Source organism: Aristolochia californica, unplaced genomic scaffold (assembly GCF_029961685.1).
Source record: "Aristolochia californica isolate CCGP_79_NKW_82.1479 unplaced genomic scaffold, dmAriCali1.0.hap1 SCAF_11, whole genome shotgun sequence".
NCBI classification, from domain to species: Eukaryota; Viridiplantae; Streptophyta; class Magnoliopsida; order Piperales; family Aristolochiaceae; genus Aristolochia; species Aristolochia californica.
Window position 1 is genome coordinate 31662218 of NW_027181782.1, and position 127712 is coordinate 31789929.

The following is a 127712-nucleotide window of genomic DNA, read 5'->3' on the forward strand; positions in this document are numbered from 1 at the left end:
TACAGAGGTAACAGTTTTAAAGAGCACTGAGGAAAACTGCACCACCGAAAAGAATAGCATCAGATTAATCATGAGGCAAACAGGCCACCAGATTTCAAACAAGTACAGCGGAATTGGCACCCTAAATTGAAGTAGAATGTCTCAAAACATTGAAGAATGTAAGTCCACATCAGTTTTTTTTCTGTCAGAAACCCTCTGTCCACTAAACAACATCAAAATAATTAAAATAATAAACAAGTTCTAATAACCAGCTGCCTACAAACATCTTCCTAAAGAAAAGAGCACTACTTCAACAAACACATAAAAAGCCCATGCAATAGCTCCCTGGCCCCAAAACAGTGGTGTGATTTTCAAAATTTGCAAAATGGCAACAGAAATCATAAAAACATTGCTGCTCAGTTCATGTTCAACTAAAGTAGCGATTAATTCTCAGGATGCTATCTAAGCAACTAAATTTGTTCATTCTCAAATCCCAAAAGCACCAAGAGACCTTCGAAATCACTTCTTCTATTAACAGAAATATCCACAGGTTTACGTCTTACGATTTTGTGCTCTTTAGAGATAAAGGCTGCTATTTAAGTGCATTAATGTTTCACAGTTCTACAACATTTACTTATTCAACTTCACTAACATGGATTAGCACATAAAGCTTACTTCAATTAATCAAACACTGTCTAGATTTATCTTTTCCAGTCGTACGATGGCATCACACATCTCAATGGGAACTATAGGATCAAGCACTTCCAGACTGTTTAGGAATGTAATATTAGAATGAAAAACACAGAATTAAGCACCCTGGTCAAATCATAAACTCAATGACTAGGTAACATATAATTACTTATAACCACGTAACCATCTCAAAGAGGGTGCAGAAGCCAGAATCTCAAATAGGAAATCCCGGACTGGTGTTCGAGTATAGGAATCTCAACTTAGGCAATGGTCATATATTGGGTTCAGAACTCTCAAACTAAAAGACTCCATTTACTGTATACACACTTCAAGCTCATAGCAAGGTCCATACTGATATAGAGATTTTTATCTCGGTCAACAAATACCTACAGATGATACGACTATATATTTGCACTAGGGGCGTGTCTAGTTCGAAGCAACAACGTTATTACATAAAATCCAACATTAACAAACCATATCCTAACTCCAACTTCTACCCACTAGCCAAATATCCGCTTCCGAGCAATCTACACAACCAGCCACGAGAAGAAACTCGGAGCAAAGAAAAGAAATCATGCCATACCGAAAATTATACGACTTGAATCGCTTGGCCAAAACCATAACCTTATGAAACCACTCTATGCTCAAATTTATAGCAAATACATCCTCAACAAACCCAGCAAGAAAAGAAAAATGAAAATTGTAACTGACCTATGGTTCAGATATCGCGTTTTGTAATCCACAGGAAGACTGGGACACATCCAGTGATACATGAAAACCAGAGCCAGCGGCTAGAATTGAGTTACATAACACCCCCGATTTTCATCGCTCCATCGACAACTAACCGACCAAAAGATCATATTAGGGTTCACACTTATTTTCAGAACTTTTTCTCTTGAAAAATTCAGAGTTTATCCTTACCGGATAGAATGTCAAATTCTGCAGAACAAACATAGCATCCCTCCCGCCCAGTGCTTGTGCTCTCCACGAGTAGAATGGACTCCCTCACCTGACCAGATTCAGGTATCAATATTTTTTCAATTTACTTTGAGAAGAAAGACATCCACATGCGCAAATGGCGAATCTTTCCCACGTTGCCTTTTCTTTCAAGTGCCAACACGCCATTAAACTGATTGATTGATTAATGCAAGAATCAATCTTGGAGTAAGGAGTGGAGAGCCATTTTGGGTTGGGCTGTGTGGAAGCTACATGGCCTTGTCCGTTTGATAACCGAAGGGACTCATTTGTGAAATACATGTTGAGATAATTAGAATAAAAAATATATATATATATATATGATAATGATATATAGAACAACTTACTTCTTTACGTTTATATATTGTTTAAAACCGTATTTCTCTACTAAGACTTAGAGTTGTTTGATATTTTTTTATATTGATTGCATTATGTAAAATAGGTGCAAATTCTACTCTTATAACCACTACTGCCTTCGGTAAACATTTGACATTGGTTAATAGGACACCTTGATGGCACTTAGTCGATTCCAGCCTTGATAACTAGACCAAGGACCTATTAGTGCACTTGTAAGTGAAAGTGAAAAAATGAGTAAAAGTGAAAAAATGAGTGAAACAATGAGTGAAAACGCTCAACGATGAGACTCTTCTTTCCTCTTTCTTCTTCCAAGCTCGTCTTGTTGTTCCTTATCCTTATTTCTACTCCAGTTCGACCTATCTATCGACAAGCTTTATCAATCTATCTTTGTTCCTCTCGTGGGCGCAAAGATTGTGAGTTTTCTATTGGTAATCCTTATCTCTCAATGCTCAACGATAGGGGTGGCATCGAGCCGAGCCGAGCCCGAACTTACCTATGTTCAAGCTGAGCTTGATTTAAATATTTCGAACTCGAGCCTAAAATTGTTATTGAGTTTGAGCCCAATAATTTTAACTAAGTTCGAGTTTCAACATACATTTAAAACTTTTTAAAAAATATATATATGTCTCGAGTTTGAGCTCCAACATGCATTTAAAACTTTTCAAAAAATACATGTCAAATAAATTGTATATAAAATTATGCATAAATTTTACATAATATTGGGCGTACATTTTACATAAAATTACCCAAGTAATCAAGCCCGCCTTTAAGTGAAGATCTGTGCACCGACTTTGAACTAGACTGGCTCCTTGAAGTCGACTTTCAGCCACTTCTCCAGGACTTCTAGGGTTATGCAGCCGAGAGCTCCGAGCATTGCCCACCTCCTGAATCCCACAGGCGATCATAAACATTTCACATTTCCATGAACTACGACGCGATGAATTAGAAACCCCATAAGCAAAAGTAAGCATGACCGTAGCTAGAATTTCATACAACAGAAACTGTTCAAAGTACCTCGAGAGCCTTGTTCCGGGCGAACGCTTCGGGGTCAGCTGAAAATCCAGTAGTGTCCCATCCATAGTCGTCAAGGAACTCTCCAGTGAGGTACGCAGGTATTTGAGCAGAGAAGGGACCCAATTACTTCACGCGGTCAGGCCCGCACCAGAGCTCGTTCCCCTAACATCATTAACCACTATTAGCAAAAATAAAAGTTTCATAATCTACAGACACCTCTTCTGTATCACGAGCCTGCAAGCAAAGGATTGGCATTTGATGTTTTACATTGAAACGTGGAGGGGTCTAAGAATAGTGTCGGAGGTGGCAGACGCAATTGTAATAGTCATAGTCGCCGCCATCTGAGAATCGATTACAGAGTGAGTGAGAGAGTGTCTGAAGTTAAGATGAGCTTGGTCTGCGAGGAAGCTTGATGATGTTGGTTTAGTGACACAAGGAAGAAGGGCCTAATGACTGTGCATGAAAGGAGGGAGAAAACTGGTGGTGAGAATTGACCATGATATCCCTGATTCCCGCCGAGAGAACGAGAGCGGAAGATCAATCGACCTCCGATCGGCGCTCCTGCTCATACAGAGCTCCTAAATCCCCAATTTCCCGAAGTCCTGCCCCCTGACTCCCTCCCCAAATCCCGGGCCACTCGTTAAGTTAACAAGTCGGCTCGCAAGCTTTCGAACCGAACCATGGTTCGATCAAGCTCGGTACATTAACTTAAATGAACCTTATTCGGATCTTGAACTCGGTTCGAAATCTAGATAAATCGAATCAAACTGAGCCGGAACCGAGACGACCTCGAGGCACTCGCGAACTGGTTCGGTTTGATGCTACCCCTACTCACCGACACCTAGTCCCAAATAGAATAACTCACAAAAAGTCTCATTCTCCACTTTCTACTAAATTTTTCATTGTGCACACTAATACAAAAAAGTACTTTATACCACACTTTTTATTGAGCACACTAATACAAAAAAGTAATTCACTTTCCACTACACTTTCAAAGTGCACTAACCCCCTGAAGTGCACTAAATGAAAAGGGTAATCTTATAGATGATCCATCGGTTCAATTTATTCACCTCGAACATATGAGAGTGAGAAATGGTGTCAAAAGATGTATTTCTAGATGTTGGGTAATGGATTGCATTGTTTAGGAACCAAGTGGAGATCCGATTTTTGGGCTACTGTTGTTCCAAAATCCTCAGCCATGTCAATATTTTCAGGCCCCATGCCATAAGGGAGTTCCCAGTTGAAGTAATAGAGGAGTAGAGCCAAGGGAAGCTCCACATTAGTTATTCCAAATGTCATGCCTGGGCAAATCCTTCTACCAGCTCCAAAAGAGAGGAATTCGAAGTTAGCTCCCTTGAAGTCCATCGGATAATCGACAAATCTTTCAGGCCTGAAGCTTTCAGCATCATCACCCCAGTACAGGGGATCCCTCCCAATTGCCCATACATTAACAATCGCTCTGGTGTGGATGGGTACCTCATATCCCATTACATGACACTTTTCTCTACTCTCTCTAGGAAGCAATAATGGGACTGGAGGGTGTAGTCTCAAAGTTTCCTTGACTATCAGTTTGAGATATTTGAGATGTTGAATATCTGCCTCAGTGACCCTTTCTTTGCCTCTGAGAGTATCTCTCACCTCCTTCTGAGCTTTGATCATCACCCTTGTGTTTCTCATCAGCTCAGACATTGTCCACCCTAGGACACTGGTTGTAGTTTCAGTCCCTGCAGTGAACATGTCCTGAAAGGAAACAAATGCCAAGATAATGTAAAAGCCTTGTGTTTTGATATCCAACTAAGGCGTGTTTTATATCAGTCTGACCTTTCAGCTTTTGTAAAATCATGTATATGTTGTTAAACATGACTGATCCAATACGAAAAGTCATTTAGTACGAAACTGAGATAGTCGTTGATCGGACGGTTGACATAGTCGTTAATCAGATTGCTGAGATAGTCGTTGATCATATGATCGGATGACTGAGATAGCATTTCGAATGTTTTACACTAAATGGTTTTTCGTATTGGATTAGCCCTCTGTTACTTAATGTGCAGTTTGTATATCAGCCATACTCAATTAGAGAGTAAAGAAAATATATATAATTTATAAGGAAATCAATCTTGTGCATATGTGTTGCCCAAACGAAGCATAGACTCACCAGAAGTACTGCTTTAATGTTGTTGTCTGTGATGGGCAATTCAAGATTCCCTTGTTGTTGAATCCGGAGAAGACTACCAACCAAATTCTCATCAAAATTGTCCCCATCTCTGTTCTTAACTTCGTCCCTAAGCCGGCATTCTTCAAGAATGTCACTCAAAATTTCATCAAGCTTCTTCTGATTCTTCTCCAATTTGGCTTTCATCCCAGTTATCCAAAGAAGCAATTTTGAAGAAGGGAAAAAATCAACTACACCAAAGCCACCTGCAGCCCTCAGTGAATCTTTAATTGTTGATAAGAACATGTCGAGGTACCGGTTCCGATCACCGAAAGTTGCCCTTGCCACTATATTGTTGGTTAGGAAATAGAACTTCCTAGTGAGGTTCACAGGTGAGTTACAAGAAACTGCAATGGAGCAAAGCATACCGAGCACCTCTTCTTCCCTGATGAACCTGAATGATTCCACCCTTTTGTTGGTCAGGAGTTCTAAAACACATATCTTCCTCATTTGTCTCCAGTATGCACCATATGGAGCAAAAGCTACATCAGTGCACCCATAAGAGTTATACTTAACGGTGGGCATCTCCGGCCTACTGGCAAAGCTCAGGTCATGGGTCTTCAAGATCTCTTTCGCAGCTTCGGCCGAGGAGGCGACTACCAGGGGGATTTCACCCATCTGCAAGTGCATGAAGGGTCCATACTTCTTGGCCAGGTTTCTGAGAGTGTGGTGTGGGAGGGACCCTCCTGCCAAATGGTGTATGCTACCTATCACTGGTAGCTTCCACGGTCCAGGAGGCAGCATTCGAGCCTCGGAACTTCTTCCCATCTTCTTCAAGACCATGAACAAGAAGGGAAGAAGCAGGACGAAGAAAAGAGATGAGGGAAGATGAAGATCCATGGAGGGAGAGGAGAAATTAAAGAAAATCTTTGGGTCTTTTAGCTAGGTGTGGAGAGAAATAATGCCGTTTTCTAAAGTACTATTTGGAAGAACATGATCTGGGATGATCACAAGCAGTATGAAAAAACAGCAACAGATCTAAATAGAGAACTTCTGGGACAACAACCATAAAATAGAAAATGGATAGAAGACATGAAATTGAGTCAGCGAGACAGTAAAGAAAACTTTAAGACGAATAGCTTTAGTTTAAAAAGCTTGATTAATAGGTTAACCTAATCTGGTTAATGGATACGTACAAGAAACTTCAAGATTGATTTGATTGAGTTACCACCCGAAAAGGAAAACTAAGTTAGATGTTAGTCAAGCTTGGAAAGCGAAACAAGTCTAGAAGTAGAAAGGATTCGTAACATGGTGAGCTCAAACGAAAAGTTTTCAATGAAAATTGTAGCCAAAACTGGTGTTTCGTGTGGATGGACCTTTCGTTTGGTTAGGCAATTAAGAAGAATTCAATTTAGAAAAGAAGTCTTCACGATGGCGACATGGAGCATTCGTCGAATTTTCAGTGGTGTTTTATTACGCTGTTGTTAGAGTCATCCTTAATACCCTTAAATTATTAAGAGTAGAACAATTCCTAATTCTCCACTCCCTCTTTCTCTCTCTTCCAACTTTGAGTGCCAACCTTGATGGCCAACCCCCATTCTCGACTTTGTCTTCCTTGCATCTCTTTTCTCATTTCGATGCATTAAATGAAGCCCAGCATTGAATTTTAGCCTTGTTTGCCTGAGCACTTCCACATCCCATTTGGGTTTGGCAACAACTCTGGTCCCTGCTGTGAAGACGTCCTGAGAGAGAGAGTTTAGATTCTGTAGAAGATGAGATTGAAGGGTGGTTGTCTTCTTCACCACATAATCGGCACTACAATCGCCATTATGAGAGCTTTAACGTGGTCAGAAGTGATCGAAACTTCCGGATCGCTAGCTTTTTTTAACATTGAGAATCTCAACCAAATTTGCATGAGAGTCATATCTATCAGTGTTGGTATTGGTACTTACCCCGTTTTCCTCATTTGTATCACTGAAAATCTGCTCATGCTGCCGTTGAGCCTTAATTGTATTGATTAGGAATGGTTTTTATTTACAGTTTACAATGATAAGTTTAACCGTGTTCAGTTGTGGAACCTAATTCACACCTTACACCTTGCGCGGATCAACCTTCATGGTAAGGTTGTTGTGGGGGTTGGAAGGGGGACAAGGAGGCCCCGAAAGGTCCACAATATATTGATTTTTGTTTCATCAAGGGTAGTTTAGGGATTTCACATTTGTAATTCGGTTGCCGTAATTTTTTTTATATATTTGGGGGCGCCATTATTAGGGTTTTTTTTATCACCCGGAGAAGGATCATCAGTTCTGGCTGAGAGAGGTTAGAGAAAATGTTATTTCTCTTGTAAACTATTTCGATCTTCATAGAGAATTACTCCAATGTAGAAAGACAAAATGTAGTGTCATCTTGAGAAGAACTTGTATAAATTTTGTATTCTTCGTGCTTGCGTTTTCTTCTTCTACGATTTTATTATTGCTCTCGCTAGTTTTGAATTAGGGCGTTTAATTCCTAACAGACAGAAACGATAATTAAAACAAGGTAATAAATACAATGGAGATCTTATTCGAGAATCGATGGGAAGATAAACAGGAGACTCTGTTAATCCTTATCATGCCCCCTCAAGATAGGTTACGGTTAGAGAGGCCAATCTTGTCTCTAAGCATCTGAAACTGTGATCGTGGCAATGGCTCTATAAGGATATCAGCAAGTTGGTCAGCATAAGAAATATGAGCAACACGAAGTAAACCAGATTAAACTTGATCATGGATGAAGTGATAATCAACTGCTACATGTTTCATTTTGGAATGAAACGTGGGATTGAAGCTTAACTGAGTGGCACCAATATTGTCACAACAGACTATAGAAGAAGACTGCAAAGTCACACCAAGTTCAGTAAGTAGAGGGCACACCCACCAAAGTTCAACAACAATAGTAGCAACCGATTGATACTCGACTTCAGTAGAAGAATGGGCAATAGTGTGTTGTTTCTTTGAACTCCAGGAAATGAGATTACACCCAGATAGATAAGGTAAGCACTAGTGGAAGAGTAATCACATTTATTGCCAGCCCAGTCGACAACCGAGAACCCATGTAGAGATATAGGAGATTTACGATGTAGAAGAAGTCCATTAACCAATGTGCCACATAAATACCTTAAAATTCGTTTGACAAATATCCAGTGTTCATCAGTCGGCTGATGCATACATTGAGACATCTTCTTAACAACAAAGGAAATACTAGGCCGAGAGAGAGAGAGAGAGAGAGAGAGAGATTGCAGGTTGCCAACTACTTCACAAAACTGAGATGGATCAAAAAGTGGAGAGGTTGAGGTCATGGTGAGTAACAAAGTGTTCGTCGGTAATGGGGTGATAATAAGTTTAGCATCTTCCATATGAGTCTTTTTTTTAATCAGGTCTTGGATAAATCAGTGTTGAGAGAGTAATATGCCATTGCAATGCAGAGTAACCTCAACTCCAAGGAAATAAGAATGAGAGCCAAGATCTTTAAGAGAGAAAAATTGAGCGATGTAATCAATAAATTAAGAAATATGGTCATCACTATTACCACTAATAATAATGTCATCGATATACAGTAGTAGAAATAGGACATGTTTGCCAGTATTGAAAGTAAATAAGGAAGTATCAAAGTGAGAATTCTTGAAACCTGAACCCACAAGAAATTGGCGCAGTTCATGATACCAAACTCGTGGAGCCTGTTTGAGACTATAGATAGTTTTATGAAGTTTGCAGACATAAGTTAGATGTTCTGAATTAACAAAGCTCGGTGGTTGTGTCATATAAACATTTTCTTGAGAGTCAGCCTTGAAGAAAAGCATTATTGATGTCGAGTTGACGAAGGGACCAACCATTGTTGACTCCAATACTATGTACAAGTCTCATGGTGGTGGGTTTAACAACCAAGCTAAAGGTCTCATGGTGGTGGGCTTAACAACCAAGCTAAAAGTGTCATGGTAATCCATACCATGTCATTGATGAAACCCTTTGGCCACAAGACGTACTTTGAATCTGTCAATTGAACCAACAAGAATAGTGATAATGTCAGGAGGAATTAGCTCTCATGTCCCATTTCGAGCAAGAGCATCATATTCTTCAAACATAGCTCAACGCCAGTTGTGATCTTTGAGGGGAAGTAAGTTCAAGGTTAATTTGGGATGGTAGGTGGGTGTGAAGGTTGAGTTTTTGAATTGGTTTGCGGATAATTTTTTGGCCTGAGTAGTCTTGTGATGTTGGGTGAGTTGTTAGGTGGTAGATTGTGTTTTGATGGATGGATGAGTAGCATTTGATGACTGCTGAATGGGTCGTGGTTGCTACTCAGTTTTTGTTTGATGTATTGGTACAATAGAGGTTTTTGGATTATCTTCAAAATGAGGTATGGCTTGAGGGAGCCCTTGAGGTGGAGTGTGAGGAGTCGGTTGTGGGGACTAAGTTGATGAGATAGCGAGTACATGCAGAATCCAAGTATCTGTATTGGGGGATGTGAGATGAGGAAGGTGATTATTAAGGGAGTTGTAAGGGAATATTGATTCTACAAATTGGACATGACGAGAAACAAACATTTTGTATGTAGATAGTTCAAAACATAAGTAAACACTTTGAGATAACGAGTATCCAAGAAATATGTAAGGCTTAAACCTTTGATCAAGTTTGTGAGATGTATATGGACGAAGTCATAGATAGTATAAACAACCAAAAATTGTAGTCTAGCATAATTGGCGTTTTGTGGAAAAGTAGTTTATAAGGAGATGATAGATTGAGTGTGGTGGTTGGCGTTCTGTTTATTAAATAGATAGCAATGGCAAAGGCATGGGACCAAAAGGTAATTGGAATGGAGGCATGAGAAAGTAGGGTAAGACCAATTTCAACAATGTGGTGGTGTCTTCTTTTTGGGTAACCATTGTGTTCAATGGTATAGGGTAGAGTGGTTAGGTGAGAGATGTCATTTAAAGATACATAATCTTGAAGGCCCATATATTCGCCCACTTTGTCTGAATAGAGTGTGATAATTTTTCTTTTGAAGTAATTTTATACAATGGTTTTGTAACGGTGAAAAACTTCATGAACTTCATATTTTCTTTTGAGTGGGTAAAACCATATGTATTTAGTAAAGTTATAAACGAAAATGACATAGTATTTGAAACCATCATGGGACAAAACAAGAAAAGTCCATACATCAGAAAAGATAATTCCAGTGGTTGTATAGTGATAAGAGATAAGCAGAGAAAGGCATTTTATGACCTTTATTGCTAAAATATGCATTACATTTAAATGATAACTAGAAAGAATGTATTTCAAAATAGGAAGAGCGGGATGACCTTATCAGTGATGCCAATTGGATGGTGTGGTTTTGACTTGAGAGAAGGCAAGGATTGCAAATGACCTGGATTTACTAGCTGATCACTCATACACTCCATCTCTAGTGTTTTTCATCAAACGGATTGCCCCTATGTGAAGATATTTCACATAAAAGGAAGATGGTAAAAATTTGACGAAAGCATTATTAATAGTGCAAAATTGAGATATAGAAATTAAGTTTTTTTGCATGGGTGGTATGTAAAGGACATCATTCAAAGTAAAGGTATTAGTGGGAGTTGGAAGAGATATAGAACCAGTGTGAGTGATGGAAAAACCAGTGTCATTGCCAATCATAACATCATCAGAGCCAGCATAGGGCTCTTGAAGAGATAAGTTGCTCAAGTCTGTGGTGACATAGTGAGATGTTCCACTATCAAATAACCAAGCGGGATTGGAGTTGAAGTTAACAGCATAATGAACTCGTGGTTGACATGGTGTTGTCGAAGTATGAGGATGTGGAAATTATGTGTTAGTTGTTTGGATTAGTATGAGTTGAAATGAGAGAAAACACTTAGTTGAGTGCCCCTGAATGCCACAAATCTAACAAAACCCCATATTGGAACGAATTTTAGGTCTATTGTTGTAAGTTGGATCACCTAAGTAGGTAGCCATGTGAGGTTGGCCAGTGTTGTTAGGCAACGAGCACCAACTTGCATGACCCGTAGGATATTGAGAAGGTGGGTGCCCATTGTTGTTGGACTTTGGAAGGCACCTACTGGTATATGCTCAATTCTTTGGATTTGCAATGCTTGAAAGATGTGCATCAGGTGTTGTGTTTGTATGAATAGTTGCTTCAAATGATAGATATTTCCAATAAGTTCATCAAAAGTGATAGATGTGTCTCGAGCTTGGATAGCACAAACAAGCTCTTTATAGTTATCTCCCAATCCATCCGAAACCTTTTTTTGTAAGATCTTCTTCATCCATTGGTGCTCCAAGTACGACAAACTCATTTGCACGGGATTTAATGTATTAAAGAAAATCAGTGATATTCATAATACCTTTGGTGGATTTTTTTAGAAGATTCTTGACTTGTTTGATGTGGCCACAAGATAGCTTGGTGTATGAATTTGCAATAATAGTTCATGCTTCTCTAGAGGTGGTGGCTCGAGCAATGAATAGCATAATTATAGGAGACAAAGAGCTGATGAGGGCATCAAGAATCGGTTGATCTTGGCGGATCCAGATATTGTAGGTTGGATTTGGAGAGAGTTTTATAGTAAGGGTCTCTGGTGGACAAGGTTTAGAGCCATCAATGTACCCAAGGAGATCATACTCGATGCAGAAAGATTCAAACTGAAACTTCCATGAGAGATAATTCGTAAAGGTAAGTTTGAGCAAAGCTTGTGCAAAAGAATTGATGGAAATGAGGTAAAACTTGTTGGTGTTAAACATTGTTGAGTGCACTAAGGCCTTTGGAGCTTCGTTTGTTTGTAGTAGACATTGTACTTGAGTTGGTTGAGTCGACATATGTAGTATAGGAAGTGAGCTGAAACTGAAAGATAGTGAGCAGGCAATCGTTGATTATGAGATTTTTTTCCACACGAACGGTATGCATGTCACCTTCTTCCTCCTTTGACAAAGTCGGGAGCGGAGGCACTCCTGGGCAATTATTGCAGGACATCGAAAGTCTGTTCTAGTGGTTCTGTTGGGGTCGTTAGAGATGCACGAAGGCTTTGTTGGAGCTTGGCTAGTACATTGAAGAACAGTGTGTTGCAAGGATTGTTGTTGCAAGACATCGAACCTCTACTCTGGTGACTCAACTAGGGTCATCAAAGGCACATAAAAGCTCAACCAAAGCTCAGGTGGTAGGCTGAGGAACAACATGTTGCAGAGAGAGCATTACAAGCAAAGAGGCAAAGGAAGCGGATTTTAAAAAATTCGGAAAAAAGAAAATACAAAAGATCAATCTGTTTTGATACCATATAAAATGTTAAACTAAACAAGGTATTTGCATTGATTCAGAGTGGTATTTATATACATTTTACAACAATAAACTTAACCAAAAAAATAATTACAACAAGGTGATTCTCAGAATTAGTTGCAAGTACACATAAAAGACCTCCTTTTGAAGCTCTCACATGGTGCATGCCCATTGGCACTATTTTTTTCTTTTTTTCTTCTTGGCTTTGTTCTTAGCAAATTTATAAAAAAAAAAGAGAGATTTCCCAGTTTGCTTTTATACGAATTGTTAGTTAATGTCAGGTCATAAGGTAAGGCTTCGGATGGCAACAAACGCTTAGTGTGAGAAAAGAGTCCCTAAGCATATATACGAGTAACAAATACATATTTGGGCATGACAAGAATGAAATTTAAATCAAGATCTCTCTATCAAGGGAGGAAAAAAAATTAGTCTATTAAGGTGCTTTGGCAAGCTTCACTGCTAGCTGCTATGTGAAGAGGATACTTCCGCACTGCAAACAGGGCAAACCTGCCAAACATTAAAAATACAAATATTAGAAAATCTATTAAAAGGGTAGCTTTATCTTTTCAAATCCGATTATTATATATTCGGAGATATAATGCTTTTTTTTAAATATAATACCTTATTTATTTGAAGCCAGTTGTTTATGCACTCAGGATGGTACAAATGCTTGCATGAAAGGACAACGAGGGATTCATCATCCTCATACTCTAATCGACAAATGACACACCTGCATTATGAACAGAAACTATGATATCAGCACTATTAACTAAATAAACACAACCACAATTGGAAGGGTGTGCATACTGATCGGCGTTCCCATCTTGGGTAGATTTATATGTAACTGCAGGTAAAGAAGCAATTGTCTCTGCAGACAGTCCTCTGCTCTCAGTCCCTACAACATCCCCCAATGCAAGTAACTCCTGAAATGCACAAGCATTTTCAAGAAAAATAATTTTCTTTGGAAGCTTATAATAGATCACACAAATAGTTATTCTTTACCTCATAAGACAGTTCATCTGGGTCAACTTCTTGCCATGCATCCTGAGCAGACAAATTGCAGAAATATGAGACATTGCAACAAAAGAACTTAAACAAAGAAATTTCTGCACAAATTTGGCTTTAGTACAGTCCAGTAGGACTCGAGATCTGATAGTAATCATCCATCCCAAAATGAACTTGGAAAATAATATATATACACTAGGAATTCCGTAGCACTAACTCCACTAACAACCATCTAAGGCACCTTCCATGTTACTAATCAGTCCTTCAAAATTATTGGAGATGAAGCCACTCCACAGTCCAAGGTCGCGGCCATCAGATGAATACCCCAGCCAATCACTAAAAGGACAACTCTTCCTACATATCCCAAAGCCCTACATGTTTCTATTGTCTCTTCTTTTTTAAGAGCCCAGTCTTCTACAAAAGCCTCAAAGAGTGCTAATAACAATAATAAAAAATTATATATTTTTTCAAATAAAAGAATATTATTGACAATTTGTTTAAATGTGGAAAATTGAGAAAAAAATAAAAAGGAGAAGATAGGAGAAAGAAGAATGCAAGAGAGAAAGAGAGGAAGAATGTGCAGCCTCACTCAAGTCATAACTCCCCAATTACAACTCAGAATTAACTATAAAACCAGAACCACGAGAACATGCACCAAGACAAACTTACTCCTAACATAGCGGAGCAAATCTGACAAATGCAAAATGACTAAACTACCCTTTTCATACAGTTCAACACGCCACTCAAGTTGGAGCTTATATATTGAGAAGCCCCAATTGTTACAAAAACTCTCCCATTCACTTTTTCTCAAGGCCTTAGTAAACACTTCAGCAAGTTGATCCACAAATGAACAACTACTGCACAACTCATTACAATATCACAAATGAAATGTCAGTCTACCTCAATATGTTTAGTTCATTCATAAAAAAACAGATTACTAGCAATACAAAAATGGCAGCATGAATGTCATTTTTTTTTAAAAAAGATGTGTATATATATTAACAGAGAAAAATACAAAAATTATAGGAGCAAATCCCTAACAACAAGAGATTGTAGATTTGCTCCAGTCCTGGCAAGCACATTTGCTGCCAAATTGGCAAATCTCGGAATGTGAGACCAAATACAAGAAAATTGAGATGCAATTTCGAAAATCACCCTAAAAGAGTTCCAATGGCGCCACAGGGGAGAGGAAGCATACTCGCACCAACCAATTACCACCTTTGAGTCTCCTTCAATATGCAGAGGGCCACTGCAATTGTCTCTGAAAACGCGAAGCCCATCAAGAAGACCTTGAAGCTCAACTGACATGGAATCAACAATGCCTAACAGGCCAGCATACGAGAAAAGCTGGTTGCCAGAGGGGTCTGAGATAATTCCTCCAAAACCTGTGATCCCGGGATTGCCCAGCGAAGAGCCATCAAAGTTCAACTTTAGGAAACCATGCTTTGGGGGGATCCATTCTTGCATATGACTGGGGCCTTGGAAGCAAACCTCATTCTTGCCATTGTGCTCCAGTTGTCACGGATAGAGGTGCCCATATAAGAGGAGAAAGGCCTCTTGGTAAGAAGCCATACTAAGATTTGACCCAAGACACGTTCAACTACTCTCTCCACAGAATCACATTTAGCCTCAAATCGCATGTGATTGCACTCATTCCAAATCCCTCAAATCGCCAGTGCAGGCAGAGACCATAAGTTTTCCAAGCCCAGGGAAGGAAGTACCAACAAGCGACTTACTAAAAGATAGCAAATCAGCCGGCAAACAGAATTGAAGCCCCGTCTTACTTAGGATTGAGGTCATGATTGTCAAAATACACCACCACCACCACAACCCTTTACCCGGTGCTTTTTTTAGATATTTCATACTCTATGTGTAGCCTCCAAATGAATCTTTCTTAGATGCTTCATGAACTGACTGATTACACCTATAGCACAAGAGACGTCAGGTAGTGTAATTGTGAGAAAAATTTGTTTCTCTCACTGGCTTGTGGGAATGATGATCGGCCGAGGGGGGTGTTCTCTCACTCTCGAGTTTTCACTTGCGCACACGGGCGCGTAGAGGCTCATTTCGAATTTTTTTTCTAACTAGATTGAGGGCTTGAGGGAGACTGTTGAGACACAAGTATGAGAGAGTCTCTTTTTTTAAACGGTGATAATTTTATTTCAAAGCAAAGCAAGAGAATACATCGAGGGAGACCTCCCCTAACAATGAGAGATTAAAGGGAGGGACCTATCATTTTTTTTTTAAAAGGAAGGGACCTAATTTAGCACACAAATCTACAGCCGAATTGGTTGATCTAAGTACATGAGACCAAGTACAAGAAATAGTGGAAACAATATCCATAATATCAAGGAAAATCTGCTAGTAACACCACGGGGGGAAGGAGACAGTAGAGCACCATCCGATGATGACTTTGGAGTCTCCTTCCACAATAAGCAAGCCTCTGAAGCAGTTCTGAAATATGTGAAGGTCGTGGAGGAGCCCAAAGAGCCCAGCAGTAGTCAAGTCCACAATGCCGAGAGGACAAGAGTAAGATATTCTGTATCTTCTTGTCAATGCAAATTCTCATCACTTTCAAAAAAAAAAAAAAAAGAGAAGGAGAAGAAATAGAAAATCAATAACAGAGACTTCTGATGTTGGTCAATGACTGACTAAACATAAAGAAAGACCAAAATACACAGACCAGACTGGTAAGAGAAGACTTTAAAGACAAGTTAAATATTAAGCGGCAAATCATAGTGCAAAATGCAGGAGAAGATTCGTGGATGGAACCCAATAATGGGAGTAAGTCTCCTCTGGTGAGTCATTACTAAAAAAAGGCCATAATGGTGATAACTCGAATGGTCCTCAAATACAACTTCCATTAAACAGAACAAAACACCGTAAATCAGATTCTGCAGCAGTTCTTTTGCTAATAGCTCCTAAAGAGTATGGAATTGTCCTAATGGAAGCTACCACATGATCTTAAAGTAAAGAATGGTTCAAAAAATTCTACCCCTCCAAACTCCATGAAGGCAGATGTTGGTAATAGGATAGCCTTCTTGTAAACATCATAAGAATTTGTTTCTTTTTTCAATGTTGATTGAACAAATAGACAGACAAAAACACACTCTACATCTCAAACCCTGGTGAGACTTGAACTCAATACCTCACACTCCTAACTTCGTAAATACAGATGGTTTTACAACAATCACCTCCCCCCGCCAAACACACACACACACACACCAACAAAAACAAAAAACTCAAATGTGACCTCTGAGCCAAAACCTCAATCAGAATTAAACAGCATAACTGAATGAACAAAAGATAAATATATTAAAAAGTAACTCAAAAGAGTCAATTTTGCAAGCAACAATTGCAGAGATTAACTGGTGATATCAAAATTCAATCAACAGTATTAATTAGATGCTGAGATAAAAAGGGAGTCCACAAATAAAGGTATTCCAAAAATACTCCACTCCCACCCACCATATCCCAAGGAAAAATCACACATGTTAGGGTATCCTCAAAATGACTAACAACCCAAGGATCCAAACCCCCACAATACTCACTGTATCCCATGTCAGACATCACAGTCCCTCGTACAAGATTCAATTCTCCCCTAACAGAAGCATCAAACATAAAATAAACCAGTTCTACACACCCAGATGTCCTTCTCATGATAAATTCAAAGAAGGTCAACAAATGGAATCATGCCAAAAGCATCTAGCTGAGGTTGTTCTGCAACTACTATTACACGAACTTTTCTGCTATAATGTAATTCATGGTTCCAATCCACAATCTAATCCATAATACGGCCATGAAATATCTCTGTGTTTTACAAGAAAATCTAGGAAACGGAGTTACATGGATGCCTCCAACCATTTTCCTCCATTACATTCTAAGCAGGAATATACGCTCTACCTGACAGAAGCAATATATGGACCAATTTAGTTACAAGAATAATACCGGTAAATTACTGTCATGCTCTGCATCTGGATCCTCTGCATGCCCTAAGAACATACACGACAAACACGTTCAAATTCTAATAAACAATTCCAAGTCCAAAAACTATAAATAAACAAACATTAGCAAAATAACTAGTCACTCACAATCATTTATTCCCGTGAAGGCCATCAAATGCACGGCCACTTCCCTCTCCTCGGCATCCTGAAGAGCTCTTGCATAAGCCTCATCACTATGAAACGCCGAGGGATCAATATGCAACCCCATCTCCTCCGATGCTGCACCCCTAGCATGAACATCAAAGACATCCTCGCCACCGTCACTCTCAGCTTCCCCGTCCTCATCTTGCTCACCATCCACCTCATCATCTTCAAAAACAAAGCTCCCAGAATCGGAACTCCCGTAGTCGCTCACCTCTCCGGCCATCCTCAGCATCATATAAGCCCTTTCCTACTCCACAATAAAACCCTAATTCAATCAGCTCCCGTAAAACGCTCAGGTAAAGAAAAAAACAAAAACAAATAAAATATAATAAACGAGACCGCAGACGAAGCTAAGTATAAACCAAAGCAGTTCTGACAGACCTGTTCTTGGAGCGTCCGCGCAAGGGCAAGATCAGCGTCAACCTGGCTGAGGCTGGTAAAGGGTGTTCTGGAAGGCGGCTGAGACGACCCATTAGATCCGATTTCAGGCTCGTTTTGTGAAACAAAGCGCTCATCGGTTGTTTTGTCGCCTCCGTCGCCACCCAATGGACGTTCTTTCGAGTTATCCATGGCGGATTAAACCCAAAATTCGAAAGTTCGAAGAGCCGTCGAGATCGAGAGAGAGAGAGAGAGAGAGAGATACAGAAGGCCCACAAAATTCGAACAAAAGAATGATCAGAGACTCCAAACGGGAAGCGATGGAACAAGGGGAGATGATGAAAATCAGAAGCTTGAGATCTGCGTATCACGAAAGAGAAGACAATAGACAATATATAGCTTATACGGTAAGAAGTATAGTATGAATATACCTATTGTGTATAGTGGGAGGCGGTTCTTTGCTTTGACGACGAACCAAAGGATTTTGTTTCAGATTCGAGGCGTGTGGCAACGTTCATATTTCCAAATTTCTAGATACGGAAGCGGGAAACGAAAAGAAAGACAGCGTCATAGCACCGTGTTACGCGACTGGCCACGTCATTTGGTCACCTCTTGACGATCAAGATCCGTGCACCTGTTTTCTGAATTATATATGAAATTCAAAAATAATTTAATAATTAAATAATAACAATAAAAAATCTGATCTGAATCTTTTTACAAAATCCAATCCTGACCCATTTATCAACTGGGTCAAGTGAATAACGTATTATGCAAGTGAACTTGTTCAGTGTTACATCCATGGATTGGTGACCTAAACTTAAAGGAATGGCATTGGTCTATCTAGTTCTTAAAATATATAAATAAAATTTAAAATTAAAAAATAGTTAATTTCACATAAGTACTTTATTAGTCAAGTTAGGCAAGGCGAGTTCGATGTAATCTCGATCAAATATTCTTTTGAGGCTATTAAACTAAAATTCGAGCGACAAAAGCCTTTTACTAGTCGATGGAATCGATCATGTATTCATTTGTGAACTCTTTAGATTATTTTCCAAGAGCATTTTGAGGCTAGTTTACAATTTATTAAATTTAACCAATCCCCTTAAAAACTTGGATTCTCTTTCACTATTTACACTATTTACCATGTGGTTGCTTAATGACCCATAAATGTTTGAAATATTGAACTTGCTCATTTTTTGTCACTATAGAAGACACTTGCAACCCTTTTTCTATTCCAAAATGAATTGATAATACTAATAAGGATAACTCTTATTGATTGTAATCTACACTCAAACAAGAGTTAACACATCAAGTAACAACAATTAGAGTGTACAAATGGTTCTTTTGAAATTGAAGAAAGCTTACCTCCACTATCAAACAATTAGGGAGTCAATTTCATTGATTGCATGATAATGGCAACCCAGTTTCCCACCCACCTTCCTACCTTCCTTCCTTCCCTTTCCTCCATGAAATGACATTGGTGATAGATTAAACCTCAAGGCGCATGATAGCACCAAGGGCAAATGGACATGGTCATCCAGAAGCTCATCAGGCTCCCCTACAAGGTCTCTCTCCTTGACAATAATAAAGGGGTCATCTGTTTTGTTGAATGAAGTGGGAGACCGGGTAAGGATCAGAGACCCCCCAAAAATATACCCTTCCTCCCTCCTCTGGTGGAATTTCACCCCAAAGTGCTGCAACGGAAATTAAATAAGAAACAAGAAAAAGAGATTGGGAGCCATAGGATCAGCTCGATACAGGGGAAGAAGTGGGGATGTCTTGTTCGTCGTCGTCGTCGGAGGGCGAAGATGAGGGAACCGACTCTTATAGGAAAGGAGGGTATCACGCGGTGAGGCCCGGGGATCAGTTTGGTGGAGGGAGATATATAGCACAGAGGAAGCTCGGTTGGGGGAATTTCTCTACTGTTTGGCTCGCCTTCGACAAGCAATCATCAGTGAGACTCTTTGTTCATTTTTTTTCTTCTGTTACTTTTCTTTGATCGTGCTGATGTCGTTTCCTTGTTGGGGTTCATTAATTGTATAACAGTTTCTTTCTACGTTTCTGTTGATCTGGGTTTGTCTAAAATTGTTTCGCTTCCTTAAAAAAATGTTTTCCTGTTTCGTGTTTGCATTTATTGGCTAAATTTGTTCCGTTTAGAGAGGATTTTCATTATGATCCATGCACTGTGGGTGATCTCTTAGTTTTATGAATCTGTCTTAGGTTGTTGTACGGGTAGTTTGATACGCGGAATTCCTATGTGCTGATGGTGAGCGATGGTGGAAACCTTTCCCTTTTTGCCTGGTTCTAGAATTTGAAATAGTGCATGAGTGTTGAAACTTTTGTTAATTGTTCTTAATTCATTCCACTCTTGGTGGGATTTATTTTTCTGACGCTGATCCGTTGAAATCTGCCACTTATCTAGACTCTTTCTGCCTTAATTGCCTCATGTTCCTTTTGGTGTCTTCATCTTCTCTTAAAGAAGCCTTACTCTAGAATAGTTTCAATTTTTATATGTAACACACCCTTATGGATTTCCTTCGCAGAGATTTGTTGCTCTAAAAATCCAAAAGAGTGCGCCGGAATTTGCCGGTGCTGCCGTGCACGAGATTGAAGTCTTGACTGCTATCGCCCAGGGTGATCCCTCTAATTCCAAATGCATAATTCAATTGCTGGACCATTTTAAGCATTCAGGTCCAAACGGGCAACACATTTGTCTAGTCTTTGAATTCCTCGGAGACAGCTTACTTCGCCTAACCAAGCATAATCATTACAAAGGCATCGAGTTAAATAAAGTTAAAGAAATTTGCAAGTGGGTATTATTGGGTCTTGATTACTTGCACCGTGAACTTGGCATAATCCACACTGATTTAAAGCCTGAAAATATTCTTCTTGTGTCCACCATTGATCCCTCGAAAGACCCAATAAAATCCAATACAACACCAATCCTTGAGAGACCTGAGGGTGGCCTTAATGGAGGTATTGTATCAAATACCATTGAGAGGAAGCTTAAAAGAAAGGCAAAAAGAGCAGTGGCTAAGATCTCCGGAAGGAGAGATTCGATGGAAGGAATTTCGGAGAGCAAGAAATCCTTAGAAGGAATTGATATGAGATGTAAAATTGTGGATTTTGGGAATGCTTGTTGGACCCATCAACAATTTACAGAAGCTGTTCAAACAAGGCAGTACAGAGCACCTGAAGTTATTTTGGGCTCAGGGTACTCATTTTCAGTGGATATGTGGTCTCTTGCTTGTATTGCTTTCGAGCTTGCTACTGGGGACATGCTATTTATTCCCAAGGGTGGCCATGGATATGATGAAGACGAGGTAAGGCTATTTTTTGTGTATTTCTCCATATGATTATGAACATTTCTTCAGACAGTAAAATCAGATAGAATTAGCCAGGTTTCTAATTATCGTTGAACCCTACTTCGATTTTCTTTCTACTAATGTTGAATAGCATGCCATATCACGTACTTTTACCTAACATAGCTTATTAACATGCCATCTATTTTGGTCGAATTTTTTACAATTTTTATTTCTTCCCTCTGTGCAAGTGCGTGACTAGCAAAATACTCCATTGCCACAATGATAGATCCAATGAGACATACTCCTGGCTCACTGGGGCCTTAATACAGAGATTTGATTTACATAAGTATATATGAACACAAACTAGTATCGGTGATCTGATTTACTTTTTTGCTTTGAATGTTAACTGAGTTAGTTCCTTGTTAGCATTCATATTGGCTATAGGCTTTTTTATTGCCTTTCAGTGGCAAAAAATCCGAAACACTTTTTGCATGGTTGGAAGAATTTTTACCGTAAACGATGAACGTTTGAACTTGTAGTTGTTAAGGAAGGTGAAGCTTATGTCATTTTCTAAACACAACTCAAGTATCCTTTGAAATGAAGTTCTCTGTTCTGCTTCCCTCTGACTGAAAGAGCTGTGGTTTCAGGACCACCTAGCGTTAATGATGGAACTCCTTGGAAAGATGCCTCGAAAGGTGAAAGGACTTCCTTTGCCCATCCGCTGTTTTTTCAATCTTGTTTACTTATCATCTGATTCCTGTTACTGCTAATGACAGGTTGCTATTAGTGGGACTCATTCCAAAGATTTGTTTGACCGACATGGTGATCTGAAGAGGATCAGGAGGCTGAAATTCTGGTCTATAGATAAACTTTTGATTGAAAAATACAAATTTTCAGATTCTGATGCTCGTGAATTTGCCGAGTTTTTGTGTCCGCTTCTCGATTTTGCACCAGAGAAGAGACCAACCGCAGCAGACTGCTTAAAACACCCATGGCTCAATATCCAAGATCCAAGCCCTGTTGATGGCAAGAAAGATATTTGTATCCAGAAAGTGGAGAGAGGGATGAGTAAGCTTCGTGTATAAGGGATGACTGAAGGATGGATTCAGGGGTTTAACTTTTGAAATCTCCTCTGTGATGTGGGTTTGAGTTTGTGATTTTTTTCAAGTCTGTATAGCTCCAAATAAAGATTCATTTGATTGATGAGAAGTCCTGAAATTGCAAATCTTGAGGGAGTTTTGGGAAAATTGGGATTTCAAAAATCTTTTCCAGTAAATTACATACTTAAATACATGGTTGAAGATTGATGGTGATGCAATTGTCAAGTTTGAGTAGGACGGGATGGAGAGAGGGAGATCCAACAACATAGTGGATTGACATTAGCATCTGTATGCGTCAATTCAATTCGGAGCTGTTGAAAAGGTACCTGCTACTCCTTTATCACTGACATTTTTTAAAAAATAAAGGAGAAGAACGAGTAAAGCACTCCTAGTGCTTGCACTTTTGGAGGATAATATCTAGTGGATTTTGAGTAGCTATTGCTTTTGGCCAAGAAGTGGAACATGGTGGGTCCATTGGTATGTAATGGTCTGAGCTGTGTTCATCATCATGAAGAGATGCTTTGCTTCATTCAGGTAGCCCTTTAACACTTGTGAGCTTTTTTTCTTTTTGTTTTCCTTTTTTTCTGATGGAGGAAGGTTGGAAAGGTTATTTTTGCAATATGAGCACCTGAAGATATTATTGTATTTGTAAAACTAACTTCAATGGCGTAAGGAATGATTTATTGAGCTATTTACATTCATATTTTTTTCCTTCTAGCTATTGACGTTCTCTGTATTTGTTTCTTCACTAGAAAGTTTCTGCTTGGTTGCAATCCCATCCCGCAATGCTCTTGAAAGCAGTTTTAACCTGTCAATCTACCTAACAATAGAGTTCTGAACAAAATTTTGGCACCTTTACAAGAAGAAGATTTATCATGTTGGCACCTTGTCTGAGGATTTTTACATTAAAATTGACCTTTTGAATAGAATTCTTATTTAGATTTCATGGCTGTCAATGGTTTTTTACTGGGGATGTACACAATTACAGCCTAGAAAGATCATGAGAAGAACTCCCCGGTACCTCATGGTTGAAGAATCATATACGGGTTTGTTTGGAATACCAGAGCCAATAAAAGAAAAGAAAACGAGAATTTGACCATTATTATTTCTAAAAATAGTTAGTAAAAAAAGAAAATTTGATCATTATTCCATTTTCACTAGCTATTATTGAGAATAATAATGGTTAAATTCTCATTTTCTTTTCTTTTCTTTTCTAAGGTTCCAGTAGGTACAGTTAGCCAAAATTGGATAGATTCAATCTATGGTCATTGAGGCCTCTTAAAAGGATCTACTAATTTCATCAGAGTTGTTCTAAAGGACCAAAAAGGCACACTCATCCCAACATAATTAAGTTTGCTTAAAAACCAGGAATGGAAGGCATGCACCCTACCAGGAATATTGTAAAATTTAAGTAACAAAATCTAGAGCTTTAGAAAGATGACAAAACCTTGTTGCAAGCCATGGTCAACCCTTGTTTTGGAAAGGTTGTTCTTCATCTCATAATAATGAGAAATACCTTTCTGAATGAGTAGTAGTTGCTGATAAACCCTTTGCAGGTCTATGTTGCCCTAATTGGTTGGCTTCTACAAATCCTTTTGTCAATCTAACCAATTGTCCCTAATAAATTGTTTAAAAATTGACTGTTGTGGTCAATTGAGTAGTTTTAACTCCATGTATGAGCATTATTATAATCGACCCTTGTGGTTATTTGTTATAAATGTTGTTTGAGACCTTGATTAGTAAATTAACTCTAAGGTGCAAATACTTTGGAAGTAGATTAACAATCGAAGATTGTAAACTACCCATATCGATGAGAGTATTGGATATTAGTTGATTCCTCTTATCTTTTAGGTTGAACATTACGGGTCTGTTTGGAACCCTATGGAAAATAAAAGAAAAGAAAAGAAATAAAAGAAAATGAGAATTTGACCATAATTATTCCCAAAAAATAGTCAATTAAAAAGAGAATCTGATCATTATTTTAAATACTAGGTTGAAAACTACAGTATACTCAATAATTGCTTCAATTTTTATTTTATTTCAAAAATTCAAGATATGGATGTCATATATTTTACCTGAAAACTCACAAATGAGTATAAATTCAAATCCTGGTGTGTTAAATGGGATCTACCGAAAAAAATGTTTTTCCTAGGATACATTTTTCCAAAAAAAAAAATAGATAAAATTCTACTAGTGCCAAATACATTGATAATTCTAAAAATTTCCAAGGAAAATAAATAAAAAATAATAATTAATCTAATACATTACCATGCTTATATGATAAATTATCAAATACAAAATTGCCATAAAAAATTGCATTGTGTTGAAAGTATTACAACATCAATTGTCAAACACTTGTTCAAAACTTTTTCATATTGTTTTCCGATCCATCTTGGTTGAAAAATCTTTACCTGATTTTTTTAGTAAAAATTTTTAACTAGAAAAGTGATTCTAAAAAACATGAGGCACTAATAGTCCCTGAAAACTTATTTTTACTATAAATATTTTTCCGCCCTTTTCTTTAAAAATACACTAACATAGCCTAAATGAATAAGTGGGTCGAATCCTTAAACTATTTTTTCTAATCCAAAATCTTACAAGTTGGTGGGCAGTTCTGGGAAAGGACTGATGCTTCCATAGCCCTTTCTGAGCAGCAAACCAAATCGATTATCGTCTGGGCTGAAAATTTTCATAATAGATATTCCCTTGTTTATGAGAATCATTTGTCCGACTGGACAATTGATTCAGAATTGTGACAACAACAGCAGTTCCCATCATCTTGTCCGACTGGAGAAGCAGAGTCATCTTCTTGACAGAAATTCGAAATCAAGCTGCCCATTTCCCGGACAGCTCTGTTCAACTACGTGCTTCATTATTGCTGGGGAGTGGTTTCCGTGAACCAGTAGGCGTAAACCCATGAACGGGGCATTCGTTAATGAGGGCTGTTTGCTTCATTTAGACGATTGCTCTTCCTTCCAATGAAGCTTTCCTGGGAGGGCCTTCATGGACGCTGCAGACAAAACTCCCATGGAATTCCCCAATTCAAATTCAATTAAAAAAACACAGACAAACGAGAAGACTTTTTGTTTCTTAACAGTTGAATCGGCGTTGGGTTTTTCGGAGCAGAATCAGTGACCCCAAAAGAGAAGAAAATGGCTCTCTCTCTGGTTAAAGTCAACTAAGAAAGCAATTACTGAGCATGTCGGTTGATTTTTTAACTGGTTGTATGACTCTGGAGGCAGGCTCTCAATCACAGACCCCTTTTTGTTGCATCCAACAGGAAACCAGGTCATGTGAACTCCCAAACACTTTCGACAAAGATAAATTGACCCTCGACGGGAATGAACGATAAACCTCCTGTGACATCTCACATCATCTGTAATTTCCAATCACACTCATATAAAGCTCAACTTTAAATGTCTTTCATGAGAGCTCTGTGAATTTTCTTCCCCATCATTTTCTTGGTCTACAACCCGCATTTTAAGGAATTATCCCTTAGTGAATACAAAAATCTTGAGTTTATTAGTTAAAAAAAAAACTTTCTAAGTTTGTTAGTCATTTTGGGATAAGTATTGGACCCAACTTCACATAATATATGAGCTCCACCCAAATTATCCACATGTAAAACCACAAAAAAGAGTATATATATGAGGAAGAGTATTAATGAATAATCACGTAGTGATCGCTTCTTCTTCCACCTCTTTTTAGTGACATGAATTAGCGAGTACAAAGATTTTTGAATTTATTAGTTAAATTTTTTTTTACTAATTTGACAGGTATATACGGGATTTCACCCAAATTATCCACATATAAGCTACGAAAAGAGCCTACATGTGAAGGAGGAGTGTTAAGGAATAGTCCCACATAGATTAGTGAATATAAAGATCTAAAACTTCTTTTAAGTTGGGTAGTCACCTCGTGTGTCTTTGTGAGAGGAAGATAATTATGGGATGAGATATTTTCCATGAGCATCTTTGACAAGCCATATGGAGGGTGGGCCATCAACATTGGTTGATGATCAGGTGGTGGTCCACTGCAAAGATAATCTTGTCCGTTGGATGCTCCCCACTGGTTGTGGAAATTGAAAGATCTCTTAAATTGGTCGGTTGATGATAGGAGACAGAATTAAGGGGAGAAACTGAAGAAAACTTGTCCTAACCAATTGTGACCCAATAATTAAGATAATTTACAGTTATTAAGTAAACCTAGGTTTAATTAGGGGGAAAAGGGCAGCTGAGTGCACGACCCGCGGGACATGTAGAGAACGCAATGATTAATGATTAAATCAGTGCGTGACTCGCGTTAATTGGGGAGAGTCTGCTCTGTAGCCGTGAAGTGCGGTCAATGGGATTCCGCGAGCTACGGTAACTTCAGGAAGTGAATTTCTCCCGCGACAGGTGTGCGCCACCTGTCAACAAAAACTACAAGAATCCAGCAATGGTACCAGGTGGCACGACTGAAAATGACCAAACACAAATTATATATATATCACGTATACTAAAAAGCAATTGCTTATTAATTGTTTCAATTTCAATTACAGGGTTATTCTAGTCTTTTCACATGAAAATATGCTTTTCTTATTCGGTAAGCCCGATGGAAGCCAAAATTCCGCGTTTGAAAAATTGAAAACCGCTGTCCGCAAAATTCAAAGAAGCGAATCTTCGGGTCAAACGAAAGGTTATTTTCGTCATTTCAACTTCTAGAGTGAACCGCTAAAAAGCTACTGAGAGAGAAGAATGGAGTAGAGAGAGAAAAGAAAGCGAAAGGGGGCCCACAAAGCAAGCTGTCACCAGCCTTCCCGCCCCGTTCCTCGTTTTCCCTTTATAAGCCCTCCGTCCCTCCTCCGTGTTACCGAGCATACGCCTTCCTCCTTATCCTACCACCTCCTTCGCGATGGGTTTCTTGGCTACTCTTCTCTGTCTCTTTCTCTCCTGCTTCTGCGCTACTGTTTTCGCAGCCTCCACTTATCCCTACAATGCCAGGCAGCAGAAGCAGACGCTTAATGTCGTCGCCAACGGCGGCGGTCGGGGAGGCGCCGCCGTGACCGAGTCTAAAAGGTTTGAGGGGTCGTCAGACCTGGTGAACCTCCGATACCACATGGGTCCGGTGCTCTCCTCTCCGATCAAAATCCACCTCATCTGGTACGGCCGGTGGGCAGTGGCGGAACAGCGGCTCATCCGCGACTTCCTCCTCTCCATCTCCGACGCCACCGTGCCGTCCCCCTCCGTTGCGCAGTGGTGGTCCACCGTCGCCCTTTACACAGACCAGACCGGAGCTAACATTACCCGCTCGATGGTCATCTCCCACGAGTACACCGACCGTGCCTACTCCAAGGGTACCCATCTCACCCGCCTCTCCATCCAGCAGATCATCCAGCATGCCGTGGCCGCCTCCGCCGACCGCGCCGTCGACCACAAGAACGGCATCTATCTCGTCCTGACCTCCCGCGACGTCACCGTGCAGGACTTCTGCCGCGCCGTCTGCGGCTTCCATTACTTCACCTTCCCTTCCATCGTTGGCTACACCCTCCCCTACGCCTGGGTGGGTAACTCCGGGAAGCAGTGCCCGGACGTCTGCGCGTACCCGTTCGCGGTGCCAGCCTACATGGCCGGCGGGGGCCCGAAGGCCCTGAAACCGCCAAACGGAGACGTGGGTCTGGAAGGGATGTTGAGTGTGATCGCCCACGAGCTGGCGGAGCTCTCGTCTAACCCCCTCGTAAACGCGTGGTACGCCGGCGAGGATCCTACGGCGCCGACGGAGATCGGAGATTTGTGTGAAGGGCTGTACGGTACGGGCGGCGGCGGAGGGTACATTGGGCAGGTGTTGAGCGACCGGAAAGGAAGGCAGTATAACATGAATGGGAGAGGAAGGCGGAGGTTCCTGGTTCAGTGGATTTGGAGCCCTGTGTTGAAGGCCTGTGCTGGGCCTAACGCACTTGATTAGCTTAATTTCTCATTTTGTCCATTATTATTTATTATTATTTTTTAATTTTGAATTACAGATAAATTAAAAAAGTATAGAATAGATTTTTTTTTTTTGTTCAAATTTCAAATTGTTATTAACCCTTGATGTGAATAGAAGAATCTGTTTAGTTTTATATCTCTCTGTAAATGGACGGCTATGATTTCGCTCTAAACACAAACAAATCTATCGGACCTATGATGGAAGTCAAGTGAGCTCTCGGTGGGTCACAGCTGTGGGGTGGGTTGTCCTAGCGGCCAAGGCATATAAAAAAACCGGAAAGGGCATCGGGATGGGAGAGTGACTTTCATTTAAGGGCATCCTGCCATCTGTAACAACGGATCGTGACAACGGCGAGTGGGTCGACTGTCCTTCCGAAAGTCATATTCATTTTTGGACGTTTGCGCTTATATAATAAGATCCTACTTATCTGCTTAGTTTTAAGTTTTTTAACCTTTAACTGCCCGTTATTACGATTATAATTTGATGAAAACAAGACCGACCCATACCCCCTTGTCCACGCGTCCGCGTTCTCCACGTGTGAGATATGTGACGTGGGTCCTACGCTTGGAGGAGACACATCGAATATCAGGCTCAACTAATTTCTGTCTTTAAAGATGGTCGCAAGTTGCAAAAAGGGTCGTCAACATTTATTGGGCCATGGGGGAACTCGAGGAGGCGACGCGGCGCTTTCAAAGATTGCACGTGTGAGAGGCTGAGGTCCGGACCTGGTTTGATCATGCTCCTGTTGCTATATCCGATGTAAAGGTCAAGCCCCTGGATATTGGGCTATGATCACCAGATTTTTCAAGCTAAGCTTGTGAACAGACTTATTAACATAATTTTTTAATGAAAATACCATTTACCCTAATTACTCTCATCAATTCTCTATTTACTTGGTTAATAATTACAGTCAATCATTTTAACGCTTTTGGGTCACTCAATATCTAATATTATTAATTATTAATGCAATAAATACTATTAATGAAGGTGTTTGCACTTTTTTTTAGGTCTATTAAGTTGGTTATTATACATTAATATACTTTATTGCAAAGTCTTGGACTCATTTGTGATACCTTACAATTAAATGGTACCAAGGTCATCACAATATTCTCTTTATTTATTTTTGAAGTTTTAAATGTAAGTTGGACCTCGAACCCGACTCATGTTCAGATTCAAACTCGTTCAAAATATTCAGATCAAGTGAAGCGCCAACATATGCAGGTTCTAGCTTAGCTCGACTCGATACCACCCCTAATGATGGCTAGTGAAAATGAAATAGCTAATGGGGAAACTCTTCTTAATGCAATCTAAGGGTAGGGTAAGACTAAGCATTCTGATTAAATCACTCCAAAAGATAAAATCTATGGTATTCTGATCACTTGTAAAGGCTGACTAGAAGTCTAGAACCCGTTTACAGAGGGAAATAAGTCCCATTCACTCCCCAATGTTTGGTAATGATGCAAATTACAGAGCAAAGTAGAGAGCAATAACCAGATGAGGTTGAAAGGAAGATTGAGAAGCAAAGGAGATTTCCAGACAACAAACCATGGGGAGCCGATTGCACTAGTCACTGTGGGAAAGCACTAGTCTCTGTAGGAAAGCATGTTAAGCACAAAGATATGTCCTGCTAAGTTCTTGAAAGAAAAATAATGTCCTGGGCTTCTAACCACAATCCCTAACTGTAAAACAAAACTGGCGAAGATGAAATGAGTCATCAGTATACGGATTAACTGGTGAAGATCACATGGAACCATGGAGGTAAATTGGTAAATGGGTTTCAGAACTGAGAGTACTTCCAACCCACAAGTAGTTTAGCCTCATAAATTTTTGGAGATCAAAGGGTGGAAATACCGATGCAGGTCAGACACAGAACGGGGAAACGATATCCGGATAAAATTGAAAGCCAATTTATCGGATTTCCTTACAGAATCCAAGAAAGAAGAGTAAATGCTTCACCTAATTTTCTGAAAGACCATGATCAGAACAAGAGGTAATTGATGAAGTTAAAGTATCTGTAACAAAGAAGAAAGGGCAGAGACATGGAGAAGGATTGTGACTGAAACGTACAACAAAGCAAGATATATTACATACATAGCATATTTCTCTCTCAAAATCTCTTTTGGTTGGTTAAATCCATACTACAACTAACTGCAGCAGCCATGCAGAGGTTCTGTAAATCAAAACATACTGGCCATGGAGTGATGAGAAATCAATTGCAAGAACGATTACCTCATTGAAGATACTGCACAGCTGTAGTCTTCGAGGCAAGAGGGTCCAACATTTTACTCTCAACAAAGCATTGGGGTGCCCTGAAATCCTTGCAGCTCCATGATGGAGTTGCCTCCACTCCCTCATCAGCCTCATTGGAATGTTTTGCAGCAAATGAAGGGATATCTCTTGGTGGAAGATTCGATGGTGGCTCTGAAGGACCACTGCAATCTGGTTTCGCTTTAGGCTTCTCAAGATCTCTAATACTGCACAAGCTCAACGACAGTTTTTTCTGCTTAATTCTAGCTTTCTTTCCACTGGTGAGGGTTCCGGCCTCGGGTTTGTTGCAGCAGTTCTTTTTAGAATACTGGGTTTCGTTCTTCTCCTCAAAATCTCCACCCTTCTCAGCAGCAGTCTTCTCTTCTAGTTTCTGCTGACACTGTCTATCACTCGAGGACAACATTGCACGGTCCCCATCTCCACCATCAACGTTTCTGTCAGAATATGAGTTTCCTTCACATATCAGACCTTGTTTGTGTTTGGGAAGCTCGGAAGGCTTCCTCTTACCCTGCTTTTCCCTGTTTGAAGTAACTGAGTGATTAGAAATTCTTGGGGAGCTATTGATAGCCCTATGCAATCTCCGGGCCAATTCTTCGTCGTTCTCATTTTTTAACCTTCGACCCTTGTACAAAAGCTTGATCGGAACTTGTTTCTTCTGTTTTCTCACAGAATTTCCTCTGGCGCTCATGTCTTCGTCTAAAGAGGCGACGAGTTCCAGGGCGCGTTTGGCGGCAGCAAAAGCCCTAGCTGCTGCAGCGGCCTTTTCAAGGGCAGCTGCCTTGGCTGCGGCAGCAACTACTGCCGCAGCTTTGGCTGCCGATATCGAATCTTCAATAACCTCCTCTGGCGTTTTCCCAAAATAGGACAAATGGCGAGAGGAAGAAAACGCAGTTTGGCTACTCTGCCTCTTTAATCCAGCGAGCAGACGCTTCCGAGGAGGCAAACTCGTGTCAATATCTCCGTGATCGTCATTAGAACAGAATCCATTAGCTTCCATCTCTCGTTTGCTCACAATGTAAGTACTAATCCTCCACCGAAAAGTCAGAATCTCCTAGCCAACATAAACGTGGGCAATCAATCCTAATCGCACTCGCGATCAGAATCATCTGATATAAATTCGAAATCTTATCCACCAATTTCAAAAAATATTCTCAAAATCCCATCCCACAAGCCATCAAAATCTAGCATCAAATCCCTACAAAACTCTAAACCCACTCAGAAAAAAAAAAAAAATCACAAATTGAAAAACTCCAGATCAATTCGGACAATCTTCAAGCCACAAGACTATTTCTTGACTCTTTAGACAAAAGAAGAATCCGAAGCCGGACACCGCCATCCACAGTCCGACATCGATTCAATTCCAAGATCAAATCCTCAAATTCGATACTACTCTAGCATGGCGACGCTGAAATCAGATAATAAATAACCATGGGAGAGACGATAAGACGAGAGAAAGATACCGTGGAAGAAGAGGAAATTTGAGGCGAATAGAGTACCTGACTTGTTCATCCGGGAGAGATCAAGCATCAGAGAATTGGGTTTTTTTTTTTTTTTTAATCTAAGAATCAGGGTGATTGCCCAACTCTAATGACCGGAAATGAAAACCGGAGGAATTCGTGTAATGCAGGAGAATTCGACTGTTCGGGAAAACCCAGGATGCGAATATTAGTATACGGTGGATAAGCAGCAAATATAACCACTGATTCCGAGCAAATAACGATTATACCCTACCAACTTAGCAACTAGGTTAATCATTTTATTTTCCACTTTATGAATTATTATTATTATTATTATTATTATTTAATTTTTAATTATTAAAGAGTTCACTTTAATATAAAGTCTATTCTTTCTCAATATATGACTTTAAAATAATTATTTAAATTTTTTATGTACCTAAGTCATATTTGTGTTTATCAATTTTCTTATTATTTACAAGAAAATGTTTTTTTTGCTCATTAATCCCTTGAATGTATATAATTACTTAATTATACACCTTAGAAAAATAAAAAATAAAATCCTACTTTCTATTCTCTTCATGTAATGAATGTCGATGGACCACAACTCCCTGTTGGGTCTACTAGAGACTTGTTTTGTGTCTCACATCCAATGTATAGGGGCATTGCATTTTGCATAGACACCTTACACGTCGATAACCTAACTAAATATAAAAGCTCCAAAATTGGTGCATTTTTTCCTAATTTTACATTAATTTCTCCTGTAGAGGGGCATTGCATTTTGAGTCGACACCTTACATGTCGATAACCTAACTAAACCAAAAATCTCCAAAAATTGATGCATTTTCCCTAAATTTACATTAATTTCTCCTACTTTATTTGTATGAGACACACACAACAAAGATGAGGTGCACATTAGTGTCTTCCATAAGTTAGGGCTAAGCAATTGCATGCAAGCCATCTAAAACCTAGAGGCCTAAAAAATGCCACAAGGCAGCTTACATAAGTAGGGGTGGTAAGAGCTAGTTATTTGCTCAAGAAGTAGTGGTTGCTGCCTGTGTCTATAATGAATGTGAGGGTTGATGCTTTATAAAACTCTTTAGAGTGTCCGACCCATTATTAGATAGTTTCACATCAGTTACAACTTTTTTTTTTTTTTTTTTTTATGAGAAAGAGGGTTTGAGAAGTTGTATCTGAAAGAATGATATGGTCTAGTATAGAAGTTTATGTCTCCATCAAGGTGACTTTAGATATACTAGACGCTTTTTAAAAATTATTGGAATTTGACTGTCATGACTGGAGGCATGTTTATTGGGTTTTCGCTTTTCAGTTTTTTATGAATTTCAAATGAAATTCTGCTTACATAACTTACTTTTTGATAGTTTATTGTTAAATGTATATATAGGATTGGACATGCTAAACCCTTGATCAAATTTTAATAATAATTTTATTAATTTTATAAATTTATTATTATATAATGTCACGGAATGCTAAACCTAATTTAACCAGGTTAATAAACCAGTGAGTTTATTGGGACTTCGATCCTAAACCTCAGTTAGAGCCATGCAAATTCAAGGGGGGGGTAGTAAAAGTGAAAAGGAAAGTGAATCACTCTTTCGTGTTAGTGTGCTCGATGTAAAGTACATTGAAAAACACTTTCTTGTGGTAGTGCCCAAAATGAAAAAATGTAGTGTAAACAAGAGAATGAGTTGCTTTTTATAATATACCTGAAGAGATCATATACCTCAAGAGATAACAAACCTAAACAAACATGGTTACTTTTATAATAAGTAATTTAATGTAATATTAAAATATATTAACATAATAATTAATTAAATAAGATATTTTATTAATAAATAAATATAGATTACAGTTTAGTCTAACGTAATACAATAATTACGATTTAAATGGTACACTAATTAATTATAAAAAGTAGAATATATATTTTTATAATGTCTAAATACTTGATAAAATTCTTACTTTAACAATATTTTAATTATCACTTTTAAATCACTAATTTAATATAGTAATAATAGTAATGAATATAATAAATAAAAAATATTATTTTATTAATAACATAAGATATATTTTAACGTAGTATAAATTAATAATATAATTCTAAAAAATAAAAATTTTAGTTTAATTAATTATAAAAAATAGAATAATTAAAAAAAAATACTTGATCAAATGCTTAGTTTAACAATATATTAATTATCACTCTTAAATCCCTAATTTAATATATTAATAACAATAATGAATATAATCAATAAACAAATATGGTCTTTTATTAATAACATAAGAGAGATTTTAATATAGTATAAATTAATAATATAATTATAAAAAATAAAATTGTTAGTTTAATTAATTATATAAAAATTAAATACATAAACAAAGATTTTTATTTTTATAATTTTTATATAAAATTCTACATTATATATATATATATATTATCTTATATAAATAAATAAATATGATACTTTATTATAAAAAGACTTTGTTAGTGGGTAATGTGTGTTAATACTTTTAAAGACATGAAAAAATAATTTTGTTGAAAAAAGTGTTTGATAATGAACAAAATTACTTGTAAAAGTGCACAATTCGCAATATAAAAGCAAACATTTAGATAACAACATGTTCGTGCCTTTAATATATAAAAAATCAAGTTAGTACCTATGAAAGACAACATACATGTTTAAATTCAGTAAGATACAATAATCAATATTCACACCACATATGAGTCAGTACGACATCTCAGTGTGATGATCTTTTGGATTATAATGCATGTTCCCTCCGAATACTTGTTATTTTGTTGTCATCATCCACAAGACTATTACTATCATCGCTATCTTGATCATCATTTACACCAAAGACCTCGTCATCTTCTCTACCAAGCTCATCAACCGAATCATTCTTTTCCATTTCAAAGATATCCTTGTAATCCTTTGTATGTATAAATTATATAATATACAACAAACAATTACAATTTTTGTTTGGATCTCAAAAGTAAATGGAGGAGCATCTTTCAATATTTGAAATTGAGCTTTTAAAGCCCCAAAAGTACGCTCGATAGTAGTCCTCAAGGATGAATTCCTTCGGTTGAACAATTCTTTATCATTCTTAGGAAGATTATCTACAAATTCTTGCAAATTATAATGAGTGCCTCGATATGGAGCCAAAAATCCCGGAAGATTTGCATAACCATCATCGACTAAATAATATTTACCTACAATAGAAGATATATTCCACATGAATTAATTAATGACAATAATAGATAAAAATACTAAGTAAAAAAAATATTTACCTTTAGGTACCTAGAGTTTATCTTGTCGAGTCAATGCTGACTTCAACACACGTGAATCAACTGCTTATTTATCCCATCCAGCAAGTACATAAGTGAATTGCATGTCAAATGTACATACTGCCATTATATTATGTTAGAGAAAACCCTTCCTGGCCCAGAATCTTGGTTGTTACTCAAATGGGATATTTGTGATATGAGTTCCATCAATAACCCCAATACAATCCTAATGATATCATTTCAATTAATAGAAATAAAATTTGATATGAACCTAAAATTATTCATCAAATGGCTTTGATGTTACCTTCATGTACGAAAAAAACATGAGATTGTTTAAAATCTTCTAGTGAGTGCGTTCCGAAGCCGTTTGATGTAATTAAAGTGAAGTTTGACAATAACATCCAACACCTTATTGAAATATATGCTTATGGTCCAATTCGATCTATCAAACATCTCTGATGTGACACTATATGATTATTGTTGACCAACAATGAGGAGAAAATATATGAGTTGTTCTTCCACTGAGATAGTCCTTGTGGCTGATAAGAATCCTTTACTCTTTAATATGTCAGCCAATTTGTGAAAGACAGTTTGACTCACCCTATAAACTTTCTGAAATTTAACATGTGATTTTTCTAATGCCCTTTTCTAATATAATGGACCACCAATCCCATAAGAACGTTGTACACACTTATTGCAATGAAGTAGACAATATTTTACCATATAGAACATAATTGTAGTAAAGACAAACTTAATGACAATCTTTTGTTTGTTTGATAAATTATCCATGAATATTTGTAAACACAATCACTACAAACACAACCACAACACAAAACCATGACCTGTATCAACCCAAAAGACATAAACACAAACACAAACACAAACACGCCCCTATCTTCAATCACATCTTATCTTTAATCACAACTCTACGCAACCACAATCACAACCTGTCTTGAACACAACTTGTATAAATTACATCTTATCTTCAATCACAACTTAACTTAAACGCAACACATCTAACCACATCCATAACTACTATCACAACACACATATTCATCCACAAAACTATCTTCACCACAATTACAACACACATATTTATCTACAAAACTATCTTCAATCACATCATATCTTCAATCAAATCCCTAACTCCAATCCACATCCTTCACCACAATCACAACACACATATTTATACACAAACATAATCCATAACAGAAAGACAATAATTCAAAAAATAATGACATTGATAACACAACCACATTCATCCTAGTCTTACAATGTCATATTTCAAGAAACATAATTAATAAAGACCAATTGTCCAAAAGTAAATAGTGGACTTAAAAACTCAATACAATCATTCAATGGTTACAATTAACGGTAATTAAAATCAAGTCAATCACGCTGCTCTTCCATTGTCATCCTAACGAACATGTCCTTATCAATTGTGTCCAACCACTGAGGATCACTATATTTCAAGTCTCTCAGTAGGTCAAGGATTTCCAGGAGGGTTTCGTACCATAACAAATTTGGTATTGACATCTTTAGGTTGGAAGACTTCCATAAATATTTTTGTAATACTGGTCATCGCAACAATGAATCTGCCAGTGTCATCAATGGACATTTGGGATCTCTTCCTACGATGAGTAGAAAATGATAAGTTACCTCTTCGTTGCTACTCAGGTGCCCAGGAATGGCGAAGGGGTCTCCCTAATTGCATTGACATTGTCGATCTCGTCGATCAATGTCCCTTCTGGCCACTTAGGAGGTCATCATCCACCTCTACACAGGTTTGACTGGTTGTCCCCATCGTTATGGAGTTTCCCATAACCAAAGTCAATTTGTCGTACAACGGACACCCTTCCCATCTATATTTGTCTTTGTCCTTATGCTCCTACAAGAAAACAAAAATCTTTTAGAAGTCTTTGAATATTGCTTAGTAATGCGCAACACATATTTTCCTATATTAGATTTACTGACCTTGATGTAGTCTTGCCAGTCTGACTAATTTGCAGTAACTCACTGTGTTGTTGTATCCCAACCGAAGCCACTAGTGTTGAGACAACTCATTATTATTTGATATGTTTTCTTCTATGTCTTTGTCTGATTTTTCAATTGTTCACACATTTTTTTAATTGATTGCATCTTCATTGAACTTATTCACACAATCCACAAAAACCTCGTGTTTCCAAACACCATTGGGCAACTTGTTGCCCATATTGACTTGCTCGATCAAGAGATCGAACATCTTGCTATATTATTTGAAGCTCCATATGTCATATGACCTCCTATAAGCTTCGTCCAAAGCACCCTTTCTTCTTCCTCCAACCATATATAATTAAATCCTTAACCTACTTCACAGGTATGAACATGGTAAGAAATTAAACCCTTGGAAACCCTAAACCCTAAACACACAAAAAATTAATTTCAATTAACCTTAAACCATAAATCCAGAAATTATACCCCAAACACTAAACCCTAACCCTTAACCCTAAACCCTTGACACAAAATCCTAATTTCAATTAACCCTAAACCCTAAACAATAAAACCCTAAATATTTTTCACCTAAACCCTAAACCCTAAACCCTAAACCCTAAACCCTAACCCTTGAAAATCCCAAACCCTAAGCACCTAAACCCTAATTTCAATTAACCCTTAACCCTAAATCCCAAAATTATACAAAAATTGAACATGTTCAATACCAATAAATCACACCAAAATAAAATAAAATAATATCCAACAATAAATTAAACTAAAAGAAACTATAGAACGGGTTACAGTGGAATACCTTCTTAAATTCTGGTGAAATCGAAGCCGAAAGGGAGAAATTGAGGGAAATTGAAGCAAAATGGGAGAATTTTTTTAGTGCAATTGAGTCTGAATGGGGGAAAATGAAGGAAGAGAATCACAATGGGACGGAAATCGAAGCCAAAATAGGGAAAACGAAGTCGAATGGGGGAAATTGAGGGAAATCGAAGCAGAATGGGAGAAATTTTTTAGGGCAATCAAATCCAAATGGGGGAAAATGTTGGAAGAGAGGGAAATCATAGCCGAACGAGAAGAAAATTTTGAGGGAAATCAAGTCCGAATGGGGAAAATTGAAGAAAGAGAGGGAAATCGAAGGGGGTTAGTTGTTGTGAGAGGGAAATCGAAGCTGAAAGGGGAAAATCGAAGAGAGTGAAAGAAATCGAAGTCGAAATGGGGAAGAATGAGAGGATTTGAGACAGTTCCGACAGAGAGCAAGAGACGAGAGAGGGGGAAATAGAGAGCGAGAGGCGAGAGACGAGGTTCCGGTAGAGAGCATGTTATGGTCCCTAGTCATGGATCGAGTAACACGGCGTGGGACTTGAGACTCCAGCACTATAAGTGAGTTGCTGGACTCGGTAAGGTCAGGGCAATAAGACCCTTTTCTTGGACTGATCTCACCAAGAGGTAATACCCACTTGATGAGGCTAGTATGGGGCTCAGTATAGGTCAAGGGACACTATGTTATGAACTTGAATTGTAGAGGGAAGGTGTTACCTTTTCTTGACCACAAAAAAGAGGGTTTGACCCCTCTTCTTGCTATTGCTCGTGTTAGGATTGTAATCCTAACTTGGATAGCCCTTGGCCTACGGTGAGGAGCTTCTTCCTAGCTTCTTGTTGGACCCAATGCTGGAAAGAAGCCTGCTTTGATGTTGCTCGTGATGGAATGGATGGAATATGTCAATTCTGGCTCGGTACGAGAGGGAGAAGCCTTCTCTTACTGCTTGTTATGGAGAGGAGGCTGAAGCCTCTCTTTGAACTCGGAAAAGGGACAAAGACTTCCCCACCCTTGCTCGGTATGGATCAATGGAGAACAAATCAAGAATGAAATATGGATATGCAGATTTTGAGGAAATCTAACCTAGAGATCATCAGGGAGATCTCCAAACCCTAGAGCTTGTCAAGGAGAGCTCCAAGCCTGTTTAACCTAATACTCAATACTTGCCTTTTTTCTATTTCATTACTCCTTAAATAGGGTTTGACGTCATAAGTGTTTGAGGGCTAAAAATGATAATTTTGCCTTTACGACCATACTTCTTACATAATTAATGAAAAATCATAATTAAAAAAATATAAATATAACTAATGAACTCGGTGAGTTATTGTCTCTTCCTTTGAGTAACTCTGTGTACTATTGAGTCTACAACAGAGCGAGAGCTGAGAGAGGGTAAGCAAGAGTAAGACACATAGCATCGAGCAAACGAGTGAAAGTGAATGAACTAGGTTTAGGGTCAAAATTCATTTTCGAGTAAAAGTGAAAGAACTGGTTGAGTCGCTTTCAGTATTCTGGGTTTATGTACTACCATTTTTTTAGGTAAGTGAGAGTGTAATTATTTTCACTTACCCTCCGGTTGCACAAACAGGGTGGGTCCAAAATTCTGTGGGATCCGCTATCATTCTTCGTGTCATCAGTCATCACACACGTTCCATGATCGCATGTCCAACCGGCATCTACCGCCTTCTGAGTTCTGCCACCGCCACGCGACTTTCAGCGCAGTAAACGCACACCTGGGACGTCTTCTTCCCCAATCTCTTTCAAATATAGTGGACGTTCAGCAGTTTTCCCGCTCCTTCCCGACCAAATCGAGGCCCCAACTTGCTAGCGCATCGTCTTACTTCATCTATAATTTCATCTTCTTCAGCTGCATCTTTGTGCGATCGAGAAATTCTGGAGCCCCCTCGTCGCTTCCAGTTGTGGGTTCTTTCTCCTTTCTTTCAGTTTGTCTTCCCCAGTTCCTTTTTACGTTTTTTTTGTTCTTCATGTTAGGAAACGAAAATGAACATTATCGGCAAGAAACTTCATGATTTCTGCAATTCGAAGTAGTTCATTCTCTGCACACTGACAAATTCATCCGAAAATTCTACTAAGACCTGACATGTATCTTGAAAATCATTTTGTCTTGGTTGAACTATCAGTAAAAATTACTTTAACGTGAGGGCTTTGATACTACTCAAGGCCCGACAGGTATCTTGAAATCATTTTGTCTTGGTTGAACTATCAGTAAAAATTACTTTAACGTGAGGGCTTTGATACTACTCAAGGCCCGACATGTATCTTGAAATCATTTTGTCTTGGTTGAACTCTCAGTGGAAATTATTTTTACGTTCCTACCCATGAAAACTATATTGCGAGAGATTTTGAAGTTTGAAAGTAATAATGTGGTGGGGTTTTTGTGAGTCCCAAAAACAGTTAAAAATTAATGTTCAATTCTTACTAACACATGATTGTTATTTCAGTTATCATACCCAAAAAAATGTCTCGCTTATTCATTGGTGGTCTGTCTGAGCGAATTAAATAACAAATTTTGAGTCACTTTAAATTCAAAACCATCTCATGAAGGTCTAAGATTATGTTCATAAATTTCAGAGTTATCTTCTCTTATTTTGCGCTGACATCTTTTTGCGTGATCACAACATCTTCCAATGCTGATCTAGTTTCGAATGTCATTTTAGTTACTACTTTATTATAAAAGCACTGTGCATGAAATAATTCCTGCCACCTTCGTCAAAAGCTTGCCTTTCTTGCTTATATTGGGGCATAACTAAAAACAGCACTGACAGAGTTTCAGTTGCATGACTTCCTCCTCTGCTGGTGTTGGGTGAATTTTATACTTACATTCTTCAATCAACTTTCAAATCTAAAGAGTTGAAATCCTGCTGTGGTACAATTATCCATGAGAACTGATGGTTACCTCACAAACCGACTTCATACTGCTCAATATAACTTATGTCTTGTTGATGAGTTTCTTAATGCAAGTCACAAAAACACTATGGAATCATATTATTCTGGCAAACCTAAACCTCTTTGATTGCACGTGGTGGTTAGATGATATTCAAACAAGCTTTTGCCAACCTGGAATAGCATTATAAAGTTCCTTTCTGATCAGGAATCGATCAAGACGCCATGTTGGCATCAGAGTTCTAACCAGATTCTTGTTTGATCTATGGATTGAGATAAGCCCTTATGCTAGTAGTTTCCAGGTATTTTCTCTATCTCAAGTTGGCTTAACATGCTAGTCTCTGAAGGCCATATTGTTGATGGTTTTATAGATGACTGGGAAACTCAGTTTAGGAGGAATCTAAATGATAATGAGCTTCAGGATGTGTGTGACTTCCTTTCTATTTTGGTATCTTCATGGGAATGACAGTGACAAGTTTGTAAACTGTTTAAGTGGGATAATATGTGCCCGGCCAATCAGGACATTCAGCAAAAATAATGTTGTTGATGCTCGAAATGAAATTATCATTTGGAGTGCAGTTAAGGCACAATTCTAACTTTGGATAACCTCACAAGAAGGGGAGTTTACATTTCTGGTTTTGCTTGCACCCTGTACAGGACACAAAATGAGATAAATGATCATCGCCTTGTCCACTTCAGTCTGGCTACTTGGGTCTGGTCTACCTTCCTCTAAAAATTTGAGATGCAATACTGTACTGTCTCCCCTTATCTTTCAGCAATCTCATTCATCAGCTAATTTTTCCCCCCTTCCCGAGCTAGGGAGATTGGTGTGAAGTCTTGCTTGGCATGTACCCCTTGGAGGCTTTGGAAATAAACGACAAACGGACATTTTAACAACAAAGCTTCCTCTTTTGAATAGATCATTGAAGACATCATCTGATATATTATTACTTGGGTTTGTGGCCTTAAGGAGTTCCATAAAGCTAATTGAAAATCTCTCTGCTCATGAGCAACCTAATATTATGAGCTGGCCCCTGATCAAGGATGCAGTAAGCTGAACTTTGATGGTTGTTCTCAGGGAAACCCCTATTGAACAAGCATTGGTGGTGTTTTTAGATGGTATGATGAGTCCGTTGCTTTTTTATTCTCTGGGCTTTTAGGCCATAAGACGTTATTTCTTGTGAGGTGAGTGCAGTTTTTCATGGGCTGAGGCTCTACCATTTCCACTTCTCTGGCCCCTTGGAAGTGGTTAAAATTCCGAAGGTTGTCAGTAGCTGGTGCTGCAGCAAGCTAGAGTCTCTGTATAAGTATGGGAATTTCACGACGAAAATGCTTGTTTTGGCTAAAATGTTATTCCTAAGTGGTCTATGTATATAGATCTGTAAATAGTGCCGCTGATCTTCTCGCTATGGAATGGGTTTATCAGTTATCTCTTTTTGTCTTGGCCAACCCTCTCTCAAAAAAAATATTTCTCAAAAAAAAAAAAAAAAAAAAAAAAAAACCCGTTGGCACGAGCTCCAAATAAATTCTGGCCTAGCAGGAGTTGGAGGTTCATTTCCAGAACCTGTGAGTAACCATTTCATTGTCTTTTAGGTATAGTCAGTACCATCAACTTGGATGAAGTGGATATGAGGGTTTCTTTGAAGGCCCTGATGACTTAGGTTGACTTAAATCCAAGGTTGGATTCACTTCACCCTTCCCCTCTCTGGAGATGCCACCTGGGCCAACAGGCCCAACTTTATTAACCTTCACTACACCCTCTGCGGACGTTGGCTCTGCTCTGCAATTGACAGCAGTAGGATTTAGTCATATACTTCATGGGGATAAAAAGCTCTCGTTTCCAAAGGAATTCTGGCTGTACCTAATGGCCAATCTTTTGGAGACAATTTCCTTGATTGCTCAATTCAAAAACGTTTTCTCTTTTAGAGAAGGAGCTTTTTGTATGATGCCTGGATACTCTTTTCATTCCTCTAGTTGTCAAAGTTCATGAGCATTGGAGAAGCGAAGGTTGAAGAAATGGGAGAGAGAGATAGAACATGGGAGAAGAGAAAGGGCTGGAAATACAATTCATGGTAGGTTTATAAGTCCCTCTTCTCCTATTTAAAACATTAAGACAATGATAGAAGACAATAATGTCCCTTCTCCCTTTACACCCCTTGGAGATAAGATTCTATGAGAAAATACTTTCCTAGACACCTAATTAGATAGAAATTTTGATCTTTTGAGACTACCCCTTGAATTGGACTTTATAACTTTAGTTTGTCATATAGCATATCAAAATAAAAGATAGAATTTTTTTTCTCATAAGTCTTCAATCACCTTAGATCTTCGGCTCTTTTAGTCTTTACTTTAGCTTGTTTTGCAATTGGTCGCTTCACTTTTGATTCTAAAATATAAATTCTTTATCCTACATTCTCCCCCTTATTGGGATGTGGTGGAAACATGAGCAGCAACGAGTCCTCGTATGACTCAAACTTCAGTTATAGTAAATCTAGCAGGTAAGCGTACATCAGCAACCAAGGAGTCCTAGTTAAATTAGAACTCAAGCACATGGGTGAGACATGAGACTTTGCTGCCACATGCAGCCTAATTGGTTTTCTTGCAATTGAACTCTTAACTCTTCTAAGAAAAACTCTTTGGCAGCAAACAAACAACCATCTGACAGCAGCTTTAGTGGTGAGACAAAATTCTGAATAGAGTTTTCACTGTAGACAAATTTCTGAACAGAAATTCTGATAGATTCAAATTCCAATTCAAAGAAGCAAAAGTTCTATACCTGATACGTCCAAAAAATTATAGAAAGTAGATTGGCAGCAGCTGTGACAAAACAATTAGATTACATCCAAAACAAAACACAACTTCTTGACAAATCATTAAAGAACAGAAGTTGGAAACCTGATAAGTTGCTGCATTCCATCCTTGATCACCAACTGTGTTTGCTCAGCAGTCACCGGCTTCTGTGGCATCTCTCTAACTGTCGTGCTAACAGAACTTTGCATCATTGTGAAAAAAGTAAGGAGAGAGAGAGAGAGATGGAGAGAGAATGAGTGAAAGACAGAAGTTGGAGAAGAAAGCTCAGAAAAGTGAGCTGCGTTGGGGGTTGTACAGGATCCTAAACCTATTTATTTAAGTGGATTTCATAAAAGAGAGAACTTTGGATTTGCACTAGAAGGGAATTTGTGTGCCTTTCATGTGTCCCTCTCTGTACCAATTAGAAGGCGATTGCTTAGATGTCCACTCCATCCCCCTCGGGTGGCTGTTTGCCTCCCCTTGCTGGCCACTTTAAACTCAACTTTGATGATAGTACTCTCGGGAATCCTGGGATGGCAGAGATGACTTCTTCATCAGTTAAGGCGCAACAGAAGTCAAGTTCCAGCCAATTCTGCTATTGTTGCCTGTGATAATGGCCTCAGAGATGAATCAATCTGCATTTCTTGCAAGGCTGAAGAGGTTGGGAAATTGATGTTTTAAGGGCTGCTGCCCCAGCCACTTATCATGCCAATACAGGACATTGTTACCATTCCCCACTTGGAACCAAATAGCATTGCTGACTTTGGGGAAGAGCTTGGCAATGCTGTGCCAGAGGGGGGGGAAAGGTCGGATAGGCTTCCTTCTTCAAGCCACCAATAATGATTGCCTATCCTGATTTTGTGCGGAACAAAGTGTCTCCATATAGCCTCCCTGAACCGATTAGATTTCTAGCACCTTTTAGCAAGGAGAGCTTTGTTCATTGGAGTCCTGTGTTTAAGGACATCCGGTCATTTGACTGACCAAGGGATTATAATTTATGATGGATTATTCCTAACATATTATATAAGTGTCTAATTTTAGCTGCATGTACCAATTTTTTCTCCATTTTACTGTCTTACCTTCTTTTCTGACATTGCTGTTCAGTTCTGATGTGGATGAAGAGCATTAAGCACTTGCCAAGATGTGTTCAATTTTTCCTCCATTTTACTGTCTTACCTTCTTTTCTGATATTGCTGTTCAGTTCTGATGTGGATGAAGAGCATTAAGCACTTGCCAAGATGTGTTCATAGTTCTCTGCGTTCAAGCGTTGTTCTGTTCAACTTGACAAGAGTTGTTGAGGAGTTAATAATAAACAGTTTACACGCTGGGTCTTCAAAGGTAACTAGGCTGCCTTAATTGGTTGTTATGCGTTGCTGATTTAGTTACCTATGTCAGTTTTAAACAGGCTTTGGATCTAGTGCGAGGTATTTGCTTCAAGTCTCATCAGGGGGAAGGGTGTAGTGCGGGTGTGCAATTTACAGTAAATAAAAGATTAAACAAGCTTTAAGTTATTGAGCATTTTATACTTGTTTTGTGCTTTGCTGTATTTGGACTTAAAAAAAAATGTGTCACTATCCTTGATAGGAGTTCTTAGCTATTCTTTAATGTAGATAGATCTACTTTTGTGCTCACATGGTTTACTTCCCCCATCTAAGAAAAAAGGTTTTCAGAACTTATTTCAAATCTCTCTTTATCTCCTACATCATCTTTTTCCATTGGAAGTAAATCTGTTTCTGTGCTTGCATAAAATTTTGAAACACTAATCTCATACAGGTAGTGGAGAAGTACATGCGCTGCCATTCAATTGTGCAATTGATTCAGAGATTATAGCTTAATATGAAAAAATGCATAATATCATAAGGAAATTTTGAATGTTTTGTAGACTGGAGAGGGAGAAGTTTGTACAATAACTTAAAAAAAAAAGTTTGTAAGCGGTTTTTAGCCGGTGTGGTGATTCAGCAGCCGAAGCTTCTGACTTGTGTGGTTTAAGTTGAATATGATTTGTTTTTCTAAGCCTGGAACTGGGAGACATAGAACTTGTGAGCACATGGGGTGTATTTTATGGACTCTTCATTCCATGTACATGTGGCTGCATCCCATGGCCTTACTGAGGTGTTTTTTGTTGCTGACTGGGCCCCTAAAATTATTGAAGGGGACTTGAAGGGGACTTATCCTGATTCATCGGTTTTCGAGAGGCTACTCCTCATTTAGACTTGCATGTATGTTCAGGGAGCAAATTGACTTCTCCTCTGATCTGTGTACAGCATGACCACATAGTAATAGAGATGAATGCTTTTTAGGGAAGGTGATTTGGCAAAGAGCCGAGTGCCATTTTGTACAAATATTAGATATCGTTGTTCTCCCTATGGTTTTTTGTCCTTTACGTTCTAACCTTGGACCTGTTTATTGTGAGAATGAGACTTGAATGTGCTAATATCCAACCCATCTTAATTACTTGGATCCATATTTTGGATCTAAACTGCCCTGATGTGCCTCAGTTGCTTTCTGAATTTCCATGTACTTTATCTTCTCATCCTTTTTTCTGAAATAAACTTGTAATTGTTGTCATTCCCAAGAACAGTCTTCATTTTCAAATTGTACATCCTGCATAGATATCTCTTCACAGATTTCTCAGTATGTAGTTGTTTCGTAGTTGCTTTTTATTCACTTAGATTATATTGCTTCCATTTATGTATGCCGTTCTGTGACATGGGCATATGACATGTTGTAAGTGTAAACTTGAGCTCTGAAACTTTTCCAAGTTGGTTACCATTTTTGCTCCTTTTTCAGAATATTAATCAATAATTTTTTTTTGGCTCAGATACATGTCTTCTTAGGCGTTGAAGCAAGTTACATCAAAGTAGAGGATGATGGTCTGTACTCATTACTACATTGACTTTTTTTTTTTTTTTTCTGGATAAAGCAGGTTGACATTATTATAAGATTACAAATGATACATTTCTGTTTACAGGGTATGGTATTTCACGGGATGGATTAGTGCTCTTGGGGGAAAAATATGGTATTGTGGTGAATTATAGCTCTCTCTCACTGTTTACTTGTTTACTCATGTTGAAGAAAATGAAGAATAAAAACTTCTCTTTCAATTTTCATTCATTTAAATTGTTACAAGATATATACAATATAGGAGAATGAATCTGGACATATTCCAACATACAACAAATCTAGACATATTTCAACGTACATGAATCTGGACATATTTCAAGAGACAATGAATCTGGATAATAAGAGAATGAATTTGAACATATTTCAACACTTCGCTCAAACTGGTTTATAAATATTGAACATTCCCAGCTTGCCAATTAGGAAGTCAAATTGTTGTGATCGAAGACTCTTCATGAAGATCTGCCACCTTTTGTTTGGTGGAATAAATGAAATGCATAATACTCCTTCATCTAGCTTCTCTTTGAAAAAATACTGTTCAATCTCAATGTGCTCTGTTTTGTTGTGATTACTGGATTATGGGAAATACTAATACCTGCCTTGCTATATGAGTATAACTTCATATGTTGGTTAAACACAATCTTCAACTCACTTAGAAGTTGTTTTATCCATAGAAGCTTGCACATCCCTTCTGCAATAGTCTGGAAACTCAATTTCAGCACTGCTTGAAAAACGGATACATCATCCAGCATGTAGATCCCTCCCTTCCTTCCTTTTTATGTCTAGAACCGGTCGTCCTCTTTGTCTGCAAGTTATGGAAAACACAAGAAGTAAGATAAATGGTTACTGAACAATTTAAGGATTTAGTTATATGACTCACAGACAAGAGATTAACTAGAAATTTTGGAACAAATAAAACATAATCTAAGGATATTTGTGGAGTAGTGTGAACTATACCCTCCCCTGAATAGGAGAGGTTGATCCATCAACTGAAGTAACTTGACGATATGGATGGGATAGACTAATTGACTGAAATACATACCTGACATGTGTGTAGAGGCTCCTAAATCAATGATCCAAGAGGGGGAATGAGACACATTCAGTGCATTCATACTTGCACTATCCATTGTGGTACTCGTTGAAGAAGAAGGAGAAATTTCAGTAGTTTAAGAAGCAATAGATAAAGCAGTCAGTTGACCCAGTCGTTGTAATAACTGCTGAATTTCCTCATAGGTTCCAATGTGTGAGGAGGCGTCCTTATTTGTGAGTATAGAGTTGGCCCAGGTAGGTTTACCAATTTTTTTCTAGCATTTCTTAGAAATATGATTAGTCCTACCACAATAAACACATTTCCAATCCCCTTGATCATTTCGGCCACAACCATGGGTTGTGTAAGAGTGACCTCTACCTTTATTATTACCACCATGAAACTGACCATCAAGCTTACCAGTAGAAGATTGAAGGTTAAAAGCAACTGTTTCTGAGAGAGTTCCACCTGACTCATTCTTATTTACATCTGCACCTTCAGCTCGAAGAACTTTGTTAAAGGCTTGCTCAAGGTTGGTCACATCCTTATTGACCAACAACTGGGCTCTAATAGCATCATACTCATGTCCCAAACCATAAAAAAATCGGGCTACTTGAATATGATTTTCTTTCTTACAAATGTCTTCAACATTCGTAGTAAAAAGGATGAAATGTACTAATCTCCTGTAGTACTCCCCTCATCTCAGTGAAATAATGTGTCACTGATCTACCTCCACGCTTCATATTAAAAAATTTCACATATAACTCATAGATCCTTGACAAATTACTTTCTTGAGACAAAATGGAAGCCAATGTAGTCCACATTACCTTAGTAGTATTGTAACTCAAAATCTGATCACTAAATCTGGATTCTATACTGTTGACCAACCAGGTCATTACTAAATTATCTTTTGCCACCCAATCTTCAGTAATAGGTACTAGGAGATCATCATTTATATATTTTTTCATTCTTTTGGTCTTCAAATACATCAAAACTGATCTAAACCAGTTTACATAATTCAATCCATTCAACTGGATCGTAGTTATCTGAATAGACTGAGAGAATTTCACATATGACCTCTCATGAGTCCTCTGGACAGTAACCCGTGTGCTGGAATCAGCCATTAAATATCACCAAACACCACAATTCAGTACATTAGAGCATCAATTAACCAAAGGGAAACACTTTCCCCAAATTTCTATGCTTGCGTAGTCAAGTGGGCCCCACACCAAATTCAATTAGGGCAATTCAACACCCAATTCATTCAATTTAGAACCAATAGTAATCAATTCCAGCAATTGAGACCATAAATCGATGAAAGAATGACCTAATTGCAAGAAACCGGGATGACATAGGCTATATGGATGATGACGCAAGCATTGGGTTGATGATGTAGGTAGATTTGAGAAATTTTCTCAAATTGGGATCATCAAACTCTTCTAAATCCCAACAATCAATCAAATAGAAGCAGGAATCATAGGCAGGAATTTTTTCCCTTCTAGTCTAGAAATCTGGGGCAAACCTTCAAGGAGATTGCTGAAAATGGAGAGAAGATCCACAAAATCGAAAGAAACTTGCCCAAGACTTGCGTTACTGCTCTGATACCATGAAAAATAAGTGATTTGGAGAGAAAATAAAAAAGGAAAAAGAGTTTTGGAAGAGGGGCAGCTTTGCGCCCTTGGAATCTGAGCCATGAAAGGCCCTTCCTGCTTCTTTATAATTAACTTTTAAGTGAAAATTTACAAAAGGATAAAAGTATCCCTCAATTCTCAAAATTACATATCTCCTAAAATACTTGTTTAAATTGAAAGAAAATTTAATTAGAGATAAAATAAAACATTCTCTATCTAATAGCTATACTATATGAGAAAAATGTAATATGGAAAATATAAAAAATGACCAAAATACCCCTGAACTTGTATTTTAACAAGTTCATCTGACAAAAATGAATAATATTAAAAAGTCATTACTATTAAGTTGAATGATAACAACTATATATTGAAGGGGGGAAAGTCGATCACCTAGGAAAAATGAAAGCGAAAGTGAATTAGTTAATTACAGGATGATCTACTTTCCCTAGCGAAAGTAATTTTATGTGTAGTGTGGTGCAATGGAAAGTGTAGTGGAAAAAGCAGAGAGAGGAGAGAAGCGCAGGGCCAGTGAGGGCAAGAAGATGGGCTGCGGGAGAGAAAGTGCATTCGTTAGGGGAAGGGAGGAATTTCACTTTTTGCTCATTTTTCATAAGAATGAGCGGAAGTGAATTCACTAGGTAATTCACTTTCCACCGTAACATTTCCTGTGCAAAACAAGTTTTTGTTACTTTCACTTGTGAAAGTATTTTCACCATCGACTTTCCCTGTGCACTAACAGGACCACTGTGGGTTTAAGCCACTGAAATTTACACAGGTGCTTGAAAATTATATCTCCTAGTATATACATCATATAAACCTGAAAATTGAACCCAATGTACATCATAAGTAGAATACTCTCCTAACCCTAGAGGAAAAAACCAAGTATATAAAATATCCAAAATACCCTTATCATTTGTTGAAGCTCCCAAAATTGTAGACAAGTCTTTACAGAAACTAGCTCATTGTCTAGCAGAAAATGTATAAATTGCCTTTTGAATTTTGGGTTCTACTTGAGAAATGTAATTTAGGTAAACATAAGTATTTCAATTGTAGTGCTTTTGTCAATTTGGTGATAGTTGTTCTCGATATGTAACAGCAACATCCAAGCTCAATTCTTTGGTCGCCGAGGAGACTGGCATAGAAAGCTTGGTATGTAGGGGAGAAACATTGAGATCCCTATCAGACATCTCATTGTTAGAAGTCATAACAAAGGCTCGTGGCCGACCAAATGGTTATCGCAAAGTCATAAAGGCATGCATTCTTCTATGCTGATTAGCTATTTTTTCTTGTGCCTTTTGTCGATCTGCTGGATAAATATCTCTATGTAACGTGCATTTTGTTGTTTACTTCTTCAGGGATGCAAGTCTCTGTTTCTTGGAATTGATGATCATCGGAAAGATGTTGGAACCACAGGTGTTGGACTTTCTTTTGTGAAGCTCTATTTTAAGAAATCTTTAACTTGAGCAATGTGCACCATAGAGTTTTTAATTTTATTTATCTGAAGCTGTGATGCAATTGAATCAATTTAGTGTGAGACACCGCAACTTGAACCAGCCCATGGTGCAAAGCAGTCAAGGTTATGCTATGCATGGCCACACCATCTGGCCTCAGCCCCTCTCAAACAGTTATCCAATTACCTCCCTGGCCACAGTATTGTATCAGTGTAAGGAACAAGATGTTTCCATAAGCGTTCCTACAACTTAAAATGCCTGAACTGGCATGTGAACTCCAGAGCCTATGTCATCAAACAAAGGATGATCCACACCCTCTCTGCAACTCTCAACCCATCAGTCAAGACCCGGCATCAGCAAAACATAGCCATAAAGAGTCCAAGCCTTGCGTTCTATCCCTAGTGATAACTGGCATCGTAATCATGACCCATCTGACCCTCCTATCTATTGCCAACCACATTAGAAAGCTTTCTAAATATTCAATTCATGCTTTTGTACTGCTGCTTTGCCTTTTTTTTTGTTTGAAAGAGGCGATTAGTTTAACAAACCAATTTAGGAAGCCATTTCCCAACTAATAACCATTTAATTTTTTTAACACATGTATGTGAGACTATTCCCATTAGCACAGCCTGAAGGCCAAACAACGCATAAAAATAAGGAGCTAGAGGGGATTGATCATTACAATGAGTGATTGGTGATCAACTCCCTCTTTAGCCAACTTGTTGGTCACCCCATTGGCAGACCTGTTTACATGAGATTGGCAGCAAATTTACGATTCATAAATTCAAGACCATTGTCTGTACGAAATATACGGATAGAAGTTGCAAACTGATTCTTTATTTCATTAAAAAATATCTAAAAGACATCAAAAACTTCAAATTTTTCTTGCATGAGAAAAATCCAAGTACAAATACTGAAATCATCAATAAAGAAAATAAAATACCTATGACAAAACTGACTAGTCACAGGACAAGGACCGACATTTGAGTGGACAAACTCAAAAGATTTACTAGTTTTATGAGATGAAACAGGAAATGAGCTCCAATGATGCTTGCCCACATGACATGACTCGCATTGGAAAGTAATACTAGAAAGAAGATCTGGAACTACTTGAATCAGTTTTGCTGGAGATGGATGACCAAGTCTGAGATGCCACTGAAGAGGTGAATCAGCTGTGTGTAGAGCATGTAAAGTACTGTTTGGATTGTGGGTGTCCAGATAATATAGTTTCCTTCTCTCATGAACGAAACCAATCATCTTCCTTGACGTGAGATCTTGAAACACAAAATGAGAAGGGTAATACGTGAGAGAACAATTCATAGACTTAGCTACCTGACTGACTTACAACATATTTATTGGAAATTTTGGAACAAACAGTGTAGATTGAGGTGAAAGAAAAGGTGCAGGGTTAACATTTCCCACTACTTGTACTAGTGAAATTGACCAGTCAACAAGATTAACATTCTTAACGAGAACAAACTCTTTTAAATTAGAAAATAGTGGGGACATACCTGACATGTGTTTTGTAGCACTGGAGTCAAGACCCAAGATGGGGAATAAGACAATGAGAGTGTAGACATACTTGTAGTGGGAGTCGTATGTGCCAAGGATGCAGAAGGAATAGATAGTTGTGCCATACACTGGGAAATTTGTTGCTGCAGCTGTGAGATCTGTTGTTGCTGTTGGATCAATTTTTGTAATTCATCTGGAGCACCAGGTGGGATTGTAGTTTCAGACCCTGGTGTTATACCTTCAAGTGTACTAGGATTTGCCCATGCAGGCTTCCCAATTTTTTCCCAACATCTATCTAAGTAATGATTGGTGCGTCCACAATGAACACACTTGCACTCAAATTTACCATCTCCTCGGTCTCGTCCTCTGACAGAATTATATCTACCTCTGCCCCTACCAGCCCCTGAACGTCCCTTGAACGTGTCAATTGAATTAGATGTTGTAGCCGATGTATTAAGGGCAATAATTTCACCCGCTTTAGTATCTTTTCCATCTCTAGGCACAACAGTCTTTCTAGTTCTTTGTACCCTATTAAAGGCAGTAGAGAGGTTAGGTATTCCGTCTAAGGCCAATTTTTGTGCCTTTATGTTGTCAAATTCAGCAGCCAATCCATTTAGAAATTTTGCCACAAGGAGTTGACTTTGTTGTTTTTTAAGTTCTCTTTCATCCGTTGTAAAAAGATGAAAGACATTAATTTCCTGCAAGGTACTCAAAAAAGAACTACAATAGATTGTCTCAGTTTCGTTACCCCTTTTCAAGCCAAAAAATTATGTATATAATTCATAAACCTTAGAAAGATTGCTCTCTTGTCCATAAAGAGCTTCCAAAGACAACCACATAGCCTTTGCAATTTCAAAGTTCATAACTTGACTCCTGATATTAGATTCCATGCTATTGACAAGCCAAGTCATCACATTGTCTTCAGCCTTCCAATCATCATCCTGAGGAACAGGAGGTCATCTCTAATAAATTTCAACTTTTTCCTGCCATTCAAGTACATTCTTATAGATCTGGACCAAGTAAGGTAGTTATCACCATTCAACCTATCAGGGGTGATAGTGATAATATTTTTACCGTCAGGATTATATGACACCTTCGTTGGAGTATAAACCTCACCAGAGTTAGCCATATCAGATATAGAAGATCAAATAAACCCTTCAAAAAATTCCAAATCAACCAGTTCAAGTGGGCCCCATCACGTAAAAGAAAACTACAATTAGGGCAGTTATAAGATGTGCACAAATCAAACAGTCCAGAAAATTCAACAAGGGGATTAAATTCAGAAGAAAAAGTGCACTGGTACCTGCACCAGGGTTGATGCCAACAAGTGCACAGATGATGTCAACAGTTACAATTCTGGAATTTTGGCGCACACCTCCTGATCAACATAAAAGAGTCTCTTTTGGCAGTTTAGAACATCATAATATGTTCTTATAACAGTAGGACTTGTAACCCTAGGGTTATGGCAGAGAAAAAAAGAGAAAAAAATTAATTTTTACTAACCTGTAACCAAAAAACCTGGAAAAGATCTTCCTTTATGGGTTGTTGGGAGTTGGGCCTATTGAGACTCCTATAGCGGTAAATCACTGTATCCATGAAGATGCTGCTGCTGAGTTTAAAGGTAAAATTATGTACAAAAGGTTAGTATTTATGTGGTTAGCTTGTTTATGGAGCATTTTAGTATGATACATTTGGAAGCCGCATATAGGACATTACGATATTTGAAGGGTGCACCAGGGAAAGGGTTGTTGTATGCACCACATAAGCACTTGTAGATTGGAGGATATTCTAATGCCGACTATGCAGGGTCAACATTGAAATTTTTTCCCACTCGACAGACTCTATGGTGATTGTTTGTTGGATGAGGAAAAAATAAACATTGCGATGAATACTAGAACAAGACTTTATAGAAGTATGCGATTTAGCTGGCTAAGTTTCCGTCTCTTGGAGTTATTTTTTATGGATAGCTTACTCAGCTTATTTTTTAGCTTAAAATGGTGATTCCAATCAGCAGCTTGTTGGGCCTTATTGGCATTGATTGCATATATATATGTTTTTATTTGTCTTTCATGTTTTGTATTGATTGTATCTATTTTTAATCTGTTTCTTAATTGCCTAGTTAGGCCTTATTGGCATTTATCTTACCTTCTTTTGTTTTTTTGTAAAATTAATTTGACCTTTGAATGATTTAGTGATACATTTCTGTCTATACCAGTTATTGTTCATGATTTATTTTACAACCAGCCTGTCCGGAGGAAGTGTATGCGATCGAGGTTTGGTCATGTTTCTTGAGTTTTCAACAATTGGATATAATTTCCATGTTTTGACTTTTTTGGGGCGGTGCTAATTTCGTTTCTTTCTTATTTGCTTATATAACTATCCTTGAAGCCCTAAGAAGTTGTTGCACTCAGTGAGGAAATGTGTCCTTCAAACAGCACTTGTTCACCCTCAGGTTTCATTTATAGTCACTGATATCGAGAGGTGAAATGTTGTTTCATTGTACTTTCCTGACTATTTCAATATTTTAAACACTCTTTTAATCAATTAAGTGGATAAATTATGCTTGGAGATACTTAAAAAATCCCTCTTCACTATGAAGGATGCTATGCACTTCTAACATATTTGACTATAGGAGATATCCTATGAATTCCTGACTCAAATGTTTCATTTTCAAAACATAGCGAGTCTGAGTTGTTTCGGACGCAACCTTCCCTGTCTCCACTGCCACTTTTGAGTACTGCTTTCGGAAATGAAGTTTCTTGCTCTCTCCATGAAATAAATATTTCTGAAGAAGCATTAACGCTCTCTGGGTACCTATCTGGTCCTGCCGTTTCTTTCTCCACAAAGGTAGGCAAATGCTCAAATCTAAGATTAGTATCTACGATTGTCTCTTGTTGTCAATGTAAAACTTTTTATTTTTTTATGTGTGCAGGCTTTCCAATTTGTCTGTATCCATTTATCTTCATGTGTTGGTAATCCTTTTATCTGTTAAAAATTTATTTGTTGATCATTAGTGATATTGTAATTGGTTCTTCTGGAATTTGGCAATCTTAACATTGTTTTAGATATCAATTCACGTTTTGTCTCCAATGGCACTATTCATAAGTTGCTTAATACTATGGCTACTTCTTCTTTCGGTTCCTTGACATCATTAAAGGGTGAACCTGAGTTCCAAAATGCAAAGAGACACAAGACACAAGCATATCCAGCATTTTTGTTGAACCTATGTTGCCCTCCATCTAGCTATGAGCTAACCTATGAGCCATCAAAGATGGTTGTGGAATTCAAGGTAACTAGTCTGTTCATTTGTTGCCAATCTTTCTCTTGCTTCTTACAGTTATAACTTTCTCATCTGTAATTTTTTTTCTTTTTTTTTAAATGATGTTGAATTTTATTAAGACAAAATCTCAAGAGAGCAATTTACAAAAGGGGAAAGCCTTTCCAAACAATGAGAGATTGCTGGGAAGTTCTGAATTTGGCCAATTTATCAGCCAAAGAGTTGGTTGATCTAGGAATGAGATTCCAATTACAATGAATAGATGACACAATGTCAGTAATACAATTGGTGATAGGCCAGTGGTGCCAAGGGAGGGGGGTATCTTTTGAACAACTTATGACGGTCTTTGAGTCTCCTTCAATAATTAGCTTGCCATGGAGACGTTCCTTGAAGATTCGGAAGCCGAATAGAAGTGCACTTACTTCAGCAGTATTTGAATTAGCAAAACCTATCGGCCTAGCATAAGAAAGAATAGAGTCTCCATTGTTGCCTCTGAAAACACCACCTGCTCCAGCCAGCCTAGGACAACCAATAACACTACCATCAAAATTGAGCTTGATGCAGTCGCAGGGGGGGAGGATCCCAAATAGCCATAATTGGAGTCCTGTAAGGGCTTGTCATATGAGTGATCAAACTCCAGTTTTCCCGAAGGGAAACACCCGATAGAGCTACAAATTCCTTTCTAGTATGTAACCAGTTCGAGATAAGGCCCACAACATGTGAAGCTGTATTGTTCGGGGTGCTAGCTTTGGAGTTGAATCTTCGGTTATTTTGCTTGAGCCATATGCACCAAGGAACATGCGCAAGACAAACCGAAAGAATTAACTTGCCCGATCAATGAAGGCAGATCCCCCTAACCATCTCATAAGTGCCGAAGAGGTCCAGATGAAGCCCCATTTGTAGCCCAATATTTTGAAAAATCTTCATCCAGACTTGCCAAGAAAATCTACAATGTGAGATAACATGCTGGACTGTCTCATCGCGCACACCACAAAGGGGACAAAAACGATCAGGGGCGGTGAAGCCTCTTTTATGAAGGTTGTCAGATGTGAGGATATGTTCTTTGATGGCCGACCACACGAAGAACTTGATTTTACTTGGTGCTGAGAGCTTCCAAGCCAAGTTTGCCTTGTGCTCATGCATACTGTAGTCTTGCTTTATGATATGTGAGTAGGCAGAAGCAATAGTGAATCGGCCATTAACGCTGGGCTACCAAGTCAATTTATCAACTGCATGCTCCTAGATAATAGTACTACTGATATTATTGTTTTTGATATTTTTCTTGTACTAGTAGTTATTATTGTTTATATAAATACATCTTTATAAAAAAAAAAGATATTTTTCTTGTACTAGTAGTTATTATTGTTGTTCTTTGCCAGGATTGGCTTCCTATACTCTCATTCATTGAGCAAGCTGTTAGGCGCTTGTGGAGAAGCACATCAAAAAATTTCTTGCAGAGTAAGCTTTAAAAAATTATCATAGTAGTTACTTCTTTAAGCAACAGCTCGAGAGGAGGGATTTCTAACATTTTGCAGTACTTTCTGCAGGAGAACCTGATGTTTACGAGCATAATGTACCCAAGGATGAGCTCTGGATGAAAGGTAACGACATTTATTTTCATTATCAGTTCTTGGGGGGAATTTCACATTCCTATATTTTCAACTATACAAGGTTGTTTTATGACATTTGTCTTTTCATAACTATTTTGTACCAAACTAACACAGTTGATGTGAAGAGTGGAGATTGAGGAGGAGACAGAGAGAATGAGAAGGGAGAGAAAGAGAGAAAAGGGTCTGAAATTGAGTGTCATTGCGCGTCGAGTTCAATCCCCCCTTCTCTATTTAACCACTTAATTAGTACAATAACTAGTTAACTCCTTATATATCCCATACTACATATCCAAATTACATGAAACTTGAACTATAATACAATGACTAAATTGCCCTTCTATACATTTAATCACTTAACTCCGTATATCTCCCATACTACGTATCCAAATTACATGGAATTTGAACTATAGACATAATAAAACATGTAGAACAAGATAGCGTAGAAATAGAAAATATATGGTGTGGTAAAGTGACTAAAATACCCCTGAATATATTTTCTAATACTCCACCTTAAGTTGGAGGATATATGTCCATAAGATCCAACTTGTTACAGAAAATCATAAATTCACGTTTTCCCAAGGCTTTTGTGAATACATTATCAGGTTGATCTCTTGAATTACCTCCTTTCTCATAATGGCATTCTGAATAAAATGACAATCCACCTTCATGAAATACTGAACATTTGGCAATAAAAATCACTGCTTGATTGCCAAAATACATAGTCATGGGTTCATTTTGACAAAAACCTAACTCCTGTTTTACAAACCTCACTCACACATCAATTCAATGACAGTGTGAGCCTTTGCTCTATATTATTTTTCAGTACTTGACCGAGCCATAATATTTTGTTTTGTTAAGGAATAGTCCCACATGGATTAGTGAGTACAAATATCTTGAGTTTATTAGTTGAAAAAAAAGGCTTCCTAAGGTGGCTAGTCATTTTAGGATGGGCCTTGGACCCAACTTAACATGGTATCAGAGCAGGTACTCATATGTGGGCCTGCACCTATACTATTTACTTGTAGAGCCACAAAAGAGGGCTTACACCTAAAACTATCCACTTGTAGAGCCACAAAAGAGGGTCTACACCTAAACTGCCTACTCCTAAATTATCCACTTGTAGAACCACAAAAAGAGGGTCTACACGTGAGGGGGAGTGTTAAGGAATAGTCCCACATGGATTAGTGAGTACAAATATCTTGAGTTTATTAGTTGAGAAAGAGGCTTCCTAAGGTGGTTAGTCATTTTAGGATGAGCCTTGGACCCAACTTAACATGTTTTGTACTCTTCTAGCTTATCACGTTTCCACAAAAAAATACACAATATTCAGTAGTCGACTTCTTGTCCAGTTTGGAGCCAACATAGTCAACATCAGAGAAAGATTTAATTTTCAGGTGATCATTGGGCCTAGAAAAAGAGACCTTTCTCTGATGTTTCTTTCAAATATTTTAAGATTCTATGTGCTGTTTTAAATGGACGTTGCGTGGGTGTTCCATAAATTGACTTACTACACTCACTGCCAATGATATATCTGGACTAACTATAGCATACATGAGCTTGCCAACTAATCTCCGGTACACTATTTTATCATTGAGCTTTGCACTCTGATCATCATCGAGATCATGTCCAACTTCTGTTGGGGTATCAATTGGTTTGACTCCCAACAGTCCGTATTCTTGTAGCATATCTATTACATACTTCCTCTGTGTTTGTACAAGGCCTTCCTTATTTCTTGCCACTTCAATTCCCATAACATATTTGGTACACCAAGGTCCTTAGTTTGAAAATGTTTTGCTAAATGGGATTTTTCTTCAACACCAGTCATATCACTACCAGACAATATAATATCATCCACATACACCAACCAGACTACAATACTAGATGACCACTTCAAGGCAAGTAGTGAATGGTCACAATGACTTCTAAAGAACCCCATTGACATCACCTCTTGGCTGAATTTCTCAAACCATGGCCGTGGATTTTGTTTTAAGTCATAAATAGTTTTTTTTAAGTCTACACACTTTATGAATTTTCCCCTTAGCAACATATTTGGGATATTCTTGATATTCAATTGACATAAGGATCGTCCCTTATTCATTGCTAGAGATACTAGAATTTTGACGGACAATAACTAGGCAACTAGAGAGAATGTCTCAAAAACATCAATTCAATATGTTTGCGTATATCCCTTGGCTACCAAACGAGCTTTAAACGTCTCAATTGAACCATCAATATTATACTTCACCATACATAGCCATCAACACCCAACAACAACTCCTCCCACGGGTAAGTCACATAATTGCCATGTTCTCTTATCTAACAGAGCCTCTAGTTCAACATCCATAGCCTGCTTCCACTTTGGAGAAGAAAGAGCATCCTCCACGGGAGAAGGAATAGTGCAAGCAGAGAGAGACAATGCAAGCTTTTTATAATTGTCAGACAAGATTGATAGAAACAAAATGGGACAACAGATAACGAGTACCTTTCCTTACACTCTTTCGAAGAGCAATGGGAAGATGTAAGCCACTTACCTCAGGATCCTTAAGAGGAATCAAAGTCATGGCATGTCATGAGAGAGGAAGCTGTAGGTTGAGAAGAGGGCACTTGCTGACGATGATATACTTGCAATGGTTTCTCAACAGTAGCACTCGGTGAAGATCCTAAACAATCATCTTCTTGGAGAGCAATAACTGATCTGGTACTAGGAGAAGAAGATGGTTTAACATCTAAAGACGATGACACAAAGAAGGGAGTATCCTTAAAAAATGTAGCATCCTGCAGATACAAATGTGTTTCTTGTATAGGGGTAAAAACATTTGTATATTTTTTGCGTGTGAGGATACCCCAAGAAGACACACTTGATTGCACAAGGGGATAACCTCTTCTCTAGATTGACCAAAAACATGAACAAAACACTCACAACCAAACACACGAGGTGACATATGAAATAACGAAGCAAAAGGAAGCAAAACCTGGATAGGAATTTTTCCCTCAAAGACAAAAGAAGCTTGCTGATAAGGAAGCAAGCTGTAACTATTTAAAAAAAGGGAATGAAGCTATAGGAACAATATCACGACTTGGGTACATTTTTATGAAACATCAATGTACATGCTGCTGTTAACAAATGACGATTTTTACCTTCAACTACTCCATTTGTTGAGGAGTAAACACACAAGATGTCTAATAAGTAATTCTTTGAGTTTGACAAAAATATCAAACTTTCGATTCTTATGCTCAAGACTATTATCAATACACAAAATGCGAATAAAATTGGCAAATTCATTATTTATTTTATTATAAAAAAGTTGAAATACATTAAATACTTCAGACTTCTCCTGAAGGAGATAAATCCAAATATGCCTACTTAAATCATCAATGAAAAAAATAAAATACCAATAACCAAACAAGCTAGTTACAAGACAAAGTCCCCAAACATCGGAGTGAACAACCTCGAACAACTGACTAATCTTGTGATGTGAGATTGGAAATGGATTTCGGTGATGCTTGCCCAGTTGACACGGTTCACACTGGAAAGAAAGATTGGAAGAAAATTCAAGAAAGAGTTAAATCAATTTTGCTGGCTACAGATGATCTAATCTCAAATGCCACTACAGAGGTGAGTCTGTAGAGTGTAATGCATGTAATGTATTATCTGACAAGTGGCTCTCCAAATAATACAATCCGCCTCTCTTACCAGTGGAACTAATTATATTCTTCGTCATGAGATCCTAAATTACACAATGAGTAGGATAGAAGGTCAAAAGAAAAATTCATTGGCTTAGTTGACTAGTGGACAATAAATTCAATAGAAATTTAGGAACAAGTAAAGCAGACTAAGGAGATAAGATGGATGCAGGAGTAACAATACCAACTCCCTGAACTGACAAATTAGATCCATCAACTAGATTAACAAGTTTAACTGTTAAAGACTCTTTTAGATTAGAAAACGAAAACGACATACCTAACATATGAGTGGTAGCCTTTGAGTCAAGAACCCAGGCAGATGATGGATGCATATGAAGAGCAGACATACTTGAGCTTGCCAGAGTGGTGGTAGGAGCAAAAGCCTGTGCCACAGAGGCTGAAGGGAGGCAACTCAAAGCTGAGCCATATGCTCTACAATCAGTGTTATTGCTGAGTAATGACACATCTCATCTAGAGCCCCTGGTTTAACTATATTCACCACCTCAGTCGGGGTTTCACTGCTGTCATGAATAGTCGAATTGGTCCACATTGGTTTATCAAATTTAATCCAGTACCTACCTGAGAAGTGGTTTGTTCTTCCACAATGGCTGCATTTCCTCTTGGACATACCATCACCTCGGCCTCAACCTCGACTAGATCCATCTCTACCTCTGCCACCATTGGTACGGCCTCTGGATGATTCTGTGGCACCCGAAGTATCAAGTGTAGTAACTTCCACCACTTAACTCCTTTATCCACTTTGGATATAATTGTTGTCTCAGTTTGCATAATCCTGTTAAATTCGCAAAAAATCACTATATTATTCGTTAACAGATTTGTTACCCCTCTTGAGACCACAAAAATCTGTATACAACTCATACACACGAGAGAAATTACTCGTGCATACAATGACTTTAAGGACACCCACATGGCCTTTGCAGTCTCACAATTCATTACTTGATTTCTCAACTTGGAATCGATGCTATTGATAATCCAAGTCATAACTTGACTATCCTCCTCTTCCCAATCATCATTTGTAGGGATTGGAGGATCATCTCGAATATATTTAGTCTTCCTCTTGGTCTTTAAGTACATTCTGATAGGCTTGGCCCAATTGAGATAGTTCAGTCCGGACAGCTTTCCGAAGAATCACAATTGTGTTTCTCCCGTCAGAACTAATAACCTCTCTGGTTGGAGTGTAAATTTCACCTAAATCAGCCATACCAGCAGAATAATGTCTAATCTAACCTTAATTTCACTTCCTAAACCATGCATGGATCAAGTAAGTGGGCCACACTTCAAAATTAGGGTTAGGGCAACAATTATCATGTGCGAACTTAAAAAATATCTCAAACAACAACAATCACTGCAATTTAGAAGAAATTGATCCCAAACAGTGCCCAATTATGGCTGATGTCAGCCTCGAAAAAGATGATGCAGGCGTTGGGTATGAGGAAGTCGGTGCACATCCTAAGAAAGAGGCAATTTCGGCCTAATAAACCCTTAGGGCAATCAAATACTTTGGAACTGCTCAATAGACAGTAGACCATTAACCCTAGACTTGAAGCAGAGATAGAATGGAAAAAATGGAGTTTTAGAAACCATTCAGGTACAAGACTTGAAAACCTCTCTTCTAGGAAGTCTCACCCTTCAATAGAGAATGCTGATGATGAATAGGAGCTCCTAGACGGAAGCTACCGTTCTGATACTATAAAGAGTGAAGATCAAGGAGGGGAGAGAAAGAGAGAATGAGAAGGGAGAGAAGAAGGAGAGAAGAGGCTCTGAAATTGAATCTCGTTGGATCTTCTCTATTTAATGACTTAACTAGTCTTGATTTCTAGGGCCAATACATAAACATAAAATATTTCAAGGGAAGGAGAGGAGAGAAACTCTAGCTCTTGGAAGAGAGGAGAGAAGAAACCAAGGGAGAGAAAGAAGAGGAAAAGAAAGAGAGGTGTAAGGACGAATTTGAGACAAGAGGAAGAGGCTTGAATGCTCTCCCACATACCTTGAGGTTGTATTTATAGTTGTGAGACGGTGTTTACAATGACTACAATGCCCTTAGGGCTACATGCTTCAAAAGAAAAAAATATAAGAGGACACACACCAGCTTGAAAAATTACAATTCTATGTCATATTTATGAAAATTTTCCTTATTCACTAGCCATGCCACCCCTACATACATAGGTGTCTTTTAACAATTAGTACAATGACTAACTTACCAATCTATACACTTAATCACCTAACTCCTTATATAACCATACTACTTATTTAAATTACATGTAATTTGAACTGTTAAATTGGGTCCAAGGCCTATCCCAAAATTCCTAACTAACTTAGGAAACCTCTTTCCTAACTAATAAACTCAAGATCTTTGTACTCATTAATCCATGTGGGACTATTCCTTAACACTCTCCCTCACGTGTAGGCCCTCTTTTGTGGCTCTACAAGTGGATAGTTTTAGGTGTAGGCCCCCTTTTGTGGCTCTACAAGTGGATAGTTTAGGTGTAGGCCATTTTTTTGTGGCTTTACAAGTGGATAATTTAGGTGTAGGCCCTCTTTTGTGACTCTACAAGTGGATAGTTTAGGTGTAGGCCCACATATGAGTACCTGCTCTGATACCATGTTAAATTGGGTCCAAGGCCTATCCCAAAATGATTAGCCAACTTAAGAAACCTCTTTCTTAACTAATAAACTCAATATCTTTGTACTCATTAATCCATGTGAGACTATTCCTTAACATGAACTATAGATATAATTAAACATCTAGAACAAAATAACATAGAAATAGAATACATATGCTGAGGCAAAATAACCAAAATACCCCTGAGTAGATTTTCTAATAGTTGAAAATGCATTTGTGCACCAATTGGTAATGCTACTAACATGGTTTTCTCTGTCAAGAAACTTGATGCTATTTTTGGCATTTTTACTCAACTATTAGTTCAGTGCTCTCGCTGAGGAGACCTCATTATTTACCAATTTTAAACAATGTCTTTTGAGCTTTGCCGTTTCATTAGTTTTCCTATACATGTCTTGCTGCATGCCAACAACATGGTGAAGAGACTAGTCATTACATTTCAGCTGTCAAAAGATACATGTTTTGTCTCTAACAATCGCTGTTTTGTTTATTTTTTATTTTTTATACATAAGGATTCTAGATGCAGAGAAATCTTTCTCCTAGATGATTTTACTTAGTACTCCTGCTTGGACGGTATATGGCTTTACTCAATTGCAATATATGTGGGATGACATGGCTACCATGTGGGATGCTATTTCACTAAAGATTGCTTTGTCCTAAGAAACGTAAGGGTAATTTCCAAATACAACCTACTTAGATATGGTAATTCTAGGTATGGAGCCATTTAAATGATGTATTTCTGGATGTGCCCAAAATCTGAATTTGGTCAACAAATTTGTCAAAACTGGGGGTAAAACAGTCATATAACAAAATTTGTAAAAATAATTATTTAAAAATAAAAGGGGACCACATCTCCCAGGTGTGCTCTTTTCCTTGAATAGGAGGATAGGTGCCCTCCCTCTTTTCTTTTCTGCCTCTCTCTCACCTGAGTGAGAGAAAAGGACGGAGGAAGGTTCCTCCCGGCAGTAGTGGACCGAAGGGTGGTCTCACACCTCCACTGTCATGGGCAGAGAGGCAACATGCCCTTCCCCAAGTAAACTTAGGGGAAGGACAAAGAGCATGTGCGTGCTCTTAGGGAGGGGAGGAAACTTCCACCACAGAGGAGGGGAGGGCCTTCTCCACATAGGAGACTTATTGCTCAACCTTATAAATCCATTAACTTTTCTTAGTACTTGTTAATGTGGGACGTTTTCCCCTTCTACTCATATAAATTTTTTGGTGCCAGATCCATTCAATTCAGATTTATTTGCAAGCTCTGAAATCCAAAAAGACAGAAGCAAGTCCATACACAGTCAGACCTGCAACTCAGAGAGGTTATGCACTGACTCCCTGCAGAAGCCAGTTAGAGATAGCTTTTCATCCTTCCAGAAAAACCATTCAAGAGCATTAACTAATCCCAGTTTTCTTGAATTGACTCCTGGATTGGATGCATTTCATGTCAAACGTGGTCAGATGGAAGGTCCAGTGAGCAAAACTAACTTCAGTAATCCAAAGATAGACTTTTACCCTTTTGAGGATCATTTCATGTCAGAGTTAATGGAACCACAAGTTGCCAAAGCTAAGGAAAATGTTTTAGGTTCAAGACAGGATCAGTTCAATGAAACAAATTCATGCTTGCTCAGACAATCATTAGCCACAGATGAGTTCAAGTACAAAGAGATTCCGAGGGTCAGAAAATCACTCTTTAGTAGTAACCATATTTCAGGAGAAGACCTACTGGTTGGATCCACACCTTTTAATCAAGGTCTAGAAATTCAGTTTGGTAACCTTGAAGATGGTACAAACTGGGATACAGATGATTATGGAATTGATCTTTTAAATGAGGATTGTAGCAGAAAATCATTAGGTTATTTTGCTAGGAAGCCATCGGCAACTTCTCAGATCTTCTCTCCAGTAATGAGAAAATGCAGCAGATCTGCAAATATAGATGTGGTATGTAATGATTTTTCAAAGCATCAAGCTGCTGGTAGTGTTGCTCATAATCATTTACTAATTGAAATAGCAGAAAAAGAATGTAGTGTGAAATCTACAAGACCTGGTTTGCACTCAAGATCACCACCATTTGCATGTTCTGATCTCTTTAACGGTGAAGATCTTCCCCAAAGGTATGAAACTGGAGGAAGCATGTGTTCACAGAAAAGTTTTAGACATTTTATTGATGCGGAAGAAGGAGATGAATTATTTAACTGTGATTTTGATCAAGGGAAAACCATGGGCTGTGCAAACACTAGAATATTTGTCAAGAAATTCTTTAGTCCTGAGAGTATTATGCATGATTTTTTTCGCCCTGGAGCCCATCCAAGTAAGCCCATTTCTGGAGAAATAAGCTTGTGCAGAAAGGTTGCTGATGGGATGCATGATTTTTCTGGCCGTGGAGCTTATTCAAATGAGCCCATTTCTGGAGAAATAAGCTTGTCTGAAAAGGTTACTGATGGGATCAATTGGTTGGATATAGATGATCGTGCAATAAATCATTTTCAGAGTAGCTCATCTACTTTTGTTAAGATGGTCCATGATAATATGAATGATGAAAAGGAAATGCAAATTGGTTATCACTTGTCCTCACCCAATATACGGTTAAGAAGTTTTTCAGCCCCACCACAGTATAAAGGAAGGAGGAAATTTTACTCTATTTGTTCAGGTTTTTCTCCATTATCCTACACTTCTATCTTTAGTTGAAATAACAAGGATGTAGAGTAAAGAAAATGATGTGTTTTAATGCCATGCAGTTACTAATCATGAACTCAGGGCTTCATCAACTTGTGGACCACTTGAAACTGATGATTCACATACATGCGCCAGGTATGTCACTCGATTAACTGCTCGTTTTCTTTCTGGATTGTTTATTGTAAGATCTACTTCAACATGGCATTGATGAAATGAGCAGAGGCGGAGGAAAGATGGAGAGATCTCATCGTGCACAACTTGCTAAGACAATTCCAGGTAAACTGATGGTATTCCACACTATATAACTTATAAGATGCTTATAAGATGGTCTTTCCTTGTATAAATAATCTGTCTGGTGCTGTCAGTGGGTCTGACCATTGATTGGCAGGTGCACACCCTACATGTTCCAATTCAGATTGCTGTAACCAGGTTAATAGACAATATTTTTTCTTGATGAAGCAATCTTTATTTGGGATCATTTTGTAAGATCAGCCTATCATCTTGCTGATGATTTGGGTAAGGCTGGGGTTCAAAGACCGGTTCCTTGTATTTGGGGATTCTCTCTTCCTTCGACCTTGAGGCTTTTCTCTCCCTTTTTCCCCTCAATGAAGTTATTTGCTATTTCAAAAAAATAAAAAAGACAAAAACAATGGCTTCCTTGTACTGCTGCTTTTGAATGAGGATAGATGGAGGGCTGCCGGGACTGCTTAGAGATATTTCTGCTTATTGACCTCCATATAGTTGTTGCACTATGAAAGTTGTGCAATCAGCCATCTTTGGGTCTGTGGTTTATGCATATTTTGCCCACCACAAGATTTATGTCATTTCTGACTATCAATCAAACATCACTGTACTTATGTTGGACAACACTCTCTGTGCAGATTGTATAACTTCTGAACTTGAATATAGCGGGGCTTCTGTAAGCAAGTGGCGAAATGGGGAGCCACAGGCTTCTGTTAGTACACTTCCTTGGTCGAATTTGTAAACAGCAATAAGCATAAACATTTGATTTTGAGAAATCTAATTGGTTTTGGACATTCCGTCAACGTGTTTCTGAATTTGTAGGTTGAGCATAAATTACATACATCAACAGTTCATGAGGTCGATGTCCTTGATATATCTACAGGGCTGTTACACCTTTCTGGTGGTTCGTTAGTTCCTGAATCTATCAATAAAGATTTTCTTGAAAGTCCTAAGGTTCTCCAACAGTTGGATAAAAAGTTCATCCCTGTTATCTCAGAGGGAACCCTCGGCATTATTGATCAGGTATCTGTTTCCTTGTCTTGTTTGTTTATGTGTGCTGTTATCGACAAACTATCAGGAATGTTGATTAAATTTATTTTTAAAGATGATTTTATTTCACGTGCATTTTTTGTATAATCTTTCACACTAAATGAATAGCTGGTTTATAGCATGCTGCGGATGAGAGGATTCGTCTAGAGGAACTGCGAGAAAAGGTGTCCCTCCGTGTTAACCTCTTTTTTTATTTTTTCTTTTCAGTGTATCCTTTGTTTTATGTTTGGCTTATGAAGAGCTCTGAAAATTTAGGTCCTATCTGGTGAAGAGAGAAAAGTTTCTTATCTGGATACTGAGAAGGAACTGGTCGGTTTGTTCTCTAGGATTTTATCAAAATTTTTATGTTTATCAATTTTATTATTGTACCCCTGGCCTCTGATGTCTCTTGGATTTTAAATGTCAGGTTCTCCCTGACTTGACCTTCCAGTTACTGCAGAGTTATGCTGAGCAGATAGAAACTTGGGGTTGGATCTGCAAGACTCATGCCCAGGGCTCTGGGTCCTTTGCAAAGTAGTTTTTAAATGTGTTTATAATTAGTATTTCTCATTTAAAAAATAATAATTAGTATTTCCCTTAATTTTTGGTGCATGTGTGTGTGTGTGAGAGAGAGAGAGAGAGAGAGAGAGAGAGAGAGAGAGAGAATTCTACATATTTAAAAGTACACTAATGTTGAGCTCTTTTACAGGAACTTGAATGTTCTTTGTAGGAAGCCCTTCGCTGTCACTCTTGTCGCTGTAAGAACACATTAACTTTATCTTTTCTTTGTATCTTGGTCATATTGTATTCTCTATTTAATGGATTAAAGTACCTTTTGCTTCTTTTTTGCTTTTGAAATAGTGTACGACTTTTATCATTTGTAAAAGAATACAATATAAAAGAAATCTTTTTTTTTTTTGAAAAAGATGTATATATTAACAGAGAAAAAAACAAAGGAGATAGGAGCAAATCCCTAATAACTAGAGATTGAAGGGTTGCTCCCGTCTTGGCAAGTACATTTGTTGCTGAATTTGCAGATCTTGGAATATAAGACCAAAATAAGAAAATTGAGAAGTAATTTCAAGAATCTCCCTAAAAGAGTCCCAATGGCGCGCCATGGGGGAGAAGATGCATACTCGCACCAACCAATTACCACCTTTGAGTTTCCTTCAATGTGAAGAGGGCACTACAATCGTCTTTGAAAACGCGAAGCCCATTGAGGAAGCCTTGGAGCTCAGCCGACGTTGAGTCAACAATGCCTAACGAGCCAGCATGCGAGGAGCGCTGGTTTCTAGAGGGGTCTGAGATAACTCCCCCAAAGCTAGCAATCCCGGGATTGTCAAGAGAGGAACCGTCAAAATTTAACTTTAGGAAACCGTGTTCTGGGGAATCCATTCTTACATAACTGGGGCCTGGATGCACACCTTATTTTTGCCATTGTGCTCTAGTTGTCACGGATAGAGGAACCCACATTGGAGGCTGCAAATCTAAATAGGGAAAGAATTCCCAAATACAAGAGAAAGGCGAGTTACGGCCTCTATATCAGCAAGCTACTTTTCAAACCTTACAGCATGGTGTTTTGTTTTCTACTGACTAGCAATGATTAAATGTAGATTTTTCATAGTTTTCCAGTACTTCATTAATAGGTTATTTTTCTATTACAGCCAATTTGTTAATTTGTGGTGTTTCCCTTGCTGGTTCCTTCTTAGGGCATAAATTGGGCCTTTGGCTTAGTAGATGAGGTCTTAGGTTTATATCTCACCAAGGTAAAGGGTTGTAGTGAGCATGTGTAATCAGCATTCAAAAGAAACTGTTCTGTTCCCTCTTCTCCTCTCTCTTGCTTCTCTTCATTTTGTTTCAGATAGAAGCCTTCACCATTCAAAAGAATCATTTTTGCAGAAGTACTCCTTAAGGGCTATTCAGCTAGTTGGTTTTTTTAAAAGGCACTTCATGCATAATGCTGATCTTGCTGCCCCTTTATCCAACAGTTGGGCTCGTGTACCTTGTTTAGCTAACTCTTTAGTGGACTCTTCTGCTGAGGAATGTGTCTTATCAACAGCTTGTTGTTACTTGTGGCCCCAATGTACTTGTTTTGTAACTTTTTTGTGATGCTTTGCCTTTTCCTTTGGTTTTCTTTTTACATCTTTTTTCACCCTTTTGGGAGTAGTTTGTTTTCACCTTTTGCTTTTATTAAAATTGCCGCTTTCAAAGGATGTTGCGAGAGACCAAGTTGGATATAAGTTCTCTAATATTAGGTCATGTTGAAAGCATAGAGTGAAGCCTTATTATGTTTTTTTTGTTTTTACTGGTCTTTTAGGTTCCTTGCATACTAGGGATCAATCTATCTGAGCAAGATCTCATAGATTTTCTTGAGCAGGTAAGCTACATTCTATAGCGCAATCCTTGTTATGCATTTAGAGTCTCTCTACTGCCAGTAGCTTCGGTGATTTTCTTCCTAATTATTTACTTCTTTTATGTAATAAACACCAGCTTAATAAGGAATCATTTGACAAATAACCTGAATAATCTCACCCAGAGATAAAGCTTTTGACATCAATGATATTTGTGGTGTTATCCAGCTTTTGGAGACAGATGGTTCATCAACTACACCCCCTGCAGTCATTCGAATTCTCAATTTTAAATCATGTCGAGGTAATTATGTTTGTCTATAATACTTCGCTGATAGTTCTGATCCTAACAAGGAGGGTGCATGGGACCAAATTGCTTTGTCCATATGCTAATATTTTCCATGCAGGTGCCATCATGTTTGGTGACTCCTTGTTACATTCAGAGTGTGCTCTAATGGTTGAAGAACTTAAAAAGACCTCCCTGTGCTTCCAGGTGAGATTTCAGTCGTGCAATTACAGAACGATTTCACATTTGGCACAGAAATTTTATAGCCAAGTAAAATGGAGTTTTTGTTGCAGTGTGCACATGGGCGACCCACCACTGTGCCTATTGTTAACTTGGAAGTATTGCACAAACAGATTGCTAAACTAAGAACACAGTGTGGCAATGAGAACAACCAATGGCATGGGCTGCAGCTACATAAACCCACATTCCAGCGTGCAAAGCTACGTTTAGAATCCTGAGGCTGTCTGGTGAATAGTGAATCATGAGTTGACAACACTTCAGGCGCTGACAACTGGGAAGTTTTCATATTTTTCTTCACGAACTACTGTAGCTGTAAATTGCTGATTCTTTGTAAAAGTTGACCCTTAATAATAAAAAAAAAATAGATTTGGTTGTTACCCATCACATTAAATCATTGTTGCACATATCGGGAGACCACTGACCTGTACAATTTGCCCTTAGTTTTGGTAACTCTTTGCTTGCTAACCTGGTAAATTTTGTTAAAGCTTTTACCAGGAAGCACCTGAATGATCCCCATTCCAAGTCATCAAAATGCTAATTCTTTGGATATGACAACTTGAAGATGTTTGGCACAATAAACTACCAACCAATCACTCACCCACTCCCAAACCCCAAGAAGAAGAAGAAGAAGAAGAAGAAGAAGAAGAAGAAAGCATGGGAATGGTGTAATTTTTTAATTGAATTTCATATCAGACTTGCCTGACAAGATGAAAGCCAGTGAAAGGAAGAGAAAAAGAAAAGTAACCACCATCTCCTATAATCCACAGATCAAAATATTGAGAGCCTCACTTTTGTGTCAGTACCTCACAAGAATGACAAATAGAGAAATGATCCAAAGGAAGAAGACACCAAGTTCCTCCTGTTATGAGTAAAAGTGAGCACAATCAGACTTGGCATATAATGCACAGAACAGATTATTTTATAAGGGAGATAAAATCTTTTTTTTTTTTTTTTGATAAAGATGTATTTATATATAAACAACAAAATTACAAAGGAAGAGGGAACAATTCCCTCACAACCAGAGATTGAAGGGACGCTCTCTGCTTGGCTATCACATTTGTAGCCGAATTTACAGATCTCAGAATGTGAGACCAAATACAAGTGTTAAATGAAATAATATCTAAAATTTCCCGAAAGATATTCCAATGTTGCCACGGAGGAGGGGAAACACGTTCACACCATCCGATGACCACCTTTGAGTCTCCTTTAATGTGAATGGGACCACTGCAATTGTCTCTGAAAATGCAATCCATTGAGTAGGCCATAAAGCTCAGCCGTTGTAGAATCAGAAATGGAATCTTGCTGCACAATACCTCCAAATCATCCAGTGACAAAATATACAACAGTATCTCGATAGGAGCCATCACTCTAGGAAATAAATCTGCTTTGGAAATAACAACTACAGTCAGCAAGTAGATATTATTCAAGAAAAGGGTAAATTGTTAACGAAGAGATATTTAGTCAAGTCAAACTAATTACCTTTGCCATTGATAACTAACTGATAGAGGCCAATGAAGGAATGCTAGTAATGTGCGGCTGAGCATTTCTATTGTTGTTAATTTGGACGAACATATGGCTCTTCATCAGTGCAAGTATATTTGGTAGTGGCAAGAACTCACATTTTGGAGGGTGTTAAAACAAGAACGCTCTAGATAATGAGTGAAATGAGCCTGCATGAATCACTGAACGGAACTAAAATTGTTATTCTCACTGGATTCCTCCAGCAGTTCATAACATCATTTTTGATACACTGGTCTAGCTTTTTGTATCTTATAATGATGGGAAGCTTTATCTTGTAAAGCAGATAGTAAAAAATTATTAACAGAAACAACAGCTAGAAGGAAAAGCAATATCCCCACAAGGAAAATAGACAAAAGCCAAGAGAAAAAAAAATAAAAAAACCCCATTGTTTGTGTCAATAACAAAAACTGACCATCTGGCATAGACCTTTTACCTATTGGCGAGAATTACCATAATGATTTGCCAAATACATGATAATAGATGCCGCCCCCGCAAGGCGTCATTAAGTTCATATTTGACGGATGAGCATTGGACAATCCTGGTCCAGCTGGGATTGGGGCGTCTTCTGAAATCATAAAGGTGTCACCCTTGCCACCTACTCTGGCCCTCTTTGGCTCTTCCAATTCCACCAATGCTGAACTCCAAGGACTTCGACATGGCCTCCTCACCTTGAAAGAGAATTTTGGTGGAAGGGCATTCCAAAGTCGTTAGTTGTTAGTGCTCCCACAATACAGATATCCTCCTTGACAACTTTAACAGTGTTTTCAAAAGATGGTTGATGTATCCTCCCAGTTTGATTGTACTTGGGTTTATGTGTTGAGATCAGCCAATTCTTTTGGCTGACTCATTTGCTAAGAAAGGGGTCTCCCATCAATCCCTCATTGTAATGGATCTCTCTCTGGCTTAGTCTTTGTGTTTTTATTCATTGGCTTTTGTCTTGAATATAATTGCCTTCTTTCAAAAAACAAACAAGGCTCTACAAAGTTTTTCAAGCCATCTATTTAAAAAAAAAAAAAAAAAAAAAAAGGTTTTTTAAGCCATAGATAAATGTGTTTGTTCCTTAAGCTCATGCCATGTCACTAATCTAAGTCCATCTGCCATGCAAACCTCTTCTAATAGATTTTCTTTAAGCAATTTTTAATGTCAACCTGATAAAACAACCAATTCTACTTATCTAAGATAAAAGTAAAAACTTACTGAGTTGAGCTTCGTCAATTGTGAAAAAGGATTTTGCCTAGTAACCATTTTTTACCAAAAAAAAAAAAAAAAAAAAAAAAGAAAAGAAAGTTGGTCAATTCCTAAAGTCACATCTAAACTTGGACTATAACCCACAAAGAGACAAATAACTATATCCTAGCTAGCAAGTCTGTCAAATATTTCTCTTCCTCCATGTTTTACCAAAGGTGTGCCAGCACTTTGTAATAAGACTTTGAAATAGAGGATGATGAGAAGAAATGCAGAAAATAGTTGTGAAACAAATATGGAATGACTAGAAGGAGAATGACAAGTGAAGACAATATGTGATAGAAGACGTTAATGCAACTTTTTCAGTCTTTCAACAGGCAACCACCTCACACCAAATGGTGGACCATCACTAGGAGGCGAGACAAAGTGGGAGGGGTATTGGAGAAATAGGACCACCAAACATCATAATGAATAGTTGATCAAATGCCATCTTAAATGCACCTCAAGAGAAGCATATGAAACTGCTGAAGCACACCTCTCCTTCCAACTCTGAAAGCATGTTTCTGAGATGAGCCAACAATCAAAAAATTATGACAGCTCCAAACAAACCAACCCAATGCAACTTCAAAAGTTTTTGCAAGAGAGCATTATAAACTTTGTTATGCATATAATAATGAAAAGACTATGAAAAGTGGTTAAAAAGAATGGAACATAGGTCTATAATCCATTGTATCTGTTCATGCATGATCAACCGCCTAGGATGGACAGAGGTTCTTTTTTTTTTTTTCAGGAATGTTGATTACACATGTACAGACAACTCACCTTATCTTGATGAGACTTGAACCTAAGATCTCACATAAGAAACCCCTCGTCTAGCCATTGAGCCAAGGTACAAGACTGGAAGGAAAGAGATGTGTCCACAAACTTCAGGGAGGGAACAACAAATCAAGCTCTCTAGACCCTTGAAGCAAGTGATATAGTAACAATAGAAAGAAAAACAGAAACTGATGATCAACAGAACAAGTCATTCTCCATGCAATTCTACAGGGAAAAATTCTTGCTGAAAAATCAGAGAGGTCAACCCACAAGTTAGATTTTGTGTTTCATCAGAAGTCAACAAAATAAAATTAAAACTTAAAAATAATAATAATAACAACAACAACAACAATAATAATAGTAGTGATAATAATCCTGATAAAAGTAATAATAATAAAACTAAAGCATTTTCAAAAAAAAAAAAACGAATAAAGAAAGAAATAACAGATATATTCTACCTACTAGAAAGGTGACCATACAGATAAAAACTCAAGATACATCTTCAGTTAAACTAGAGAATAATACATAGAAGTGTCACATGGAAATAACAGACTAAGTGATACTAGAAGATGTTAGTCTATACAAGTAGAAAGTTTTTTGAATGATGTAAATAGACTTACTTTCCGAATTTCCAACCGAAGGCTTTACCCTAAAAATGCCAGCCATTAGCACGCCAATATCTTCGTGCATTTTCCGTAACACGTGCAATTTTAACCTTTAGGAAGAGCTTGTAAGCCATTTCCACTTTATTTGCATTCAGCAACTTATTACTCAGCTTACTGTAAACGAACTTGCTAGGGCAAATTCCTTTACCAAGAGCCTCTTCCATAACAAACACTGCATTTTCCAGCTGCCCAATATTGCAGAATCCATTAACCACATACTCATAAACCTCTGCATCAGAAGAATAGTCACTCTTTTGCATCTCTTCCCACATTTTCAACACCATTCCACATTTTCCAAATCTTGATAATCTCATCAACAAAAGCTTGTAAGTTTTTAATGATACTTTGCAGCCCATTTTCTTTGATTTTTTGTATAACATCATAGCAGCATAAGGAGGACCAAAACTACATAAAGGTTCAATGAAAGATGTAAGGGACCCAGTAGTTGGAATTATACCCTTGCTCAACATCTCATCAAACACTTCTAGAGCATCTGCCACTCGCCGTGCTTTAATGAAGGCATTGATTAGTATAGTGTAAGTAGCAAGATTGGGTTCACAGTTCTTCTGGCACATACCTTTATAAAATTGTAGACATTCATCTAAATCTTCAATTGAAATGAAATTAGAAATCATTGCATTGCAAGTATAAATGTCTGGAACACAGCCTCTTGTCTCCATCTTGTTAAAGACGTCAATGGAATCACTAACACGACCTGCTCTTCCTAACCCTTCAATTAGATAACTAAGACTCGTGCAATTAGGATTTAATCCCTCAGCTACCATAGCATTCAAATTCCTCTCAATCTCGTTAACTCTACCAAGCTTTGACCAACCACTGATAATTATATTATACGTCTCAATATTAATGGGTATCATCTCTTTCATTGTGTTAAATAAGGAATTTGCAGATCTAACATGTGCCCTTTGGCATAGACACTTCAAGAGAACATTGAAAGACTCGGTGGTGCGATTGGAACCGAATTCTTCCAATCTCTCAAAAAATTGGATTGCCTTACGCAATTGACGACCTCTAACAAAGCTGTCCATAACAATTGTCAGTGTTTCGTTGTTGGGGTTGATTCCTTCCCCCTTCATTTGGCACAAAATTTCCTCCATGAAATTGAAGAATCTCCTTCTACCTAAAGCCTTCAGGATTATGTGATAAGTTCGATGATCCTTATCTATTTCTGGCAGTTTGATAGCCCAATTAAAGAAGGTGAACATTGCCGCCCCGCCCAAATTCCCTCTGTTTAAAACCTCAGCCATAATCTCGATTGTGAGATCAATGCCAATGGCACTTAACGCAGATTCCACTGCAGCTTTTCCTTTTAGCTTCTGAAGAAAAATGCCACGCAACTTATCCGCAGGTGGCAAAAAGTAATCTATTCGTCTAGTCTCATCGCGCATTACCACCGACTTCTCTACAAACTGCCGATAAGCGGGAGCCTTAGCGTGGACTGGGAGAAGATTGGAGAGTTGTTCTAAAACAAATTGTTCATCGATTTGATTGGTGGAATTGAATGTCGTTGGTGAGCATTCGTGGGCATCGAAAGATCTTTCAAGTGTATCTGCAGTGTAGAGACGACAAATGAAATTGAGATGTAGGGGAAAGGTAAGGCACCTGGTTGTGTTGTGGAGGTAGAGTGTCTGAGCAAACTTCAAGGTTTGCAACGCCATGGAAGAATACGATGGATGCTCCGCTCGCTTGCAATATCATCTCGCATTATACAGATCAGGCAGTAAGGTTCCGATTGCTTTAAACCATGGTCCCAATCTCGGGTACCGATCCGTTTTTCCTATGGCTCAAATGTTTATGAATATAATGTTATTGATGTTTTTATAAACACATTCAAAATAAAATTAAGTTAATATTTTAGTATAATTTTATTTAATAATAATAATAATAATAATAATAGTAATAATTTATTAACTTTTAGATATAATTAATTAGTATTATTTTATTTATTGATTGATTATAATTAAGTTATTATTATTTAAAATTATTTTTGAATTAATTATAACTTTTATTACTAGTTATCATCCTTAAAATTATTTATTGGACCAATAAATTGTTTAAATTTAAATTTAATACATTACTATTTATAATTTATTTATTATTAATTATAATTATTTATTTATTTATAATCATCATTTATTTTTAATTTTTGTACCCATTATGGGGAACCAACATAGATGACTTTTCCTTAATATATATATATATATATATATTGTTTATTGTATTAACTATATTAATAGTTAATAAAATTTCTTCTAATATACTCTTATTAGTTATAATTAACATGATTAATTATAGTGTACTTATTTAACTTATTTGTTACATTATAATTTAGTTAAAAATTATATTTATTTATTTTCTTCATAAGTAAGGTTTATGCATGTTTTCTTTGTCTCTATTTTCGCTTTGCAATTCTCATGTCAATATGAGCAGAACAACTAACCATTTTTTTCCAATTTATCTTCTCTTTCTTTTTCTACTTCTTCCGTCTCTCTTCACCCCTTTGGACCAGATTCTCTCCTTTATAAGTCGTAAGCTAATTTTTCTCCCTTTCCCTCCCTAGCTCTCTTTGTTATTCGATTTATGAAATCATGGTGGAAAAACTAAATTGATTCATATGCCATCAAGCGTGTGTTTTGCTTCATTTTGGTCAAATAGAAAGCATTGTATAGATACACATGGGTTGCTATATGGTACTTTTTGTTGAAAGACATACATAAGTTGAGGTGTCATTATTGTAAATATTTTATATTTTTTGTCTCTCCTTCACTCTCTTTAGGGTGAAGCGTATACTTGTAATTTATATACTTTTGACATCTATAAATAAAGGCCAAGGGGGAGGGTTTAGATATCTTCCACAACCCTAATTCTCTCATACACATCTTTTCTCCACGTGACCACTTCTCTCCCTTTCTCTCTCAGTCATCCTCACTTCTCTCCTCCTCTTCTCCTCCTCTCCTCTTCTATCTCCCCTCTTCTCTCTAATTCTTTAAGTTGAGGGTTGTGATAATATAGAACCCTGAAATCAACATGGTATTAGAGCAATGATTTTATGATTCCATTTTGCTTCATTGCTGCTCGAATTATGAGACATGAAGATGCTAGTTTCTGTTGAAGATTTCATGGGTATTCAGATTGACAAAGACTGTCTATGCTTATCCAAAAAATATAAGCCTTTTTTTTCTTTTGACTTCTCTATTGAAACAATAGGTTTTGCATGTTGGTCTTTGGCACCTATTTCATGCATGAATAAATTGTCTCATGGTATCTGCTTCGATAAGGTTGGTGTTTTTACTTTTCTGGAAAACAAAAAAGAAGCAGGAAGATATAGTTGTAATCTACCACTGCTATTTGAAGATATGTTGAGATCTTCAATTGACCTATAATTGAAATTATACTAGTTGTTGTTGTTGGGTTCTATTCTTGAAATTATACTCCTTATGCTAGCTTCTGATTACTAGACTTGTATGTGAAGAGTGGTTAAGATTGCCTTACCTTGTTTTTGCCTTACTGCCTTGGAGCAAGAGGGCTGATCTCTGCATTGCTTTATTTACTTTGCTTCTTTACCTTCAAGTGCAAGAGGGCCGATCTTCTTTGCTTTTTGTTGCTAAGTTGATGCAAAGGGGGTCGACTTGTAGTGCAAGATCTGCCTTCTCACAACTACATCGGTTCATCCTATCCTCTGGTGCAAGATCTGCCTTCTCAAAGCAACATTGGTTCATTGGTGATCTCTTGTGATCCCAATAACATCATTCCTTGTGTTATATCTTGGGCTTGATATCGTGTGAGAGGAAGCATACATTTGGATCCAAAGTATTCTTTGGTTGATATATGATATTTTGGTAAATCTCTTTCTGAAGTTTGCTCTCACGTAGCATTGGTATTCAGCCAAGTTGACATATCTACCTGGAAGCTCTCACATAGCTTGGTATTTGGCATGGTATTCTGGTGGAAGTTTTCCACAATACAATGGGCATATCTTATCATGATTTTATCATTCCAACACTATACAACAAGGATCATTTCGTTTTAGAAGATTGCAACAAGGAGCGTTTCTCTTGGGAAGATTTCTTTTTTACTTTCCTCAATCAAGGATCTTGTTGTTTTCCTTTGCTGCATATACCAGGAAGATTTGATTCTTGCAGCAGTCTCATTGCCAGCCACACCGTACTCTCTTAGCAGCAAATTTTCGTTGTTGTTGTCGACTAGACTTCATTGCTAGCAGCTTACTGTCTGGCTTGGTATCACAGTAACTCATTTGGCTTAGATGTCTCATCCGAAGTCTGAAACCAACATTCATCTACTCGGATTGTATTAGGCTTATATTTTTGGATTGATAGCCAAATATGATAATTCCACTAAATCTGATAATCACAATATCGGTAGTTTTGGAGTCAACTAAATCCAAGTCTTTGGAGTCTTTGGATTGTATCTCCGGAGTCTGAAATCGAACCCAGTATAGTACAACCATATTGGTATCCTGACTCCGCTTGACTCGGTCTCTTGACTCAGCATCACTTGGTATCTTGACTCAACTTCACTTGGTATTTTGACTCAGCTTGATTCGCTCATTATATGCTATTGTGTCTCATTACCCTCATTGTTGCATATTGGGTTCCTTTGATTGAGACATTAGTGTTGAAGAAGAAAATCCTCAAATTGATTACCTTGAATTATTACTCACTGACTATTGGTAGCTTGCACTATGATGTCTCTTAAGAAGACCAAAGGCCAGAAGACTATCTCTGGTGAAGAATTTGCACTACTTCAGAAGATAAAGAGTTTGAGGGCTTATAAATTTCTCCTATTACTGCTACATCTATAACATGTATGCTTTCATCTAGTTCTCCATCCTGGATCATTGACTCTGAGGCCTCTGAGCACTTGTCAGGTAATGGTACCCTCCTGAGTTTTATATCTCCTTGTTTACCTAACAAGTTTGTTTCTATAACGCATGGATCCTAAATGTATGGGAGGTAGGGTCCACATTTGCAACAACTACTCTTCATTTAAAAGATGTCCTATTTGTTCCTGAGTTTCCACTAAACCTTTTATCTGTCAGGTAACTCACAAAAAAATTAATTGTTCCATCACATTTTCTCCCACTTCTTGTGTTCTTGCGGATTCGAAGATAAAACAAGTTATCGGTAGAGGTCGTGAAAGAGGGGGACTCTATTATCTTGATTCACTCGTGCTCAACATACAACTCTTCAGTGGCACAATATGTTAGGACATCCATCTCTTCAGTCTCTCAAACAGATTATTCCCACATTACAGTCCATTTGCAGTCTCAACTGTGAAAACTGTCAAGTGAGTAAATACCAGTAGAGTACTTATTCTCCTCGCGGTGAAACCAAAGGTACTGCCCCATTTTCTTTAGTTTATATTGATATATGGGGCCCTATGAACATCTCAAATGTTTCCTATTCAAAGTATTTTGTTGTAATTGTGGATGATTTCTCTTGGACTATATAGTTGTTCTTATCAAAAGAGAGATCAAAAGTCTTACTTCTTTTCAAGTATTTTTGTGCCATGGTGTCTACTCAATTTAACACCACCTTAAATATTTTTTTCTTCGATAATGCCAATGAATATCTATCTAAAAACTTTCAATCCTTTTGCCAGGAAAAATACATAATTCACCAAACATCATGTGTTTACACACCACAACAAAAATGGTGTAGCTGAAAGGAAAATAAACACTTTCTTGAGGTTGCCCAAACCCTACTACATCATATGCATGTGCCTCAATTCTATTGGCTCTATGCCATCCTCACAGCCTGTTATCTTATTAACAACTTATCTTCTTCAGTGCTTCGTAACCAAACACCATACTCTCATATTTTTCCCGATGCTAAGTTATTCTCTCTTCCTTCGAGAGTTTTTGTGTATATCTATTTTGTTCACGATACTTCCCCACATACTACTAAATTGGACCCCAAGGCAATTAAATTTATTTTTTTGGGGTACTCTCGTACCCTTAAATGATAAGTATGTTACAATCTGTCTCTTAAAAAATTGTTTGTTTCTAGTGATGTGACATTCTTTAAGAACCAACCCTTTTATCTATCTACCAGTGTCCTACCTAGTTTTTTTTTTGTAGCCAATGAGTTTCCTAAATCTATTTTGCCGATTAAAATCTCAACTCATGGCCGTATTGATGTACCTGCCCCATCCCCTAAAGCATTGACCCACACTACACCTGTGGACTCTCCAGATTTCTCTAAGGTAAGCTTTCATTTTCCACCACCTATTTTTGGTCCTCCATTTGATACTCGACCTATTGCTCTTCGAAAAGAATCTAGGACTTGCACCTGACCTTCTACCTCTCACCCCATTGCTCATTTTTTATCCACCCATCGGTTATCACTATCTTGTTGTCAGTTTCTTGCCTCTATTTCTACCGTTGCTATTCCTCAACCGTATCAAGAGGCCCAATAACATCCAAGATAGAACGCGGCCATGGACAAGGAGATGACAACCCTTTATGAGAATTTGTATGCCACTTAACAAAGTCTTTATATGGGCTTAAACAATTTCCTTGGGCTTTGTTTGATAAATTTACCCAAACACTACTATGGTTTGGTTTTCGTCGGTGCTCCATAGATCATTCAGTATTTATTAAAGATACCTCGAAAGAAAAAATATTATTGGCTGTGTATGTTGATAATATTGTCTTAACCAGCAATTATGCGAATAACATACAAGAACTCAACAACATGATATGTCATGAATTTAAAACTAAAGATCTTGGACTTCTAAATTATTTTTTGGGCATATAAGTTCTTCAGTCCAAGTATGGGATACTATTATCTCAGAGGAAGTATATCTTGGACCTCCTCGAAGAAACATGAACGTTGGGGTGCCACCTAGCTAACACACCTATGGATGCGAATATTAAATTATATGCAAGTTTTGGAGAAGATATTAATATTGGCAAATATTACAAACTTGTAAGCAAACTTATCTACCTCACGGTAACTAGACCGAACATATCATATGTTAAGTGTGGTGAGTCAGTACATGCATAAACCACAACTTAGCCATTGGCAAGCCTTGAAAAGGATATTAAGATACTTAAAAGGAGCCCCAGGAAGAGGATTACTCTATAAGAAAAATGGCTACTTCAACATAGAAGGTTTCTCATATGCCGATTGGGCTAGATCACCTGATGATAGGAAGTCCACTTCTGGATATTGCACTATTGTTGGAGGGAACCTGGTTACATGGAGAAGCAAGAAGCAAAATATGGTTGCGAGATCTAGTGCAGAAGCAAAATACATGGCTATAGTTAACACAATTAGTGAACTCATATAGATCAAGTCCCTTCTTACCAAATTAGGATTTTATAAAGGAGATTCTATGGGTCTATATTATGATAACCAAACAGCTATTTATATAACTTCAAATCTAGTCTTCCATAAAAGGGCCAAACACATTGAGGTGGACTACCACTTTATACGGGAGAAATTTCAAGCGGGTATAATATCCCTCAACATGTTTCATCACAAGAGCAAGTAGCAGATATTCTTATTAAACCAGTTACGTATAAGATCCTATCTTTTATATGTGGCAAACTGGGTATTTATGATGTTTTCTCTCCTCCAGTTTGAAGGGAGTGTTAGAAGATGGGCTCAAGCCCACACATCCAAGGAAGAAAGCTCACACGTCCATGAAGTGGCATATTGATAAATAAGAAGACTTCTCATAAAGATGACATGAAGATGTAATTACTTGTCTATTTATGTCTCTTTTCTTATAATGTTGTAGCCCTAAGGGTATTGTAAAAACTATAAACAAAAACCCTTGACTAAGAGGTAGAACATTAAGTTCTCTCCTCATTTCTCAATCTCGTCCAAACTCTCCTCTCCCTTCTCTTGGAATCCGATCTCTAAACTCTTTCTCCTTTCTTTCTTCTTCTCTTTTTCCTTTCGTTTTTCTCCTTCTCTTCCTCTTTGGCTCGAGATCAATATGAAGGAGTTCTAAATTTTACAATGTGTTTTTGCGTGTGGAGTGTGAACTTTTATGCGTATACTTAGGCATTGTTCTTTGCATTTTGCACATAATTTGGATGAAAGAAATATTTTTAAAATCCAATATGCTAACTTGGTTATTTTTGAGGATTTTACAAAATCGTTATGCATTTTTGAGATTTTGTAAAAGGCCTAGGAATTCTTGTGATATCCTAAAAAAAATTGGATCTTCTTGAGACTTGTATTGGGTATTCTTTATGTATTAAATATTTTTAAATTAAAAAATATCTTAAATCGAGAATGAAAGGTGTAAATAAAATTAGAAGAATTTTTTTACTAATTAATATATAAAATTTACTTTTTACTATAATAAATAGAAGGTAATTAAAAAAAATATAACAAATAAGATTTTTAAATACTAAATATTTTTAAAATTAGAAAATATATTAATTAGATTTGAAGATGCCTTTTTAAGATTAACATATAAATTTTATTGCTTATTTCAATAAATAGAAGGTAATGAAACGTGTAGCAACTATTTTTTTTAAACAAATTATTTTTTATAAAATATTTTTTAAATTCGAAAATATCTTAAACTGATAATGAAAGGTGTTAAACATATTAGAATTTTTTTTAATTATTTAATATAATAATATAATATTTTATCATAGTAAATAGAAGGTAATGAAACGTGTACGTACAAATAAGATTTTTTAATATTAAAATAATTTTATAAAATATTTTTAAATTAGAAAATATCTTAAATCGATAATCGAAGGTGTTAAACAGATTAGAAGAAGATTTTTAATTAATATACTAATTTTTATATTTTATTAAAATAAATAAAAGGTAATAAAACGTGTACCGACAAATAATATTTTTGAAGACGATTATTTTTTGACAGGGTATCTTCCGACATGGTTTCCCAATCGTGATTTTTTTTATTTTTTATTTTTTATTTTTATTTTTGATAGGGTATCCTTCGACATGGTTTCCCAACCGTGATTTTATTTATTTTTTTATTTATTTTTGACAGGGCCCGTCGTGGTTTTCCAACCGTGATATTTTTTGATAGGGTATCCTCCGTCATGGTTTCCCAATCGTGATAATTTTTTACGGGGTAAAATAAATGATGATATGAGGCCACCTCTTCTTCAATGATAATATCCCCAAAGAGACATAATAGCAGGAACTGTATATAACACGACCATCTTCCAACACATATAACACGAACCAAATAATAACTTTTGTAAAATAACCCATGAAATAATCCGATATAAAAATTTCTTCTTAGATGCACAAGCTTCATCTTTTGTGCTCCCCCTTTCTTGAATATTTTGGTCCCATAAATTTATTTACAACATATGAAATAAAATACATATTTCTTGTACTTCTTCTACTTATCCCCCTCAAGCTGGGAGATAATGGCAGTTATCCCAACTTGAACCAAATATCATAGATGTAACAATAAGCCCAAATAACAGAGATGTATGAATAAGCCCTTAAACCAGGGAGAAGTGAGATATTTTCCTGATATATCAACTCAAAAAGTGACTCAAAACAATGGGCATAAATTCAGATTTTTCAATACAACAGAATACCAGCATGACCTTTGATTCTTCCAATGCGAATATTTATTTAAATATAGATCAGATTAACATGAAATTTTCTCATTATGAAAGTAGAATTTAAATACCTTTCATCCAAATACAACTTCTCTTCATAAAATATAATTATCGGAAGATAAATAATCGAATAGATTTCGGTCTCTGTCATCAGGCCGAACTAAGTACTATTTCTCCTTTTTTTTCCAGAATGACCATCAACTCTTCCAAGAAAAATATCTCCTTATAAAAAAATCATACTGAGAATTGGTTGGATATGTAAGAAAATAGACTTACATATCTTTCTTTTGATATATAATTCTCCATATAAAGCCTCTTTCTTGCTAGCTTAAACTACCTCGGAAGTTGAGGCTATTTGCTACCGCTCGAACCTCTTTTTCAATCTGACTTTTGCTCAAAATCAGAAGATTGATGCAGCTGCTCGAACCTTTTTCCAATCTGACCTTCGCTCATTCAAATATTGACATCTCTATGTAGATAACTCCGATTGGAACAAATCATTTTTTTTTTTTGGAAAATAGACTCAAATATCTTTTTGTCAATGTACAATTTACAATATCAAAAACTCCGTATAGAGGTAAAAAAATGCAAAGAAAACTATGGGTGTAGGGACTGAAAAAATTAACTACGAACCTACACCTAGGGTTTAGGGTTTAGAGACAAGGATCTCATTATCTCTATGGGTTGACCAAGTCAACTCACAGAACCTGCTCTGATACCATGTTGAATTTTATGGAAAAGAGAAATACTTCAACTGATGTGAGAAGGATGTCAGCTCATGGTAATCATTATGGGTCCTACTTCTTATGTGTTTGGGCCCATCTTGTGGGCCTTCATTGGTCGTGTAGCCCATCCTATAATACTCTTAGATATGTGGACCTTCCTTGGTCGTGTGGGCTTGGTCCCTATCTTCCAACAGTTGCAATGTTTTCTGCTTGTTACAAGCTCTATGCAAATTTCAATAGAATGACAAAATTTCTCCGCTTCTAAAATCCCCTTTTTTCTATCATTCTTTACTTTTACCTATGTCAACCCATTAATTTAGTAGAATTTTGTGGTTCATATGCATCAATTTGTTAAGCCACATAGCTTCTCCATATGATGTTACTTGTGATTTTTGGATGATGTCATGTGTCACTTTTTTTTTGAAAGGTTCCATTTTTTACTAGTTATAATCTAGGTGATTGATCATAACCAGAACCATGATTTGAGTATCTAATTTATCTTCAATAATGATCCCATGCTTTGGCTTGAACATGGCCATTGATTGGAGTTTGAAACCTTGATGTTCATGTCTACATTTATATTTGTGTTCTTTCTTACTAGGGAGTTACATTGGTGTTTTTTGTTTCCTCTAATATGCTTTTAGCATAATATTAAGAATTGTAGATAGGTTTTTAATTGTCTAATGTTGATAGTTGGTGTGAGCCAAGCATGAAGAGCAATTAAATTCTTATCATCTCCTCTCCTCTATCTCGTGGCACTTGAGAAGGGCACTTCAGTTAATTAACAGAAACTTCCTTTTATTATATATCACAATCTAATTACAAGACCACAATTTAGACCATATTTCAGGGGAATGTGTATGAAGTAACTTATGTTGAGTTCTCATTTTCTAAACAACTTGGAGCAAGAAATCTTGGACCTGACCAATTACCTAGTGGATGTGAATAGAACGTAATCCAAAGTGGGTTCGTTCATGCCAAATTGGTAATTAGCTATCTACGTGTAAGGATTTTCTAGACCAAAGCTACAACCTACTTTTCCCCAGCTGAAAATGTGTATTTATCTTAGGAAAAATAAGAAAAGCATTTCGAGGTTATAAGTTTTTAAATAATTTAAAATCATATTACTTTTTTACAAGGAACACTACAAGAAGAAGGACTTCTACCAGTCCAAAATTCGTTAGGAGAAATTCTGCCTGACCTAAAAATGTTTTTTAAAAATTTGTTGGTTTTCCTACACTAAAAAAAATGAATTTTACTTGGAAAACATATAAAATTATAATTTTTTTAAAATTGATATTTTTCGTGTTTAACATAAATATAAATATAAATTAATGAAGAAGAAAAAAGCAAGAAATAAATGAATAAGAATGGAAAAGGAAAAAAAATAAAGAAACAAGAAAGAAAAAGAAATAAATAAATAAGCAAGAAAAGAGAAAGAAGAAAGAAAGACTTAGTGAAGAAAAAACAAGAGAAAGAAATAAAAAAGAAATCAGAGAAGAAATTAGAAAATTGAAGAAGAAAAAAGAAAGACAAAAAGAAATAAGAAAGAACGGAAAAAGAAGGAGAATTGAAGAAAGAAGGAGAGAAAGAAAGAATGAAAGAAAAAAAAAAGAATGGAAAAAAGAAAAGAGAAAGAAAGGATTAAAGAAAAAATAAAAGTATAAAACAAATAAAAACAAGAGGGAGAAAGTGAAAGAAGAAACCAAGAAAGATAGAAGCAAGAATGAAAAAAAGAAGAAAGGAAGAAAGTAAAACAAGGAGAAGGGAAGACGTAAGAAGAGAAAGAAAGAGTGATAGAAAAAATAAAGGAAAAAAGAAAAAAGAATGAATGAATGAATGAAAAGTAAAAGAAATAGCATAAAGAATGAATGAATGAATGAAGAAATAAATAAATAAAGAAGAAGAAATAGAAAAAAATAAAATATGAAAGAAAGAAAGAAAGAAAGAAGAAATAAAAAATCATAAAAATAAGGGAAGAAAAGCAACAAAAGAAAAAGAAAGATAGAAAAAAGAAAACAACATTCTTCAACATATTAATAAGAGATATTATAACATCACGAAAAGAAAACACACCCATTACACTCCACTAGAAAAGAACATATAAATTACATTTATAATAAAAATAAAAATCACCATATATACAAAATCACAATAAAGTTAAAAATCTCTATATGCTTGAGAAGCAAATTCTTTAGCTCTATTGAAGACACCTAACAAGAAGAGAAAATGACAAATTAATAAGACAACATTGATAAAATTGATAATTGCAAAAAACAGTGGGAGAGCAGCCTTTGGGCTCATTTTTACAAGTAGAATATCCTAGCGAATTTATATATTCGTTGGGACAAGTATCAAGCATTAATTTTACCTGAAACCCTTTAAAGGAAATTTGTACATTCTCTAGGAAAGTGCTTCATGAAAAATTTAAAGTTTCATAGTTTTAGTAGTGAATTTGTAAATTTCCAAGGAAAGTGCCATTTTTTCTTGCAAATTGTGAAATTCATTGGTACTTTTGTTTCCCACGAGAAGGGATATTTCCCAAGAATTTCTTTTACTAGCGAATTTAAAACCTTCTCTAGCAGAAGTTGATCAATGGCAACGAATTGGTAATTCGCTAGTAAATGTATTATTTTTACTGAATTTTTTTAATTCATTGGTTTCCTCATTTTAATTCTTTGGCAAAAGTATTTGCTTTCAGAAATATGTTTTCTTGTAGTGGAAATTACATAGATATCTAAAAATATTTGCCTTGTAGTGATGAGTACTACTAGTTTTAAGAAAATGATATAAAAATCCTATTTGATTTATTGTCAAATCCACTTGGATTTAAACTTGGAAAATATAGATTATGTAATAAATTAACTTGATTATATACAATATCATGAAGGGACCTGGATTGAACTAGTCCGACTAGTTTCTTGTTCAAGTTATGAAACAGGTTTTTGCACTTGATTGAGACAAAATATTTTAATGGAGACTCAGTTATTGAGGGTCTTGATATATCAAAGGTAGCAAGATATGCCAGGGTGTTATGATTTGGAACTGAGACTTGACTCAAGTCCCTAAAATTTTGAGTCAATGCACCTGAGTCAAAGTGGGACTCACGCAAACTCAAGTTAGAATCAAGGTGGGTTGAGGGGACTTGTCGGGGTATATACTAAAGGTAAGGTAATGAGTTATGCCTAGGGTGTTATGACTAGGAATTGGGGACATGACTTAAGACCCTGAAGAGTTGTCATGCCGGTGATAATGGTGGGGAGGGGTACCAAGCCCCTCCATTTCCATTTTTTCTCAATGGGCTACAGTGTGGCATCCACCAGTCGGAGTTGGGTAAGAGTAGTCACACTGTTGATGAAGGGTAGTTGGGGGTGGGTTTGTGATAGTGGAGAGAACATGGAGAGAAAATGGTGGAAAATGGGGAGTGGGAAGTAATGAATGACCTACGAGGTAATAGTTGCAAGAAATGCGGTATCTTTTGGCAATTTTTACTAGACAGACATTGAATAGATTGTCTTTGCACTCCTCATGTTAGGTACTTAATGTGACAGATACAGTACATGAAGATAGTAACAATAATTCTGTAAGTCTTATAATATTGAAAGTCATAGACAACCTTAGGTGGTATTATTTTAAATATCTTTTATTCTTTATCTTTTTTAACTCTCTCTAGGGTGAAAGGTATACTTATAATTTATTTACTCATGACATCTATAAATAAAGGTTAAGAGGGAGGCTTAGGATATCTTCTACAACTCTTATTCTCCCCTCTCATTTCTCCTCTACTTGTCCATCTCTTTCTCACACTTTCTCTCACATCCGTTCTTACCTCTCTTCATTCACCTCACTTCACTCCTCTCCTCCTTTCCTCTTAACTTCTACACTCTATGTTGAAGGCCTTAATATTATGGAATCCTGAAATCACTCGACTTCCTGGAATCAACTTGGTATCAGAGCAGTGATTTCAGGATTCCAGTTTGCTTCATTACTGCTCGGAATATGAGACATGTCCTGGTTCCTATCTTTTGTAGCCACTTACCTCTCGTTGATCTGCATAAAAGCGAAAAATGTGGACTTGAGCCTGTTCAAAAACTTGGGTACAACCATTAGTAGACGCTGATTTGCTGTGAAGATATAATAAAATCATTCAATTTTCACATCAAGGACAATAGATCTTCTACAAATGAAAAACACATTAAAATCAATCCACTTGCCACCAAGTATTCCAACTTCCAAGAGAGGCTTGCAAGCTGGAAGACTACATTCATAGTGCGTCTGATTTCATTAAAGTCTAACCAAGTAGTTTGTCAGGTCCTAAGATTTCCTAAACTAAATCCAATTTCAATTCAAATCCAATAACCGTTATAACCACTCATTAGTAACGTCAATTCTTTTTTCTTGGTAAATAATAAATGAAGCCAGGTAATAGTAACCCATAAAAGAGGAGCGTATGTATGTACAATTTATTTTGGCAATTTTTACAAGAGAGATATCAGACAGATAATGATACATGTAGACCATAATATCCATTAGTTAACTCCTTCCACATTCGTTTGGGGACACGACTTAAGACCCTGAAGAGTTGTTATGCCGGTGATAAAGAGGGGAGGGGTGCCAAGCCCCTCCATTTCTATGTTTTTCTCATCGGATTGTAGTGGGGCATCCAATAGAGTTGGGTAAGAGCAGTCGCGCCGTTGATGAAGGGTGGTCGGGGGTTTGTGGTAGTGGCAGAGAATAGGGAGAGAAAAAGGTGGAAAATGGGGAGCGGGAAGTAATGAATGACCCAAGAGGTAATAGTTGCAGGAATGCAATATCTTTTGGCAATTTTTACTAGACAGATATAGGATAGGTTGTCATTGCTCTCCTCATGTTAGGTACTTAATGTAACAGATACGTACCTGGAAACAGTAACAATAATTTGGTATGTCTTATACCATTGAAAGTCATAGACAGGCCTAGGTGGTATTATTGTAAATATCGTATGTTCTTTATCTTTTCTTCCTCTCTTGGATGAAGGGTATTCGTGTAATTTATGTACTCTTTACATCTATAAATAAAGGTTAAGGGGGAGGGTTTGGATATCGTCCCCAACCCTTATTCTCCCCTTTCGTCTCTCCGCTGCTTGTCCATCTTTCTCTCTCTCTTTCTCTCATCTGTTCTTACCTCTCTCTTTGTTAACTTCACTTCACTCATTCTCCTCTCCTCCTTTCCTGTTCTCTCTTACACTAGATGTTGAAGACCTTAATATTATGAAATCATGAAATCAACATGGTATCAGAATAATGATTTCATGATTTCATATTGCTTCATTGCTGCTCGGATTATGAGACATGAAGATGATGATTTATGCTGAAGATTTCTTGGGCATTCGGTTTGAAGAAGATTGCCTATGCTGATTCGGAAAAAGATAAGTTATTTTTTGCTTCACTACTCTATGAAACAATAGGTTTTACATGATGGTGTTTTGCACCGATTTCATGCATGTTCTGGTGCCTATCTTTTGTAGCCATTTGCCTCTCATTGTTCTGCATTAATGCCAAAAATGTGGACCTAGAGCATGTTTTCCATTCTTTAAGTAACGTCAATTCATTTTTCTTGGTAAATAAAATAATAAATGAAACAAGAGGTAATAGTAGAGCCATTAAAAGAGGAGCGTATGTATGTACAATTTCCTTTAGGCAATTTTTACAAGAGAGATATCGGACAGTCTGTTTTTGTCATCCTTTTGGTAAGCACTCCGCTTGACAGATAACGATTAGCTAAGACCTTCCACATTCGTCTGGGAGGGAGGAGAAAGCTTCTGCAAATAATGAAAAACGCATTAAATGCAAACCACGGTGCACTGCTTTATAAGACAAGCATGACCCCCAGACGTATTCCAAGAGAGGTTTGTTTGTTCAATGTCTGAAATAAGAGTGGCGGTCTTTTGCATTTCCAGTTACAGTCGTTCCAATCTTTTTCTTGAGACGATGCGTCGAGGCTTATGTTTTAACCTTGGCATTGGCAAAAGGAGAAAAGAGGTACCAGATAGTTTTTTTTTTTTTTTAATCTTTCTGTTTTAACCTTTATAGTTGCTTGCATAGCTATCATTTTATTTTTATCTTCGTCTTCGTCTTTATTTTATCTTCTAAAGCAAAGGGTACCTCCCAGTCCCCAATTTTTACAGGTGAAAAGTGAAAAGTTGGGGCTTCTCTCTATTAGTGTTTAGCGGGAGCAGAAGCAATGCCAAGTGCGCTGGTCTCTGCGGCTTACCTGGATGATGCTCGGCTTCGTATGTGGAGCAACTTCCCTGGATGGTGCTTGGCTTCCTTTGTGGAGCAACTTCCCATGGCTTCGTTTGTGGAGCAACTTCCCTGGGTGGTGCTTGGCTTCCTTTGTGGAGCAACTTCCCTGGATGGTGCTTGTTCTTATGTTGGCTGGGAGGGCAGAGTTGTGTCTCGGGAGGCTTGACAAATGGTTTGGAGGCTTCAACAATTCTAAACCAAGAGGGCACTCTTCCGCCGAGTGATGTACAGTCTATTGCCATTAAATTATGACCAAATTATGTAAATTTTTCAATATCTTGTTAACAAAAACCACAATACCACATATTGATTTTGCATACTTTTTTATCCATTAAAAATCTATGTTTGGTGTATTCCCTCTCTTTGTAAAACTCAAAAAAATGGTCAAGCTGCTGTTTAATGCCACAAATTAGAACCTTTGGACTGACAGTGGAGGAGGATATCTCTCTCTACGAGATGCAGTCATGACCTCGTCCTCGGCAGTATTTATCCGTTTCAATGGGAGGTGACTTGATATGCAGATTGACGTTAATTTAGAGCCCCCGATTCTCAATGCGATATTTTCATTGAAAGACCCCCAACAGAAGATTGGATTGCGGTAGCAAAGCAATCACTTGAACGGAATCATTTAAACTTCCAGTCAAATTTACAAACGAAATAACCAAAATTGGGATTTGGATTAACATTAGTTATCAAAGGGCACTTCATCTTGTACAACAAATCAACGGCCAGGGTATCTTTCTTTCGTTTACAACCCTGCAACCTTGGACCATATGGACGGACTTGGTACACATTAATACAATAGAAAGCAGAAGAAAAGATGCCCAATGGCTCAAATACAAAGCAATGACTTATGAGATGATTTGACTAAATAAAATAACGGAACCTTTTATTTATTATTAATCATCAATAAGCGGCGCATATGAACATGCGAAAGAAGAGGGAGAACCAGTTGCCTTGTTTGTACCAGTGTTCTGCCCTTTCCCCTGGAGCGGTCGCCCAGCTCGTGGGTTTGCATGCAACCTTGTTTGTCCTCAGCACAGCCCAGATTGGTGGAGATGCCAGATGTATTTCTATTTTTGGAGCCCGGAGCTCTGCATGGACCACTGTGTAAGCTCTGGAATTATGATTTCAAAGAATTATTTATAATATAAAATTACCATGATTTTAGATGCGTGGGATCCACTTCTATATGCTTTGTCATTGGATGTTCAGTACAAGGAATAATGGCCAACACATCCCCCTGTAAAGATAGATTCATTGGTGCATTGAGTGGACACATCCCTTGGGCATAAGGAGATGTATCTTTCTGAATAGTCATTAGTGCCACACCCTTTGGAAATCTATAAATTCCTCTAATGGTCTTACAAGTGAGGCTAAAACTATTTGCACACCCAATCTGGCTGAACGGGAGCAAGTTTATCACTTGTAAACGAATTATCAAAGGTTATCTTGTACACTTCAAATTTCATTTATATTCTTCAAGATGAAAGGTATGCTCTCTTTATTCTTTTTATTTCAAATCTATGATATACATGTGGAGAATTTAATATCTATTTCTATGATGTTTATTTTATTATTATTAGACATCAAGTCTAACAAATACAAGTGAATAATGCCTTTACTGGTATCATAGAGATAGATTCTATTTTTCTATATTTTTTTCATATTTTTTTGGATTTTTTGGCTATTTATTTATGAATGGAAATAAGCCTATTTTAGGCTTATTGGGTTCTGGCGCCGCAGTCGAGCCTACTGGTGTAGGCCTGCCAATGCGCGGAGTTGCTGGATCAGGCTATTGTGCGCGGGCTTGCTGGTACGGGCTTGCCAACACGCGGGCTACTATTTGGGCATGCCTGTTAACACGCGGGCTTGTGCGGTCCGGGTCTGTAATGACCCAAGACCATGAACCAAACCGAGTTTTGCTAATATAATGAGCTAAAATGTGTTTTTAAGAGTTGTTTTGACCCATAATTATATTTTTAATGGATTTTTCATGTTATTTGGAATTTATTTGGCTACTTGAGATCCAAGACTATAGGTATGAAGATTTATATGTTGATATTTTATAAATAGTTTATATCTAATTGGTTTAGTTATTGTTTAATTATTTCTTTGCTATAATTTCTTGAAGTATTTATAATTTGTCTTATTGCATGCCTTGTTATATATTTATGTATTTTACGTGAAATTAATTTAATTATATAATTTGCAAAATCCCCAAAGGGTAATGCGAGTTGTATAATTAGATTAATATATTGTAAATTAATTCATATGATTCCCCAAAAGTATGAATTAATTTGTTTGTTTGTTTGTTTGTGTTATTAATATTTGTTTATTATGTGTGGAATGATTTGCCTAGTAACTCTCATGAATCCCCAAAGGGTAAGTGGGAGTACTAGATGGCTGAGATGATTGTATAATTATGTATGTACTCCCAAATATTGAAATATTTTTTGGATGACAGGAAAATCCAGTAGTGGACATAATTTTGCTGAGTCCCTAAAGAAAAATGTACTTGATGGGACTAATTATGTGAATTGGTCACAACGGGTTGACTTAATACTACGAGGCTATAGGTTTGATAAGATTACCAAAGTGGATACTCCTCTTCAAAGACCTTCCCGAATAAACTACCCCGATAATCCGAAACAGTATAAAAATGACCTTAGAAAATTCAAGGAGTGGGATGATGCTAATGAAATTTCTAGGTCACATATTCTTGAGACTCTAAGTGAGACTCTCTTGATGACTTATTTTCATGTCCCCACTACAAAAGAGATTCTCGACCAGATTGAGGCTAAATATGGTAAAAAGTTGTCTACTCACATCAATAACTTATGACAAAAGTTCACTCGTGCCAAATGTGTAGAAAAGGCTGATGTGAGAAAACATATAAATGACATGCTTGCCATGATAGATGAGTTACAATATCATAGTAGACCAATGGACGAAGAAACTAAAGTGGTCACCATAATCAACTCTTTACCCAAATCACTCAAATATATTCAAGATTTTTTTTCTTTGTCCAAGACAAAGTGGACTATATTTGATTTGGTTAATATGATCGACCACCAGTTCGAAAGACTCGATCCAAGTATTGAGTTAGATAAACCTTCACCTAGCGCTAACGTAATTTTGAAGCCGAAGAAGAAGAATTTTAAGAAGAAGGGAAAGAACTTTCGATTTCAAAACTTCAAGGACAAAAAGGTCAATCAACAAAGGGTTGAAGTATATGCAAATCAATGTGTTTGCTTCTTCTGTAATAAGCCAGGACATATAAAGAAGTATTGTAGAGCTTTCAAGACCATACAAGAAGGGCAACAGGAGAACACTAGTGAGTCCTTATCTCTTGAAACTTGTACTATTTATATCAAGCCTATTAGTTGGTGGGCTGATTCTGGTGCAACTGTTCATGTATCGAATGAGTTGCAGGGCTTCAAGGAGCTAAAAAAGATTGAGGACATAACAAACTTTATTTACATGGGAAATGATGAAAAGGCCATTGTGGAAGGCATGGGAACTTACCGGCTAAAGCTTGTGATAACAAGTTTTTTTTTATTTAGAAGATTGTCTTTATGCTCCTTCTATGAGAAGAAATCTATTATCCGTATCTTGTCTTGAAAAACTTAGATTTACATTTTACTTTGGAAGTGAAAAGTTTCTTATGTTACAAGATGATAAAGTTATTTTGAGAGGTTTTCAAAATTCTGGTCTATATCAATTGCAACTTAGTGGAAATATGGTGTTCAATGTTTCTACTTCTTTGGATATTAAAGAAAATGAATTGTATTTGTATCATTTACGACTAGGGCATATAAACAAGGACAAATTACAAGACTTGTGACAAAAGGATTATTGAAAAATCTTTTACATAATGATTTTCCTATTTGTTAGTGTTGTATATATGGGAAAATGACAAAGATACCCTTTCCATCCAAAGGCTCAAGATGTTCTCATGTTTTGGATATTATTCATTATGATATATATGGACCTATGAATGTGAATATTCGTAATGGTCATTCGTATTTTATCACATTTATAGATGATTTCTCAAGATATGGAAGAGTGTATGTACTGCATAGAAAAAATGAGGCCTTAGATTATTTCAAAACCTTCAAATTGGAGATAGAAAATACCACAAGAAGGAAGATCAAAACATTGCAGACTGACAGAGGTGGAGAGTATTGTTTGGGGTTATTCTCTGAATTTTACAAGTCAAACGGGATTATCCATATGTTTAGCATGCCTTATACACCTGAACAGAACAGTATTGCTGAAAGGAGAAATCGAACCTTACTAGAGATGGTAAAATCTATGATGGCACTTGCAAATTTGCCAATATCCTTTTGGGGCAAAGTACTATTGATAACTACCAATATCTCAAATAGAGTGCCTTAAAAGTCAGTTGAGAAAACACCTTATGAGGGATGGTCAGGCAAAACTCCTAATCTTAACCGTTTTAAAGTATGGGGATGTGTTGCTCAAGTTTTAAATCTTGATCCTAAGGACAAATTGAAGGTTAAGACTCGAAGATATTTATTCGTTGGGTACTCTGAACATTCGAAAGGATATAGGTTCTTTGATCCCAAGGAGAAGATGATTATTAAAAGTAAACAAGTAAAATTCATTGAGGATAAATTTGATTATGATGAAAATTTAGGTACGAAGTCTCACTTGGAAGAATGTGTTGAAATGTCTTCTTCTGATTCTCCTTCTAATATAGAGAATTCCACCCAAATGAATATTCGAAGAGGGATCAGAGAAAGAAAACCTAGTCAACTCCTATCATCTTCAGATTTTTATACCTATGGTGGAGAAACTTATCAAAGAACAAGGTTGAATGAAGATGTTACTGATCCTGACACTTACGAGGATGCACTCCTTGATGTGGATTCCAACAAGTGGAAGTCAGCAATGGAAGAAGAGATGAACTCTGTGTATAAAAATGATGTTTGGAAACTTGTTGATCCTCCTACATCGGTTAAGCCCATTAAGTGCAAGTGGATTTTTACAAGGAAAAGAAATATTGAAAGTAAAGTTGAAAGATTCAAATCTCGTCTTGTTGCCAAGGGTTTTACTCAACAATAAGGGATTGATTATGATGAAACATTCTCTTCTGTTGCACGAATACAGTCTATTCGAGCTCTCCTTGCATTGGTTGCATATTATGACTATGAGTTGTTTCAAATGGATGTTAAAACTGCTTTTCTAAATGGAAATTTGGATGAGGAGATTTATATGGAACAACCATGTGGATTTGTTAGACCTGGGACTGAAGCAAAGGTATGTAAGTTGGACAAGTCTATTTACGGTTTGAAACAAACCTCAAGACTATGGAATATCAAGTTCAATGAAACAATTACAACGTATGGTTTTACTCAGAATCCAGAAGATCACTGTGTCTATATCAAAACAGTGGGAGATCGCATTGCCTTTCTTACTTTATATGTAGATGATATTTTATTAGCCATGAATGATATTCAATTACTCCAAGGTATAAAGACATGGTTGTTTCAGACATTTGATATGAAAGACTTGGGGAAGCTTCTTATATTCTTGGCATTAAAATTCTACGGGATAAATCTTTGCGAAAATTGAGTTTGTCTCAAAAGAAGTATATCGACACTCTTCCAGATCGGTTTCACATGCCTAACTGTATACAAGGTAAAGTACCTTATGATAGCACGAAAAAGATGACTCAAGTGGATTGTCCTTCTCGCCTCAAAGATAAGTTGGACGAATCTAAGTATCCATACGCTTCTACTATGGGGAGTTTTATGTATGCTTTTATATGTACAAGACCTGATCTTGCTTATGATGTTGGGGTTCTTAGCCGGTTTCAGGCTAATCCAAGTTTCCCTCACTGGGAAGGGGTTAAATGGATAATGCGCTATCTAAAACGAACAAAGTCATATGCTTTGACTTATCAGGCAGATAAGTTGAAATTGATTGGTTATTCCGACTCGGATTATCAAGGATGTATTGATACCCGCAAGTCAACTTCTGGTTTTATCTTTATGTTTGGCAGAGGTGTCATTTCTTGGAAAAGCAAGAAGCAAGACTGTGTCGCGCAATCAACCATAGAGGCAGAATATGTGGCTATGAACTTAGCTACAAGGGAGGTTGTCTATCTTCGCAAATTCTTGCAAATTCTTCTAGTGGTAGACTGTGGAGTGACCTATTCCTCTATTTTGTGATAATGCATATGCTATTGCTATAAAAAAAGATCCTAAGTGTCACTCCAAGGCTAAACATATCGAAGGAAAATACCACTACAAATGAGACATGCTGAGGAAGGAGGAAGTTGTTATTTATAAGATATCTTCTCCGGATAACTTAGCTGATCCACTAACCAAGTGTCTTCCCGTGACCAGTTTCACTTTCCATGTGGGGAACATGAGTTTGATTTGTTTATAATTGATGAGACCAAGTGGGAGCACATTGTTTTGTATGCATTGTGGTCTCAATGATTTGTAATATTGTGTCATGACATTGTAATTTATATTCCATGGAATGATTTTGAAAAAATGCCTATGCTTTTGTGTGATAATATTAGTACTCAGTGTATGCCTTGAGATTCAGCTTCCCTATTAGGTATACACTTGAAAGTGTATATGTTAAGGTCTCAATAGGGAGTGACGGTTGAGTCTCTAAATTGTCCAAACCAATGAGACTGCATAGGCACAGTTTCCTTTACGGCTAATACCCATACTGGTATAGAGCTTTACCCTGAGCTCCTCAGGTATTGAGTATGCTATGAACTGTGAGATGCCTTGATGTCCAACTTTTCTATTAGGTATATACTTGTATATATATACGAAAGGGTCTCAATAGGAAGGTAGGGTTGGATGTCTAAATTATTCAGGCCTATGGTACTGATTAGGCACAGTTACCTTAGTGGCTAATACTCGAACTGGTACAGAGCTTTACCCTGAGTTCAGGTCCGAGTATGCTATGAATGGAGACCGTTGAACTGGCAAAGTTGACAAGTATGGATTTGGTTTATTCCCCAGCTTGGCTATCTAAGATATATATTGTGTAGGCCCGGGTTAACTACACATATATATTAAAATATTTAAGGTAATGCCTATGGTCATGGTATGGTTTTATGTGTCAAAATTGATTTTTCACGTTTTTTTTTAAATCGAAATTTAAAATGGATTTGAAACCAAGTGGGAGTTTGTTAGAATTATGGTTTTAAAGATATTATTTATAAAATAAAATTACCATGATTTTAGAGGTGTGAGGCCCACTTCTAGATGCTTTGTCATTGGATGTTTCAGTACAAGGAATAATGGCTAGCACATGCCCCTGTAGAGGTAGATTCATTGGGTGTATTGACTGGACACATCCCTTGGGCATAAGGAGATGTATCTCGCCTTAGAGGATGTATCTTTCCTAAGGGGATGTATCTTTCTGAATAGTCATTAGTGTCACACCCTTTGGAAATCTATAAATTCCTTCATGGTCTTACAAGTGAGGTTAAGGCTATTTGCACACCCAGTCTGGCTGAACGAGAGCAAGTTTCACTTCTAAACGAATTATCAAAGGTTATCTTGTGCACTTCAAATTTCATTTATATTCTTCAAGATGAAAGGTATGCTCTCTTTATTCTTATTATTTCAATTCTATGATATACATGTGGAAAATTTAATATCTATTTCTATGATATTTATTTTATTATTATTAGACATCAAGTCTAACACCAAGTCCTTGTTACTTATTTGCAATATAGAGTTAAGGAGAGGATATATTGTTTCTTAGTTTCATGCTCATATTCTCCACTTCTTTCCTCTATTACTTTGTCAGCTTGTGGGGGTCTTGGATACCTATTAACAAACTCAGCTCCATCAAACATGTATTTGCTTGAAGTGACTCAAACATGGATCAATAGCAAAAAAAGATTCCATGGAGCTAATATTTGTGCCATGGTCCTCTTCCTTACTTGATGCAAGCAAGTGGGTATGCACATATATCTGAATTCAATGAGATTGGCCTAAGGATCATGTTACCACACGTTTTTTGGTCACACACACCTCCAAGTTCGATGAGAAAAACAGGGCATATTGACCAAAAAAAAAAAAAAATTGGGCGTGAAGACATTGTTTGAGGGGTAAGATTATGTAATTTTTTGACATGCGAAGGATACACAGCTTTCCACATGTATGTAATGCTAACTTCAAGATCTGATTGAAGCCAGTAATTAGCATCAACCTGCAAATGTAAGTAAACATTAGCAGCCCAAGAGCTAAAGCTGCTTTCCATTCCCTAGATTAAAGCCCTCCATGACATAATCATACTCACATTTTCTTCTGAAAGGGACAATTTTCAAAATTCCTCCTACAAATTCCCGGTTTAAGGTATCTGAAAAGGCAGGCTTCCGATTATCCTGTTGGCCTTGTCCATCTGAATCATATGCAGTGCACACATCATGGGCAGTTGCAGGCAGAGGACCAACATTGTTACCATTGCTATCAGCAACTGATTCTAAAGCAGTATTTTGTAGACCCATATTCAAATCTTCAACCTTCTCCTCAAACTTGTTGTAAGCATTTCCATTCATAGTTAACTAGTGAATATTAAAAAGAACTGGAGTGGTAGAATATAATGTCATGAAAAATTTTCCACATCCGTAAAAAGAGATTGAATTTAAGAGATGGAACCACAAGGACAATATCTAATGTAAGATTATTAAACAATATAAGAGATCCTTCCCCAGTAATAGGAGAGGTACTACCATTGGTTGTAGAAATAACAGATTGCGGAGAAGGTAGGATAGATTGTAACTGGCTGGGATACCTTGTCATGTGATATGATGCACCTGTATCAATAATCCAAGTTCTATTATTAGAATTTACAGAGAATATTGATGCTTTACCGAGAATACCTGGATGGGCAACATTTTTCGCATGTAGTTGTTGATTGTCTTCTGTGGATGTTACCATAGCTTTCCCTGCAATCTTTTTACAATTTTTTTTTTTAAAATCCCACCACTCCGGATAGCCAATAATATCATAACAACGTTGTCGTGAATGTCCTTTTTTTCGCAATGAATGCATACCATGTTGTTACCTTTTCCAGAGGACTGAGTGTTTCGACTGCTTGATGATCCTTGTCGGTTGTGGTTGACCAACATAGCCGAGTTATTTGAGATTGGACAATAGCTCCCCATTATTTGTCTCTATTGATATTCTCGTCTGACATATACATATATGCTCTCTAAATCAAGTTTGGAGTCTTTTCACAAGATTTCTCCACGAACCTGACAAAATATGAACTCGAAGACTAGCCATTACAGAGTGCAACTGGATTAGCCTTTCGATTGTTCCTTCCTGAGATGTAGTTCTATGATCAATCTCCTTGAAAATAGCAACCGGTTCATTATCGTACGTTGATAGTGGTCTACCATTTTATTTGGTAGAACAGAATCTCAGGTTCAATTCAAATATACAGGTTTCGTCTGATCCATCATAGAACGTTTTTTATACGGCTTCCCATATCTCTTTGGTAGTGGAGAAGCGAATAAATCGTTGCATTAGCAACGAACTCATTTAATCAATCAATCAACTTTTCACTCTTTGATTTTCAGTAATCCGTGCTCCAAGATTGGGATCTCTAGATTCTGGTTTTCTCATTTTTCCAGTGAGATATCTAGCTTTGTTGTGAGCGCCAATTCGCATCTCCTTGATTTGGGACCATAATGAGTAATTGGTCTCATTGATGATGATTCGAGTTGGAAATGCTGAATTGTCTTGGTGGACGATAATCTGCGGTGGTGGTGTTGGGATAAGTTCAGTTGATACGCCTATAGTGGTAGCCATCAATTTCTATCACTGGATTATCCAAATAATTACAACTTTGTTTGGTCTAAAAATTTGGTCCGGTATTGTCCGGTTCGGTTCTAGTCGCTTTACGAGAGAGAAAAAATGAGACCTAAGTTAACGCAATTAAATTTTTTCTCATACCATTGTCTTTTTGTTCGGCGATGACATTATTTTTGCGACAATAGAGGAGACAGTTGTGCGCCTGCTTCTTCACTGGGCTGATGGTGCGATCGTCGGTGGCGTTCGGAAGTTCTATCAAAGTGGGCAGTTTGGTGTTACAGCGACGAAGTCGTCTTCCTTCTCGACGATAGCAGGGGAGACAACCAGCTTCTGAAATGGAAAGGAAGCAACAGTTAACAAGTTGTGCGCTTCCTTCTTTGCCAGGGCTGATGGTGCGATCGTCGGTGGTGTTTGGAGGTTCCGCCAAAGTGGGCGGTTCAGTGTTACGGCGATGATTGACCTGCTCTATTTCGCTTTCTAGCGATAGAGCGGCTGATCTGCTCTTCGGCTACAGGATAGAGCTATTTCTCTGTTCTTCAGTGACGGGAGAATGCTTCTCCGTCTCTGTCACCATGTCAAAGAGGACTCTTGAAAGAATATTTTTCGATGATCTATTCTTCTCCGTTAGGAAGCTATTTAACATAACTTACATGCTAATTTTAGGCCTAATTTAGATCCTAAAATTAAGGCAAAGAATCACGAAAACAATTTTTTTCCTACAATCACGCTAATCATACAACGCATTACAACTTTGCACACAAAACAGGCTCATCTTCCCAAATTATTCATCATCTTTGTAAGGGTATTCCTCACGAACTTGTTTCAGCAGTTTTAACTTGCAGCTTATATCACAGATCCATGTAATTTCTGTAATCGTGAGTCAAAGTGGGACTCATGCAAACTCAAGTTAGATTTGAGGTGGGTCGAGGGGACTCGTCGGGGTATATACTGAAGGTAACGAGTTATGCCTAGCGTGTTATGACAAGAAACTGAGAACACGACTTAAGACCCTGAAGAGTTGTCATGCCGGTGATAAAAGGGGGAGGGTTGCCAAGCCCCTCCATTTACAATTTTTCTCATCAGACTGTAGTGGGGCATCCACCAGCCGGAGTTGGGTAATAGTTGCCATGTCGTTGATGAAAGGAGGTTGGGGGTTTGTGGTAGTGGCAAAGAATAAGAAGAGAAAAAAGGAAAACGAAGAGTGGGAAGTAATGACTGACCCAAGAGGTAATAGTGTCACGAAAGCAATATATTTTAGCAATTATTACAACACAAATATAGGATAGATTGTCTTTGCTCTCCTCATGTTAGGTACTTAATGTAACAGATACGATACATGAAGAAAGTAACAATAATTTGGTGAGTCTTATAATGATGAAAATCATAGACAAGTTTAGGTGACATTATTTTAAATATCTTATATTCTTTATTTTTTCTTCCTCTCACTGGGTTGAAGGATATACTTATAATTTATATGCTATTGACATCTATAAATAAAGGTTAAGGGGGAGCAGTATACTTGGAGCTTCTCCTGATTTGTGTTTAGCGGGAGCAAAAGCATTGCAAAGTCCAAAGGGGGATTATCTTCCAAAACGAGGCTGCAACTCGTTCCATCAGCTTCCCTATTGGTTACATATGTTGTGACCCCTGGAAACATTTCAAAACCAACCTATTTTAAAAGTGCCAACAGAGCCAATGTCAGAACCGATTAACATTCAGATGTGAAGCAAGGTCAACTGAACCACTGCTTGCAAGGGTTCAGAAAAACTAATGAAAGAGAATCTTTCACCATCATAACAATTTATAAGTTAACCAACTACTCATGGCAAACTTTGACATAGATAAATTCTTCCAACTCAATTCAGTTCTCTAAGCACAAATCTTGCTTTGCTTAACAACCAAATATTCATAGAGGTTCTCATGGAAGATTTTGTTTTTTTTAGACTCTTTTCTAATATGCTACTTTTTTAAAGTTTTTTCGACTCAAATCAATAAAAAGCAAAGAAATATGTAGTACATGCAAAGAAACCTAATATATAGCAGTATTTTATCACTACATAGGACACAATTCCAGCACAGAACTCCTCATTTAGAGCAAAATCTTGCACAAGAAGGAAGAAGCACTTTAGCTTGGACAAAATTTTGCACTGAAATGAAGAAAGTCTTCTAGTTAGACAAGGCTTCCAATGCTTACCTTTCAAGCAAAATGCTTAAAAAGGGAAGACGGATTTCTAATGAAATGTGCATCCTATAGACCCTGTAAAAAAATATCCGTTTTCGAAAATATTATTTGTCCTTACACGTTTTATTACCTTTTATTTCCATTTCTAGTCTCACAATAGGTTAGGACGTCCATCTCTTCAGTCTCTCAAACAGATTATTCCCACATTATAGTCCATTTCCAATCTCAACTGTGAAAACTGTCAAGTGAGTAAACACCAGCAGAGTACTTATTCTCCTCGCGGTGAAACCAAAGGTACTGCCCCATTTTCTTTAGTTTATATTGATATATGGGGCCCTATGAACATCTCAAATGTTTCCTATTCAAAGTATTTTGTTGCAATTGTGGATGATTTCTCTTGGGCTACATAGTTGTTCTTATCAAAAGAGAGATCAAAAGTCTTATCTCTTTTAAAGTATTTTTGTGCCATGGTGTCTACTCAATTTAACACCACCTTAAATTTTTTTTCTTCGATAATTCCAATGAATATCTGTCTAAAAACTTCCAATCCTTTTGCCAGGAAAAATGCATAATTCACCAAACATCATGTGTTTACACACCACAACAAAATGGTTTACTTGAAAGGAAAATAAACACTTTCTTGAGGTTGCCCGAACCCTACTACATCATATGCATGTGCCTCATTTCTATTGGCTCTATGCCATCCTCACAACCTGTTATCTTATTAACAACTTATGTTCTTCAGTGCTTGGTAACCAAACACCATACTCTCATATTTTTCCTAATGCTAAGTTATTCTCTCTTCCTTTGAGAGTTTTTGTGTATATCTATTTTGTTCGTGATACTTCCCTACATACTACTAAATTGGACCCCAAGGCAATTAAATTTATTTTTTTGAGGTACTCTCGTACCTAGAAATGATATATATGTTACAATCTATCTCTTAAATTTTTTTTTGTTTCTAGTGATGTTACATTCTTTAAGGACCAACCCTTTTATCTATCTACCGGTGCCCCACCTAGTTTGTTTTTGTAGCCAATGAGTTTCCTAAACCTATTGTGCCGATTGAAGACTAACTCATGGCCGTATTGATGTACCTGCCCCATCCCCTAAAGCATTGACCCACACTACACATGTGGAGTGTCCAGATTTCTCTAAGGTAAGCTCTCATTTTCCTCCACCTATTTTTGGTCATCCATTTGATACTCGACCTATTGCTCTTCGAAAAGAATCTAGGGCCTGCACCTGACCTTCTACCTCTCACCCCATTGCTCATTTTTTATCCACCCATCGGTTATCACTATCTTGTTGTCAGTTTCTTGCCTCTATTTCTTCTGTTGCTACTCCTCAACCGTATCAGGAGGCCCAATAGCATCCAAGATAGAACGCGGCCATGGACAAGGAAAAGACAACCCTTTATGAGAATTTGTATGCCACTTAACAAAGTCTTTATATGGGCTTAAACAGTTTCCTCGGGCTTTGTTTGATAAATTTAGCCAAGCACTACTATGGTTTGGTTTTCGTCGGTGCTCCATAGATCATTCAGTATTTATTAAAGATACCTCGAAAGGAAAGATATTATTGGCTGTGTATGTTGATAATATTGTCTTAACCAGCAATTATGCGAATAACATACAAGAACTCAACAACATGATATGTCATGAATTTAAAACTAAAGATCTTGGACTTCGAAATTATTTTTTGGGCATATAAGTTCTTCAGTCCAAGTATGGGATACTATTATCTCAAAGGAAATATATCTTGGACCTCCTCGAAGAAACATGAACGTTGAGGTGCCACCTAGCTAACACACCTATGGATGCGAATATTAAATTACATGCAAGTTCTAGAGAAGATATTGATATAGGTAAATATTAAAGACTTGTAAGCCAACTTATCTACCTCATGGTAACTAGACTAGACATATCATATGTTAAGTGTGGTGAGTCAGTATATGCATAAACCAGAACTTACCCATTGGCAAGCCTTGAAAAGGATATTAAGATATTTAAAAGGAGCCCCAAGAAGAGGATTACTCTATAAGAAAAATGGCTACTTCAACATAGAAGGTTTCTCATATGCCGATTGGGCTAGATTACCTGATGATAGGAAGTCCACTTCTGGATATTGCACTATTGTTGGAGGGAACTTGGTTACATGGAGAAGCAAGAAGCAAAATGTGGTTACGAGATCTAGTGTAGAAGCATATTACATGGCTATAGCTAACACAGTCAGTGAACTCATATAGACCAAGTCCCTTCTTACCAAATTAGGATTTTATAAAGGAGATTCTATGGGTCTATATTATGATAACCAAGCAGCTATTCATATAACTTCGAATCCAGTCTTCCATAAAAGGCCAAACACATTGAAGTGGACTACCACTTTATATGGGAGAAATTTCAAGTAGGTATAATATCCCTCAACATGTTTCATCACAAGAGCAAGTAGCAGATATTCTTATTAAACCAGTTACGTATAAGATCCTATCTTTTATATGTGGCAAGCTGGGTATTTATGATGTTTTCTCTCCTCCAGTTTGAAGGAAGTGTTAGAAGATGAGCTCAAGCCCACACATCCAAGGAAGAAAGCTCACACGTCCAAGATGTGGCATATAGATAAATAAGAAGACTTCTCATAAAGATGACATGAAGATGTAATTACTTGTCTATGTATATCTCTTTTCTTGCAATATTGTAGCATTAAGGGCATTGTAAAAACTATAAACAAAGGCCCTTGACTAAGAGGTAGAACATTAAGTTCTCTCGTCACTTCTCAATCTTGTCCAAACTCTCCTCTTCCTTCTCTTGGAATCTGATCTCTAAACTCTTTCTCCTTTCTTTCTTCTTCTCTTCTTCCTCTTTGGCTCGAGATCAATATTAAGGAGTTCTAAAATTTACAATGTGTTTTTGCTTGTGGAGTGTGAACTTTTATGTGTATACTTAGGCATTGTTCTTTGCATTTTGCACATAATTTGGATGAAATAAATATTTTTAAAATCCAATATGCTAAGTTGGTTACTTTTGAGGATTTTACAAAATCGTTATGCATTTTTGAGATTTTGTAAAAGGCCTAGGAATACTTGTGATATCCTAAAAAAAATTGGATCTTCTTGAGACTTGTATTGGGTATTCTTTATGTACTAAATATTTGTAAATAAAAAAATATCTTAAATCGAGAATGAAAGGTGTAAATTAAATTAGAAGAATTTTTTTACTAATTAATATAGAAATTTTACTTTTTACTATAATAAATAGAAGGTAATGAAACAAATTTAAAAAAAATATTTTTAAATACTAAATATTTTTAAAATTAGAAAATATATTAATTAGATTTGAAGATGCCTTTTTAAGATTAACATATAAATTTTACATCTTATTTCAATAAATAGAAGGTAATGAAACGTGTAGCAACAATTTCTTTTAAAACAAATTATTATTTTTAAAAATATTTTTTAAATTCGAAAATATCTTAAACTGATAATGAAAGGTGTTAAACATATTAGAAGAATTTTTTAATTATTTAATATAGTAATTTAATATTTTATCTTAGTAAATAGAAGGTAATGAAACGTGTACCTACAAATAAGATTTTTTAAAATTAAAATAATTTTATAAAATATTTTTAAATTAGAAAATGTCTTAAATTTAAAATCGAAGGTGTTAAACAGATTATATGAAGATTTTTAATTAATATTATAATTTTTATATTTTATTAAAATAAATAAAAGGTAATAAAACGTGTACTGACAAATAAAATTTTTGAAAACTAAATTATTATATTTTAAATTAAAAAATATCTTAAATCGATAATGAAATGTGTTAATTACATTAGAAAAATATTTTTTAATAATTAGTATGCTATTTTTATATTTTTTACATTAAATAAATGGAAATGAAACTATATCTCCAAGTAAAATTTTTAAAGAATAAAATAATTTTATAATTAGAAAATATCTTCTATCTTTAATGAAAGGCGTTAACCAAATTAGAAGTATATTTTTTACTAATTACTATATAAATTTATATTTTATTTCAACAAATATAAGGTAATGAAACACATGGTGATAAATAATTTTTAAAAAACTAACAATAATTTAAATATTTTAAATTTAAAAAATATCTAAATAGATAATAAAACTTGTTAAAAATAATTTAATATAATTTTTATTAATTAACCTAAACTTTATATTTAATTAAAATAAATAGAAAGTATTAAAACATATAAAAATATAAAAATATCTTAAATTGATCATCTAATGTGTTAATTAGATTTGAGGCCTTTATAATTTATTTATAAATTTTATATTTTATTTCACTAAATTAAATATAAAGAAATGCGTACCAACAAAATGGTGTTTTTAAAACTTTAATTATTTTTTTGAAATTTTTTTAAAATAAAAAAGTCTTTAATCGATAATGAAATAAGTTAAACAGATTAGAAGATAATTTTAATTAACTAATATAATAAATTTATATTTTATTATTATAAATTGAAGGTCATAAAACTTGCATTGATAAATAAGAATTTTGAAAACTAAACTATTTTTTTATAATTAATTTTTTCAATTAAAAAAATCTTAAATTAATAATTGAATGTGTTAGTTACATAAGAAAAGGTGTTTTAAATAATTACTATACAAATTAAATTTTTTATTACAAAATAAAGGAACATAACACATGTACCGACAAATAAGATAAATACTAAAATAATTATTTAATTATAAAATATGTTCAATGGATAATGAAAGGTGTTAATGAAATTAAAAGCAAATTTTTTAATTACTTAATATATAAAGTTTATATTTTAATTCAATAAGAAGAAGGTAATGAATTGTGTGCTATTTTTATTAAGACAATTTAAAAAAAAATTGAATTAGGAAATATCTTTAATAAATGTTTTAACCAAGTTAAATGGAAATTTATTTACTAATTAATATATAAATTTAAGGTTTCTTACTATAAAAAGAAGGTCAGAGAATGAAAACAAATAAAAAAGATTTTATAAATTTTAAATATTTTAAAATAATAATGAAAGGTTTTAAATATTTTATAATATAATTTTTAGTTTGTTAAAATATTAATTTTATTTTTTATTAAAATAAATAGTAGGTAATAATACAATAAATAAGATTTTTAAAAATCAAACATTTTTTTTCAAAAGTTTTTAAACTTTTAAAATATCTTAAATCAATAATAAAACGAATTAAATAAATTAGATTATTATTTTTAATTATTATTATATATATATAATATTTTATTACCTAAATAGATGGTAATAAAATATGTATCGACAAATAAATATTTGAAAAATAAAATAATTTAAAAAATAAATTAAATTGAAAATATCTTAAATTGATAATCAAAGTGTTGATCATATGTTGCTTTTATTAATAATGAATATATAGAATTTATGTTTTATTTTATAAAGTAATGATAATGAAACATTTTCCAACTAGGAAATTTTTTACAAAAATTCATTAATTTTTTAAATATTTTTTTAAGAAGTCGATAATAAATTGTGTTAAACTAGATGATTTTTTAATTAATTAATATATAAATTTTATATTTATTATTAAAAATAAAACGTAATTAAACTACAAATAAGATTTTGAAAAATGAAATATTTTTTCAAATTAGAAAATATAAAGGCGTTAATTACTTTTGAAAAATATTTTTTGCATAATTACTATAAAAAATGACATTTTATTAATAGAAAGTAATCAAACATATACAGATAAATTAGATTTTAAAAAATAAAATAATTTATTTATTTTTTAAAATTAAAAAATATCTTAAATATCTGGTGTTAAATAGGTAATAATATAATTTTTAATTAATTAATATAAAAAATTTATATTTTATTTTATAAATATGAAGGTGAAAATTATGTACCAATAAATATGCTTTTTTAGAACTTTAAGAAATTAATTACAAATTAATGTTTTCAAAATTACTAATGAACTTAAGTGGAAAAGAGGGAGAAAACAGGTAGGTTTGGTATTAATTACAAATTAATGTTTGCAAAATTACTAATGAACTTAAGTGGAAAAAAGGGAGAAAAAAGATAGGTTGTTCATCGTGGGTATTTTTATATTAATATTTGATAAAAGTGGATAATTTAGTAAAATTCCTTTCAATTTTTTTTTAAGACCAAACAAAAGTCAAAATCAGGTTAGACGATGCGGATGAACTGGTCCACTAGGCCAACGGTCATTAAGTTGGAAAAATTCTCTCGACAGGGGAGACAATGACAATGTTTTCTCTCAACGACCTCCTCTCTGTCGAAGAGAGAGAGAGAGAGAGACAGAGAGAGACAGAGAGACAGAGACGTCTGGAGTGTGGATCCTCCCCCCTTTGCGCTAGAGTGATTAAGAAAGGGTTGTAATCTAGGGCCACCCTCACGATCGAGGAGAGGGAAGGAGCGAGCCTTTCCTGTTAAAGTTGTTAGAATTGGTAGAAGTAATTATTCCTTCGGGACTATTTTTAGTCCTTAGACCATTTCTTTTGTAATGTAAAACAGAAGAATTTTTGTTTTTCTGTAAGGCTATTTGTAAGACATTTTGATTTTTGAATAAACTAATTTTTTTGCTCCCGAATTCTTGCTTTGTATATGAAATATTCAACATCTGGTATCAGAGTTGGATTAGCGACTCCGGGAAGAAAATTCCGTTCGGCGACCCCCCGCCTTCTTGCGCCATAATCGTAGAAGGAGAGAGGTGTGAATCAAGAGTAAAAATAAGAAAAGAGGAAGAGAGAGGCAGTGTCGGGAAGTCTGAAATCTATTGAAGAAGATAAAAGAATATTTCCCGATAGTATTACTTTCATTGATATATGTATTTTATAGTTACAAAATGATAAAAGGATGTATATGAATGTAGAGATACAAGTGTACATGACTGTAGAGTTAGAAGTTGAGACAATCTCAACTTCTCTTATCCTGATCGTCTTGATCTCTATCATGCCCCTACAAGATGAAGCTCCGAGAGGAGATTCCAATCTTGGTCTTCAAGAGGAGAAAGCGTGTTCGGGGAAATGGTTTAATAAGAGCATTTGCTAATTGATTAGCAGATGATACATGAGTCACCCAAAGAGCACCACTCTGAACGTGTTCTCGAATGAAGTGATAATCCAAAGCTAAAAGTTTCATTCGCGAGTGAAAAATTGGATTGGAGCATAAATTGATTGTACCTATGTTGTCACAATAAATGACCGATTTTTTTGGAAGAAAAACACCAAGGTTAGTGAGAAGAGAGCAAATCCAATGAATCTCAGCTGCAGTGGTTGCAACAGATCGATATTCCGCCTCGGTAGAGGATCGAGCCACAGTCCATTGCTTCTTAGAACTCTAACAGATAGGATTGCGACTGAGGTCAACAATATATGCACCGGTTGCAGTGAAATCATCTTTGTTACCTGCCCAATCAGCATCAGAGAACGCATGAAAGGACAAACAAGATTGCTAATGTAAAACGATACCATGATCTAGAGTCCCACAAAAATATCGTAACAAACGATTGACAACATCCCAATGATCAGTAGTGGGGCAATGCATAAACTGGGATAACATATTTACTATATAAGCAATGTCAGAGCGAGTGAGGGACAAATATTACAGACTTCCAAAAACTGTTCGATATTCAGATACATCAGAGAGTGTCGTGCCAAACTGAAGTGTGAGTGTAGATGATGTGGCAAGAGGTGTAGCGACAGGCTTTGCATTGGTCATGTGTGTGCGAGCAAGGAGATCACAGATATACCGGCATTGCGAGAGAAGAAGGCCTTGTGAATGAGGAACAACTTCAATACTGAGAAAATAAGCCAAAGGGCCAGATCTTTGAATGAGAATCTTTGACCAAGTAGGTGAATGAATGTCGTCATAGCTTGATCATTGTTTTCTATAATAATAATGTAATCAACATAGACCAGAATATACAACACATCCGAACCTTTGTGTGAGATAAATAGAGATGAGTCTGTATGAGAGTTGGAGAAGCCCGAGATAATGAGAAACTAGCACAACTCATGATACGAAGCACGAAGTGCTTGTTTAAGACCGTAGAGAGCATTGCAAAGTTTGCAGACATGATGATTTGGATTATCACGATCAATGAAACCCGATGGTTGTGTCATAAATACACCCTCAGATAGAGTGCCTTCGAGAAACGCATTATTAACATCAAGTTGGCAAAGCAACCAGCCACGACTTACTGCAAGGCTAAAAACAATGCTAATAGTGGTACGCTTGAAAACAGAACTAAATGTTTTATGATAATCAACTCCAAGGCGTTGGTGAAACCCTTTGGCAAGGGGGGGGGGGGGGGGTGGGGGGGTGAGGAAGTAGATAGGGATGATGGGTGCGGGTCAGCCGAAGTGGGATTGTGGGTTGGAGTGGGGAGTAGTGATGGAGGCCTGAGGAGGGGGATCGTGATCAGGGCTGGCCGGGGGTGCAGGGATCGAAGTTGCAGATGATGTGCCAGTAGTCGGGAGGGACACAAAGGAACACTAGTGGGAGAGTGTGTCAGATGAGGGGCGGTCCAGATGAGAGTGCAGTGAAGTGAAGGGGAAAATAGACTCAACGAATTTAATATGACATGACACATAAATACGAGATGTAGTGGGATCAAGACATAGATAGGCACTTTTAGTAGAATACCCTAAAAAGACAAACGAAGAGGAACGTGGAGTGAGTTTGTGAGAAGAGTATGGCCGGAGCCACGGATAACAAAGACAACCAAAACTGCATAGTTTAGAATAGTTAAGAGGATTGCCAAAAAGTTTGACATATGGTGAAAGAAGATTTAGTGTGGGTGTGGGAAGCCGGTTGATGAGATAGATGTTGGCGTGAGATGCTGAGGACGACTTCTTCCAGATCTGTAAAAACAGAAGAAGAAGTCCTCTGTAATAATTTCTTTCAAATCTGTAATAACTTCATAGATCCGAAATATATATATTTTTCTTGTAATCTTTGTGTATAAATAGGTGTATTTGTATGTGATATATGAATATGGAAGAAAGATAGAACTGAGGTTTTACATGGTATCAGAGGTGATCTGAACCAGAGATCTGCTTCGATGACGACGCAGGGAGAAAAATTCGACTACGGAAATTCCTATGCAGCTGCTTCTTCGGCACGAACGGATTGTTGAGAAAGGAGGCTTAAGCTTGGAGTCGAAAGCTCAGAGTTGAAGACCTCTCCCACTGCCGATGGAGCTCGCAGGGACGATGGCCTACGCAACGAAAAATCTCTCGTCCCACGAGGCTCAAAGGTATCGTTGCGGGGACGATGAACCTTTGGAATTCAACCCACCCAAAATTAGGGAGCGACATTTAATTTCAAAGCCCAACGACTCAAACCAGACCAAGTCTGGACCGGACTCAGACTCAGATCAGACTGCACCAGACTCGACCCGGACCAGATTTGGAATGGACTCAACTCATTCCAAACTTAGACCAAGACTCGACTTGGACTAGACTCGACCTATCCCAGGTTGTCGAGATGTATATCTCAGACAAAGACAAACTGGGGTATTTGGATGGTGATCTCTCTCAACCTCCTTAGACGGATGTGGACCCAGGTAATGCTCCCCACGGATCCACTAGAGAGGATGATTTCAAAGTATGGATACTTGACACTGGAGCAATAGACCATATGACATTTGATGCAAATAATTTTTCTCAACACACTACTTCTCGGTGAAATAGCATTAATGGAATTATCTCTCTAGTAACAGGGGCTGGAATAGTGATGTTATCACTAACTCTACAATTATCTAATACACTACTCGTGCCCTCTCTTTATCACAAGTTACTATCAGTGAGTAAAGTTACTAACGAGTTGAATTGTGTGGTTCTTATTTACCCTACATTTTGTCTTATTCAGGATATTCTCACCAAGGAGATCATTGGGCATGGTACTAAGAGGAGGGGGCTCTATTACATGGAAGATTTCAGCATAGGTCGTGCATATTACATCCGACACCCGAGCAACCTCAAAGTGAAACAAATTTTGATGTGGCACCGTCGGTCCTTCATTTGGGTATTTAAAACATATGTTTCCCGATCTATTTTCTAATTTGTCAGATCTAGATTTTAACTGTGAGACTTGAATTCTAGCTAAAAGTCATCGAGTCAATTATCCATTAAGTATGAATAAGAGCGATACTCCTTTTGCTTTAATTCACTCTGATGTGTGGGGTCCTTCCCCCAAAGATGCTAGGTCTGGTGTCCGTTGGTTTGTCATATTTGTTGATGACTGCACACGAATGACTTGACTTTACTTATTGAAACACAAGGATGAGGTCTTTCATACATTTCAATCCTTTCATAAGATGATCCAAACACAGTTCTCTACCAACATTTGAATTCTTCGATCTGATAATGGTGGAAAATATGTGAATCATCAGTTCCGTGATTATTTTCAACACCATGGACTGATTCATGAAACCTCATGGCCCCAGACTCCTCAACAAAATGGTATTGTAGAGAGAAAAAATAGCCACATTCTTGAAACAGCTTGAGCTCTTTTACTTGGGACTTAAGTGCCTAGCCATCATTGGCCTGATGCTGTTACTACGGCTGTCTACCTCATTAACCGTATGCCTTCTAAAATTCTTGAGTTTAAGACTCTCCTACAAGTCCTCTCAATCTATGTTTCATTACCCTCGGTGCTCATGCTCCCCCCTCGAATTTTTGGTTGTGTAGTGTTTGTTAATCTCCACAAAAACCAGCGCTCGAAACTTGATCTGTGTGCCATTCGGTGTCTATTTTTGGGATATGTGGTCCATCAAAAAAGGTATCGCTACTACGATCCAACTATTCAGCTCACATATGTAACTATGGATGTCACATTTCTTGAATCTGAATCTTACTACCTGTCCGCTACATCTAGTTCTGCTCTTCAGGGGTACACACAAGAAGAAGAGTTGAATTGGATGACATATGGCTGGTTCAAGGACACTGATATAGCTACCACTGTGGAGCCAAATCCAGAGAAGATATCCTCAAAAATTGATGAAGCAAAGCTAGAGAAGATATCAGATCTAGAGAAGATATCCTCAGAAATTGATGAAGCAGTACCCCTCCTCCCCTCAGTATCCAATGACCCATCTCCTAAGAATATCATTGAGGTAAGTAATCCTGTCACACTTCAAAATTCTAATGATATGGTTATTCCTGTTGGCTATGAATTACCTATCAGGCTCACTCGGGGCATACCACCGAACAGATATTCCCCCGAAGATAAGGGAAACAAATCGAAATATCCTATTACCAACTATGTGTCTATAAAACAACTGTCTGAACCCCTCAAGAAGTTTGCAAATGAACTCTCCTCACACCATATTCCCACAAGTGTTGATGAAGCTCTAAAAGACCCTAGGTGGACTCAAACTATGAAGGAAGAAATGGAGGCATTAATGAAAAATGAGACTTTGAGTCTTGTTCCTTTACCTAGAGGTCAAAGAATAGTGGGATGTAAATGGGTATTCTCCATCAAATACAAATCCGATGGAGCAGTTGAACGGTAAAAGGTAAGGCTAGTAGCAAAAGAATATACACATACCTATGGCGTGGATTATCAAGAGACATTCTCACCAGTGGCCAAATTGGATATCGTTAGAGTTTTGTTATCTCTTGCAGCTAATCTTGATTGGCCACTACACCAATTTGATGTTAAAATTGCTTTTCTCCATGGAGATCTTGAAGAAGAAATCTACATGGATATTCCTCCAGGATATATAGCAAATTCTGAAGCTAAGACTGTGTGCTAACTCCAACGAACTTTATATGGCTTGAAGCAATCTCCTAGAGCATGGTTTGGGAGATTGAGTTTGGCAATGCGAAATTATGGTTTTAAACAAAGCAACTCAGATCATACTCTATTCTTAAAGCATCAACGAGGTAAAGTAACAACCTTGATAGTGTATGTAGCCGATATGATCACTACGGGAGATGATCCAGAAGAAATAGAAAGACTTCAAGAGCAATTGGCAACAAAATTTGAGATGAAAAATCTAATAGGACTCAAATATTTTCTGGGAATCGAAATTGCTAGGTCCAAACAAGGCATATTCCTTTTCCAACGAAATTATGTACTAGATCTATTATCAGAAGTTGGACTATTGGAGTGTAAGCCTATAAATACCCCAATTATCCCGAATCACAAGCTTGGAAAATACCCAGACCAAGTGCCAATAGACAAAGGAAGATATTAGAGGTTGGTTGGGAAACTTATATATCTCTCCCATACACGACCTGACATCGCATATGCAGTAAGTGTAGTAAGCTAATTCATGCATTGTCCAAGTGAAGATCATATGAATGGTGTGCTTCAAATTCTTCGATACCTAAAGTCCTCCCCTGGAAAAGGACTCATGTTCTCAAGAAACCATCACCTAAGGGTTGAAGGTTATACAGATGCTAACTGGGAAGAAAATATTTCAGATAGAAAATCTACCTCAGGCTATTTTACGTTTGTTGGAGGGAACCTAGTTACTTGGAGAAGTAAGAAACAAAAGGTGGTAGCGTTATCAAGTGCTGAAGCTGAGTTTCGTGGGATGGCTAAAGGGCTTTGTGAGCTTCTCTGGCTTCAAAGATTATTAACTGAAATTGGCTTTGGCCCAAACTGTGAGATGGACTTATTCTGTGATAACAAGGCAGCTATTGAAATTTCACATAACCCAGTTCAACATGATCGAACTAAATATGTGGAAGTAGATCGGCACTTCATCAAGCAAAATCTTCAGGCAAACATAATTCGATTCACGTTTGTTAAATCTAAAGATCAGCTGGTAGACATACTTACAAAAGCAGTATGCAGTAAGAACTTCTACAACTCACTTGGCAAGTTGGGCATAAAGATTTATATGCACCAACTTGAGGGGGACTGTTGGCGTGAGATGCTGAGGAGGACTTCTTCTAGATTCATAAAAACAGAGGAAGAAGTCCTCCGTAATAACTTCTTCCATATCTGTAATAACTTCATAGATCCTAAATATATGTTTTTTTCTTGTAATCTTTGTGTATAAATAGGTGTATTTGTGTGCGATATATGAATAAGGAGATAGAACCAAGGTTTTACAATAGACAGCAGCGGAGAAAGCATAGGATCAGTAAGAGAGAGGTATAGATGCATGCGAAAGAAGAGACAAACCTGTTTCTACAATGTGACGATGTCATTGTTCAGAATATCCATTGTGTTCAGGTGTATGAGGAGGAGACGTAAGATGAGAGATACCATTGGTCGCCAAAAAAGAAGACATTGCTTTGTATTCCCCCACATTATCAGAGTAGAGTGTCTTAATCTGTTTACCAAAGAAACTTTCAACTATAGATTTAAATCGGATAAAGGTATCAAGTATGTGTGATTTTTGTTTGAGAGGATAAAACCAGATATACTTTGTAAAATGATCCACAAAAATGACATAATACTTGAAATTATCAATGAAATAAATTGGAGAGGTCCAAACATCCGAAAATATAATATCAAGAGGGGAAGAAGAGACAAGTGTGGATTGGGAAAAAGGTATTTGTGACTCTTATTGCACTGATAAGAATTGCAAGTAAAATTAAAATTTAGAGGTTGAGACAAGTCTAACTGAAAATTAGACACGATATATCGTAGAATCTGAGACGATGGATGGCCTAGATGATGATGCCATGTAGACGAAGTGGTCTTGACACTAGAGAAAGCAATTATTGGTGGAGATTGGATTGGGAACGATGGTCATTCATACACACCATCCTTAGTTCGACCCTGCAAAAGTGTTACCATCGTACGAAGATCCTTCACACGAAAAGAAGTGGGTAAGAATTCAATAGAAGCATGATTAGTTTGGCAAAATTAAGAAATAGAAATAAGATTCTTTTGCATGGTGGGAACACAAAGAACATTGCTTAATAAAAATGTACAAGAAGGTATAGAGAGAGATTTGTAACCAGTGTGAGTAATAAGAAGACCCGTGCCATCACCAATCATAATGTCGTCAGTACTGTCATAAGGACTATGACAAGAGAGATTACTCAAGTCGGTGGTGACATGGTGCGATACTCCACTTTCCAGAAGCCAATGAGAACCAGTAGAAGCAGTGGTGGTTGCAAGATGAGTACGTGGTTGTCATGATATCTCATGACAAGGTTACCAATGAGAGGTGGGGCGTAGAGCCTGGGAAGGTGGTAAAGACTGTTGCATCTGGCAAAAGACAGAACACTGTTGAACGTTGTGTCCTTTTGCTTGGCACAACTGGCAACGGTTGAGATAAGGTTGAGGTTGAGATCGACCATCAGGAGTGGTGATATTGTGAAAACCAGAGGTAGTACCTGGCTATGAGCGTGATGAGGTCGCCCCTTGCTGTCGGTGTTTACGATTACCGGTCTTACCGGAGTTAGACCGAGCACTAGCAGGATTTTTAGAAGCTGGAAATGGAGAGGAGTGAGCTTGTTGAACACGTAGCGAGACTTCTTTGTTGATGAGTTTTCTAAGCAGCTCATTAAAAGAGATTGGCGTATCACAACCATTGATATTATCAATAAGTGGTGTGTACTCATCATCGAGCCCATCCAGAATTGTCTCAGTCAGATCCTCTTGATCCATGGGTTTTCCTAGAGCTTCAAGTTCATCAGCTAGCGTTTTAATATACTGCATATACTCAGAAATCAATTAAGATCCCTTTGTGGTATGTTTGAGTTACTCCTTGATCTGTTTGACGTGACCTCGCGAGGGCCGAGTATATGTATTGGCCAAAATAGTCCAGGCTTCATGAGAGGTACTTGAGTGAGTGATAAGTGGAATAATAGATGACATGAGAGTACCAATAAGAGCACAAAAAATAAGCCTATCCTGACGAAGGCACGTAGTGTGTTCGAGATTTGAAACATCATGATTATTGATCATCTTTGTGGGCGATAGAGAATAATAACCATCAACAAACTTGAGAAGATCATAACAAAAAATAATAGCCTCTATCTGAGCTTTCCAGCTAAAATAAATTGTGGATGTGAGTTTGACCGAATTGTGGATGTGGAGTACCGTCAGCGGTGTAGTTGGGTCATGAACATTGGGAATAGTAATACGAGAATCTTCAAAAGCCACGAGTAATTTTTTTTTGCTTCGCATGTGTGGAAAATCCAAAAATCCCACGCATGAGATTCACAAGATTCACACGTGTGAAGGTCACACGTCTTCTTCTTCCCGAAATTTAATCAGACCTCGGATTAAATCCAAGGTCGCTGGAAAAAAAACGAGAAGAAGAATACCTGGCTCGCTACGGCGATGTGTTCACACGTCTTTTCCTTCCCGAAATTTAATCAGACCTCGGATTAAATCGAAGGTCGTTGGAAAAAAAACGAGAAGAAGAATACCTGGCTCGGTACGGCAATGTGCGGCAATGAGTGACGACGAGCTCTTTTTCTACCCGAAATTTAATCAGACCTCGGATTAAATCGAAGGTCGTTGGAAAAAAAATGAGAAGAAGAATACCTGGCTCGCTACGGTGATGTGTGGCAACGAGTGACGACGAGCGGCGGCGAGCGGCAATGGTTTTCGACGATGGCGTGGGTGCAGGACCGTCAAAACAGAGTGTTGGAGCTCTGGCTCGCCGCGGCGGTGTACGGCGACGGCGAGTGGCGATGAGTGGTAGTGGCAGCGGTAGCGGAACCAGAGCGATCAGAGCGATCAGAGGAGATCACAGTAATGTCTACGGCAGCGGGACCGGGGCTGCAGAGATATACGGAGGCAGCGGGACCGGGGCTGCCGAGATTTACGGAGAGGGACCAGAGGTCGCTAGACGCTGAGCTCGGTGTCGGGAGGTTGAGACTCAGTTGGCAAAGAGAAAAAAATCAGATTTTTAGCTCTAATACCATATTGAAGAAAATAAAAGAATATTTCCCGGTGGTATTACTTTCATTGATACATGTATTTTACATATATTTTATAGTTACAAAATAATAAAAGGATAAAATGGTATTTTACATGTATTTTATAGTTACAAAATAATAAAAGGATAAAATGATAAAAGGATACATGAATGTAGAGTTAAAATTGAGAAAATCTCTATCTTGATCTCCATCATCTTCGCGGTCGAGAAGAGGGTAGGGGATTCCTTCATCTCATTTGCAATGAATCAGTAGGGAGCTCTCTTCCACCTCTTTCAGGGGAAGACGAGAGTTTTCGACAGTTTCAGCCGATGCTTAAAAATTATTTCTGCTACCACGTACATGTTGAAAATCAACACCAGTGGGCCCAACCCGTGTGGGCCCACCTTCTGTTTTAAGTTAAAGACGCACAGTGCGTCGGGTGCGATAGACAGAAAGAAAAAGAAAAAGGGGGGGGGGGGGAGATACAAAAAGGGGAAAAACAGCGGCGACGCGTTAGGGAAGAAATTGAAAAGGGAAATCCGGGGAGAAAGGAGTGTGAGCTCGGGAGTGTGTTTTTTGTTGACGGAAGAGAGAGATAGCTGGGGTGGTTCTCGTTGTAGCCGGAAGAGGGAGAGTTGGAGTGACTCTCACCATTGACGGAAGAGGAGTCTAGGAGGCTCTTGTTGTTGGTGCCAGAGCCGGAGCTCGGGACTCGGGACTGTTGTCGGAAGAGGTCAGGGTTGGACGCCGACATTGTTACCGGAGAGGAGAGAGTCGTGGTGGCTCGCCTTTGCTGGACAGAGAGGTCGAGGAGGGACGTTGCTGTTGAACAGTGTCTGTGTGCACAGAAAGGAGGTTCATTTTTCCTCTCAAGTTTGATTTCGGTTTAATACTGTATCTGTGGACCCTATTTGTATATTTATGTTTTGTGGATGTGTGTTCTGCTATGAGAATGTGTATGTGTCAAATATTATGATTTGTATTCAGTATGTGGACTGAATAAATTAGTAGGATTGTGGGTTTGGTTGTGAAATTAATTCAACAATTGGTATCAGAGCGGGACAGTCAGGGACTGTTGTTTGTTTTGGTGAAGTTATCCTGAGTTGTTAGCAGTAAGTTTTTAGCTAAACAAATGGGAGAAGTGTTGCTGAAGGGTAAGGCTGAACGGATTGACTACAAGAATGATTGGATTGTAGACTCGGGATGCTCAAATCATATGACGGGTAATAAACAGAAGTTGCAAAACATGTATGAGTACAAGGGAAACCGTGTGGTGGTGACAGCCAACGACTCAAGGTTACCGATAGCTCACATCGGTAAGACTATATTTACACCACGATATAATCCCAACCAGATGTCACTTCAAGATGTTTATCATGTCCCAGGAATGAAGAAAAACTTGTTATCTGTGGCTCAGTTGACATCATCAGGCAACTATGTTTTGTTTGGTCCCCGAGATGTGAAGGTGTATCGTGATCTCAAAATTTCAGAAACACCGACAATGGAGGGGCGACGGTTGGAGTCAATCTACGTAATGTCAGCAGAGTCTGCATATGTAGATAAGACAAGAAAAAATGAGACAGGAGATCTATGGCACATGCGGTTAGGTCATGTCAGCTACTCGAAGCTCAATGTGATGGTGAAAAAGTTGATGCTTAAGGGGCTTCCTCAAGTAAATGTTCAAACAGACACGGTCTGTGCCGGATGCCAATATGGTAAACAACACCGATTACCGTACGAGGAGTCAAAGTTTAAAGCAAATGAACCGCTAGAGTTAGTCCACTCTGATGTATTCGGGCCGGTTAAGCAACCATCAATTAGTGGTATGCGGTACATGGTGACATTCATTGATGACTTCTCACGGTACGTGTGGGTCTTCTTCATGAAAGAAAAATCTGACACATTCTCAAAGTTTAAAGAGTTCAGAGAGTCAGCAGAGGGAGAAGTAGGAAAGAAGATTCAGTGCTTGCGCACAGACAATGGGGGCGAATACAGCTCAAACAATTTCTCCCAATATTTAAGGGAATGTCGCATACGTCATCAGTACACGTGTGCCAACACGCCACAACAGAATGGTGTAGCAGAGAGAAAGAACCGTCATCTTGCAGAGGTGTGTCGGAGCATGTTACATGGGAAAAATGTACCTGGAAGGTTTTGGGCTGAAGCAATGAGGACTGCAGCCTTTGTGATCAACAAAATTCCTCAACCAAGGTTAGGATTTGCTACACCCTATGAGAAATTGTGGAACATGAAGCCTACAGTTAGTTACTTTCGAGTGTTTGGCTGTGTATGTTATGTATTTGTTTCTGATCATCTACGGAGCAAATTTGACAAGAAAGCTATTAGATGTATCTTTGTGGGGTATGATAGCCAGAGAAAAGGGTGGAGATGTTGTGACCCAATGAGTGGAAAATGTTACACTTCACGAGATGTGGTATTCGATGAAGCATCTTCGTGGTGGTCCTCGGAGAAAGAAGTCTTGTCAGATTCAAGAGAATTTGGAGACGAGCTACAACAAAAGATGGGGGAGCATACTGCCCAACTCCCATCAAGTTCAGGTGAATCAGGAGATCAAAATGATGATGATGTTGAGCAAGGAGGGACTCAGAGCCCTTGGCAAACTGGCGTGTATCAACAACCACATGTAGAAGGTGAACCCAGTGAAATGGAGGAATCAATTCCACAATTTCAACTCCGAAGGTCAACAAGAACACGAAGGTCAAATCCCAAATACGTCAATGCATCCGTCGCCAAAGACGAAAGTTTGATAGAACCTGAGACCTTTGAAGAAGCATCGCTGAGCTCTGAGTGGAGGACAGCTATGAAAGAAGAGATTGATGCACTTGAGCAAAATCAGACTTGGGATCTAGTGCCAAAGCCAACCAATGTGAAACCCATATCGTGCAAGTGGGTCTACAAGATCAAACGTCGTTCAGATGGGTCAATTGAGAGGTACAAGGCACGATTGGTAGCTCGTGGTTTCTCTCAACAGTACGGACTAGACTATGATGAAACGTTTAGTCCAGTGGCAAAATTTACAACCGTACGAGTCCTACTTGCACTGGCAGCCAACAAAGACTGGAACTTGTGGCAGATGGATGTGAAAAATGCTTTTCTTCATGGAGAGTTGGATCGGGAGATATACATGATTCAACCGATGGGTTTCCAGAACCAAGAACATCCTAAACATGTTTGCAAGTTGCGGAAAGCACTCTACGGATTGAAACAAGCACCCAGGGCATGGTATGGTAAGATTGCTGAATTTTTAACGCGAAGTGGTTATTTTGTTACACCTGCAGACTCCAGCTTGTTTGTCAAAGCCAATGAAGGAAAACTAGCCATTGTGCTAGTGTATGTGGATGATTTGATCTTAACTGGTGATGATGAGGCAGAACTTCTTCAGACGAAGAAGAATCTATCAGTTCGTTTCCAGATGAAAGAACTTGGCCTGCTCAAGCACTTTCTTGGTTTAAAGGTTGATCGCACACAAGAAAGAATATTTCTTTGTCAACAGAAATATGCCAAAGATTTGTTGAAGAAGTTTGGAATGCTTGAATGCAAGTTGACTTCTACGCCGATGGAGCCAAATGCCAAAATGTGTGCACATGAAGGAAAAAATTTGGAAGATGCGACAATGTATCGACAATTGGTAGGTAGTCTGATCTACTTAACCTTGACTCGACCTGACATATCTTATGCAGTTGGCGTGATGAGTCGGTACATGCAAGATCCAAAGAAGCCTCATTTGGAAGCAGTTCGTAGAATTCTGAGATATGTGAAGAGTACAATTGACTATGGTCTTGTGTACAAGAAAGGTGAAGACTGCAAGTTGGTTGGCTACTGTGATGCTGATTATGCAGGAGATCATGACACCAGGAGGTCCACAACTGGGTATGTGTTTAAGCTTGGCTCTGGAACAATTTCTTGGTGTAGTAAGAGACAGCCGACGGTATCATTGTCAACCACTGAAGCTGAGTATCGAGCAGCAGCACTGGCAGCTCAAGAGAGCACATGGTTGATACAACTGATGAATAATCTACATCAACCAGTAGAGTATGCAGTTCCGTTGTATTGTGACAATCAGTCGGCAATTCGTTTGGCGGAGAATCCGGTCTTTCATGCTAGAACTAAACATATTGAAGTGCACTATCATTTTATCAGAGAAAAGGTTCTACAAGAAGAAATTGAGATGAGACCGATTAAGACAGATGATCAAGTTGCGGATTTGTTCACAAAGAGTTTGAGCACAGGAAAGTTCAAAATGTTTCGCTATCAGCTCGGCACAGTCCAACTAGCGATAGCTGGTGTTGAGGGGGAGTGTTGAAAATCAACACCAGTGGGCCCAACCCGTGTGGGCCCACCTTCTGTTTTAAGTTAAAGACGCACAGTGCGTCGGGTGCGATAGACAGAAAGAAAAAGAAAAAGGTGGGGGAGATACAAAAAGGGGAAAAACAGCGGCGACGCGTTAGGGAAGAAATTGAAAAGGGAAATCCGGGGAGAAAGGAGTGTGAGCTCGGGAGTGTGTTTTTTGTTGACGGAAGAGAGAGATAGCTGGGGTGGTTCTCATTGTAGCCGGAAGAGGGAGAGTTGGAGTGACTCTCACCATTGACGGAAGAGGAGTCTAGGAGGCTCTTGTTGTTGGTGCCAGAGCCGGAGCTCGGGACTCGGGACTGTTGTCGGAAGAGGTCAGGGTTGGACGCCGACATTGTTACCGGAGAGGAGAGAGTCGTGGTGGCTCGCCTTTGCTGGACAGAGAGGTCGAGGAGGGACGTTGCTGTTGAACAGTGTCTGTGTGCACAGAAAGGGGGTTCATTTTTCCTCTCAAGTTTGATTTCGGTTTAATACTGTATCTGTGGACCCTATTTGTATATTTATGTTTTGTGGATGTGTGTTCTGCTATGAGAATGTGTATGTGTCAAATATTATGATTTGAATTCAATATGTGGACTGAATAAATTAGTAGGATTGTGGGTGTGGTTGTGAAATTAATTCAACAGTACACCCGTTGAACCCAGTCTGTTTCTCTCATCTGGGAATTTACGAAAAGATCGTATATAAATAGAAAGAAAAACCAGCTATAACAAGAAGCTCGTAACATATACTATCCCTCTGTATAGCCATAGCCATAGCCATAGCCATAGCCATAGCCATAGCCAAAGGTCTCAAAAAGTACACTAAGCTTTTATTCAAGCATATATCATACAGACTCCTTTTTAACCCCATATTACCCTAGCGACTAGTCACATATATATGATATAGCTCTGATCTCCTTCTTAACCAACGCAGGTGGGGCAAGCGCATCCTTCTCCGCACTTGCAGAAGGCGCGACCCACTCCTGCAACATCCTCCTTGGTGCACCTGCAAGGGTTGCAGCTGCAATGGCTGCCGCACGGGCATCGAGAGTGCTCCATGCTCACGTCTCCGCGAGACGTTGCGCACCTTCAATCCAGAACAAGAAAAGAGAAAAAGTCAGTCAGTGAACATCCGAAACACCGAAAGATTTTTTTTTTTTTTTTTTTTTTTATAAAGATCTGATAGAGTATATATCGAAGTCGAACCTGCAAGCAACGCCGCCGGGACAGGGCGTGGGACAGCCGCAGGCTTCGTCACAAACAGCAACAGCTCTAACATCCGCCATTCCGGTTTCCGACTCTGTTAGTCTCCCGGATTCCTCTTCTTATAAGGATTTGTGCAGATATACGTGTGCATGTCTGCTTCTTCGTCGTCTACAAGTGGCAAGGCCTCAGTACACGTTCTGATCCGCAAAAGCCACGCACTTGTCGCTCTCTCCTTCTTGACGTAATCAACCAAAACAACCTCGCAGGAGAATTAAAAATAAAAGTATAAAATACGAAAACCTTCTGGAATTCAATAAAACCCAGTCAACCACGGTGTCTCAGCCTCGCCAAACTAATCCCTTAATATCTACTGATAAATAAATTCAATACCCAATGTCTACATAGGATACCCCAAAAAGCCTCATTCTAACGGAGATAGTGTCAACATTTATATATTCATAATCTTATTCACTTCTAACCAATGTGGGACTTTAGAGGTATACCAACAAGAACCAAAACGAGTAATTAACACGTTCTAGAAACAGAATCAAAGGAGCATTGGGCATTCAGGTGCTTTCCCTAACTGTAGATTGCGTCATTAATATCGCCTTATCACTTGACAGAATCGTCCCGGCGCGTGCCATCCCAAATGAGGAAAACAGGTTTGTTCTTATCTCTGAAAACCCACCTCCGTGTTGCTCCCCCCCTTTCACATGGAAACCCCTCTCTCAAATGAGGAAACTGTAATCATGGCACTTTAACCCAGCAAACAATCCTGTTTTAGCCCGGGGGAAATCTCCCTCCGCAGTATTTCCTAAAGGGTGACAACGAATCCCTCCAACTCACCTTCTCCCTCTTCTCATTGAGAGCTGCTCTCTTCACTGAATGACCATTTCGAGATCCCTGAAACCAGAAAGGAAAGGCGGCCAAAGAGCCGCTTGAAAGAGGAAATTAGAACACAACTAATCCAGATGGTGGGTGAGTTGTAAGAGTCCCTACATTGTTAAGTACATTCCAAACATGGATCTGCGTCCTCGAGTGACTTCTATCTCGTGTCTACTGGTAACTCGGACAGAGATGGGTGTAAGTTTAAGCTGTCTATGAGGCAGAAATCAATGCCGGCGAGAACCACGGAGGCTTCGCTCTTTTCCTTCCGAGGGCAAAATCAGTTTGAATTTTGAAAAGGGTAAGGCCAAGAAAATGTAACGCATTTACGGTTTTACCCTTCCGACCCGCGGCAAGTTTACAACTTTTATAAAGGCTGTTTTTCACCGGTTTTTGACCAATGAAGAAAGCACTTGCATGGTCACGTTTTGATGGGTCAAACAAGAAGCAATGCATATTTGATATTATTTTTATTTATTAAACAAAAAATTATTATTAATTATTTTTAATTTTTTGACATGAAATTAGAATCATACAAAAAAAAAGGTCTTTCTTATATCTTCTGTACTCTTCATATAGCTGCAAAAATTACTACGGTATGCAAAAATTATATTGAATCCCTAGGATAGACGATGTGGAAAAAAACACAAATATTACTATAATTTGTTCTCTATTTATTCACATAGCTATTAAAAGTTACGACTCACAATTGACTTCTATAAGAGATTCTTCACGCCATTTCTAAAAATTTAATGCATATTCGGCTTGTAAGCATTGAAGTCGAAAACCTAATACTTAACATCCAAAAAAGAAGTTTTTTTTAAAAGTAAATTGAATAGATAAAGATGAAACCCTACTTGCAAATTAAAATTATCTTTCACATAATTAAAATTAATATACTTTAAAAAATTTTGCCGGTAGTGTTTCGTTTACAATATCGTATTATAAATATCCTAAAATCCTTTCTATATATTCTCATTGACCGTCAAACCTAAGTACTGTGATTCTTACTTGATAGTCAACCCCTTAATATCTAAGTTCACTTGTTTTTAGGCTATTCCCATCTTACCCTATTCAGAATCGGGGAGGTTCGCTAGCTATCTTCTTTTTTACTAAAAAATGGATGCAATAGGCTAAACCGGCAATTTTTGGGTTTCATCATAAGACTCCAACTATCAACTACCAAATCAGACTTTTCAAAGTGCATATCAATTTTTTATTTTATTTTTTAAAATTTATTTGATGTTTTATTGATTTCCTCAGTTTAAATACATTAAAATACTTTTTCTTAAATATTTAGAACCACAACCGGTGCACTCTTGGTTGAGCCAGACCGCCTGGTTGATCCCATCGGGGGCAGTAGTGTCCATGCGAAAACTTCTTTCACATTAAGCCAAAGGGGTAATTCCGTAACTTTCTTTGTTTCTCTCATTAACGTAAGGGCTCCACTGCATGCGTACCCCTTCAACGTGTACCTCAGCTTCTTCACCCAAACCTCTCTCTTAACTTCTGCACAGCGTAAACGCTTCCTGTAAGCATTTCGACCGGAAGAATCGGATTGTAATCAAAACCATGCGCGGGGTAATTGATGAATCAGCTCCTCCAAGTTGCCTATAAAAGCTGCGTCTCTTCTGCTCATTTCATACTTCCATTCATCTGTTTGCTCCCTCTTTTATGATTTTCAGTCATCTCCGTTTGCTCCCTCTTTTCAGACTCTTAGTCATCTCCGTTTGCTCCCTTTTTTCGGACTTTCAGTCATCTCCGTTCGCTCCCTCTTTTCCTCTTTCTTTACGTCATCGATGGAACAGGAAGATGAGAATATGGCTGATGAAGATCAGCCTAATTCTCTTCTTGTGCCATCGGGTTTTCGAGTCTTGGTGGTTGATGACAGCCCAATTTGCCTGACGATAATCGAACGGATTCTTACTTCCTTTGAATACTTGGGTATGGAGTTAAAGAGTATTGATGCTAGATTCACTTCTTGTTAGTTCTTTCGTTTTTTTGGCCCTTTTTTCACCAGTCGACATTGTTTTTGCGTTTTTTTTTTTCCTTTGTTTTTTGACTTGGATATTCTGGTTTTACAGATTGTGGATTTCTACGATCCACTAGCTAAGCCACTCACTGATGGACTTCCTTCAGTTTCGTCATTCTTTGCTTCAATATTTTTACTTGCTTC

General features: G+C 37.4%; 8 protein-coding genes across 11 annotated transcripts in view; 3 read left to right on the forward strand and 5 right to left on the reverse strand.

The window, feature by feature from the left end:
- LOC137944322 (transcription factor bHLH121-like) overlaps positions 1-1847 on the reverse strand; it is a 4653-nt gene extending 2806 nt beyond the window's left edge. Inside the window, exons 1-2 of the mRNA XM_068789973.1 lie at positions 1591-1847; positions 1381-1509 (exon numbers count right to left, since the gene is read on the reverse strand). The gene's annotated coding sequence lies outside the window, so the exon portion shown is untranslated. The remainder of the gene's footprint in view (positions 1-1380; positions 1510-1590) is intronic.
- A 2071-nt stretch (positions 1848-3918) lies between these two features.
- Positions 3919-6067, reverse strand: LOC137943786 (premnaspirodiene oxygenase-like). Its single transcript, XM_068789219.1, has 2 exons — positions 5171-6067; positions 3919-4755 (listed from the first exon to the last, which is right to left on the reverse strand). Exons 1-2 carry the CDS (start codon positions 6065-6067, stop codon positions 4129-4131), a joined length of 1524 nt encoding a protein of 507 aa, XP_068645320.1. The 3' UTR covers positions 3919-4128.
- A 6432-nt stretch (positions 6068-12499) lies between these two features.
- LOC137944795 (E3 ubiquitin ligase BIG BROTHER-related-like) lies at positions 12500-18487 on the reverse strand. Of its 2 annotated transcripts, XM_068790547.1 has the most exons (8): positions 18426-18487; positions 17998-18354; positions 17560-17863; positions 17417-17460; positions 13466-13507; positions 13271-13386; positions 13085-13193; positions 12500-12970 (listed from the first exon to the last, which is right to left on the reverse strand). In XM_068790547.1, the coding sequence occupies exons 2-8, from the start codon at positions 18184-18186 to the stop codon at positions 12923-12925; spliced, it is 852 nt and encodes a 283-aa protein (XP_068646648.1). In that variant the 5' UTR covers positions 18187-18354; positions 18426-18487; the 3' UTR covers positions 12500-12922. The 2 variants fall into 2 exon arrangements, with proteins under 2 accessions (XP_068646648.1, XP_068646647.1); XM_068790546.1 differs by having other exon boundaries at positions 17998-18481.
- A 1020-nt stretch (positions 18488-19507) lies between these two features.
- On the forward strand, positions 19508-23086 carry LOC137944796 (uncharacterized). The gene is made up of 4 exons (XM_068790548.1): positions 19508-19948; positions 20538-21317; positions 21947-21994; positions 22076-23086. The coding sequence occupies exons 1-4, from the start codon at positions 19769-19771 to the stop codon at positions 22382-22384; spliced, it is 1317 nt and encodes a 438-aa protein (XP_068646649.1). The 5' UTR covers positions 19508-19768; the 3' UTR covers positions 22385-23086.
- Positions 23087-27263: 4177 nt separating this feature from the next.
- LOC137944116 (protein EXORDIUM-like 5) lies at positions 27264-28496 on the forward strand. The gene has a single exon (XM_068789650.1). It carries the CDS (start codon positions 27293-27295, stop codon positions 28340-28342), a length of 1050 nt encoding a protein of 349 aa, XP_068645751.1. The 5' UTR covers positions 27264-27292; the 3' UTR covers positions 28343-28496.
- Positions 28497-30413: 1917 nt separating this feature from the next.
- LOC137944422 (uncharacterized) lies at positions 30414-32244 on the reverse strand. The gene has a single exon (XM_068790103.1). It carries the CDS (start codon positions 31626-31628, stop codon positions 30594-30596), a length of 1035 nt encoding a protein of 344 aa, XP_068646204.1. The 5' UTR covers positions 31629-32244; the 3' UTR covers positions 30414-30593.
- Positions 32245-39812: 7568 nt separating this feature from the next.
- On the forward strand, positions 39813-71168 carry LOC137944799 (DNA mismatch repair protein MLH3). The gene is made up of 26 exons (XM_068790550.1): positions 39813-40096; positions 45073-45209; positions 46693-46744; positions 46843-46890; positions 50527-50681; positions 50786-50843; positions 54609-54666; positions 54782-54874; positions 55075-55240; positions 55326-55341; positions 55459-55682; positions 57050-57128; positions 57218-57271; positions 64831-66246; positions 66335-66407; positions 66493-66548; positions 67154-67227; positions 67338-67538; positions 67685-67729; positions 67821-67874; positions 67972-68078; positions 68254-68302; positions 69862-69921; positions 70124-70196; positions 70300-70385; positions 70472-71168. Exons 2-26 carry the CDS (start codon positions 45078-45080, stop codon positions 70634-70636), a joined length of 3594 nt encoding a protein of 1197 aa, XP_068646651.1. The 5' UTR covers positions 39813-40096; positions 45073-45077; the 3' UTR covers positions 70637-71168.
- Positions 71169-71353: 185 nt separating this feature from the next.
- Positions 71354-76341, reverse strand: LOC137944235 (putative pentatricopeptide repeat-containing protein At5g43820). Of its 3 annotated transcripts, XM_068789853.1 has the most exons (4): positions 74561-76341; positions 71898-72100; positions 71732-71799; positions 71354-71654 (listed from the first exon to the last, which is right to left on the reverse strand). In XM_068789853.1, exon 1 carries the CDS (start codon positions 76282-76284, stop codon positions 74590-74592), a length of 1695 nt encoding a protein of 564 aa, XP_068645954.1. In that variant the 5' UTR covers positions 76285-76341; the 3' UTR covers positions 71354-71654; positions 71732-71799; positions 71898-72100; positions 74561-74589. The 3 variants fall into 3 exon arrangements, 2 of the variants coding, with proteins under 2 accessions (XP_068645954.1, XP_068645953.1); XR_011110797.1 differs by having other exon boundaries at positions 71354-71799; positions 76229-76317; XM_068789852.1 differs by having other exon boundaries at positions 71354-71799.
- Positions 76342-127712: the final 51371 nt, after the last annotated feature.

What these genes read in the sequence shown, in the direction of transcription:
- LOC137944796 (XM_068790548.1), top strand. Translation starts at nt 19,769, where the DNA reads ATGTCTTGTTCGTCGTCGTCGTCGGAGGGCGAAGATGAGGGAACCGAC. An exon ending in ATGGATATGATGAAGACGAG is followed by an intron (nt 21,318 to 21,946) that starts GTAAGGCTATTT and finishes CTGTGGTTTCAG; the next exon opens with GACCACCTAGCGTTAATGAT. An exon ending in TTGGAAAGATGCCTCGAAAG is followed by an intron (nt 21,995 to 22,075) that starts GTGAAAGGACTT and finishes TGCTAATGACAG; the next exon opens with GTTGCTATTAGTGGGACTCA.
- LOC137944422 (XM_068790103.1), bottom strand. Translation starts at nt 31,628, where the DNA reads ATGGAAGCTAATGGATTCTGTTCTAATGACGATCACGGAGATATTGAC.
- LOC137944116 (XM_068789650.1), top strand. Translation starts at nt 27,293, where the DNA reads ATGGGTTTCTTGGCTACTCTTCTCTGTCTCTTTCTCTCCTGCTTCTGC.
- LOC137944799 (XM_068790550.1), top strand. Translation starts at nt 45,078, where the DNA reads ATGTGGATGAAGAGCATTAAGCACTTGCCAAGATGTGTTCATAGTTCT. An exon ending in CATCAAAGTAGAGGATGATG is followed by an intron (nt 46,745 to 46,842) that starts GTCTGTACTCAT and finishes TTCTGTTTACAG; the next exon opens with GGTATGGTATTTCACGGGAT. An exon ending in ATTTTACTCTATTTGTTCAG is followed by an intron (nt 66,247 to 66,334) that starts GTTTTTCTCCAT and finishes AATGCCATGCAG; the next exon opens with TTACTAATCATGAACTCAGG.
- LOC137944795 (XM_068790547.1), bottom strand. Translation starts at nt 18,186, where the DNA reads ATGGATAACTCGAAAGAACGTCCATTGGGTGGCGACGGAGGCGACAAA. An exon ending in CGCGGACGCTCCAAGAACAG is followed by an intron (nt 17,864 to 17,997) that starts GTCTGTCAGAAC and finishes ATTGTGGAGTAG; the next exon opens with GAAAGGGCTTATATGATGCT. An exon ending in CAAGATGGGAACGCCGATCA is followed by an intron (nt 13,194 to 13,270) that starts GTATGCACACCC and finishes TTCATAATGCAG; the next exon opens with GTGTGTCATTTGTCGATTAG.
- LOC137944235 (XM_068789853.1), bottom strand. Translation starts at nt 76,284, where the DNA reads ATGGCGTTGCAAACCTTGAAGTTTGCTCAGACACTCTACCTCCACAAC.
- LOC137943786 (XM_068789219.1), bottom strand. Translation starts at nt 6,067, where the DNA reads ATGGATCTTCATCTTCCCTCATCTCTTTTCTTCGTCCTGCTTCTTCCC. An exon ending in ACATTAAAGCAGTACTTCTG is followed by an intron (nt 4,756 to 5,170) that starts GTGAGTCTATGC and finishes GTTTCCTTTCAG; the next exon opens with GACATGTTCACTGCAGGGAC.